Source organism: Saccopteryx bilineata, chromosome 4 (assembly GCF_036850765.1).
Source record: "Saccopteryx bilineata isolate mSacBil1 chromosome 4, mSacBil1_pri_phased_curated, whole genome shotgun sequence".
Classification (NCBI taxonomy): domain Eukaryota; kingdom Metazoa; phylum Chordata; class Mammalia; order Chiroptera; family Emballonuridae; genus Saccopteryx; species Saccopteryx bilineata.
The window spans coordinates 137,693,958-137,835,960 of NC_089493.1; the positions used below are offsets into that span (position 1 = coordinate 137,693,958).

The window sequence follows — 142,003 nt, forward strand, 5'->3', positions numbered from 1 at the left end:
TTGATCAGTTATAATTAAGTTATAGCTGGGTTCGTTAGGTAGTTCACGACATATAAAAGTAATTAGCAGTCAATTGAACAGGCAAAGACACTCGTAGCAAGATAAATAACATAGACTTTATTCTCTCACAGTTAAGACGAGTGGCTGACTAAGTCTAGGTCCTTGCTTCCGTGGGGCCCCGAACGAACTTGCGTGGAGAGGCAGAGTGCTTTGCAGCAGTTGCCAAATGGTTGTGATGGGCGACGTGGAATCTGCGTGGAGTCTCAGGTGACTGACTTGATCTTCACCCCAGCTATTTATATCTGGTTTGGCCACTCGTCACGTCATAGAGTTACATTATCATACTGAAAACATAAGTCTGCCTGACCAGTCAGTGGCGCAGTAGATAGAGTGTTGACTGGGACACAGAGGACCCAGGTTTGAAACCCTGAGGTTGCTGGCTTGAGCGCTGGCTCATCGGCTTGATTGGGGACTCACCAGCTTGAGTGTGGGGTCGCTGGCTTGAGCATGGGATCATAAACATAAACCCATGGTTGCTGGTTTGAGCTCAAAGATCGCTGGCTTGAAGCCCAAGGTTGCTGGCTTGAGTCCAAGGTCACAGGCTTGAGCTAGTTGTCACTCACTCTGCTGCAGCCTCCCCCACCCACCACCCCCCCGTCCATTAAGGCACATATGAGAAAGCAATCAATGAACAACTAAGGAGCTTCAATGAGGAATTGATGCTTCTCATCTCTCTCCCTTCCTGTCTGTCAATCCCTGTCCCTCTCTTTGTCTGTCTCTCACTAAAAAACAAACAAAAAAAACACATAAGTCACACATGGACTTGATAAGATTGACAGATGGAGTTATCAGAAAAGGGAGTCAACCGTTAACACCTTGGTAATTGGGCCTTACATAGTGGGCTTTTACATAAGATACAGTTACATTACTTCACACATGGTATTCACAGTTAAAATATATGGAGTTATCTCAAAAGGGTGTAAACTGGTTACACCTAAATCACTCTTAGTTTCCTTTTTATGTCTATGGCCATACCACCCTGAATGCGCCAGATCTTGTCTGATCTCAGAAGCTAAGCAGGGTCGGACCTAGTTAGTACTTGGATGGGAGTTTCCTTTTTACATTTTATAACAACATGGGATGAATTTGCCTGACTGGCCCTTTTGTCTTCAAGCTGGTGATGCACCTGCTGCTATCCAGACTGCCTTTTGCTGCCATTTTCAAACTAATGTGTTCTTCAAACGGCTGCAATGAGGTGGGCTGCACACTGTCCTCGGTGCATGCAGGCCATTTCATGAAGGTTTAAAAAACAATTTGACCCTCCCCCAATGTGGAAATCAGTGTGGCAAGGACTGAACTCATAGGTCCCCCTCCCCAGAGTCCTGGTATACAACCTCTGAGAGGGATAACCTGCCATGGAAAAGGAGGTGTTGCCTGCCACAAAAACATGAGACAATAAATACAGCAGCTGCCTGAGGCAGGAGAGCTGCAGGGTTCTCTGTTGTGACCAATGTGGCCACGTCTGCAGACTTCCCTGCTGCAGGTCACACTGAGCAAGTCCTTCTGGAAGTGTAGAGAGGAGCAAGGATAGCTGTGTGAGGACATGGGAGCTATTAGGTTGCTCATGGACTACAGGCCGAAACCTCTATTTATCGTTGTACCTGGAAAGCAGAACTTTTCAAAGTGACAGAAAGAGAGAGTGGAATTCTGTGTCCCTGGTGCATCATGGAGGCTCTGGCTGCACTAAACACTGTGCCTCCTCACTCCTCACACCATGACCAATCGTGTCTTCATGCTACGGGTCTAGGCGGGCTCTGTGCTTTCATAAGTACCCAGGTCCTTCCTTGCCCTGTGGGGCAGGTCCATGCCATACACAGTCATCTCCCAAGTCAGGAGCGGCACCATCACCATCCTACCTACTATATCATGTAACCCTCAGAGCTGGAGGCAAGAGAGGTCCTAGCCCCCAAGTAGTAAGAAAACCCAAATCTGCTTTATTAGTTGCATCACCCCATGCCATTTCTTCTTTTTGATACTTGTTTGTGCAGTAAAAGATGCTTTTCTTAAACTGCTTCTCATCTGTCCTTTGAAGCTATCCTATCCTATTCTGTCAGCATCCTTGCCACCATCCGCTCCTTAGACATTTTATGACATCCTAGGATAACTAGAACAAGAGAACAGGGCCTGTCTAAGCCCCAGCCCACCCCTACGGACACAGTGTGAGCCCACCTGATCCTTCAGAGCAGGGGTCCCCAAACTTTTTACACAGGAGGCCAGTTCACTGTCCCTCAGACCGTTGAAGGGCCAGACTATAAAAAAAACTATGAACAAATCCCTAAGCACACTGCACATATCTTATTTTAAAGTCAAAAAACAAAACAGGAACAAATACAATATTTAAAATAAAGAACAAGTAAATTTAGCCTGACCAGTTGGTGGTGCAGTGGATAGAGCGTCGGACTGGGATGCAGAAGGACCCAGGTTCGAGACCCCTAGGTCGCCAGCTTGAGCGTGGGCTCATCTGGCTTGAGCAAAAAGCTCACCAGCTTGGACCCAAGGTCGCTGGCTCCAGCAAAGGGTTACTTGGTCTGCTGAAGGCCCGTGGTCAAGGCACATATGAGAAAGCAATCAATGAACAACTAAGAAGTCGCAACATGCAACGAAAAACTAATGATTGATGCTTCTCATCTCTCTCCATTCCTGTCTGTCTGTCCCTGTCTATCTCTGCCTCTGTAAAAAAAAAAAAAAAACAAGTAAATTTAAATCAACAAACTGACCAATATTTCAATGGGAGCTATGGGCCTGCTTTTGGTTAATGAGATGGTCAATGTCCGGTTCCATATTTGTCACTGCTAGCCATAACAAGTGATATGATGCACTTCCCGAGCCATGACACGTGCATCCCGCGTCAGTGGAAGTAGTAGGGGTACATGAGCGACGCTGCGCTTTGCGGGGCCACCACATACAGTACTCCATCCTGTGCTCCTCTCACTGACCACCAATGAAAGAGGTGCCCCTTCCAGAAGTGCGGCAGGGGGCTGGATAAATGGCCTCAGGGGGCCACATGCGGCCCGCGGGTCGTAGTTTGGGGACCCCTGCTTCAGAGCCAAAGGGCTCCCCACCCCAAAGGCCAAGAATGTTGATTGTGCTGGATCACAACTAAGGCTCCCCGGGCCTGGCCTTCAGTGCAAGGAGGCTGCCTTGCCCACAGTTATCCACAGTTATGCCCCTTCTGAGGGGCAGCCTAGATCTGGAGACTGGTCAATATGGGGTGCATAGGGACAGCTCTTTCCTCAATGTGGGACATCTCTAATGGCCCCTGAAATCGTCTGAGGCCTCTGTGCAACCGCATCTCAGCCCTGCTCCCCTCAACCCAGCCCAGCTGCCCTTGTTCACTCACAGTTGGTGTTCACAGTGTGCCGGCCCTCACCCAACTCTGCTTCTGGGGAAGTTGACCTGAGACAGTGGGAGCAGGGAGCGCTCTCAGGGCCAGCCCTGCAATGGGTGCTGAGAGCTAGCTCACTGCAGCTGCTCTGCATCAAGGACCCATCACTGGTGAGCATGCATGCAGAGGCGCTGGCCCGTTGCAGCTAGGAAACTCAGCTTGGCGATACTGGGATAGGATACAGGGAAGGAACCCCAACATGCTAGGCTTCCAAGAAGTTTAAGAGACCAAGTAATAATAAAAACTATGGAACAAAAGACATGTTGGCAAGGGTGTGGAGAAACAGAACTCTGTGCACCATTGATGGAAATACAAAATGGTACAGCCACTATGGAAAACAGTGTTGTAGTTCCTCAAAAAATAATAATAGAACTACCATCTGATCCAGCAGTTCCATTTCTCCATACTTATTTACCCAGAATAATTAAAATCAGGAGATATGAGCACTTTCATGTTCATTGCAGCACTATTCACAATAGCCAAGATGTGGAAACAATCTAAGTGTCCATCCACAGATGTATATAGCATATACATACAATGAATTATTATTCAGTCTTAAAAAGGAAAGCCTGTCACCTGACATGTGGTGGCGCAGTGGATAAAGTGTGGACCTGGAACACTGAGGTCTCCGGTTCGAAACCCTGGGCTTGCCCAGTCAAGGCACATATGGGAGTTGATGCTTCCTGCTCCTCCCCCTACTCTCTCCCCCCCTCCTCTCTTCTCTAAAATGAATAAATAAAATCTTTAAAGGTGAATAAATAAAATCTTTTTTTTAAAAAAAGGAAAGCCTGTCAAATGTTAAACATGAATGAAACTTGATAACATGCTAAATGAAATAAGCCAGCCACAAAAAAGACAAACACTGCATGATTCTACATACATGAGGTATTAAAAGTAGTCAAATTCTTAGAATCAGTTAGTGGAGGCCCTGGCCAGGTAGCTCAGTTGGTTAGAGCATCATCCCCACACACCAAGGTTGTGGGTTCAATCCCCAGTCGGTCCACATACAAGAGTCAACTGAGGCCTGACCAGGCGGTGGCACAGTGGATAGAGCGTTGGACTGGGATGAGGAGGACCCAGGTTCGAGACCCCGAGGTCGCCAGCTTGAGCACGGGCTCATCTGGCTTGAGCAAAAATCTCATCAGCTTGGACCCAGGCCAAGGCACTTATGAGAAAGCAATCAATGAACAACTAAGGTGTTGCAACGAAAAACTGATGATTGATGCTTCTCATCTCTCTCCATTCCTGTCTGTCTGTCCCTATCTATCTCTCTCTCTCTGACTCTCTTTCTCTGTCCCTGTAAAAAAATAAAATTAAAAAAAAAAAGTCAACTGATGAATGCATAAATAAGTGGAACAACAAACTTGATGTTTCTCTTTCTCTCTTCCGCCATTCTCTCTCTCTACAATATAATTTTAAGACTTTATTTATTGATTTTAGAGAGAGAAGGGGACAGGGAGGAGCAGGAATCATCAACTTATAGTAGTTGCTTCTCATATGTGCCTTGACCGGGCAAGCCCAGGGTTTCAAACAGGTGATTTGAGCGTTCAAGGTCAAATGCTTTACCCACTACACCATCACAAGGTCAAGCTGAAGTCAATAAATTTCTTTTAAATAAGGATCAATAAATGGAATGTTGGTTACCAGGGACTGGGTGGAAGGGAAATTGGAGAGTTGCTAATCAATTGGCACAGTTTCAGTAAAGTGAGATGAATAAGCCCTAGAGATCTGCCATATGATAATCAGGATTACTGTGCCTGCACTTAAAAAATTAAAGGGTAGATATATATTAAGTCTCCTTACCAGAATAAAATTTTAAAAAACCAAAATTCTGTAGCATCCAAGGGCTGTTCCTGGGAGATGTCAAGAGGAAAGACAATGAAAAGCTGAGCGTGGCCGTTTGGTTGGCTCAGTAGATAGAGCGTTGGTCCAGCGTATGAACATCCTGGGTTTGATTCCCGGTCAGAGCACACAGAAGGGACCACCTGCTTTTCTCCCCTTCTTCACCTCCTGCTGCCAGTGGCTCAATTGGTTGGAGCATTGCCCTGGGTGCTAAAGATAGTTCAGTTGGTTCGAGCATCCGTCCCAGATGGGGGTTGCCAAGTGGACCCTGGTCAAGGCGTGTGTGGGGGTCTGGGGGGGTGTCTGGGCTCTGTCTCTCTATCTCCTCTCCTCTCACTTAAAAAAAAAAAAAAAAAAAAAAAAAAAAAAGCTGAGCATGTGAAATCAGAGGGCCTCCTTGGCAGCCTACCAAAAAGGCACATAGAGCTGATGGGATCAGGCCGGACCTTGATGTGAAAGTTGAATTCTCAACCCACCAAGTCCACTAAACCAAGATCACTGTTCTGTTTAGGAAAAAGAGGGACCCTGACACTCAGGATGGGGGGACATCACAATTGATGCCCTAAGACTTGCAAGGCTGATCCCCATTGGGCTTGTAGATGGGTCACTCCTTTCTCTTAAGGGCTGGTGCTTTCCTCTTACTTGAAAATCACACATAAGTCTCTGCCCATTCCTCTTGGCATCCCACCTTCCCTCCTGGCCACTGAACCAATAGCAAGGGTCATGCAATAACATAACCGAGATGGAGAAGCACTGGGTCTGCTGAGAGTAAAGGGATAACATGCCCACGGCCCTGCAGGACCTTGTAGAAATGGCAGGGCAGGAGTGGGAGTGTGCAGGGGGCCAAAGGGTGGGGCTGTGGGGGCACAAACAGGAAACTGGTCCAGGGAAAATGAATCTATAGGAGAGCACCTGCTGTAACACAGGACTTACAACCTGGCAGAGCCCAGGAAACAGTGCCTGAGGAGCCACTGGGCCACTTCACCCGCAGGTGTTGTAAAGTACCAAAAGCTACAGAATTAATATTAATTTTTTTTTTTGTATTTTTCTGAAGCTGGAAACGGGGAGAGACAGTCAGACAGACTCCCGCGTGCGCCCGACCGGGATCCACCCAGCACACCCACCAGGGGCGACGCTCTGCCCACCAGGGGGCGATGCTCTGCCCCTCCGGGGCGTCGCTCTGCCGCGACCAGAGCCACTCTAGCGCCTGGGGCAGAGGCCAAGGAGCCATCCCCAGCGCCCGGGCATCTTTGCTCCAATGGAGCCTTGGCTGCGGGAGGGGAAGAGACAGAGAAGCAGGAGGGGGGGTGGAGAAGCAAATGGGCGCTTCTCCTGTGTGCCCTGGCCGGGAATCGAACCCGGGTCCCCCGCACGCCAGGCCGACGCTCTACTGCTGAGCCAACCGGCCAGGGCAATATTAATATTTTAAGAGGCTTGAAGAAAATTTTATTAATTTGGGTTAAAGTGTGCAGATAATTTTTGAGAATAATCTCTGTACTGTGTGATTGGCATAAAACCAGGATGGCCCTTGGCATTGTATTGTAAATGCAAAGGGAAGGAAAATATGGATTCCCAGACATTCCACCACACCTGTGGGGAAAGGGGTGAATGGCTAGCCAGGTGCAGGAAGAGAAAAGCCAAAATAAACCTTTTCTTATAGTAATGAACCATTTGCGGGCATTTGTCCCCATGGAAACGACCTCTCCTATGTAAATGCATATGGTTAATACATGTGTCTCTGGACAGAGAGATGGCGGATAAACACTAGAAAATATAGGAATGCCTATATTTGTAAAGAGACATCTTTCTACCATTGTGTTATAGACTTATAGATTTTGTTTTCTCCAAAATGATGTATGGCTTGCAAATTGAACATGGTCCTATCATGTTAAAGGACATATGACTATAACCAATAGTGGTAAAGGGCTCCTAATTGCAGTTTTTGCTTCTGTACTTCCCACTTACAAACCTATAAAAACTAGGTAGAACAAAGGGCCGGCGCGCTCTCCCTCAGATTTCTGTCGGAGTTGCCGCCGCTTGGCCAAGCTAGACAATAAAGCTTTGATGTGCAATCGATGGATTTTGTTCGTGTCTTCAATGTTTCGGGTCCCTCCGGATTAGGCTTAACAGTGCCAGTACACTGCCAGCTTGGCTGGGGAAGCTTTGAGAAAGCTGTGGCCCAGGCTCAAGGAGCGGAAATGCAGGAGCCATGGCCACAGCAGTGGAGGAAGGGGTCCAAGCACTTGATGAAGGGCATGCTAATCTGGACCTACTCTATATGTATGAAAGGCCACAGAACCCACTAGCTAATTAGGTTCTGCAATAAGACCCAGAGGACATCTGTTTACCAAAAAGAGAGGATGCACTGGAGTGACACATCATTGAGAAGTGGGGTGGTTGCTCTTCCAGGGCCCAAATTGACAGTAGCAGATGCATTAAAAAGTCGGGATCCCGGCCTGACCTGTGGTGGCGCAGTGGATAAAGCGTTGACCTGGAAATGCTGAGGTCGCCGGTTCGAAACCCTGGGCTTGCCTAGTCAGGCACATATGGGAGTTGATGCTTCCAGCTCCTCCCCCCTGTCTCTCTCTCCTCTCTCTCTCTCTCCTCTCTAAAATAAATAAATAAAATTGAAAAAAAAAAAAAAAAAGTCGGGATCCCTGCAAGCCACAGGGTGGAGAGGATCCCTCAGCCAGGGAGCCAGCTGGGAGCCATTGTCATCATGCAGACCATGTTGGCAGACCGCCCACAGAGAGCCTGGGAGCTATTTACAGGTCCTGGGGCAGTAGGGAGGGATAGAAAATAGATGGGCATCTGAGAAAGAGCTGGCATTCTCTTGTATAATCAGAAGGAATTAGCCATGCATGGGTTCTTGATTATATGGCTAAGGAAAGCTGCCCCAAGGCAAAGTCACAAAACATTGCTCAGTGTTCAGACTTGAGGCTGTTGTCAGATTCAGAACCCCTTGACAAATGGCAAGGAGGGACCCCACAAGGGAGGCCTTGCCAGCATCACTGTAAGTGGTGCAGGAATGATTCTCCAGGTCCTTCTCACAGCAACCTGCAGCCAGCTACTTAGACAACCATACCTTGGGAAAGAGGACTTTCTCTATTGTTTTGGGATGCTGGGATAAGAGGTCTGAGTTGACATGGCTACCTAAGGATGCTGTGTCATAGTGGTTTCCCAGACAGGTGACTGGAGTAAAAGTGACACACAATAAATGGAGACCTGGCCCAAGCCCAGGTCCACAGCCCCGCCTGGCCATTTCCCTTGCCTGGATGTTTAATCAGAATGGACACACTTGCAGAACCCTCCCATTGGTCAAGCTCTGAAACCACTCCCCCCAACCAAGAGTATAGGAACAGCAATGTTGGTGTTCTGGAGGAAAAGGCAAAGATTAGCACTAGCCTGAAAGCCGTATAGGATGCAGGGTGCTGGGTTCCCTCATCTATGTCCATTTCATCCACCAGTCTGGCCCCTACAAAAAGCAAATTGGACCCTGGCCAGTTTGTTCAGTGGATAGAGAGTTTGCTCAGCGTGTGGATTTCCCGGGTTCAATCCCTGGTCAGGGCACACATGAGACGCAACCATCTGCTTCTCTCCCCTCCCTTTCTCTCCTTCTCTCTCTCTTCCCCTCTCATAGCCAGTGGCTCAACTAGTTCCAGCATCAGCCCTGAATGCTGAGAATGGCTCAGTTGATTTGAGCATCAGCCCCAGACGGGGGTTGCCGGGTGGATCCCGGTTGAGGCGCAAGCCAGAGTCTGTCTATCTACCCTCCTCTTGCTTAAGGGGGGAAAAAAAGCAGACGGTCCCTGGCAAATTACTGTGGATTACTTACTGTAAACTCAACCAAGTTGAGTCCATATTGCAGCTGCAATGGCCATCGACCAGCCTCAGCCATTGGCCACCCTTGTGCTTTAAAAGGGGCTTACAATGAACTAGCTGTGGTGGCAATGGCACGGGCACTGTAAGGTCCCCCAGCTCGGCACTGACTCCCGGAGGCTAGCTCTGTTGCTGCTAAATGCCAAGCCCAGCCGGCCAGTGAGATCTGGTGCCACTCGGTAGCACACTAGTCCTTTCCACGCTGGGATGGTCAGTGATTGGTCTTCTTTTTTCTTTTTTTTTTCCCAGCTTTTCACCTTGAAATAATTTCAGATTTAAACAAAAAGTTGTGACAGTTCAAAGACCTCAAAAACTTTAAACTAAGTTGTGGCAGACACACACACAGAAAACACATATTAATGTGCCCTTTATGTGAAATGTCCAGGAAAGGCACAACAGTAGAGACAGAAAGCAGATCAGTGGTGCCCTAGGACTGGGGCCATGGGGATAATGAAAATGTTCTAACACCGGATTATGGTGATGTTTGCATGAGTGAGTCAATTGTTAAAAGTCATTGAATTATACATTTTAAATGGGTGAATCTTTGGTTTATAAATTATATACCTCAATACATTTGTTTTCTAAAATAGTACAAAGAATGCTAATATACCCTTCCCCCAGCTGCCTCATATGTTAGCATCCTTTATAGCAACAGTCTAATTATTAGAGAGATGAAATTAACATTGATATAAAGACTATTAATTTATCAGCAGATCAGATTCAGATTTTAGCCCTTGTCCTGTGGTGCCCTTTTTCTGCTCCAGGATTCCATCCACTCATACTGCACTGAGTTGTCAAGCCTCCTCAGTCTTCCCCAGTCTGTGACAGTTCCTCAGTTTTTGTCATTTATGTCCTTGGCACCAACCATTCACACCTGAAATGGACACAGAGCCTGAGTGTGGTCCTCCTGTCCTGCTGGTGAGCCTGGACCAGCACTGCTGTCAGAAGGGTTAGTATTTGACTTGCCAATACTGAATATATCTTACATGGCCTTGGATCAAGGTACTCTCTCTGTAGTGGTGTTGTGTGGGTACATAGCAGCAGGATTCATTGTCCTATCTCCTCCAGACCAACAGACTGCCAATCTGAAAAGTGATGCAAAGACTGGGGCCAGCTTGGTAATAAGACCTTAGCGGGACGAGGTGCCATCCTCCAGAAAGGGTGTACACCCAGACCAGTGACTGGGATGTGGGGCTGTGTCTCCAACATATATGAGACGGGGTGGAAAACACCCTTGCTTACCATCACTCTGGGCCCACTGCGGGAGCTTGTATTTCCCATACCACAGCTTCAGGCTCTGTGGGTTCAGACACCTGGCTCCAAGGAAGAATGCATCCTCCAGGAGGCAGTAGGAGTCCCATTAAGCCTTAATTAAAAGCTACTGCCTGGTCTGTTGAGCCCCTATTGCCAAGAGAGCAGAGAAAGAAGAGAGAGAGAAGGTTCTGATTAAGGTCAGGTGCTTCTTCAAACTAACCAGTCAATTTCCCAATCTTTTACTGCCCTGCACTGAGCCCTTTCCTAACCAATCCTAGATCTTCCAAGGTTCTGTGTCCTTACCCAATCTGATCCTTTTCCCAGGATGGCCTCTGCCCCTTATAGCCACTATCATAGTTCCTACTATGTACATCTCATAGTGGAACCCCCCTACACACACAAACCACCATCATCTTGACTTTTACTGTACTTGGCATGCACCCAGCTGCAGAGGAATTTCCCCTTTATTGTTTATTCCTTCCCCCATCGTCTGAGTGAGTGGGGCAAAAGTAGGTTTACAGTTGTGATGATGTGAAAGTTTATTTATTGTTATACTATTTTCCATACGAACTGTAAACCTACTTTGCCCCACCTATATATAAACTATTATGGGAAATTATATAAACAAAAAGCAAGTCAGGTGTTTGAAACCAAGGTTAGACCCAAACAGATCTCTCCTGAAATACAACTGAAGTCTTTGTTTAACTGTTAGACAGTGTTTAACATATTATAATGACTATTCTATATCCCATTTGCAAAAGTTAGCAGAGTAGGCTTCAAAAAACCCTGGTTGTTTTAATAATTTTTAAGAAATTGATTTTAGAGAGAGAAACATCGATTTGTTGTTCTACTTATTTATGCATTCACTGGTTGATTCTTGTTATGTGCTCTGACTGGAGATCGAACTCACAACTTTGGTGTATGGGGATGACACTCTAACCAATTGAGCTACTTGGCCAGGGGCTAGAAAAGAATTTCTTAAACAGGACATAAGGTAAAACGTGGATAGACTTTTTTTTTAAGACTTTATTTATTGACTTTTTAGGGGGTGGGCAGGAAGTATCAACACATAGTAGTTGCATCCTCTATGTGACTTGGCCAGGCAAGCCTGGCGTTTCAAATCAGTGACCTCAGCATTCCAGAGCAACATTTTATCCACTGCACCACCACAGGCCAGGCCATGGATAAACTTCTTAAAGTAAAATTAAGATATCTATCAATAGTACATTGCAAAAAGCCACCACAAGGATTCTGAAGACACTGGCCTTCCATCAGAGGGAGCCCTTCCTCAGGGCGGTTTTGGCCAAAGAAGAGGTGCTGGGACCACAGTGGTGGGTGAGGCAGGTGTTGACTTGTGCCTTGGACCCTGCTCAGCTAATGCCGAGCACCCCTTCCCAGGTGTGAGGGGCTCCTGCTCTGATTCGTCGGGTCCCACAGATTCAGCACATTGACCAGCTGCTTTGGCCAATAGTCACTTGGGGCTCCTATGTCCCATGTACCCACTGTCAAATTTCACTTTGTTTTGGGGAGGTAGAGCCTTACTCTGGGGCACAACAGAGTACACTTAGGAGCTTACCAGGAACACCTCAATCTCTGTCTCCACCACAGATACTTCGACCACCAGGGTATCAGCTATACTTTGTGGATGAAGCAGGAGAGTGACTTGCCCTGTAGCCGTGGCCTTGTTCTAGGCGACACTTACAGCTCGTAGTCTTGTGTGTCACCTAATAAATGGGTCATGGCAGGGTCCTTAAGTGCAGAATATGCTGCACCTCAAACCCAAACAGGTCCCCCAAACCTCTTTTATTTATTATATTTATTTTTATGTGGTAGGAGGTACAAAGTGCAATGACTAGCACTGTTGAGCCTTGACCAACACAAGTTTGAGCTGTGTGGATCTACTTACACAAGTTTTTTTCAATAAATACTATAAATGTATTTTCTTTTTGTGTATGTGTGACAGAGACAGAGAGAGGTACAGATAGAGACAGACAGACAGGAAGGGAGAGAGATGAGAAGCATAATTTTTTCATTGCGACTCCTTAGTTGTTCATTGACTGCTTTCTCATATTTGCCTGACCAAGGGGGCTGCAGCAGACCGAGTGACCCCTTGCTCAGCCAGCAACCTTTGGTCTCAAGCCAGTGACCTTGAGGTCATGTCTATGATCCCATGCTCAAGCCAGTGATCCCACACTCAAGCTGGTGAGCCCGTGCTCAAGCTGGTGACTTGGGGGTTTCAAACCTGGGTCCTCTGCATCCTGGTCCAACACTCTGTCCACTGTTACTGTCTGGTCAAACTGAAATGTCTTTTCTCCTCCTTGTGAATTTTTTATTTTATTTTTAAAGTACAGTTGAATACAATATTATATTAGTTTCAGGTGTACAACCTTGTGATTGACATGTGTATAATCTGCGAAGTGATTACCCAATGAATCCAGCACCCATCTGACACCATACTTGTTCATTTTAATATATATTATTAATTATATTCCCTATGCTGCACTCTACATCCCCATGACCATTCTGCAACCACCAGTTTGTACTTCTGAATCCCTTCACCTCTTTTACCCTTCTCCCCAAGCCCCTTCCGTCTGACAACCATCAAAATGCTCCTTGCATCTACGAGTCTGTCTCTGTTCTGCTTGTCTATTTTGTTTTCTAGATTCCACATAAAAGTAAAATCATCTGGCATTTGTCTTTCTGACTTATTTCACCTAGCACAAAGCCCCCTAGGTCCATTCATGTTGCCACAGATGGCAAGATTTCATTCTTTTTTGTGGTCAAATCATATTCCATAGTATAGACACACCATTTCTTCTTTGCCCATTCATCTATTGATGGACACTTAGGTTGCTTCCATATCTGGGCTATTGTGAATCATACTGTAATAAACATATGGATGTATATATTTTTTTATTTAGTGTTTCAGGTTTCTTCAGATGAATACCCTGAAGTAGATTTTCTGGATACTTCTTTGTCTCTTGTTATATAGCCTTTTAAAAATTTTGAAAGAGAGAAACATCAATTTGTTGTTCCACTCACTTATGCATTCATTGGTTGATTCTTTTTTTTTTTTAAGATTTTATTTATTGATTTTAGGGAGGGGAGAAAGAAAGGAAGGAGAGGAGAAGGAAGCATCAACTAGTAGTAGTTGCTTCTCATATGTGCTTTGACTGGGCAAGCCCAGGGTTTAAAACCTGCGACCTCAGCATTTCAGGTCGATGCTTTATCCACTGCAGGACCACAGGTCAGGGCATTAGTTGATTCTTCTATGTACCCTGACCAAGGATTGGATCCACAATCTTAGGATACCCAGATGATACTCTGCTGAGCTACCTGGCCAGGGCTTTTTATACAGCCTCTTTTTCACCTTTCTTTTTGAAAAACAAAAGCCAAGTTTAGTTGTTCATTATTTTATTTTTTAGTGAGAGTGGGAGGCAGTGAAACAGAGAGACAGAGAGAGGAACACATAGAGACAGATAGGAAGGAAGAGAGATGAGAAACATCAATTCTTTGTTGTGTCACTTAGTTGGTCATTGATTGCTTTCTCATATGTGCCTTTACCACGGGACTCCAGCCAAGCCAGTGACCCCTTGCTGAAGCCAGTGACCCTGGGCTCAAGCCAGCAACCTTTGGGCTTAAGCCAGCCACCATGGGGTCATGTCTATGATCCCCTACTCAAGCCAGTGACCCCACACTCAAGCTGGTGAGCCCACGGCATGCTTAAGCCAGATGAGCCTGTGCTCAAACCAGCAACCTCGAGGTTTTGAACCTGGGTTTTCTGCATCCCAGTTTGATGCTCTATCCACTACACCACTGCCTGGTCAGAATATTTTTTTACATTTTGCATTTGAAGTACTCTTTTTTTTTTTTTTTTTGTATTTTTCTGAAGCTGGAAACGGGGAGAGACAGTCAGACTCCCGCATGCACCCGACCGGGATCCACCCGGCACGCCCACCAGGGGGCGATGCTCTGCCCCTCTGGGGTGTCGCTCTGTTGCATCCAGAGCCATTTTAGTGCCTGAGGCAGAGGCCACAGAGCCATCCTCAGCCCCTGGGCCATCTTTGCTCCAATGGAACCTCGGCTGCGGGAGGGGAAGAGAGAGACAGAGAGGAAGGAGAGGGGAAGGGGTGGAGAAGTAGATGGGCGCTTCTCCTGTGTGCCGTGGCCAGGAATCGAACCCGGGACTCCTGCACGCCAGCTGACGCTCTACCACTGAGCCAACCGGCCAGGGCTTGTTCCTATTTTCTTGAAATATCTTTTTTTTAAAAATTTATTCATTTTAGAGAGTAGAAGGAGGGACAGAGAGAGAGAGAGAGAGAGGAAAGACAGAGAGAAAGAAGGGGGGAGGAGCTGGAAGCATCAACTCCCATATGTGCCTTGACCAGGCAAGCCCAGGGTTTCGAACCGGCGACCTCAGCATTTCCAGGTCAATGCTTTATCCACTGTGCCACCACAGGTCAGGTATTGAAATATCTTATTACATATTTTTACTTTCAGTCTGTGTGTCTCATTTGATCTGAAATTCTTTTTTTATTATTTTATTATTATTATTATTATTTTTTGTATTTTTCTGAAGCTGGAAACGGGAGAGACAGTCAGACAGACTCCCGCATGCTCCCGACCGGGATCCACCCGGCACGCCCACCAGGGGCGATGCTCTGCCCCTCTGGGGGGTTGCTCTGCCGAGACCAGAGCCACTCTAGCCTGGGGCAGAGGCCAAGGAGCCATCCCCAGCGCCCGGGCCACCTTTGCTCCAATGGAGCCTTGGCTGCGGGAGGGGAAGAGAGAGACAGAGAGGAAGGAGAGGGTGGGGGTGGAGAAGCAAATGGGCGCTTCTCCTATGTGCCCTGGCTGGGAATCGAACCCGGGTCCCCCGCATGCCAGGCTGACGCTCTACCGCTGAGCCAACCCGCCAGGGTGATCTGAAATTCTTATAGACAGCAGGTATAAGGGTTTTGTTTTATTATCTATTCAGTCACCATTTGTCTTTTGATTAGAGCATGTAATCCATTTACATTTAAAGTAATTGTTGATAGCCTGACCAGATGATGGTAGTGCAGTGGATAGAGCATCGACTTGGGATGTTGAGGACTCAGGTTTGAAACCCTAAGGTCTCCAGCTTGAGTGTGGGCTCATCCGACTTGAATATAGGCTCACAAACTTGATTGAGGGGTTGCTGGCTTGAGCGTGGGATCATTGAAATGATCGCGTGGTCACTGGCTTGAGCAAAGGGTCATTGGCTCAGCTGGAACCCTCCCCCCAGTCAGAGCTCATATGAGAAGCAATCAATGAACAACTGAAGTGCTGCAACTACAAGTTGATGCTTCTCATCTCTTTCCCTTCCTGTCTCTCTCTCTCTAAAAAAATCAATCAACCAATCAATTAATTAATTGTTGATAGATTGCTATTTTATTATCCATATTTTTGGGAGATTCTTTGTAGGTAGCTAACTGCTTTTCTCTTGCTGCATTTTTATTTAAGTTTTTAAAAAAAGATTTTGTTTATAGATTTTAGAGAGAAAATATAGAGAGAAAGGCAGAGGGAGGAATGGGAAGCATCAACTCGTAATAGTTGCTTCTTATATGTGCCTTGACTGGGCAAGTCTGGGGTTTCGAAGCGACCTCAGCATTCCCAGTCAATGGTCCATCCATTGCTCTACCACAGGCCAGGCTGTCTTGCTACTTTTAAGAGTCTTTTTTTTTGTTTGTATGAAGCAAATATATCCTCAAGATTTTATTGTCACATAAGAAAACAAAATGTGAAGCTTAGAATTGGGATCACTTGGCCCTTTCTCTTTATAACTTCTTCCAGTACAAAATTCTTATATCCAGCCTTCTCTTAGATCTGCACTTGGGCTCAGTGCATTCTTGCCTGAGCACAATCTTCTTTGTAGTTTTAGCCTTTTTGAGACACATCACCTTAGTCTGCCCACCACAGCCACTCTACTTTCTGTCATAGTGCCGCTTTCCCTGTGCATACAGATGGTCCTTACCCTTCTGTACTATGTTACTTTGTGGGGCTAATGTCTGCCACACTTCTTACAGTAAGTCCAGCAGGTTTTAGGAATGTTCATCATGTTTGCAAAAGTGCCTTAAGATTTTTCCTTTGTCTTTAACTTTTGGCATATTAATTATGCCATATATTGGTGTGGGTCTCTCTAGGTTCATCTTGTTTGGGACTCTCTGTGCTTCCTAGACTTGTATGTCTATTTCCTTCACCATGCTAGGAATGTTTTCAAATAGGAGTTCAATTTCTTGCTCTCTCTCTTCTACCTCAGGCACTCCCGTAATGCAAATGTTGGCATTGTCTCATATGCTCCTTACACTATCCTCAATTTTGGAATGCTTTTTTTTTTTTTTTGCTGTTCTGACTGGGTGTTTTCTGCTTCTTTATATTCCGAATAGTTTATTTGACACTCTGCTCCATCTACTCTACTGTTGATTCCCTATAAATTATTCTTCATTTCAGTTAATGTATCCTTCATTTCGTGTGTGTATGTGTGTGTGTGACAGAGAGAGGGACAGACAGGAAGGGAGATGAGAAGCAGCAATTCTTTGTTGTAGCACCTTAGTTGTTCATTGACTGACTGCTCTTTTTTTTTTAATTTTCTTTCTTTCTTTCTTTCTTTCTTTCTTTCTTTCTTTCTTTCTTTCTTTCTTTCTTTCTTTCTTTCTTTATTATAGAGACAGAAAGTGAGTCAGAGAGAGGGATAGACAGGGACAGAGAGAGATGAGAAGCATCAATCATTAGTTTTTCATTGCGCATTGCAACACTTTAGTTGTTCATTGATTGCTTTCTCATATGTGCCTTGACCGCGGGCCTTCAGCAGACCGAGTAACCCCTTGCTGGACCCAGCGACTTTGGGTTCAAGCTGGTAGGCTTCTGCTCAAACCAGATGAGCCCGCGCTCAAGCTGGCGACCTCGGGGTCTCGAACCTGGGTCCTCTGCATCCCAGTGTGACGCTCTATCCACTGTGCCACCACTTGGTCAGGCCTGACTGCTTTCTTATATGTGCCCTGACTGGGGGCCTTTAACAGAGCAAGTGACCCCTTCCTCAAGCCAGTGACTTTGGGCTCAAACCAGTGACCTTGGGCTTCAAGCCAGTGACCATGGGGTCATGTCTATGATCCCATGCTCAAGCCAGCGAGCCCGGGCTCAAGCTGAATGAGCCTGTGCTCAAGCTAGCAACCTCAGGGTTTAGAACCTGGATCTTCCACATCCCAGTTCAAAGCTCTATCCACCGCACCACTACCTGGTCGGACTCCTTCATTCCTTTTTATGGTTTCTGTGTGTGTGTTTTTTTTATGCTGCTGAAGTTCTCATTAAGTTTCTTGAGCAGCCTTATAAACCATTGTTTAGAACTTTGTGTCTTGTATTTTGCTTGCTTTCATTTCAGTTCTTTATTTTCCGGAGATTTCTCCTGTTCTCTCATTTAGGACCTGATGTTTTTGTCTAATTTCATTTGCTTCCCTGCATTATCTGGTCAGGCTATTTTCTAACTTTAGAAAAAAGTTTACATACCATAAAATTGAACCATTTTAAGTGTTTACTCCAGTGATTTTTAGTAAATTTACGAGTTGTACAAATTACAACTTAGCTCTAGAATACTTGTATCATCCCAGTCAGATTCCTCACACTTGCAGCCCAGGCTACCGCTGACCTGTTTTCTGTCTTTTTAAAAAAAAGATTTTATTTATTCATTATGGAGAGGGGAGAGAGAGAGAGAGAGAAGGGGGAAGGAGCAGGAAGCATCAACTCCCATATGTGCCTTGACCAGGCAAGCCCAGGGTTTTGAACTGGCAACTTCAGCGTTTCCAGGTTGACGCTTTATCCACTGTGCCACCACAGGTCAGGCTGTTTTCTGTCTTTATTGCTTTGCCTTTTCTGGACATTTTATATGAAAGGACTTATATGGCATGTGGTCCTTGTGTCTGGTACACTTAGCATGCTTTTGAGGCCTTTGTATTATTTTAGTGGGACAATTGATGATACTTGAAAAAGGTAGCCTGGCCTGTGGTGGCGCAGTGGATAAACTGTCGACCTGCAACGCTGAGGATGCTGGTTTGAAACCCCAGGTTTGCCCGGTCAAGGCCCAAGTGGGAAGCAACTATGAGTTGCTTCCTGCTCGTCTCCCCCACCTCTCTCTCTCCTTGCTTTAAAATGAATAAATAAAAATCTTTAAAAGAAAGAAATAAAGAAAAAGATTTGTAAAACAGCTAATAGTATTGTATCAATGTTAATTTCTTAGTTTCCATAATGGAAATAGGTTATATAAGATTTTTTTTTTCTTTTTACAGAGACAGAGAGAGAGTCAGAGTGAAGAATAGACAGGGACGGAGAGAGATGAGAAGCATCAGTCATTAGTTTTTCGTTGCGCATTGCAACACCTTAATTGTTCATTGATTGCTTTCTCATACATGCCTTAACCGCGGGCCTTCAGCAGACCGACTAACCCCTTGCTCGAGCCAGCGACCTTGGGCTCAAGCTGGTGAGCTTTAGCTCAAACCAGATGAGCCCTCGCTCAAGCTGGCGACCTCGGGGTCTCAAACCTGGGTCTTCCGCATCCCAGTCCAACACTCTACCCACTGCGCCACTGCCCGGTCAGGCGGTTATATAGATTTAATATTAGAGGAAACTGGGTGAATATGCAGAAACTGTACTATTTTTGCATTTTTTTGTAAGTAAAATAATTTCAAAATAAATCTTTCCTTTTTCATTTTTTTTTCTTAGTTTAAGCTTATGGTTTGAGTTGTGCACTGTTTATGATGGTCTGTCATACAGGAGTTGTAATTTCTTTTTAACATAATGGCTGCTGGCCTTTCCACTCCTCAGAGGTCAGTGGCAAGCTCAGCTTCCAGAAGGTCCCCAGTGCTATATAGGGGTTGTAGTACAGAGGGCATGAGTCCTGCGTCACAGAGGCATGTCCTGCAAGGGGTTAGGGAGAGGCTTTCTCACTTCCCTCCTGATGCTGGCACCTGCAGGGCTGCCTAGGAGGGTACGTAGGGGTGAGGGTGGCCAGTGCCTAGAGGGCTTTAGGCTGGACCTCTGTCACCTGAGCAGACTCAGCCCAGGTAGGGACCTGAGAGGCTGGGCAAGCTCAGAGGGAGCGAGGTACAGACCAAGGGGCTTGGAGAGAGCTCCAGCAACTGAGGCAGGGACTTCCTCAGACGCCGCTGATGTTAGTCAGCTTCCAGCTGCAAAGGCAGAGGAAATGAGCTTGGAAGGGAGGATGCTTAGGCCTTAGAGGAAACAAGAACTTGGCAGAGAAGAGGGCTTACAGCCTCCTCTCTGTCTGTAGGAACCCACAGACAAACACTTGGGCCACAGATGAGCTATAATATACTACCAAGCACCAGGACTCTGCGAGAGACACACAGGCATAAAACACGCTAACTGGCAGACATGCACACTACACAGACATGCCCTGTGCACAGGCCTCCTGCCAGCATGTGTCCCATCCTTCAGGAAACTCAGGGCTGGAGGGAAGGCCAGAGTAGGAGCTGTGGTCAGGGCAGGTTTCAGGGAAGAAGAAGGCTGAGTAGGCAGCCAGAGGGTTAGAGAACATGTCTGGCATCTGTTCCCTGCTGCTCCCGTTTGCTTCTAAGCATCTATCAGCCATCCCCTTTCACTGAGCTCCTACTGATCAGACCTGGTCCAAAGCAGGGTGCAGTACAGAGGGCATGACTTGGAGACCCAGCCTTGCCCTTGTTGTGCCCCAAGTTGGGAAGCAACTGGTTGGGGTGGGGGGAAGGAAAGACCAGAATGGTCAAAGAACATTCATTGGTGTTGGCCAGGTGATGAGGGTAAAAGGGGTTCTTGGTGAACCCTGCAGGCAACACAGCCCTGAGGCTGGAACCTGGGCTGTCAGTGCAGCAAGACAGGAGGCTGGATGGGTGGCAAAGGTGTAGAGGCTGAGGGGCGCTAGGCCATCAGGGTGGCCCAGGAACTGCTGCAGCAGCAGTTGCTCCAAAGACCCAGCTGCTCTGTCCCTGTCCCTCCCGTAGCAAGGCTAATGGTTGCTTGTACCCTTGTTGGCTCTGGCCTATGCTTGTGTATCAGTCTGTACCAAATCCCACCTCAAACTAGCATGAGCCAAAAGGCTGAATGGCCATGGGGCAGTCCAGGCAAGGTGGTGTCAGGGTTCCAGGATATGAGTCACCTCTCTCCTGTCAGGCTGTCCCTTCCCCATGTGGGCTCCATCCTCCTCGGGCTGCTATGCAGCCACCAGTGGCCTGCAGCAATCTCCCTCCCCACTCTGAATTCCTTCTCCCAAAGTTCTAAGGAAGTTTCCAGAATTGTGTCTCTTGAGTTAGCCTTGGCTTCACAGTCAGTTTTGGCTATGTCCATCCTACAGGCCTGGGAGTGGCATGAGCAGGTCTGTCCAGACCACAGGACCTGAACACGGAGTGTCAGGGCCTCGGGAAGGAGGGCTGCTGGGTAGGCAGAAATTGCAGATGACCGCTGCGGGTCAGAGGCCCCGGAGAGGATGAGTTCAGCTGTCCTGAGTGAGCTAACCCACCCTGCCATCTGGATTGCCCATGTACATGGAGCCCAGGCAGCTGTGAGGCTGGTGGGCATCAAGCTTCCTGAAAGCAAGCAAGCATTTGGCTGTTCCTAGCACGAACTGTTTGGATGGCTCTGCAGTCAGAGTTGCATGTTACCAAACAGCCCTGTTTGGGGGGCAGGGAAAGAGATAAGTGGGTGTGTATAAGGGGGTGGCAAATCAGAGCTGGGAACCCATGTGACTTGTGCCCAGGTGAGATGGGACTGGGGCAGGGCAGGGCTTGGAAGGTAGCACTAGTGATGGATGTGAGCATGAGTGGGATTTGGTGGTAGGTGGGAAGCAATGGTAGTAGGTACCCAGGTAAGAGTCTCTGGTTTCCTGAAACCAGACCTAGATCTGGAGGGCCAGCTGGGACATGCTTAGAGTGCAGGGCCCCGGGAACACAGGGATCCCGTGCTGGCTGGACACGCTTGAGGCTGGAGCACACCTGGGTGGACAGCTTGAGTTCTGTCAGCACATGGCTTGGCTCAGAAGCTAGAAGGACTAGAGGAAGTGGCCAGGCTGGCTCAGCCAGCTGTTCTCTCCTGCATATACTCAATACTCATCTGGCCTTGGTTTCCGCCTTTTCAGTCTGACCAGGCTCCCTCCTTCTCTGACCATGGTTACACCACTCCCCCAAACCTCCCCATGGTGAGGGGTGGGGCAGGGCCAGAGCTCCAGCCACTCTTCCTCTGCTGCGTTGGCCTCCAGCCTCTGAGTAGCAAGCAGCCAGGCTGGGCTGATAAAAACTCTGCAGCTAGCCCTTACCCACCAGCCACTGGCACCACCATGAAGGATGAGGTGGCTCTTCTGGCCACTGTTACCCTCCTGGGAGTCCTGCTGCAAGGTGAGCTGGCTCCTGTTTGGGAGGTGGGTGGACCTCAGAGCCATGTAGCTGCCTTCTGCCTGCAGGTCCCAGGGAGGGACTGGAGGGCCCAGGCCCAGGTGAGGGCCAGAAGTAGAGCCCCCATCCCAGACTCTGGTGTCCAAGCTCTTCTGGTCCCACTGACTCTACTACTGGAGGCCAGGATGTCCTGGGGTTGAGGAGCTTGCTCTTTCCCAGATGGGGAAAGATAAGTCCTGAAGGGGTGTCTGCAGGGTGAACTGTGAAACTCTGGGCAGGGACCAAGGCTGACAGGGGCAGCAAAATGGAAAAAGGCCTCTGAGGAATGATTGAGGTAGGCATGCCAGGCACCATGGAGTGAGGTGGTCCCTTGAGCAGCATAAAGAACACTGGAGGAGGCCAAAGGCTTTCTGAGAGCAGATAGGCATCTAGCTGTGTTGGGATGGGTATGTGTGTGCCAGGATGAATAAGTGGTCGGGTACTGGGTACTGAAGTAGGATAACTACGGGCCTGGTGTAGCCCTGCTACAGCCAGCTCTCACCCTCTCCATCTGTCCCTCCCCTGTATACCAGCAGGAAAATGCCATTTCCTGCCCTTGCCTTCAAAGGCACCCTCTCCATGCTGGGACCACGTGGAGCTGGACAGGGTTGGAACTTGCTCCCTTGGGCCCCAAATGGTTGGTGCTCTTCTCAGGCTGGCCTTAGAGGACACATTCCCGGGCCAGATATCCCCACTGCTTGGGACACCACCGTATATGGCTAGAACAAGGCACAGCCTAGGGCATGGGCCTGAAGGGACCAAGCAGGCTCCATATCCTGCCTCACCATCAAGCTTGGCCCTCAGCCTCTGCTCATGTAGTCTCTGGACCTCCTTCAGATCCTACACTGGGGGCATGACCACCCTTGATAGGTTATGTCTGCAGAGGGCCTGGCACCAAGGGTTCCAGAGCCACAGGACTTGCAGGAAGATAGTTGGGGACACACAGCATTGGGGCATTGGTGAGGGCCTGGCCTGGGGCACTCTCAGAGCCCCAGGGCAAGACTACCATGCAGGAATGAAAGGTGGCAGAGACTTTGGGGGCCTGAGGATGGACAAGAAGAGTCCCAGCTGCAACCACCTGGGGCAGGGGAGAGTATGTCAGATTTAGGCCAGAGTACCTGAACAGAGAAACTGAGACAGGAGGCCACACCACAGTTTGGAGGCACAGGAACCCAGGCTTGAGTGACTCTGGCCTGAGGGAGTGGCAGGAGGCTTTGCAGGACCAGGGGCTGTTAGTCACAGGGTGTGTGCAGTCCTGCACCTAGAAGGACACAGCCAGCTCTGCCCTCAAACTCTAGTGGCACTCCCCTTTATCTAAGGGCTGTAAAGCCAAAGTCCATGTCTAGAGGGAGACCCGGGTAGCATTTGCCTGTATTTTGCAAGTCAAATGATTTAGAAGGAAAGTCTGAATAGCCTGCCTATAGGTGTCCCTGTAATTAGCAGTCCTCTTCCCCCACACTCACAGGGCACCCCAGGCTGCACCCTTCCCTTCCCACTGAGTGTCATGGCACTAGGCAAGCCCAGAGAAGAGCAGGGCTAGGAGGTCCTCTGGAGAGGGTTTTTAAGGGGAGTCATAACAAGTTCAATGTGGGGAGGAAACAGAAGAGAAGGTGCAAGTCTGGATAGGAGGCAGTGTCTTGGGGAGGCTGCTGTTGTCAGGCGGCCAAACCTGACTTCCACCCTCCTTCGCTCCCAGCCTACTTCTCACTACAGGTTATCTCAGCGCGCAGGGCCTTCCGCGTGTCGCCGCCGCTCACCACCGGCCCACCTGAGTTCGAGCGCATCTACCGAGCCCAGTGAGGCGCGGTGGAGGGCCCGGGACAGGGGGCAAGCCCGGGGCGGGCAGGGCCGAGGTCTTGGGCCGACGCCCTCACGCCGCCCCGCCCCCACCGCAGAGTGAACTGCAGCGAGTACTTCCCGCTGTTCCTCGCCACGCTCTGGGTGGCTGGCATCTTCTTTCACGAAGGTCTGGGCGCGGGGCAGGGGCGCACACACTAGAGCCTCAGGGGTCCCGTACCCGTGCACTTATCCTGCCCCGGCCGGCTCTCCCCAAGGTGCGGCGGCCCTGTGCGGCCTAATCTACTTGTTGGCGCGCCTCCGCTATTTTCAGGGCTACGCACGCTCCACGCAGCAGAGGTGAGAACGGGGGTGGGGGTGGGGGGGAAGTTGGTGGGCAAGGTCATGACTGCGGAGCCGGGAGCGGAAGGCTGGGGGACCCTTTGGGGGGCTGGGCCTGGCTGTTCGTCCCCGTGGGGCTGGTGGGCGTGCCCCTCGCTGAGCACCGCCCGCAGGCTGGCCCCGCTGTACGCGAGCGCACGCGCGCTCTGGCTGCTGGTGGCGCTGGCGGCGCTGGGCCTGCTCGCCCACTTCCTCCCTGCCTCTCTGCGCGCGGCGCTGCTGGGGTGGCTCCGGACACTGCTACCGGGGGCCTGAGACCTACGACGCGGGATCAATGCGGCTGGAGAGGAGCTGGGGCCGCCTGGAGGATGGGAGAGGGTGCTCGCCCCATCCCAGTCTCTAATTAAAGTGCTGTGACCCGACCCCGAATGCTCTCTGGGTGGACCGGGTCGCACTCCGCAGGCAGTGGAGCCTGGAAGGGCCCCGTCCCAGGCCTGCCGGCGGGAAGTACGTAACATCCTTCTAGAGCTGTCTTTTAGCAGAGTCGCAGGGGAGGAGCTTTCCAAACAGGGCTACAATGTGTGCAAAGGCCCCGATGTGGGTGGCAGTCTCTAAAATGTGTCCAAAACGGAGGTTATGGGTGAGCAGGGCCTTGGGGACTGTGGACATTGGCATGGCTGAGACCCTCAAAGGAGGCGGAAAGAGGAAATGGGGAATGCCTTCAGTCTGAGGCCCCATCTCAGGCAGTTGGGGTGGGTGATGGAAGAATGGGGGTCCTCATGGAGCAGAGGCAGCTTTTGGTGTCCAGGGCACTGGATTCTGTGGTTGCTCCATCTGCTTGTGCAGACCTTTCAGGGTGGCCCAGGCATAGGCTGAACAGTCTCAGGAAAATGAGCTCAAGGTTGTGTGGAGGTGGCAGCAGGTATGCACAGGGTGGCATCACCTGGCACCTGATCCACCAGTCAGAGCTCAGAATACTACATATGAGGCACACACTTCATTAACCCTTTATTACAAGTCACACTTTTATAGAAGTATATGTGGACTTAAGTGAAAAAATCAAATGTATCCAAGAATAAAAAACACAGCACATAAAGTAGTATATGCATTCCAGTGTTTGCGCCGGAGACAGTGGGCACCCGGGAAAGAAGCTCTTCTAAAATGGCCTGGCTCAAGCTCGCCGGCTGTGAACAGTTCAGGGCAGCACAGGCCAGCCTCAGGCACAGTGTGGGAACCACCACCTCCTCCCGCAGCCGGGCGGGCGGACAGCACCAGCTCCTGGGGCCTCCGGGCCAGCAGTGACCCCAGGCTGCTGAGAGGTGCCAGGAATAACCCCTCAGGCTGGGTAGGCCACATCTGGCCCTCCCGGGGAAGCAGCGAAGACATCCCTGGTTTCCTGGGCCAGTCCACAGAAGCCCTCCCTTAGTCAGCCTTTTTCAGGAAGATCTGGAAAAGCCAGCCCAGGGTCAGCAGGGGCCTCATCCAGCTATTGGGAAGAGCTCATTCCCTGTACCCTGCCCTGTCCTGCCTCACCTCACTCAGAATGACCCACACTGGCGAGTCTGTCTGGATGGAGAGGCGTAGTGCTTCCAGGGGACCGAAGGCAGGGTCCACCTCGCCCTCTGCCACACCTTTGTAGAAGGAGCCTGGGGAGGGCAGTGCTGACAGCTTGTCCCAAGACCCGGCTCAGTCCAACCTCTCCCGCCACCGCTGCCTGCCTCACCCACTCACCGATCTGGAGGTAGCCATCAGGGCTCCGCGGGTACCGGAGGGTGGCTGAGTGGCCCTCCTGCAGGGCCTCCTTGTCCGACTGGGGGTTCTGGGGACAAAATCAAGGGGCTGAAGCCAGGGACTGTGGGAGAGCCTGACCTTGGTGCACACCCAGACCGTATCACACTCACATCAAAGGGCAGCACCTCCACAGAAGTGTTGAAGAGCTTGTCCTCAGGATGCTCAATGTTCCCACTGCGGAAGAAGAACCTGCAGCCAGGCAGGCCTGTGAGCTGCTGTAGGGTGGGGCACTGCCCAGACATGCTGCCCAGCAGAGGAAAGGCCAGCCTGGGCCCCAGGTGCTGGGTGATGCTGGGCTGTGCAAGGTAACCAGGGCCATCCTCATAGGGACGATGGTGATGGGCAGTGTTACTGAGCTCCTGTGGGCCCTTCCTGACACTCTTTACAAGATAGCTACTGTTACATAACCTGTTCTTCCGATAAGGAAACTGAGGCACAGTAGGGTAATTTGCTGGGGGTCACAGAAATTTTTGGCGAGGACTGTACCCTGGTAGCCACCCTGCCCCTCCCCGAAGATGGACCAGTGAGTGCTGTCACTGACCGCTCAAGACGCAGGGGCTGGAAGAAGCGGAAGCGGATAAAGTCCCCTGCAGCAGGTGTGAAGGCCCAGAAGAAATCCTCGCGTAGATAGGCCTTCTCCAGGGTGAAGTGCTGGTATGTCTTGAGGCTTGTACTCACTTCAGCTGGGGGGTTCACATGCTCCTTCCGCAGCGCCTGCTTCCCAAAGTCCTTGTCCTGAATTTCCGAAGGGAGAGTGGTGCTAGAGTGGTCCTTGGACTTGCTCTGCCATTCCCCTGCCCACCCCAGCCCAGGCTCTGCTTGTATTCAGCCAGGCTCATATGGGGCACAGCCCACCTTCAGTTTCTGAATCTTGCCCGCCAATGAGGAGTGAGTGCCCACATGCTGGAAGAGGGACGGCTTGAAGCGGATACGGAGGTTGGCCTTCTGCCGGTCACAGTGCTTCTGTGGAGGGAAGGCAGCACTCCAGGTCTGAGCTCAGGCCCCATCTCCGAGGACAGGGCCTTCCCCAGCCAGCAGCACCATCTCCTGAGTCAGGCACATGCCTATGGACACGGTCCATGCTGGAGGCTGTGTGCTCCATGGCCCAGCCTGCCTCTGTAGCCCCTGCTCACCGCATCCTTCTCAGGGTTGCAGACTTTCACCCACAGAATATGGTCCAGGAGCCAGTCAATGGGCTTGTCCCGGTAGAACATGAGGATGAACTCCACAATCAGGCTCAGGTCCAGTGACTTAAACATCTTCCCTGGTGGGAAAGGTGGCAGGAAGTCATGCTGAGAGGGCAGCTCTGCCCTGCTTTACTTCCTCTTAATCCCTGTGGGGGCCATTGGGAGGAATCCCGCAGCAAACCCTGTGGCTGGCTACAGGCAGGTGTGGGCACCAGAGACCAGACAGTGACAGTGATTCTGAGGGTGGGTGGGAATAGGTCAGATAGGGTTGCAGTGGCTCCAGACAAAGGCTCCCAACAGATGTTACAGGGTATGGGTATAGGGTGTGGGGTATAGGGTAGGGTGGGAGGTGGGGGATTATTGATAGGCAGAGGAGGGCGAGACTGAGGGGCTCTGTTCAGGTCAGTAGGGCAGGGGTGGAGGACATACCAATGAAGCCCAGCTGGGAGAATTCCAGGATCATCCAGTCCTCTGAGGGCTGCTGCAGTGCGAAGTTCTTCATGGTGCTCAGGTAGTTGGGCTTGGCCACTATATCATCCTCCAGCTGCACAGTGAGAGACAGAGGGGGCTGGGACTTGGGATGGGCACAGGAGCAGGGAGGAGTGCAGCCCCCAGGCCCAGCCCAAGTCTGGGGTGCGGGGCAGAGAAGGGTGTCAGTGCCGACCTGCACATAGTAGATGCCTTTGGACTGCGCGTACATCATCAGGAAGCAGTAGTCGAGGTTCTGTTTGGTCCTCCACCTGTGGGCAAAGGGCAGGAACCTCAGGAGCTCAGACCCCTCCACCTCTGATGTGACTACCACAGGCACACTCAGTGGGTAGAACCTCCCCCCTGCAGCCATTGGTGAAGTGGAGGCACTGCAGCCAACAGACTAGGCTCTTAGCACAGGAGAGAAGGTTGCTGGGGGTACCAGATGCGTGTAGTGCTAATACCTGACTCTCTCCTTGGGGTCCCCAAAGGACTCTCGGAGTCGGGAGAAGTCAGGGTAGAAATGGGGTGAAGGGGAGATGACCTCCAGGAGCCCAGAATGGATCTCCGTGGGGAACCTGGGGGACAGGAAGACCCAGTAGGTGTGCAGTCTCCAGGGCCTGGAGCAGGGACAGAGGTCAGCCAGCCAGCCCGTCCCTTTCCACTAGGCAAACATCACCCACACCTAGCCCTATACTAAGGCAACAGGGCTTGGGAGGGGTTGGGCCACCTCTACATACCCACTGCCTTTCAGCCAACAGGGGAAGCACCCTCCCCCAGAGAGGATACTATCTTGTGAGGGAGACAGACGGCTGCTCACCCAACACCCCACAAAGGGCCCACCTTCTACCAGCTTTGTCAGCTGCCAGTACTCACAAGGCCTTGATGTTCTCTGTCACCACTGAAGTGTACTGTGGGTCAGTCTGTGGGGAGACAAGCACTCTCCCTAAGGACTGCCACCCCAGATGGCCTTTAGGCCCTAGAAGAAGGGGCTAGGGGTAGGGGCTTCAGATGACCCCATACATGGGGGAGTGAGCCCCCTATCCTGATAGCTGAATAAGTCTGGGCCTGGGGACCACAGGTGCTTCAGAAAAAGCCCTCTGGACATATACCTGGGGCCCGTGGGGTGGGGTGCACTAGGTAAATGACATCTCCATGAGGGGTTGCCAAAATGTTTCTTTCCTTTTAATTTATCTAGATAAATTTGTGAATGATAGAACTTCTGATAGTTTCCCCCTCTGCAATGTTGCCCTATTTTCATTTCTCCTTCTAGTTATTTGGTGCCACGTGTTCTCTTCCGAGTGTGTACCCAACTGGGCACCCTAGCCCACTCGCCTCGGCGATCAGCACCACGATGACTGAGTCCTCCTTCTCTCGTGCACTCAGCTCTGAGATGAGTGAATGCAGCGTGTCAGTCAGGTATGAGTGCACCTCACGCCGCACGCTGGGGATGCCCATCACCACCGATACTGCAGGGAACAGAGGGTAGATCAGGACCGCCCCAACCCTCCCTGGCCCCTCCAGGTCCAGCCCCTACCTCCAGTGCGGCCCTGGCCTACGCGCACGGCCGGCTGCAGGCTGCTTTCCTTAGCCAGCAGGTGTGGCAGGTGGTGGAAGACAGTAGGCAGGTGCAGCAAGTGCTTGTCAGAAACATTCCACAGCTTCAGGCGTGGGTCCTCTGGGTGAGTCAGAAAAGGACAGGTTAAATAGCGGGGCCTGCAACCAGCCCGCCTCCCCTGCAGACCCATTCCAGCTCTCACCGGTTAGTCTGCCCCAGGTGCGATTGCCGTCTCTGTCTCGCAGCGCCTGCCTCTCTGACACAGCCCTCTTGATCTTATCCAGCACCAGGTTGAGCTCCTTGGAGCGTCTGAGGCTCTCCTGCTCAGCTGCGTGCAACCGGTCCCGAAGTGCCAGAAACTCCCGCTGGTACACGTCCACCACATCGCCTAAGGATAGTCCGCATGCTGTCACCAGAGGGCGGCCTAGAGCTGCCCTACAGCCCTTTGAGGATGCGAGCGCACAGGTCTGTGCGCCCAGCTGTAAAATAGACCATCTACATCTGTTCTCCTGCCTGCCACATGCGAGAAGCTCTCTGGGGTTAAATAGGGTCACTTTGAAGTCATACTGATACACTTGGGGAAGAAAAGCCTCTGCTTGGGGGATTAACATTCTCCAGTTCTCTCTCCCTTTACCCTGTTATCTTCTCCTTTGAAGAGGCATCTGAAATGAGAGGGCTGCAGGACCATTTAGGCCCCTACACAGGGCATTCCTAAGCAGGGGCTGGAACGGCCTCAGACTGAATCCTTCTATCCACTCGCTCTGAAAGCCCCTCTGGCTTCTCCTTGCAGCATCTTCTTCCAGGTAGGACACCCAAAGGTCCCATCCAGGGCACAAGGACCCCACCCCTCTTCAAGGGGCTTCTTAGCATCCAGCCTTCCCCACTTCCTCCTCTCGGTCTCTGCACTTTGCTCCCCACCCTCCTTCACACAGGAGATCACAGGCAGCCCCATGCCCAAGGTCCTCTGGGGATCAACAACCTCCTTGAACTCTCCCTTTCATCCTCCAAGGTGCCGAGCCTGGACACAGGGTCTGTGACAGTGTGCCCTGGTGTCCATTCTTCACTGTCCCCATGGATGACCATAGTTGCTCATTCTGCAGTAGCCACCACCTCTGGATTTGACCCCTCAGTCTGACACCAGTCCCAAGGAGTGGCTGATGCTGTTTCAACCCAGGGCTCAAATGAGCAAATGATGTTGAGAAACTAGTTCAGGGTCATTCAGTAAGTCAGCAGCAGAGACTGGCCTGCTCTGAATGCCCTGAGGCCTGCTTCTTCAGACACCTGTGTCAGAACTTCCAGCTGGGCCCCAGTTTTGGATGTTGGGTTGCATTAGGAGAAGCAGCACCTACGTGGGGCTGCCCAACAGCACAGAGCAATCCCCAGGGTGCCAGTACCTGGCTCCACTGGTCGGGCAGGGACCAATGTCATCAGGTTCTAGAGGGCTGTGCACTCTAGGCCCTTCTGGCCTCACTAGTGCCATCTTCATTTGCTGTCATACAAACTCCTTGTCCTTGCCTAAGGGCCATGTCCTGGCACACACATGCTGTCCTCTTCTGCCTGGGATGCCTTTCATCTTCTGGGCTGAATGAACACTCATGTAGATTTTAAGGCTTGATTTCAAAATTCTCAAGTCTAGGAATCTTCTCCTACCCCCAGGCAAGTCTTCTGGTCAGGGTCACAGCCCTCACAATGCCCTAGATCAGGGGTAGCCAACCTTTTTATACCTACCGCCCACTTTTGTATCTCTGTTAGTAGTAAAATTTTCTAACTGCCCACTGGTTCCACAGTAATGGTGATTTATAAAGTAGGGAAGTAACTTTATAAAATTTCTTTTTTTTTTTTTTTTTCTTTATTCATTTTTAAAGAGGAGAGAGAGAGGGAGAGAGAGAGAGAAGGCGGGAGGAGCTGGAAGCATCAACTCCCATATGTGCCTTGACCAGGCAAGCCCAGGGTTTTGAACCGGCGACCTCAGCATTTCCAGGTCGATGCGTTATCCACTGCGCCACCACAGGTCAGGCTATAAAATTTCTAAAGCAGGGTTACAGCAAGTTAAAGCATATAATAATACTTACCAAGTACTTTATGTTGGATTTTCGCTAAGTTTGGCAGAATAAATCTTTATAAAACAACTTACTATAGTTAAATTGATCTTTTTATTTATACTTTGGTTGCTCCACTACTGCCCACCATGAAAGCTGGAATGCCCACTAGTGGGCGGTAGGGACCAGGTTGACTACCACTGCACTAGATGGTGTCACTCCCTATAGCCATGAGCATCAAAGGTCACAGCCAAGGCAAAGTTTAGTTATCTCGGACAAGCCTACTTCTGCAGTACTCCATACCCAGCTTACCGCAACCTCCATCCCTGCACACAGCCCTGGTGGGGAACATGGGGGGGACAGTGAAGAGGTGTACAGTTAAAACCAGGCTACCCTGGAAATCTGAAACCGTGAACAGGAGCTTGCCACCGCCAATGCTGGGGGGCAGGAAGAGGTGCTGAGGTCCAGCAGGAGGCAGTTCAGAGCCACCTGGTCACCTGGACCTATTGGTCCCTACTGACTACCCCAGTGCAGAAAAGCCATTGAGCCCTGCCAAAGGCAGCCTCCTATAGTGGGCCCCTTTGTGAAGTAGGGGTAATGTGAGAAGGCCTCACCCCGCCTCTGACTGCTGCTTCTGTAATCCCATCCTCCCCCTTTTTTGATCTTTAAGAAGGCTGAGCTCTGTCCAACCTTAGTCTGCTTCAGGTGGACAGGCCAGGTGGTCAGTAGTGGGTACTACTTCTCTGAATCACCAAGGCCTGGGCACAGCCTGCTGCATACCCTGGCTGCCCTTCCCAGGGGCCTCCCTCTGCCCAGGTCCTGAGCTTCCTCTATGTACTAAGAGGTGATTGGCCCTGGGGGTTCTTGGCCCTAGTTCCTGCCCACACAGACTCTTTTATCATTGCCCTGAACATTGCAGACCCTGTGCCTCAGCAGCCTGCCCCGCCCCTGCCCTGCCTGTTACCTGCAAGGTTCCTGGCTTGACTCTCATCCCTGGTGCTCACTGGTGAGTCCAATCTGTCCTTGCTTGCCACAGCCAGAACCTCAAGCTCTAAGACAGCCTACCCAGGAGCTAAGCCTGATACTAGAGTTCTGCCAGGCCCTCCTGCCACCCCACAACCTTCATGGGTTGGATGGTTGGACTGAAACAGTAAGTGGACTGGGAAGGCAGCTCCAGTGATGAGAAGGGCAAAGGTCAGGAGCCCCTGGTTTCTGGGGACAGGGCAGAAGTTCCTGGTAGCTAGAGCTGAGGGGACCTGGCTTCTCCTTCTAGCCATACTTGCCTAGCCCAGGGAGGTTGGGTGGGGGCCTGGTCCCCAGTGCAGCTGGCCTCATTGAAGGACTGCAGCTATAGCCACACAATTGGAGGCTTTCTAACCTGACAGCAGAGCAATCAGGACACCTGAGGCCCATGGACCACAATCTTCCCTCTGGTGCCTCTTGGCAGAAGAAACAGATTTTGTGCCCCATACATAGAGAAGGGGTTATTTTTCTCAAAGGGGCACAGGCTGGAGCCATGCCCAGGGAAAGTCTGCTGTTAACCGGTAGGTGTATCAGGTGTGATACACCTTCTTCTCCCTGCTGCCTCCTTCCTTTCTGGCTATCTGTCCACCTCCTCCCTTTCCTACAAACTCCCAAGTTTCTCTGCCTTTCCCCTAAGTATCAGGGCCTGGGCCAACCCTAACCTGAGCTTCCCACTTGCTGCAAACTGGAAGCCAGGGTCCTGTCAGGCCTCAGCCTGGCTTAGTCTGGCTTTCTCATAGGCTTAATACAGTTGTCTACATGTAAGAATGAAAAGGGGTCACAAAAGAGCCCAGATTCAGGCTTCTCTTGAGGCCTCCAAAGATCTGGCCCTACTGGGCTCCCAGAAAGTGACAGCTCTTGACAAGGAAGGCCCAGGTCACACCCACACCATGCTTTACAGGCTCCTGGGCTTCCGTGCCCCAGGGATGAGGACCCCTGTTTCTGAGTTCCAGTTCCTTGGAGTACCAGCCTTTTTGATGCCCCCTTCAGGGATAGTGGGCCCTAAATGGAGCCACTAAAATCCCCTTGCTCCATTGCTCTAGACACTGGCTTCCTGTGGCCAGCCAAGCCTCCAAAGAGGTGTCCTAGTGGGGTTTGTGCTGCACCTCCTGACATAAGGCTGAGGGCATGTGGCTACTTCAAGAGGCACACAGAAACTGTACCCTGGCCAAGGACAGGGTGCAGGGGCCCATCACTCTACCTACAGACAAATGTGCCCCAACCCTTCAGTATAGCCCTGCTTGGGCCTCCATGTCAATCTGCTTACATGGTCACTCTTCCAAGGGTCCAAAATGCCATTCCCAGGGTGACACACCCCACCTACAGAGACTGCCCCAGCCAGGACCTCCCCCAGGTGCCACACCCCACCTAGAGACCTACAGAGAACTCTGCCCCAGTCATGCCTTCCCTGTGCCAAGCCCTAGAGGTATCTCCTCAGGGCCCCTGGCCTCCACCTAAACAGGAGGACTGCAGTAGTCTCCGCTGGGCAGGGAGGAGCAGGTAGGGGGCTGTTGGGGCTTGGAGGGTCAGAAAGGCTCAGTTTCCTCCCCTAGTCCTGCTCCTCCAGCCTCATTTAGAGTGGTGTGGGGGGAGAGGGAAGCAGGAGGTGGGAAGGAGGCAGAGGGTCAGCTGGCTTCAGCCAGATCCTGCTTAGGTCTTCTGCAGGAAGAGCAGAAGGTAGGAAGGAAGCAGCTTTTCCTGGTGCCTCCTGTGCTGCAGGCTGGGTGGACTAGGGTCTGCTAGGGCGTCCTCAGCCCTAGCCATCTCAACAAACACCAAGCGCCTGGAGCCAGTGCTAGTGCCTGCCTCAGGGCACCTCTTACCCCCAAATGTGCTGGCCAGATTAGAGGGCCGTGGTAGTGGATTGGACAGCTTGACCAAACTTCACGTGGGAGTTGATAGCCCAATGAGACCACACAAAGGGAGTTAATCGGTAGTTGGGGCTGGGCTGGCTGCACAAGAGGCCCTCCCTACATTCCCGGGCCAGCAGCCACACGAAGGCCGCCCCAGCACCCAGGACCCTGTGAAGCAGTCCTGCAGCCAGACATCATGGAGGAGGGCTGCGGATATCCCGGGGAGCAGCACCGGCAGTGGGCTGCGGAGAAGGGGTGGAGTGGGGCAGAGGGTCACTGCCTGAATGTCTGGCTGTCCCTTCACACAAGTACCTACTCCTGTTCAGGGAGGGCCTGGACCTGATACCTTGGGAACCACCTGGTATAGCCACCACTGTGACCTTGTATCTCTGTCTCTCTGAGAACTCTGAGGTCCCCAACTGCTCAGTAGGAGCGACCACCCCTAGCATGTGCGTAACTGTACTCATGGAGGCGGGTCCCAGCGCCAAACGGTGCTACAGCTAAGGCTCTGCCCCGCGGCCCAACCCGGGCGGGAGAAAAATTTCGTTATTCCGGCAGCACACAAGTGGGGACGAGGGTGGGAGGGGTGTCTATCCGCGCCGCCGGGCGGGGAAGGGGCACCAGCGTCGGCTTCCGGTCACCTCCCGCGGACGCTGCCGGGACCTGCTCGGCCGCGGGCGCCCAGATGCGCCATGAGTCCCGGGGCGCGGAGGACTCACCTTTCTGGCCGCTGAGGGCCGCGTACCAGGAAAGCGAGAGGAAGGCGCACAGGCAGAGGAGTAGCAGCGTCAGGAAGGTGCCATTGCGGAGCCTCATCTCCTCGAGCGCGGCGGGCGCCGGCGGGGCCGAGGCCGCATGGCCCGGGGAGCCGGGGCCGCGGCGCGGGACTGGAGGGCGGCGGGGGCCCCGGCCCCGGGGCGGAGCGGGGCGGGGCCCGGGGCCCGGGGCCGGATCCAACGAGGCGCGGGCGCGGTGCGAGGCCTTTCTCTTCGCTGGGCCGGGCCGGGCCGGGCCGGGCAGGGCTGGGCAGCGAGAGCCGCGGCCCAGCCTGGATCTGAGGCCGCCGCGGAGTCGGCGGCGCAGGGCGGGGCGTCCTGAATTTAAAGGAGCCGCAGCACCCGCCGCTGCCGCCAGCACCGCGATGAGCGGGGCGGGAACGAGCGCCCGGCTCCGGACAAAAGCCCCTGCATAAGCTCGCTGGGCGGCTCTGGGTCCGGCCTCAGGTAGGTCGAGGCGGGTGCCTTGCGAGTGCAGCGGACCCGCTGCAGTGCAGGCGGCCCGCCCTCGGCCCCACAACCCCTCCTCAATGAAGCCTCCAGATCTGATCCCCACTTCCGTTTACTTGGGGATTCCCAGGTCTCTCCTTCAGGTCTGAGGAGTTTCTGTGTAGTGGGAGGGAGCAGGTGTGGCTGGAGCTGGCGCTGCCTCCTGCCGTGGGACTCGGTGGAGTGTCCCTGCCTGCACCGGTGCCCACGGCTACCTCCCCTCCCAGGACCTTTCTAGTCGGTGGGATAAAAACGTACCCGGGACAAAAGGTGATTCTGCTTGGTAAAATAGGGACGGGGTGGGGTGGGGTGGGTGGTGTTTTCAGGAGTAAAGGAGCTCATGTGTGTGGGTGTTGGGCATAGTGACCCGCACAGAACCGGGCTGGCCTCCCAGGTGCGGGGCGTGGATGGGCTGGAGGCTGACACAAGAACAGGGTGATGCAGTTGCAGCCCCTAACAGTCCAGCGCCTCTTCTCCCTTTACCGCAGCGCGCTTACCCCTTCAGTTTTGTACCAATCCAGGCTTTCCCCAACTCTACGTAGAACAAGGAACAAACCATAAAGCAGGGGTCCCCAAACTACGGCCAGCGGGCCGCATGCGGCCCCTGAGGCCATTTATCCGGCCCCCACCGCACTTTCGGAAGGGGCTCCTCTTTCATTGGTGGTCAGTGAGAGGAGCATAGTCCCCATTGAAATACTGGTCAGTTTGTTGATTTATATTTGTTCTTTATTTTAAATATTGTATTTGTTCCCGTTTTGTTTTTTTACTTTAAAATAAGATATGTGCAATGTGCATAGGGATTTGTTCATAGTTTTTTTTTATAGTCTGGCCCTTCAATGGTCTGAGTGACAGTGAGCTGGCCCCCTGTGTAAAAAGTTTGGGGACCCCTGCCATGAAGGGATTAGTCCAACACAGACTCTGAGCGGGTATTGGGGTGGCTTCAGCACCATGCCTAACAGTCCTGGTTTCTAGCACTGGCTGCAAGGACCCAGGGGGCCTTTTGGGGATAAGTTCAGACTGGGAGACGCTGGGCATCTGTCTTCCTCCTTCAGTCCAGGCCCACACCTGAGGCAAGAGAGGAGCCTGGGAGTAGGTAGGGCCTGGGCATTGGCCTCTGCAGAGAAATTTCTGCTGGGGGCAGGTGAGGCAGGGCCAGTGGCTGAGGGAAGACTTGATCCTGGGTCCTGATTAAATGATTGGCCTCAGTTTTCCTGCTGGCCTGATTCCAGTGCTGAGAAAGCAGTATTGCTCTCTCAACTTGCTAATGAACTTTCTGAACTGTGACTGGCTTGTTGAAGCCTCTGGAGGAAGTTGTCTTGTTTTGTGTTCTGTTTTCAAAGGCATCTTCTATTTGTGGCAAGGGATAGTGGTTTTTCATTTGGGCTGTGATACAAATTGTGGTTTTTTGTTTTCTTTTTTTTTAATTAATTTTAATGGGGTGACATTGATAAATCAGGGTACATATGTTCAGAGAAAACATCTCTATGTTATTTTGACATTTGATTATGCTGCATTCCCATCACCCAAAGTCCAATTGTCTTCTGTTACCTTCTAATTGGTTTTCATTGTGCCCCTCCCCTCCGCCAACCCCCTCCATCCCTTATCCCCCACCCCGTAACCCCTACACCAGGGGTCCCCAAACTACGGCCTGGCCCGTGGGCCACATGCGGCCCCCTGAGGCCATTTATCCGGCCCCCACCGCACTTCCAGAAGGGGCACCTCTTTCATTGGTGGTCAGTGAGAGGAGCATAGTTCCCATTGAAATACTGGTCAGTTTGTTAATTTAAATTTACTTGTTCTTTATTTTAAATGTTATATTTGTTTCCATTTTGTTTTTTTTACTTTAAAATAAGATATGTGCAGTGTGCATAGGGATTTGCTCATAGTTTTTTTTATAGTCTGGCCCTCCAATGGTCTGAGGGAGAGTGAACTGGCCCCCTGTATAAAAAGTTTGGGGACCCCTGCCCTACACTCTTGTCCATGTCTCTGAGTCTCATTTTTATGTCCCACCTCTGTATGGAATCATACAGTTCTTAGTTTTTTCTGATTTACTTATTTTGCTCATATAATGTTATCAAGGTCCATCCATGTTGTTGTAAATGATCCGATGTCATCATTTCTTATGGCTGAGTAGTATTCCATAGTATATAGGTACTAAAGCTTTTTAATCCACTCGTCCACTGACAGACACTTGGGCTGCTTCCAGATCTTCGCTATTGTGAATAATGCTGCCATAAACATGAGAGTGCATTTCTTCTTTTCAAACAGTGCTATGGTGTTCTTGGGGTATATTCCTAAAAGTGGTATAGCTGGGTCAAAAGGCAGTTCAATTTTTATTTTTTTTTAACTTTTATTTTATTATTCCTTTTTAGAGAGGAGAGAGAGAGGGAGAGAGACAGAGAGGGAGAGAGAGAAGAGAGAGACAGAGAGAGAGAAGGGGGAGGAGCTGGAAGCATCAACTCCCATATGTGCCTTGACCAGGCAAGCCCAGGGTTTCGAACCGGCGACCTCAGCATTTCCAGGTCGATGCGTTATCCACTGCGCCACCACAGGTCAGGCCAAGCAGTTCGATTTTTAATTTCTTGAGGAATCTCCATACTGTTTTCCACAGTGGCTGCACCAGTCTGCATTCCCACCAGCAGTGCAGGAGGGTTCCCTTTTCTCCACATCCTCGCCAGCACTTATTCTGTGTTGTTTTGTTGATGAGCGCCATTCTGACTGGTGTGAGGTGATATCTCATTGTGGTTTTAATTTGCATTTCTCTAATGATTAGTGATGTTGAGCATTTTTTCATCTGCCTATTGGCTATCTGTATGTCGTCTTTGGAGAAGTGTCTATTCACTTTTTTCTCCCATTTTTTGATCAGATTGTTTGTCTTCCTGGTATTGAGTTTTACAAGTTCTTTATAAATTTTGGTTATTAACCCCTTATCAGATGTATTGTCAAATATATTCTCCCATTGTGTAGTTTGTCTTTTTATTCTGTTCTTATTGTCTTTAGCTGTGCAGAAGCTTTTTAGTTTGATATAGTCCCATTTGTTTATCCTGTCTTTTATTTCACTTGCCTGTGGAGATAAATCGGCAGATATATTGCTGCGAGAGATGTTGGAGAGCTTACTGCCTATGTTTTCTTCTAAGATGCTTATGGTTTCGTGGCTTGCATTTAAGTCTTCTATCCATTTTGAGTTTATTTTTGTGAATGGTGTAAGTTGGTGGTCTAGTTTCATTTTTTTGCTGGTTGCTGTCCAATTTTCCCAACAGCATTTATTAAAGAGGCTGTCTTTACTCCATTGTATGCTCTTACCTCCTTTGTCAAATATCAATTGTCCATAGAGCTCTGGGTTTATTTCTGGGTTCTCTGTTCTGTTCCAGTGATCTATATGCCTGTTCTTATGCCAGTACCAGGCTGTTTTGAGTACAATGGCCTTGTAGTATAACTTGATATCCGGAAGTGTGATATCTCCCGCTTTATTCTTCCTTTTCAAGATTGCTGAGGCTATTCGTGTTCTCTTTTGGTTCTATATAAAGTTTTGGAATAAATGTTCTGTATCTTTGAAGTAAGTCATTGGTATTTTAATCAGTATTGCATTGAATTTATAAATTGCTTTGGGTAATATAGACATTTTAATGATATTTATGCTTCCTAACCATGAGCATGGTATATGCTTCCACTTGTTTGTATCTTCCCTGATTTCTTTTATCAATGTTTTATAATTTTCCGAGTACAAGTCTTTAATCTCCCTGGTTAAATTTATTCCTAGGTACTTTATTTTTTTGGTTGCAGTGGTAAAGGGGATTGCTTCCTTAATTTCTCTTTCTGACAGTTCATTGTTAGTGTATAAAAATGCTTCTGATTTCTGAGTATTAATTTTATATCCTGCCACCTTGCTGAATTCATTTATCAGGTCTAGTAGTTTTTTGACTGAGACTTTAAGGTTTTCTATATACAATATCATATCATCTGCAAATAATGATAGTTTTACTTCTTCTTTTCCAATTTGGATGCCTTTTATTTCTTCTTCTGGTCTGATTGCTATGGCTAGGACTTCCAGCACTATGTTGAATAAGAGTGGTGAAAGGGGGCACCTCTGCCTTGTTCCTGATCTTAAGGGTATTGCTTTTAATTTTTGCCCATTAAGTATGATGTTGGCTGTGGGTTTGTCATAGATGGCCTTTATCATGTTGAGGTATGTTCCCTGTATTCCCACTTTGCTGAGAGTTTTGATCATGAATGGGTGCTGGATTTTTTTTTTTTTTGTATTTTTCTGAAGCTGGAAACGGGGAGAGATAGACAGATTCCCGCATGCGCCCGACCGGGATCCACCCGGCACGCCCACCAGGGGGCGAAGCTCTGCCCACCAGGGGGCGATGCTCTGCCCCTCTGGGGCATTGCTCTGTTGTGACCAGAGCCACTCTAGCGCCTGGGGCAGAGGCCAAGGAGCTATCCCCAGCGCCTGGGCCATCTTTGCTCCAATGGAGCCTCACTGCGGGAGGGGAAGAGAGAGACAGAGAGGAAGGAGAGGGGGAAGGGTGGAGAAGCAGATGGGCGCCTCTCCTGTGTGCCCTGGCCGGGAATCGAACCCAGGACTTCCGCACGCCAGGCTGAGGCTCTACCACTGAGCCAACCGGCCAGGGCCTGGGTGCTGGATTTTATCAAATGCTTTTTCTGCATCTATTGAAATTATCATGTGGTTTTTCTCCTTCCTTTTGTTTATGTGGTGAATCACATTAATTGATTTGCGAATATTGTACCAGCCTTGCCTCCCAAGAATAAATCCCACTTGATCATGGTGTATGATTTTTTCCATATATTGTTGGATCCGGTTTGCTAATATTTTGTTGAGGATTTTAGCATCTATATTCATCAGGGATATTGGCCTATAATTTTCTTTGTGTTGTCTTTGCTTGGTTTTGGAATCAGAATTATACTCGCCTAATAAAAGGAGCTTGGAAGTCTTCCTTCCTCTTGAATTTTTTGAAATAGTTTGAGAAGGATAGGAGTTAATTCTTCTTTGAATATTTGGTAGAATTCACTTGTGAAACCACCAGGCCCAGGACTTTTCTTTTTTGGGAGTTTTTTGATAACTGTTTCAATCTCATTTGTTGTAATTGGTCTGTTTAGGTTTTCTGATTCTTCCAGATTGATTTTTGGAAGATTATATGTTTCAAGGAATTTGTCTATTTCATCAAGGTTGTCTAGTTTTTTGGCATACAGTTCTTCATAATATTTTCTTACAATATTATTTATTTCTGTTGTGTCAGTTGTTATTTCTCCACTCTCATTTCTAATTTTATTTATTTGAGTCCTCTCTCTTTTTTTCTTGGTGAGTCTGGTTCAAGGTTCATCGATCTTGTTTACCTTTTCAAAGAAAGCTCCTGGTTTCATTGATCCTCTGTATTGTTTCTTTAGCCTCTATGTCATTTATTTCCGCTCTTTCTTTATTATTTCTTTATGATCTTTATTATTTCCTTCCCTCTACTAGCTCTGGGCTTTACTTGCTGTTCTTTTTCTAGTTCTTTTAGATGTTGGGTCAAGTTATTTGAGCTTTTTCTAGCTTCTTGAGGTATGCCTGTAATGCTGTGAACTTCCCTCTCAGGATTGCTTTTGCTGTGTCCCATAAATTTTGAGTTGATGTATACTCGTTATTTGTTTCTAGGGACAGACAGACAGGAACAGAGAGATGAGAAGCAACAATTATTAGTTTTTCGTTGCGAGACCTTAGCTATTCATTGATTGCTTTCTCATATGTGCCTTGACCACAGGCCTTCAGCAGACTGAGTAACCCCTTGCTTGAGCCAGCGACCTTGGGTCCAAGCTGGTGAACTTTTGCTCAAACCAGATGAGCCCGCGCTCAAGCTGGCAACCTCGGGGTCTCGAACCTGGGTCCTCTGCATCCCAGTTCAATGCTCTATCCATGGCGCCACGGCCTGGTCAGGCTGTTTTTTGTTTTCTTTTTAGCAAGAGAGAGAGAGAAAGAAAAATGAAGTGAGAGAGATGAGAAATATCAACTTGTAGTTGTGGCACCTTAGTTGTTCATTGATTGATTCTCATACATGCCTTGAGTGGGGGGCTCCAGCCTAGCCAGTGACCCCTTGCTTGAGCCTGCAATCTTCGGGCTCAAGCCAACGACCTCTGTGCTCAAGCCGGTGACTTCAAGTTTCAAACCTGGGACCTCAGCATCCCAGGTTGATGCTCTATCCACTGCACCACCACCAGTCAGGCCAAAGGGTTTAATTTTATTTTTCTAAATGTGTATTGAAGTTTAAAATGAGTTGATTTAAGGAAATTAAACTGGTAAAAATTAAGGAGATGGCCTGTCAGTAATGAACGTTTGGGATGCCTAGCCTGTGGAGGTGCAGTGGCTAGAGCACTGACCTGGAATGCTGAGGTTGCTGGATCAAAACCCTGGGTTTGCCTGGTCAAGGCACATACAAGAAGCAACAACTATGAATTGATGCTTCCTGCATCACTCCTCCCTTCTCTAAAATAAATAAATCTTTTTTTTAAAATTTTTTTAAATTTTTTTATTTATTCATTTTAGAGAGGAGAGAGAAAGGGAGAGAGAGAGAGAGAGACAGAGAGGGAGACAGAGAGGAGAGAGAGACAGAGAGAGAAGGTGGGGAGGAGCTGGAAGCATCAACTCCCATATGTGCCTTGACCAGGCAAACCCAGGGTTTCGAACCGGCGACCTCAGCATTTCCAGGCTGATGCTTCATCCACTGCGCCACCACAGGTCAGGCTAAATAAATCTTTTTTAAAAAAAGAAAGTTTGGGACACTCACCTGAGTCTCCTTGCCCTCTCATTCTGGCTTTGGGGCTGGAGGAGCAGGATAGAGGTGGTTCAGGAGGGGTAGAATTCTGCCCTAATGCCTGAAGCCTTCAGGGCCTCTTTCAGAAATTGGACTGTCCAGGGCCAGGGTGAGAGAGAAGAGTGGTGATTGACTTTGGGAAGTGTGAGGTCTGGAGTGATGGAGAATGGAAGAGGGGCTAGGGTGAGTAGCTTGAAGGGGGCCCCATACTGAAACTGATGGCTTAGTTTAGGCAACCACAGGGGTCCAGGCACTAGAGATTGAAGGCAGTCTTTCCAGATTTCCCCTGATTAGGCTGTTTCCTCCCCGCTGCCCCATCAGAATCCCAGGAAGGGGTTCTGTGAGCCACCTACCCACATAGGGACACATACCCCCCATTTGGCTAAGAATGGGTCAGCACCAGGCCTGACATCTGCCAGGATTGTACCCTGAGGGTGAGGCTGACATCCTGAAGGAAAGCCTAGCGCTACTACCAGCAGGGGCCTGGAGAGGGGGTAGTCATGGAAAGAGCAAAAGCCTAAGAGGCTATGCCTCCGAGGCCTGCAAAGATGACTTCTCAATAAGGGAAGGCCCACTGCATGCATTCACTGGGCCCTGCCTTTCAAGAGCTTTCACCTGTCCCTCCCTATAGCCTCTGCACCCCCAACTTTATCATTTGAAATGGCAACAGTCGTCTGGCTCCTGGCCAGTTTTCCACAGCTCTCTGTGCCCTTACTGTAAAGAATTCCTCAAGACCTGCCTGCAACCCTGCTCCCTCTGGGCTCTGCTAGGCAGGTAAGCTCTGCCTGTCATCCTGCCGCTCAAGATGGGGCACCCCCTTACCCAAGGATTTGCCTTCTTGCTGGGGACAGTGACACTGGCCCCTGCCCAGTAGGGAGGGTGAAGCCAAATGGGCACAGAAAGTTCTGCTTTCTCTCCAGGTGTAGCTGTGGGCCTTCCTCCTTTGTCCTTGCTTCCCACAGAGTGAAAATGCCCTTTTGTGTGGGATTCTATGCCAGCCTTCGGCCCACACTGCTTTCTAGAGATTTTCTGGGATAGGCTCTGTAGGTTGCCACTCCCTCCATTCTTCTTCACAGGGTCCAGAGATGGGGTGGTCCAGGAGTTAAGATGAGAAAAAAAAAATTTTTTTTTAATTCATTTTTTAGAGAGGAGAAGGAGAGACAGAGAGAGAGAGAGTGAGAGAGAGAGAGAGGAGAGACAGAGAGAGAGAGAGAAGGGGGGGAGGAGCTGGAAGCATCAACTCCCATATGTGCCTTGACCAGGCAAGCCCAGGGTTTCGAACTGGCGACCTCAGCATTTCCAGGTCGACGCTTTATCCACTGCACCACCACAGGTCAGGCAGAAAAAAAAAAATCTTTATTTTCACTAATCTCTAACTGAAACATAGTATTTCCTTGAGTTGTGAATGAAGGCAGCAAAGTCCAACAGAATTCACAATACTTGTGGCTGTCACACAGAAATCATAGAGGTTGTCATACCCACTGCAGGTGCTGCAAACACCTCAAAATAGCAGTACATACGCACTGCTAACTGGTATTTCTGGTACTTAATCAGTCCTACCTCTATATCTTATAATGTAATGAGTTAATAAAGAATCACAGGTGCCTGACCAGGTGGTGGCACAGTGGATAGAGCGTCAGACTGGGATGCGGAAGGACCCAGGTTCGAGACCCCAGGGTTGCCAGCCTGAGTGCGGGCTCATCTGGCTTGAGCAAAAAAAGCTCACTAGCATGGACCCAAGGTCATTGGCTCAAGCGGGGGGGGGGGGGGGGGGGGGCGCTCAGTCTGCTGAAGACCCGCGGTCATGGCACATATGAGAAAGCAATCAATGAACAACTACAGTGTTGCAATGAAAAACTGATGATTGATGCTTCTCATCTCTCTCCGTTCCTGTCTGTCTGTCCCTATCTATCCCTCTATCTGACTCTCTCTCTGTCCCTATAAAAAAAAAAAAAGAATCACAGGTATTTCTTAATCATAACTTTGTGTATGTTTTATATTTTGGTATTTGCATTTCAATATTAGCAGTCCTTTTTTTCAGAGAGAGAGAGGGATAGACAGGGACAGACAGACAGGAACAGAGAGATGAGAAGCATCAATCATTAGTTTTTCATTGCGCGTTGCAACACCTTAGTTGTTCATTGATTGCTTTCTCACATGTGCCTTGACCGTGGGCCTTCAGCAGACCGAGTAACCCCTTGCTGGAGCCAGCAACCGTGGGTTCAAGCTGGTGGGCTTTTTGCTTAAACCAGATGAGCCCGCGCTCAATCTGGCGACCTCGGGGTCTCGAACCTGGGTCCTCTAGCATCCCAGTCCAATGCTCTATCCACTGCGCCACCGCCTGGTCAGGCAGCAGTTCTTTTGTGTTGTTTGTGTTTTGTTTTTTTTGTTTTGTTTTGTTTTTTGTTTTTTGGGTTTTTTTTGATGGGCCATAGTCTTTAATTCTAGCTTGCACCCGGCGGGCAAGTAAAAATACACACTTGGCTCCAAAACCCAGTCACATTCAGTGCTCACAAAGCTGACTTATCCGAGTTTCCTAGAATCAAAGTTTCTAGCTCACCAGCCTCATTCTCCTCAGTTCCCCATCCATCTCCTTCCTTATCCCAGATACAAACTCTACACAAAACTAGCATCTCGCCCTGGCCGGTTGGCTCAGCGGTAGAGCGTCGGCCTAGCGTGCGGAGGACCCGGGTTCGATTCCCGGCCAGGGCACACAGGAGAAGCGCCCATTTGCTTCTCCACCCCTCTGCCGCGCCTTCCTCTCTGTCTCTCTCTTCCCCTCCCGCAGCCAAGGCTCCATTGGAGCAAAGATGGCCCGGGCGCTGGGGATGGCTCTGTGGCCTCCGCCCCAGGCGCTAGAGTGGCTCTGGTCGCAACATGGCGACGCCCAGGATGGGCAGAGCATTGCCCCCTGGTGGGCAGAGCGTCGCCCCATGGTGGGTGTGCCGGGTGGATCCCGGTCGGGCGCATGCGGGAGTCTGTCTGACTGTCTCTCCCTGTTTCCAGCTTCAGAAATATAAAAAAAAAAAACTGGCATCTCACTCAGCACTCTGCCATCTTGGCTGCTTTTCCTGGCCTCCTCCACGTGGCCTCCTTCCGCTGCTGGCTCTACTTTCTCTGCTCTCTCATGCTAATCTCAGGAACCAAGAGCCTAAACTCTCGTTCTACCCTCATTTTATAGTGTAGCTTCACAACCTTTAATCCAATATACAAAACAGAGAAGTCTCTAATACAGAGTCACTTCTCTGAGGCATGATTAGATTGTACCGGCCCACATCAAAAAGGGTGGGAAAGGCTTAATCCCAAAACCAAGCCCCAGGCTACAAGGATTCTCAACACACATTAATATCACCTGGGCAACGGCCTCCTCGTGGGGCAGCGTAATCTTTAACAAAGTGAGCATAATACATTTTATCTGCCCAACAATCCACCCCTATGCTCACTTTACTACCCATAATTTACATCACCAGCATTCCTGTGCAAGGAAATTAGGCATTACACAGATTACAAAAGCAAAAATCATACAGTTTCAACAATTACAAAGGTACACTTCACCAGTCTCTGAGCACTTTGCCCAAAGCACAAAATGTCCTAGGCCTATGGGAAAGGCTTCCCGGGGCAGGGGAGTGCTTCCAGCAAAGCCACCCCCCACCCCCATCAGGGTATTTCACATTGTCCAAAATCCATAATCCGTAAATCCATCCAACAAAGGAGCCAATGCCCACTCCAGTCGTAGTCCAGGAAATCAGTCCATGTACATGGGGCGTCAGCCACCCCCCTCATCCCTGCCATCCTGGCAGGTCTTACACTGTCCCAAAGAGGGCCACATGGCAATGGCAGTCAGCATTTCCATCTCTGCTCCGGATAGCATGTCCAGCCCTATGTCCCAAAATCACAGACCTACCGGGGCCATAGTAGGTGCTCCTTCCAGCTGGGCTCTCATCTTATGGAGACTGCGGATTGCAACTCCAGCCTGATTCTCCTCATCCTCCAAAGAGGAACTGAAAACACCAGCTCCCGCTGCCAGGCTCAAGCCCCAGGCTGCCGCCACCTTCTGCTCTGCAGACCTTGCAGCTCCAGACCCGGCCTCAGCTTCAGCCTCAGCCTCAGCCTCGGCCTCCTGCCGCTGCTGGCTCTCTGCAACATCCAGGGCAAGCTGCAACTCACGAACCTCTGAATCCTCCTCCAGCGTTTGCTCCATTTCCAGGCGAATCTCGAACACCTGGTTGGCCTCCTCCTCCAACATTTCCTCCAGCTCCAGGGTCAGCATCGGTTTCTCCTGCATTTGCTCCAGCTCCTTCTGCTGCTCGGTTTGCAGGTCCCAAGCACAGAGCCACTGACTTATCCGAGTTTCCTAGAAATCAAAGGTTTCTAGCTCACCAGACTTATTCTGTTCCCCATCTCCTTCCTTATCCCAAATACAAACTCTACACAAACTGGCATCTCACTCAGCACTCTGCCATCTTGGCTGCTTTTCCTGGCCTCCTCCACGTGGCCTCCTTCCGCTGCTGGCTCTACTTTCTCTGCTCTCTCATGCTAATCTCAGGAACCAAGCTGTTTTGTTTTTTAAGTGAGAGGAGGGGAGATAGTGAGATAGACTCCCGCATGCACCCCAGTTGGGATCTACCTGGCACCCTTGTCTGGGCCCCATGCTCAAATCAACAAGGAGCAATTTTTAGTGCCTGAGGCTGCCTGCTTAGAACAACCCAGCCATCCTCAGCATCTGGGCCCACGCTGGAACCAGTTGAGCTACTACTGGCTGTGAGATGGGAAGAGGGAGAGAAGGGTAAAGGGAGGGGGAGAGAAGCAGATGGTTTCTTCTCCAGTATGACCTGACTGGGAATGAAACCCATACGCCAGGCCAACACTCTATCCACTGAGCCAACCAGCCAGGGCCTAGCAGTCCTTTTGTAATGCAATGTACTTTATTTTGTGCATCTCAAAACATGGTTCTAAGCAGGGGTCCTTCATCTTCTATAGAGTTTGGAAGTCTTACCTAAGCCTCACCCCTCCCTCTGCTGGCCCTTCTTTCCTTGGGTGCCTCATTCTGTGTTCATTCAGGACAAAGGTCCGTGGGGCTCAGAAAGCTTACTGTTGGGGAAGCTTCAGACCATGCCAGGAGGAAAGAGGGCCTTCCTGAGAAAGTGAGGTTAGCAGTTTGACCCAGGGGAGAGGAGGAGTTGCCATTAAAAGGGTGGTTCAGCCTGACTTGTGGTGGCGCAGTGGATACAGCGGCGACCTGGAATGCTGAGGTCAGCAGTTTGAAACCCTGGTCTGGCCTGGTCAAGCACATATGGGAGTTCATGCTTCCTGCTCCTCCCCCCTTCTCTCTCTCTTTCTCTCCTCTCTAAAATGAGTAAATAATATCTTTAAAAGGGGGAGGGGTCAGAATATGCAAATATCTCTGTTGAAGGAACCCCCAGGCCACCCTGGGTAGAGCTCAGGGAGAAAGCTCTCACTGAGGGCAGACAGGGTAGGGCAGAGCACCAGGACCTTGCACACCTTATCAGGTATTTCAGTTTTTACCTTTGGAGCTATAGGTACTCTCCAAAGCAGGGAGAAATGATTACTTGGGCAAGCATAGAGAAGGGACTAGAGAGAGTAAGAGAGGAAAGCAGGGGGAACCAGCCAGGGACTGTTACATGGAAAGGAGTCCAAACTACACTGCTATGGCATGAAAATAATTTTGAGCTGAAGGCATTTGAGAATAGCTTTTTTCCCTGAACTCCCCTATTTGCTGAAAAGCAGAGCCTTCGAACAGAATTCAGTCATCCTAAATCCCCTCCCCTGTAGCCACCAGGGAAAGAGTGATCTTATCACCTAATAATCCCAGACATTATCACAAAACTATCAATCATACCTCCCTCTATTCTCTTAAGCAGTGGTCCCCAACCTTTTTTGGGCCATGGACCGGTTTAATGTCAGAAAATATTTTTCACGGACCGGCCTTTAGGGTGAGATGGATAAATATATCACGTGACCGAGACAAGCGTCAAGAGTGAGTCTTAGACGGATGTAACAGAGGGAATCTGGTAATTTTTAAAAAATAAAACATTGTTCAGACTTAAATATAAATAAAACGGAAATAATGTAAGTTATTTATTCTTTCTCTGCGAACTGGTACCAGTCCACGGCCCGGGGGTTGGGGACCACTGCTCTTAAGGACCCATTTATCTTTCCTAAAAGCCATTTGTTTCCCCTGTGAGTACCTTTCTCCCTCTCTGCTTCCCTTATTAAGTTGGTATATAAACCCCCAAATTCTAACCACCTGGTACTTGTTTTCTTGTTAATCTGTCTTATGTCAGTTGAATTTACAGGCCCCAGCTACTGATCCTAAAAGGACCGGAAAATTTTTCTGCCTCCATAGAGGCATTTAGGAGAGAGATGGTCTGTAATGGGTGATGAGGGCTACAGACAAAAAGAAGTAGGTGGGTTCAGGACAGTCTTTAGGAGACTATATCATTGAGGTCAAGAGCATGAACTAGAAAGACAGCCTGCCTGGGTTCATAGTTCTGGCTTAGGCCTGACCTGTGGTGGCACAGTGGATAAAGCGTCGACCTGGAAATGCTGAGGTCGCCGGTTCAAAACCCTGGGCTTGCCTGATCAAGGCACATATGGGAGTTGATGCTTCATAGTTCTGGCTCCACCACTGTGTGACACAAGCTTTGTGACTTTGAGCAAGTTAATTAATCCTTTCTGAGTCCATTTCCCCACCAGGTAAAATGGAGGACAATTATCAGTTAGAAAAGGCTTGATTATGCTTCTATAATAACCCCAAATTCCTATGGTTTAATAAAAGTATAGTGTGTCCATAAAGTCATGGTGCACTTTTGACTGGTCTCAGGAAAGCAACAAAAGATGATAGAAATGTGAAATCTGCACCAAATAAAAGGAAAACCCTCCCAGTTTCTGTAGGATGATGTGGCAGCATGTGTGCATGCGCAGATGATGACATAACTCCGTGTATACAGCAGAGCAGCCCACGGCCATGCCAGTCGAGATGTGGATGGTACAGAGGAAAGTTCAGTGTGTTCTGTGGCTCGCTAAATTAGAATCTGTGACCAAAGTGCAACGTGAATATCGGCGCGTTTATAACAAAGTGCCACCACATAGGAATAACATTCCTCGGTGGGATAAGCAGTTGAAGGAAACCGGCAGTTTGGTGGAGAAACCCCCTTCTGGTAGGCCATCAGTCAGTGACGAGTCTGTAGAGGCTATACAGGATAGCTACCTAAGGAGCACTAAAAAATCTGTGCGTGAGCCCACATCGAACTGCACTGAATAGGCATGAAACTGGGAGAGTTTTCCTTTTATTTGGTGCAGATTTCACATTTCTATCATCTTTTGTTGCTTTCCTGTGACGGTCAAAAGTGCACCATGACTTTACGGACACACTTTATATTTCTCAAAGGTCTGTGTCCATTGAGGGTCCCCTGGGAGCTCTGCTCATGGTATTTCTGACCCAGACTACAGGAATAACCACCTGAACATCAAAGGCTTCACTAGAAAAGGGAAAGAAAGCTCTAGAAACTCTAGCACTATCAAATAAATAAATGCTCTGGCCTCTATGTGATACATGGCTCTTCTGTCTCAGGCCCTTGGCCAGAATTAATCACATGGTCTCACCTCAAGGGAGCAGGTGAATTAATATATATAAAATATTCAGAATGCTTCCTGGCATAAGAGAAGCACTACATTAATGTTATTACTATTGGGATGTACAATCACTCAGAACTGCTGTGGTATGAGGACATGGCGTGATCACAGCTGACCGCTATGTTTCTGGCCTGCATTGTGGTGACCATCACTGCCATTGAGAACCCTGGGGCAAGCATGGAGTTGGGGAAGTTCAGTAGTCTTGGATTCAACAGACCAAGACCAAAATTAACTGGTTTAAGCCATCTCATGACCTAGCATCAGACCTGCGGGGACCCAAAAGCTCACATGCTGAGATCAAGCCTTGATCTTCTGCTCAGTGTGGGTCCAGCTCACAGGCAGACTCCAGCTTCCAGGTAGCTGCAGTGGGTATTTCATTGCCAGCTTGGGTTACATGTGCATCCCTGACTCAGTGGGCTACAGTGTTCTGGTTGATCAAACCTAGGTCATGTACCTACCACACCCTACCCACAATGGTAGGGGAGAAATGAATCTCCAAAGGAAAAGTTCTATCCAGAAAAGGGATGGAAATTGAGCAGGGCAATGGGAATGGGGAACATGTATCAAATCTGGGAGCAGGAGCAAGACTTTAACCCCCTTCCCTCACCAGAGCTCTTGTCTATGGGAACCTAAGGGAGGAGGAGTGGGCTTCCCAGACATTATCACAAAAACCCACTGTAGGGCTGTGCCTGTCTCAATAGCTGCCAACTTTACACCTCACATTCTTATAACAAGATTGAGGTGGTGGCCATGCTGACAACTTTCTGGCCTGGTCTCTAGGAGGCCCAGGCACAGTGGGCCTTCCAGCCTTCTCTTCTCTCCTCAGTTAAGGGCCTAATAGTAATCCTGGGCACCATCCTAAGGTGCTGGGCAGAGCAGGATGCTGAGGAGCCAGCCTCAGCCACCAGGATCTCCCCACACTTTCCCTTCACCTTGTCATTTGCGCAAAGCCTGGCTGCACTCTTGTCCTGAGGCTAGAAGCCAACAACCCAGTATGGCAGCCCTGCAGAGCCTTGGCTATAACTAGTGTAGTACAGTATGGGAGGGGGGGCGCTTGTCCAAGGAAGACCCCTCACTGTCAGAGGCGGATTTAAAGGCGGGCGTACTTCAAGCGACCTTAATCCGCCTCTGCTTGCTGTCCTGCCCAGAATTGCAAGATTACAGAATAGGGTACACTCTCTAGGTCCAACATGTTTAGGACTTCGAAGTCTCCCTCCTCCTGGAACACACTACCTGACCTCCCCACAAACGGGTACAGGGACACAGGTTGAACAAACGGGTTGCCCACAGCCTGCAGGGCACAGGGATGTGAAGGAGCTGGGTCCGGGCCGGAAGACCCAGAAGAAGCCGGAGAAGGGGAACACAGGCTCCAGGCACGGGGGCCGTGTTAGCAGAGACTCTGGAGCAAGAGAAGGCTTAGGTTTCAAAGCTACACAACTTTTCCAGAAGGTTTTCCACGAGAGGGGGTGGGGGAGAAGAGGGACAGAGCCCTGAGCCTGCCCGCAGCGGCAGCCCCCTACATGTGGCCCCAAACTCCTACCCAAGGGAAAGCCGCGGCGGGGGGGGGGGGCGGCGGGGGATGGGACCCACGTACTCTCACTTCTTGGCCCTAGGACGAGCACTCCCTGGCGAGTGTCACGCTGACCTCTCTGCTGCTTCAACCACGTTGGGAGTCTCGTATCCACTCAACCGCGCCTCCTCTTCTCCCTCTACCTTGAGCTGCTGTCACTCACTTCGCAAGGCCCAGGCGTCGACTCCCATTGGGAATCTGCGCCCCGTGGTCGGCTACGGGCCCTACCCTCACACCGCAGACTCTCCTTTTCCCAGAACCTTCCACAGTCAGGCCAACCCTGTGATGTGGGGACCCCCAGCAGTGTCTCCCCCCTACTCCTCTCCGAGTTAGGTCTCGACCCAGGAAGGGGCAAAACCATATGATCTCAGTCATGATCCTTGTTGCTGTCCCCTTGGGCAGGAACACTTAACAGCCTTAGGGGACCTGCGTCCTGACCAGACAGACTACTTCCGATTGGCAGATCTGACGCGTAGAAGTGCGCGCTCCCTAGTCGCTACGGAAACCGGAGCCCTTGCGGGCTTCTCAGTAACTCCAGGACCCCGCCCAGCGCTGGGAGTCCAAGGACGCACCGGGGAGAAGGGTCTGACTAGTTGACGCCGCTCCGGCGGAACGGGGACGCGGTCAGGTGCTGTTTCCCCCGCGAGCCGTAGACCTCTAGGGATCCTCTTCCCCTTGGCCTGAGCCCCAGCCTCTTCCCAGCTGCAAGCTTTTTCCAGGCCTGGCGAGCAGGGCTGCGGGCCAGGAAGGGGCAGGTCTCTAGCACCGCCCGTCGGGCTTAGTGTTTCTACCGATCTTGGGCGCAGGGCTTTTTGGATACGTATTTACAGATAGGGCCGCACATAGGCCTCAGCCCGCCTCCCTTTCCCCCATTCGACGTTAGTGAAGTTGTCGTCACCTGTGCGCAGTGCTGTTGACCCACGGCGCGGGCGCTTGCTCAGTGCCCTCAGGAGGACGCAGGCGTTCCACTCCCGCGTCTAGTTCCAGCAGCCAAGCTCAGAATGGCTGTTCTCATGCCTCACAACTTGCTTTAACTAACTCTCTATGTCTCTTCTTGGCTTTATTTCATTTCCTGGTGACTTGAACCCCTTTTCGTTAATACCCCCCCCCCATCACCACCACAGCCCCTAATACCTCTTGGCTAGGCTGTAGGCTTTTGCAGGAAGGGCTTAAAGGAGGTGCTGATATCATTGCATGGGGATTTTCCCGAGGGGTGGTCAGGGAAAGCACCAGCATTTAGGAAAGCACTGGGCAGAAAGTTCCTGGCAAGAGGAGGAGCCAGGAGAAAGTCACCACATGGAATGAGTAGGAACTGAACATGGGGTGTGTCCCTCTGGTGTGAGTGAGTGGCATCTGGACCCCAGCACAGTGTGACCTGGAGGCAACCCCACCCACGACCCTATTCCCCTACAGTAGAAGAAACTCATCCTTTGGGCCTAGTGCAGGGGTCTGGAGGACTTGATCCCCTGTGATCTTCCAGTCTCAAGGGTGGACCAGACCCGCTCAGCCTGAGTCCTGCAATGACCATGCCTCTAGCTGGCCCTGTTCCCACCTCTATGCTTGGCTCCATACCCCAAAGAAAATACATAAGTCTTCAGAAAACCATTATCAAAGGATGGGATTATTTTTGGAAGGGAGGAAGGGGAACTGAGGAGGTGGTTACAATCATCCAGACAGCAATAAACCAAATCAGACAACCTCCTGCTACTCCTGCTCCTATAGTCCCCTGGGAACTCTCCACTTAGGTCTCTTCTGGGCTCCCCACTCTTTCACCTTCACCACTGGCTGTAGTCTCCTTCCTGATATTCCCACCCCCCAAGCTGATACCCCCAAAGGCAGCCAAACAACAACTAGCACAACTAGAGGGCATCACTCAAGTGATCCTACTCCAGCCCTATTCAAAGATGAAGAAACTGAAGTTGGTCATTTGCCCAAAGATGGCAGGGTGGTGGGAAGTTGGTCTAATTCAGGAACCAGCTTTCCACCTCCTCCCCTGCCCAGTTCCAAGTATGCATGCCACACCCTGGAAGGTGAGGAGGGGGCCAGTGGGCCAGGAGAGGTTGGGGGAACTCCTTGCAGACCAGGGATGGGAAGAACAAAAGATGTCAGAAGTGGAACTAAAAAAAAAAAAAAGCAGAACTCAGTTAGTGGGGACAGGGCCTAGTAGAGTTGGGTCTCCCAGCTGCCAGCTCCCTGATACCCTGGCCTCTGCTGGCTCTTTTGGCTCCAGGCTCCCTCAGAGACCACACAGCAGCTCTCTACCCCTGCTGCCTGGTAAGATGTTGTTAAGATTGGTGGCATCAGGGCTGGGGATCCCCCTGTTATGACAGCTGATCATGGGATGCTGACTCACTGCCTGCCTGATCACCTGACCAGCATAGGCTGGATGAGAGGGCCCTGCCAGGGGGTTCTCCTCTCACACAGCCCAGTTTACCTCTTCTGGCCTTGGGGGAGGGCATGGGAAGGGCCTGCTGCTCTCTGCAGCTGAGCATGCTGGAAAAGCCACAGCTGGGACTCCCTAGGGGTGAGGGTCTTCCAGGCCTGTGTCCCAGGGGCCTGTTTCCTGTCATTTCTCCCTGCAAACCCCACCATCCCAGATGTTGCCAAAACCAGGATGTTGCTGTCCTGGGGGGTGGCCTCTGTTTCCCTCAAATGTTTGGACAGGAGCTATGCCTTGAGTCCTTTCTGAAACTCGGACCCATACCACAAGGCCTTCTTTGTGTACCCTCCCCAGGACACGGAGGCACTGGGAGCGGGAAGGTGGGCCCTTGCTCAGTCTAGGGACTGCAGGCTCCTAGGCTGCTGAGTCATGCCCTTGGGCACCTCTGGGTTATGTAGCCCCTGCCTGGTACTCCCTCTTTATTGTCCCTGACCCTGTCTGCAAGGCAGTGGGCAGAGGGTCACTTTCCCAGGCTCACAGTAGGGATGCAGGGAGGGCCTAAGAGGGGACTGTCCTCTCTACAGGGCTGCTTTGTGCAGAGAAGTACAGTTTGCTTGCTCTGGAACCCTCTGGGAAGAACCACCCACAACTGTGGACAGGTTCCTGCTGTATTTCCACAGACAAATCAATCACCTTTGAACTTGACTAATCAAATCCACCCAACCTTCAGAGAGGGTGGGTGGGTGGTGTCTTAGTTTACCGTTCCTTAAGGTTATCTGCTCCCACAAACCCCGCCATGACTTTGACTCAGCAGGTCTGAACTTCTACTCACAGAACCCCAGCAGGGAGACTTCCTAGAGTACCAGACTGTTCCCACACACCTTCTTCCAAGCCCCCTTTTTCGAGGCCTTGTGAACAAACAGGTTACTTTTGTTACGTAAAGCGTGTTTCTTGGTTTCTAGTTGTAGGTCAGTTGGTCTGATCCCTGGGCTGCCCATGAAGCCAACCAGCCTGAGAGCCCACAGGTGCTCCAGCACCACCTGCTGAACTAAACTGCTGTGTTGACAGATGGGTATTTAGGCTTCCATGGAGAGTGTCTTGGGCTGCAGTGCACACTTGTTGACTACTGAGTCTCCAGGAAGCCTTAGTTGACCCTCCAGCTGGGTGTGGGTGGGAGGTTCTGCGCTCTTGAAGCACCTGTAAAACCCTAAACCCTATTAAACTAGGAGCTCCTCTGATGTTGGGCCTAAGGTGAGGGTGTGCCACTCAGCTCAGTAAGGTGCCTACATGGAGTATGCTGGGGGCAGAGGAGTGGGCTGCCACCTGGGAAACTGATTGCTTCGAGTGAATGGAAGGCTGTCAAAAGTGGCAGGGTAGGGACAGACTCTCTGGAGCCAGTTTGTTCTGGTCGGTGGTGCCCGCTGATCGCCTACGAGCCTTCTGGCTGTCATCTCTCGGCCTCCAGTGTGGCGTATCCAGGCAGTCTAGTTCTGCTTTGCTGAGTCACGGCCAGGCCCAGACCTGGGAGGGGTCTGGGGCGGGACCCCTGCGGGTCCTTTCCCCCAAGTGCCGAGGTCCTAGTCCAGATATAGACGTCGGAGTGCGGGGCCAGCTTCTTGGGGTCTCCGGTGCACTGGGGGCAGTGAAGATAGGGGTCAGCGAGGAGAGGAGTCAGTGAGGAGGGGGCCGCGAGGAAATGTCAGGGGCGGTGTCTAGGAGGAGACGACACGCAGGGCCCTGCCAGGGAGGCTCGCGCGTCGCTGTGTGGCCTGGGGCGTGGCCGTGAGCGAGACCCCCGCCCAGGAGGCGGGGCCAGGCTCTAGCGTCCTTTACAAAAGCCGCGAACGCGCGGTCGCCCTCACCTCGCCAGGCTCCTGCTTCTACAGCTGCTGCAATGGTGTCGCTCACTGTGAAGGCGTACCTTCTGGGCAAGGAGGATGCGGCCCGTGAGATCCGCCGCTTCAGCTTCTACTTCAGCTCCGAAACCGAGGCGGAAGCCGTGGCGGGCGCGGGGCCCTGCGAGCGGCTGCTGAGTCGGGTGGCTGCCCTGTTTCCCGCGCTGCGGCCGGGTAGCTTCCAGGCGCACTACCGTGGTGAGCAGGCCAGGAGCCCTGGGGAGTGGCGCGAGGACCCGACACAGGCCTGCCTGCGGGGCGGGTGGCTGCGCCTTCCCTCTCCACGGTCTTGGTGGCGCCTGCGTTGGTCCCAGTACAAGTTCGGTGCCAGCCTAGTGACCAAAAGTCGTGACCAAGGCCGACTCTTGGCGGGACCAGGCACTGGCAGGCTCTCTTGGAGGATCTCAGGCCTGGGGCGTAAGAGGCCTCCCATCCCCCCGCCATGATGTTGCAGATCTTGGCGAGGGTACGCCGGGGCGTCTTCGCCGGCTGGCGGAGGACACTGAGTGGTCAAGCGGGCACTCAGGTTACAGTGATGTCTTGCTGCTGCCGAGTCTGGGCCTGCTAGTGCCGGGTGGGGTTTCAGATCATGCCCCGGAAGAGGCTGGGCCTTCTGGAAGGAGGAATGACGCGGGTAAACAAGTGTGGGGTGCGGGGCCTGGAGGCTGTACGGCCGCGCCGAGCCCGCGGCGGCTGTGGGAGGAGAGGTGAAGCAGACCACAGAACGTCCCAGGCCGGCTGACTCCCACTGGAAGAGGGCAGAGGAACAATATCAAAACCTGCAGAAGTGTTGGTGTGGGACCGCAGTCCAGGAATAGCCCAGTGTCTTGACTGGTGGCTGCTAGGAGTGGGGTGGAGAGGTGTGGCTGGGAGGGAGGTGGTAGCCAAGGCAGGCGCCTGGACGGAGCAATGCTGGGACCTCTCCCAGGAATGCAGCCTGAGCCAGGCCCGCTCCTGGATGGTTTATTGATTTTTGGTAAAAATTTATTTAGCTATAAATTATATGCCATACAATTCACCCATTTAAAGTGTACAATTTTTAGCATATTCACAGGTTTGTGCAATCATGATCACAATTTTAGAATTTTTACCACCTTATAAAGGAGTTCTGCCCTTTAGCCATCCTCCCATCCCCCCAGCCCTAGGCAACCACTAATCTACTCTTTTTCTCAGTGGATTGCCCTATTCTGGACATTTCATATAAATATAATACAGTATGGATAGTTTTTTTATAACGGTTATTTGTACTTTGCATGTTTCCCAGGTATACCAGTGTTGTAGCATGTGTCAGTGCTTCATTTTGTGCATGTGTGTGTGTGTGTGTGGCTGAATAATATTGAGTTGTGTGGACATATCACATTTTGTTTTATCTGTTCAATTTGTTGATGGAATTTGGGTTTTCACCTTTTGACCCTACCCCTGTTGTTATGATTACATGTTGTGTTTGATGGCCCACAAAGCTACAGATATATGGTGTGGTTTGACCTATGTGGGGGTGTTTTAAAATCATTTGAGCCAACATTTCAAAAGAAGACTACATTTAAATCCATAGTTTTTGCTTCATTGGAGGGGCAAGCAGATGTATTCATCTAATTTATTCTCCTAAACCACAAGAAGCCCAAGGTCTTTTGAGGGGCTTGGTTTCCCAGGAGCAGGTCACAGGCAGAGATCTCCCACAGTTAAAGGTGGTCCTGGGCCTGGTAAGATGTGAACCAAGGCAGCACCATTGTAGAGGGGCAGCTGACCTAGAAGCAGAGCAGCAGGCAGCCAGCTACTACTGTTGCTGTCCCTGCACACAGGTGCTCTGTCTCCTCTGTGCCCAGGGCCCAGGTTGGAGTTTGTACCTTCAGGCAGTGGCAGAGTGAATGGGCAGCCAGGTCTCAGTCCCGCTTCCTCTGCCTCAGGTGGGCTTCAGTTATAGCCCCAAAAGTGCTTCGTTAGCACTGGCCTCAGCCCTTTTCAGCAGTTCTATCCAGGTTAGAAGCCCTAGGTGCTCATGTGTTGTTTTTTTAACATCCTAGATGAGGACGGGGACTTGGTTGCCTTTTCTAGTGACGAGGAACTGACGATGGCAATGCTATATGTGAAGGATGACATTTTCCGTATTTACATTAAAGGTAAGAGGTGCTGCTCTGGGTGCTGCCCACCAAGTAAAACTGGATGGCTTGAGGTTAAGGAGAAATCTCAACAAAGAGGAGAGGAGCCATGGGCTGTGTAGACAGGGGCGTGATCCTCTCTGTGCTGGCTTTAGAAGGGAGTCTGTGTCTACCATAGTGGGTGGGAACAGAGGGTCTTTGGGTTCACTCTTGATTGTGCCCAGACCAAGTGCTATGGGCTAGGGGCAGTTTGGAGGTGCTGTGGGGTTTACTTTAGTGAAGGGCAAGACCAAAGCTGTGCAGACACAGCTCCCTGCTGCTTCTCTCCCACCTGGGCCACATGTGCCCAGGTAATGCACAGGTACTGGGACCCTTCTGTCAGGTTCTCTGGTCATTTTTTGGCTATCACTTAAACAACTCGATTCTGCATGGACTCAGTGTCTGGAAAGCGAGATCAGGAGCCTGCTGACAGTGGTGACAGCCCCTCAATAGTGACAAGGGGAAGACTTGTGGGACCCCACCTTACACCTCTGCTCTCCCTGCAGAGAGAAAGGAGTGCCGGCGGGACCACCGCCCTCCGTGTGCTCAGGAGGCACCCCGCAACATGGTGCACCCCAACGTGATCTGTGATGGTTGCAATGGCCCAGTGGTGGGGACCCGGTATAAATGCAGTGTCTGTCCTGACTATGACCTGTGTGCTAGCTGCGAGGGGAAAGGCATGCACCGGGAACACAGCAAGCTCGCCTTCCCCAGCCCTTTCGGGCATCTCTCTGAGGTGAGCAGGGCCTCCCTGCCGGCCACGGAAGGGGCAGGATGGCAAGAGCCTCCTAACCCAGCACTGCTTGCTCTTCTGCTTCCTTCTCCTCAGGGTTTCTCTCATAGCCGCTGGCTCCGGAGGCTGAAACACGGCCACTTTGGATGGTCTGGCTGGGAGATGGGCCTGCCTGGGAACTGGAGTCCACGTCCTCCTCGGGCAGGGGACCCCCACTCCAGCCCCACAGCAGAATCCGGTGAGCCATGGTCAGCTGGCTTCTGCAGGGCAAGGTGGAAGGGCCGACGTAGAGCTAGAGAGCCTTCCCCGTGACCCAAATTCCTGCTGTGCCTGTGGCTGGGCTGGATGCTTCATGGCTATTCAGGTTATTTAATTCTCACCAAACCCTTCACAGTGTGGAGCACTGTCTTAATTTTAAAAATGGGAAAACCAGGCCCTGGCCAGTTGGCTCAGCGGTAGAGCATTGGCCTGGCGTGCTGGGGACCCGGGTTCAATTCCCGGCCAGGGCACATAGGAGAAGCGCCCATTTGCTTCTCCACCCCCCCCCTCCTTCCTCTCTGTCTCTCTCTTCCCCTCCCGCAGCCAAGGCTCCATTGGAGCAAAGATGGCCCGGGCACTGGGGATGGCTCCTTGGCCACTGCCCCAGGCGCTAGAGTGGCTCTGGAGGGGCAGAGCATCGCCCCCTGGTGGGCAGAGCTTCGCCCCTGGTGGGTGTGCCGGGCGGATCCTGGTCGGGTGCATGCGGGAGTCTGTCTGACTGTCTCTCCCCGTTTCCAGCTTCAGAAAAATACCAAAAAAAAAAGGGAAAACCAGGTGCCCAAGTACCCAAGGCTACAAATTCACCTGCAGTGAACCTTGGCCCCAGCCCAGCTCAGTGCCTTTCTAGTACCTGAATCTCTGTAACGTGCTTTGTTCTCTTGTGTTAGCTGTCAGGAAAGTCAGAGCCAAATTAGCTCATTTTTATAAACACAGTCAAAAAGTTAAAAACTACACACAGCTTGTATTCTGTGTGTAGAATTCTGTGTGTATTCTGTGTGTATTGGATTCTGGTTTCATTACTTACTGTGTCCTTTGATTTACCTCATCCTTTGGGACAAAGCTGAAGATACTTGCTTCATTTTAAAAAAATAACATGCCTAGGACATGGTTGATATTTTATACTGTGTACCGATCCCCTTGCAGGTTTCCAATCACCAGAGTCATACATGAAGAAGGACCCAGAGGCCCAAAAGGTTGCCTGGAGTGGGAGGGAGAGAGGAAAGTGCTGGGGGCGCAGGCTGCCAGGAAAGGCCCCACGGTAGAGGGCACGTGTGATGAAAGTGATAGCACTATAGCGGGCATCAAGGTCATTGAGAAAGGTACTTTGAATTAAACTTATCATTGTTTTTATTTTTTAAAAATCAAAGCTTCTGGTCCATCGGAGGATCCCAGTGTGAATTTCCTCAAGAATGTAGGGGAGAGTGTAGCAGCTGCCCTCAGTCCCCTGGGTAAGTGTTTGCCTGTTCATCTGATACCAGCAGGGCCTTTTGGTAACTAGGTGTGTGTGTGTGGCTTTCACCTGAGATTACAGAGGAAGAGAAACACCCCTGAGACTGGTAAAGCCTCAAATTAACCTTTGCCAAGTGCTGTACCACAGACTCCTCAAGGTTGAAGTCCCTGAAAGATTCTGGAGCTTTCCACACAGGTACAAAAGAATTAGCCAGCCTTTGGTTGAAATAAACCCAGTAGGGAGGGTGACTAGGCTTAGTTGCAGGGCTAGCCTGTCAGCTTCTGCCTTTGGGAGAAGACCATCTTTCCCTCATGTGAGCCTTGGGATTCCCTCAAGAACTTGGGTGAGTAGTTAGTTGAGATGCCTTTTCTCTTTTTTCTCCCTCTTATTGCAACCCGGTTTCCTGAGTGCTGGTTTGTGCCTGTGGGGAGCCAGGAGCAGTGGAGGAAGGGGCTCATGTGATACCGAATTCCTAGTGCCTCAGGTTTAAGAGTAGGTTTCTGGGTGAGTGAACTACAGCATGTACCCCTTAGTGGTGTGACAGGTGTGATCTCTGAGGTTTTTGAAAGTATCCACTGCATCCACTAGTCTGGATGTGAGCCCTACAGGGCTAGGGCTTGTGGCAGTAAGAATCAGTTAAAGAAGGTGACTTCTGGTTCAAGATTACCACAGATCTATGATATCAAACTAGAAAGAGACCTTATTTTTTACTACAGTGGCAGGAAGTGTCCACCCAGTTGGTCCCAAAGTTGTATCCAATGTCTGAGAGAATGCTGATAGGAGGGTGCCCACTCCCAACCTGCCACCCACCCTGTGGCATCCAGAAAATGACTGCCTCCAACCTGAGACATTTCTGCTCATGCTGCCCCTGGTCACAGCTTTGAAGCAGCAGTGACATCTTGGCATTACTGTTCTATAAAACAGCTCAGACCCGACATGGTTTGTATTACTAGAATTAAAGGCTTTGAAACAGTGAGAAAAATCAGTTGGTATTCTTAATGCTTTCCAAAGAGGATAAAACAGCAGGGCAGTGATCAGATTATGGTTGGGCGATAAGCTGTGCTAAACTGTCTGCCACTCATTTTAGACACAGTGAAGGTGAGTGGAATTGTGAGAGATAGTTACCCACCGAACGGGCTGTGGGTAAGGGCCGTGGGAACCGCTCTTTGGAAGACAGTAAGTGGACAGTGCTTCTCAAGCTGACTGATCATCAGCATCACTATTGAAGACTGTTGTGGGGGTTTTTTTGTTTTGTTTGTGTATATTTAAGTGTATAGAAACTATTAAAATTACTTATTCTGAAGAACAGTGTTCTTCAGTTAAACGAACAAGACGACCTGGGAAGTTAGAAAATCAAGTCTAGGTTCAGGTAGGGAACTTACAACAGTGCGAGGCCCTGATCTGCTTTCTGGACCCTGGTTTGTGTTGGGAGGGCCCAAGATGTGTGTGTATTTTGAAGGCTTCCCAGGTGATCGGGTTGTACTTGCTGTTCATCCCAACACCATCTGAGCTTGTGTGTTTCAGAATTTGACTTGGATTCCCCACTCAGGACATGGGAATTTTTTTTTTTAATTTATTGATTGATTTTATAGAGAGAGGAAGAGGGAAACATCAATCTGTTCTGCATGTGCCCTGACTGGGGATCAAACCCTCAACCTTTGCACATTGGGACAACGCTCTAAACAACTGAGCATCTGGCCAGGGCCACATGGGAATAATTTTGGATTTTGGAAGTGCTCAGAAATCTTTTTGGATAAGAATAAAGGTCTTTTCATCTCTTTCAAGGTGGGTGGAGTTGATTTCGGTTAACTAGGGAGGAGACTACAAAAGGATGAAAGTTTTGGTAAAATATGCCTTTGAATAGTTTCAGTTCAGAGCCATTTGAGGAACCAAGGAAGTGATTAAATTCTGCTATTGGAGTTATTGGAGTTATGGGTATTTTCTGACAAGCAACTAATAGCTAGGATGACTCACACTGCCAGTTGCCTAGAAGTGATTGTTCCCAGAGCAGGGCCTAGGAGGGAGCAAGCCGTGGCACCTCCCAGAGGACAAGTCTGTGCAGTAAGTGACTTTAAAGTAAAAATTAAAGGCCAGTTTTTTTTGAGAGAGAGATAAGAAGGGAGAGATGAGCATAAACTCTTAGTTGCAGCACTTTAGTTGTTCATTGATTGCTTCCCATATGTGCCTTGACCAGGGGGCTCTGGCTGAGCCGGTAACCCCTTGCTCAAGCCAGCGACCTTGGGGTTTCAAACCTGGGACCTCAATGTCCCAGGTTGATGCTCTATCCACTGCACCACTGTCAGGCCCAAGGCCATTTTTTTTTTTTTTTTAAATTTTATTTATTCATTTTTAGAGAAGAGAGAGAGAGGGGGAGAGAGAGAGAGAGGAGAGAGAGACAGGGGGAGGAGCTGGAAGCATCAACTCCCATATGTGCCTTGACCAGGCAAGCCCAGGGTTTCGAACCGGTGACCTCAGCATTTCCAGGTCGACGCTTTATCCACTGCGCCACCACAGGTCAGGCCTCAAGGCCACTTTTTAATAGTTGCCATGTGAACCAGCTGAGTAGGTCCACCAAGGCCCAGAACTAGTCCCATTTTGAGGTCTCAGTCACTGACATCTAGGACACAAAACAGCAGAGCCTTCCTCTTCATGAGGTATTCCATACCCCCCACACCAGCAGCAGCACACACAGAGAGGCTTTGGGAGCAGCAGGGCATAGTCTATGGCATGGTTTTGTAAGCCCTGCATTTGGGTAATCCTCAAGTTGGAGAAACTCCAGTTCTATAATCTCTCTGATCTGATCCATTTATAGAAGAGTCATGTTATTTACTCAAAGTGAGAAAGTATATGGTTTCATTGTAGTGTTCTAAGTTTTCTCTTTGCTTGTACCTTTCATAATAAAGTTGGAGGGAAAATGTAAGGCGAAACACAATTTTAATATTGCAGAGTACTGGTAGTTAAGCCTGCTTTTATTTCTGCTTGCTCCTCAAACTTTGCTAAAATAACACTAAGTGGATTTAAAAGTTTAAAGCAACATGGACAAAGAAAAAGGGAGAAAAGTAATGGAAGATGAGATAAGATGATGCCATCAAACTTTGGAAGACAGGAAATGGAGGGAGGGTACTAGTAAGACACAAAGCTGGCTGCCCGGTCAGGAAGGCCAGGGAACCAGGGCATGGGATGAAGATCCCAATGAAGGATCACATAGAGACTTTAGGGCCCTGCTCAGCCAGATGATGGCCCTTGCCAGTGTTTGCAGGAGACCTGGAGCACTTGATCTGGGGAAGCCTCAGCTGGAGAGACAGCAGGGACACAGGGCAGGGTGAGGCACTAGCCTGAAATTGGGCATCATGAATGAGTGGTGGGTCCAGCAGGAGATTAACTGAAGGATTGATCCTGGTGGCCCAATGAAATGAATAGGAATTCTAGAAAGAGAACAGAGAAACTGAAGAGGGTAAGTAGACAAAGAATACAAGTTTTTGGCACTAAGGACATTAACTCATTAACCTCTAAATTGAAAGGGACCCCTTAATGACTTGTACAATGACTCAAAAATACTCCACACTAGGGCTTATTGTCAAGTGTCACAACCCTTGGCATAAAGAGGAACTCCTGGGGTTACTCTAAAGGCTTGAGAATTAAAAGAGCACAACATTGGAAGCTAGAAGACAGTTGTGCACAAGCAAAGTCTTTAGAAGTTGAAGCTAAAATGGTTTTCAACCTAGAATTCTGTACCTACCTGAAATAGTCAGGTGTTGGGGAAGAATACAGTTGTTGTCTGGTATGCAAGGTGGTGATCATCTTACCTGAGTTTGAAACCTTTCTGTAGTCAAAATGAAGAAATAAACCCAGAATGAAGAAAGGTATTTGTGCCTGACCAGGTGGTGGCTCAATAGATAAGAGTGTTGACCTGGGATGTTGAGGTCCCAGGTTCAAAACCCTGAAGTCAGGCTTGAGTGCAGGCTCATCCGGCTTGAGCGTGGGATTATAGACATGACCTCATTGTCACTGGCTTGAGCCCAAGGGTTGCTGTCACAAAGACCAAGGTCACTGGCTTGAGTGTGGGGTAACTGACTTGGCTGGAGCCCCAGTCAAGGCACGTATGAGGAGCAATCAATGAACAACTAAAGTGCCGCAACTATGAGTTGATGCTTCTTGTCTGTCTCCCTTCTTGTCTTTCTCTCTTAAAAAGAAGAAGAAGAAGAAAGTTATTTGCAAATAGGACCCAATACAGGTGGGAGGCAGAGGGAGTTGCCAGGAGGAAAGGAAAGGTGGGCATAGTGCAGCTGCTGTGCTTCTGGCCTAGAGGGCTGCCAGGCCAGGCTGGAGCCTATAGCTGGCACCCCAGGGCAATGGCCTCCAGGGTAAAATCCAGAATGATGGAGCATCTGATACAGTGAATCCATGTAGAAAATTAGAGAACCTGTTGGGGCTTATGGGGAAAGTAAGCAAATAAAAAAGGACATCATTAATTCTACAAAAACAAAAAAATCTTTACAAGGAAATAAGTCCACTACTGTTTTGGCAAAGAACAATATATAGTGGCAGTAACAAACAATGTGTTTTTTTTTCCACCAAAAATTGAGTTTTTGAAATGACGGGAAGGGGAGCTAAGGTTTGATCTCTTGAGTAAGAAATAAACAGCAAACCCGAGCAATCAAGATAGAAAAAGTGATATGGGTTGAAAGTTATCTCTGGGAAGAGGCTGGGCTGTGGTTGGTTGCTGGGACCTTCTACAGATGTTTGGAACTGTGTAACTAAGCTGTGGGCAGGTAGTCCTTTGAGAAATTAAAATTAATTAAAAACAGCATTGGTGATTGTGCCCTCCTCCTCAGTGAGCATGTGCTTCAGGGTGGAAGGGACTGGAGATGGGCAGGCCGGCCTGTGGGCCCAGCTTCGTGAGCCTCAAACAAACCTTTAGGGCTGTCCATCTGCCTAAGCAGAATTCTAGTGTTTAATACATGTGGTCTTTACATCATTCGGCCCTTACACACAAGCATAATGCTGCTTGTGGTTCTCAGTGCCAGGATGGGGGCATTCTGGCCACATGTGGTATTTGGTCCGTACCCTGCCTGCGGTGCAGATCTGTCCTGCATGGCTAGGACAAAACAAGGTCTCTTTGAGGACTTACTGGCTCTGAAATTGACCTGGGATATTGCTGAGGTTCATGTTTCATTAAGCTAAACACCTAAGTAAAGGTGCAATAAGAGTTTTTCTAGAAACAAAGATTTGGGGCCAGAATTTTGGGAGTATTTCAGCCCTTGGGATCTTGAAGGCCAATGGTGACCATTTGCCTTCTGGCTGGTTGGCTGACATCCTGGCCCAGTCCTGTACTGGTAGCATGATGCGCTCCACAGCAGCCAGGCCAGTATCCAGCCCTCCCACACTGGGGGAGGTGAATGTGAAAGCCGGCAGGTTCGCCCTCTGAAGGACTTAAAGAGTTTTTGTTCCTACTTGGCTTCTAGGCATTGAAGTTGATATCGATGTGGAACACGGAGGGAAAAGAAGCTGCCTGAACCCTGTCTCTCCAGGCAGCTCGAGCACAGAGGAGAAGTGCAACTCACAGTCGAGAAGTTGCTCTTCTGACGCCAGCAAACCAGCTGAGGTCATGGAAGGCGAGACGCAGTCTCTGGTGGAGCAAATGAACAAGATAGCCCTGCAGTCGGGCATGCAGACTGAGGCAAGCACCCTCCCACCTCTCCTGGAGCCCCAGCATGGCCCTCCCCAGCCCTGACACAGCCAGCGCATCCATTCTGGCTTAGAGTCACTCTCTGACCCCTCCACTAGAACTTTGTAAAGAAAAATATTCCTCTAACTCCTTATCAGTCTGTCCTCCACATGCAGACTGTCCCAGAAATTGAGGCTGTAGTCAGGTGGGCTGCACATGGTTTATGTGCTTATGAGATTTTGTTCCAGGAACAGATGGAGTCTGATAACTGCTCGGGAGGAGACGATGACTGGACTCACTTGTCTTCAAAAGAAGTGGACCCATCTACAGGTGAACTCCAGTCTCTACAGATGCCTGAGTCTGAAGGGCCCAGCTCCCTGGACCCTGCCCGGGAAGGCCCCACGGGGCTGAAGGAAGCTGCGGTGTACCCACATCTACCGCCAGGCAAGTGATTTCAAGCAGTTTTGTATTTCTACCTTTTTTATTCTGAGCATCCTATAACCTGACTTCAGCATCACAAAAAGACGGCATGCTCTCTACTTCAGGGCTTGTCCATTGGCATGAGAGAAAATTCAGAGTTGGTTTTGTCCTCTTGTGTCTAGACTGAACCCTTGTAAGTGCAGCCAATTTTAGTAGTTTCTAAAACTTAACATCTAGACCTGCAGTTATAAAAGCAGATATGACGTGACAGCTGCTCTGGCTTTGGCACTGCTGTGCACCATGGAGAGTGGCCTGCAAGTTCACTCTCATTGTTTCCTCATGTAGGTGCTGGCCTAACAGGGCCTCAGCCAAGGTTCCTGTCGGAGCCAGGCAGGAAGTAGGTGGTATGGAAGGCAGCAGGGCCAGGTGGGGACTGTGGCAGCCAGAGAGCACACACTGAATAAAACAGGGAGCCAGTACTCTGCTCTGGTTCATCACTGTCACATGACAATATTCAGGAGAAAACCCATCTGTGGGCCAAATGTGGCCCTTGGACCCATAGTGTCTATCTTCTCTGACTCAGAGCAGGGGCGACAAACTATAGCCTATGGGCCAAAATGATTTTCTCATTTTTATAATGTTATCTAAAAGTTAAGACCTGTGAAAATCAGGTGAAACTCAAGTTCAGTGTTAATAAATATAGGTTTTATTGGAACACAGCATGCTAATTTGTTTGCGTTGTCTAGCTGCTTCTCCAATGGAATGGCAGAGTGGAGTGGTAGTGACAGACAGACAGCCTGCAGAGCAGCTTAAATTTTTTATTCTCTGGCCTTTTACAGAAAAAGCTTGTCAGTCCCTGGCTCAGAGTGTCCTTGGGAGGGTTAGAGACCCTACGGGACAGACTGGACAGGATGCTGCTGCTGTGAGGAACACTTGAGCCCAGCATCTCCCCCTCATGACTTTTGTTACTCTCTCTGGCAGAAGCTGACCCCCGCCTCATTGAGTCCCTCTCCCAGATGCTGTCCATGGGGTTCTCAGACGACGGCGGCTGGCTCACCAGGCTCCTGCAGACCAAGAATTATGACATTGGGGCTGCCCTGGACACCATCCAGTATTCAAAGCACCCACTGCCCTTGTGACAGTTTCTACTCACCTGTTACTTGTCCCCTTTCTTGTTTCATAGTTGTGTTGAGCTAGTGTAGAATCCAAGTGCCTCTGCAAGGGCCGTTTCTCTGCACTCTTCTTTCAGAATCGGGTGGGGATGCATGAAGCCATCCAGGGCAGTAGGATAGGTGATATGAGGTGGGAGTTCCACATGCGCTGATGTCTGAATAGCATTTACCAGCCTCCCTTGGGTGCCTGGCTTCTCACAGCCAGGATAGGCCAGGTGACATCTCTGGGCAGAGGCTCTTTGCTAGGGAGGATGCTGAGGCCACCCCACTTCATTTCAGTGCTCTCTGTCCACCAGGATTACACCAGCAGCCCAGAACACATCTTGCCTAATAGCCTTCTGCTTTTTATTTTTTTAAATGACTAACAGTGCACTGACACATAGTTTATTTTCTGCTAGAAACCTGGTATACTCTGAGTTTAGCTGGAATACAGCCAACATCCTGTTGGGAAGGAGGAGGCTGTCCTGGAGCGAGTACTGGAGGGCAGGCCAGCCCAGGACGGGGCTTCACATCTGGGAATAGGAAGGGCTGATGGGAACCCATGGTGGTCATTGAGCACTGCCTGTTCATAACCATTATAGTTCTTATTTTCAAATGTCACCTGCTTTTAAACTAAGAAGATGCATTTGTAGCTATTCTGTCAGCGTATTTGTAAACCATCTGTAATAAATGGTATAAACACTTTAATAAAAAATGTTGTGGTCCTGGACAGTTGGCTCAGTGAGTAGATTGTCAGCTTGGTGTATGGACATCCCAGGTTAATTCCCAGTCAGAGCATGTAAGAGAAGCAGCCATCTGCTTCTCCCCCTTTTCTCCCACTTCCTCTCCCACAGCCAGTGGCTCAGTTGGTCCGAGCATTGGCCCTAGTCACTGAGGATAGCTTGGTTGGTCTGAGCACGGCAACCTCAGACACTAAAAATAGCTCATTTGCTGCCTTGGCCCCAGATGGGTTGCTGGGCGGATCCTGGTCAGGGTGCATGCAGGAATCTCTTACTATCTCCCCTCCTTTCACATAAAAAAAGAAAAAGGAAAAAAAATGTTGCAATGAGAGATGATCTGTTTGAAAATCGTGTTTGTTAAGTTCTTAGTATTTCCTATAAATCCTTCTCAGTCCTACTAATTAAAGGTACCTTGGGGAATCCTGTTTGCAGTGACATAGAGATCTAATAGAAAAGGGCTTATGTAACAAACACATCTACATAATGACCTACTAGTCTCAGTTCACAGAATATCATCAAAGTCCTCGCCAGTTTTAAAGAGGTTACATAGTTGTAAGAGTCGTGGCTCCTGAGTCTGTTGACCACGGGCCCACCCCCTGCCTGATGGTCTGTTCCCCACAACTGCTCAGGGGTCTCCTCGAAGGCCCTCGGGCACAGACAGAGTGGGAGTATGTATGGCCCAAGGAAACGAGAACACCAGGTGTCCTGCTAAGGCCCATGTCCCTTGCAGTTTGAGCCCTGGAGGTCCCCTGCTCAGCCTGTGCTGCTCCAGCTGGCCTTAGGTCCCTCTGCTGAGGTGTCAGGGGGTCTCTGTCCACATGTGAGTTGTTTCCAGGTGGCATAAGAAATTGTTCCCACGTAGACATTGCCCTGGTCTGCTGGGCAAGAGGCAGTGGTTCCCCCCAAGGACCAGTAAGCCTCCTCGTGTGCCAGTCCTCAGGACTGCTTCCTTTGACCTGCCATTCCAGGTCAGCATGACCCTGCAGTGGAGACAAAAGCAGGAAGTGGCCATGTCCTCTGTTCAGAAGAATGCCAGTAGGCTGGCAGCTCCTGGGGACAGGAAGAGAAAGGTCCCCGTGTCTGCACTGTCACTTCCTGGTCTCGTCCTCTGGATTCTGGCACTTTTTCTGCTCCGTGCCCTGTCTACTAACTAGTCCTCAGGACAAGGCTAGGGCTGTGCCTTGATTCTGAGGTTTAGCACAGCAGAGTGAATATGCCCTTTACCACACTCTGAATCCTCTGCCAAATTCCACGACCAGACTACCAAAAAGGAAACTATCATGTAATCAGGCACTCATCCTGTGGGGCCCTTAGACTCAGGTATGGGGCCTGATAGGAGGATGGAGCTGGAAGAGACCGAGAGGCAAGCGGAGGGATGTAGACTCCAGCCCGCCCATTTGCTGCCAGGCAGGTGGGAAGGTCCAGGACCACGTGGAGGATTTGAAGCTGTGGATGTGGCTGCACAGCAGCTCTGGGGATTTGACAGTGGCACTGGGACCTGACCTTCCCTCCAGCTCAGGAACCAGATACAATGAAAATGGTTTCACCACCTATAAATTTGAAAGCAGTGATGGTGGGACCCCATGTCACCACCCCCAGGCAGTAAGGAAGAGGTGCTGTGGTCTGCAGTCACTGACAGCTCTGCCACTGCCTTGTGACCTCACGGCACCTTCACTAGCCTACTTCCTCACCCCTAAAACACAAGCCTGTGGTAAGCATCAAACAGGACACCACAGTTAACATGTTTGGCCCAGGAGCTGGCACATCAGTAGCTGTCAATATTCTGTAATTGGGAGATTCAGGGCCGCATCCTTACCTAGGTCACATAGCCAGTGAGTGGCAACACCAAAGTTTGGCCTCTGCCTCTTGGCTTTGAGCTGTTTTATGTCAAAGGTGGCCGTGACGGACCCCCACAGAGTTCTTTTGCCTGGCCCCCGTGGTTCTCATGACCATGTAAAGCAAAGCCTGCCTTCCGGGGCCCTGAGCATGAGTGGATCTGCTGGGCAGGAAGCATCAGGAACAAGGATGAAGGTGGAGGGCACCCCAGTGCACAAGAACACCCTGTGTACATGAAGGTGAGGATGGAAACAGTTCCTCAGAGACCCAAGGCAGGGCCCATGCTGGATGGGACGGTCGCTGAAGGCATTCAACACAGAACTGAGAGAACAGGCCTGACTCGGAAGAGCCCTACTGGTCATCCTCGGGTGCCTTCAGTCATCAAAATTGCCTTCAACAGGAGTGAGCACTGTGGGGATGAGCATGACAGGAGACAGTGCAGGCCGAGAAAGCAGTTGGCTTCAGACAGAGAAGACAGGCACCCAGCTGAGCTTTTTTAGGGCAAGTCTCATACTTCAATTGTCAACAAAGTATGACAAAAAATCCTGTGTGTACTCAGTGGTCACTGGGACCAGAAGAGAAACAGTCTTCTCAGTCAGACTTCCTGAGTCTCCCAGGTGACCTGAGTCCCCAAGTCTTGGCCATCAGGGTTGCACAGAGGCTGGACCATGCTCTTGCTCCATGTCCTGGCAGAGGGAAAGTGCTATCAAGAATCCAGTCCTGTCACAACTGAGACCCCTGGCCTGATGCTCAGCACAGGTAGAACCTTGTCATCCTGTGTAGCTTCCTAGGGGGCTGCTCAGCTCCTGCCCCACTGCCCGCAACAGGCTGCCTAGCAACATTCAGGGTTGTTCATCTCTCTGCTCATATCTTATAGTTGCTAGAAAGTTCTTATTTAGAACTGAAATCTACTTGCCAATAGCACCTACCTCCTAAGAGCCACTTGGATCTGGATAATGCAGGCATCAGAAAACTCACTCCGTCTGGAGAAGAACCCTATACAAGTCATGTCTTTCCTGCTCTAGGCTAAAAGCTTCTAGACCTGTCGGCCACACTGCTTTGTCAACTCTGCCCATAAAATAAATTCTTCATGAGGACAGTGTAGTCTAGATGTTCAGAATTAAGTGAGCATAGACAGTAAAGGTGCCTAGCTGGCATCCTGCACAGCCCTTACCTCTGTATTGGCAGCACCTGGTGCCTGGCCAGGCCACGGAGGGCCCAGTGGTGATGAGCCTACGGCTCATGCCACTGAGGCTTCTCCCAAATGCCAGCCACTACGAGCCGCTCCTCAGCCTTAGGCCCTGGGTCAGAGTGGGCACACACTGGGTTGGTGACTGGCACCTCTCTCTAGGCAGGCTGGTACTGGAGGGAGTGTCTGGCTTCTCTTGTGGATGTGGGCTCTATGTGGAAACACACACTCCTGCCAGCCCCCCCTCTGTAGAGCCCCTTTCCAGATACTTCCGCGAGCAGCTCTCGGAGGACTGGGATTCTTTCTTACCAGATTAGGAAGTAAATTTATTCTCAGAGTTGGAAAGCAGGCATTTCTAATGAAAATTTCCAGCCCAACTGTAAGGCCCAAGGGTCTCAGGACCCATGTCTACTGCATCTCCAGCGTATTTGGCTAGACGGTAACGGGACATGGCTGCCTTGAGACACCACTTGGGGACAGGGCACAGCAACACACACCTCGAGAATGCCACAGGGCACAGTTTATCAAGAACTCTGCAAATGTCTGCGCTCCCTGGACCCGTGGTTGCAAACTGTGACAAAGGTACAGAGATACTCATTAAAGTGTTATAAAAATAGTCTGACCTATGGTGGTACGGATAGAGCATTGACCTAGAATGCTGAGGTTGCCAGTTTGAAACCCTGGGCTTGCCTGGTCAAGGCACATATGGGAGTTGATGCTTCCTGTTCCTGCCCCCTTCTCACTCTCTCCTCGCTCTAAAATGAATAAGGTCTTTTAAAAATGTTTTTCTAAAGAGTATTATAAAAATAGCAAATACTTGTAGCAAAAGTTTGGAAACAACCTAAATGCCCAATGAAGGAGTAAATATTGGTACACTCATCACAACCTGTAGGTACTTCCTAAAAGTGAAAACCATTGACAAGTGTATAGCGACGCAGAATGACAGATGAAAACTCCAGGGTGAAAACAGTAGGTTATAATACAAACAATGTAAAATTAAGGCTGTAAGTGGACAAAATTGGAAATACAGACCTAAATGTGCAAGAGCTGCTGTGTTAAAGTAGAGTGCTTAAGGCCGTTTCCTGTTTATAATAAGAATTTGAAGAGGACATTGTAGGGCGAGGACATTGTGAGAGTGATTCCCTGAGCAGAGGCAGGGCCCTACCCTCAGGTCAGCAGGGAGTTTCTGTTTGACAGTAGTCCCCACTCCTCCTGTCCTTGGCAGGACACAGTGCTCCAGGCCACGGCATCGTTGATGTGCCAACAGTGTCACTGTCCTCTATCACGGCCCCCCCCCCCACAGCACCTGCCCACACTGAGCACCTGCTTTATCAGCCCCCAGACCAGTGGTCAGCAAACTCATTAGTCAACAGAGCCAAATATCAACAGTACAACGATTGAAATTTCTTTTGAGAGCCAAATTTTTTAAACTTAAACCCGCATGTGGTTCGCGAGCCGCAGTTTGCCGACCACTGCCCCAGACAGAACCGAGTGTGAGCCCTGGTCTGGCTCCGTCTGGAGAAATGGAACACAGAATTTCAGAATCTTGACCACAGCGTCCTTTCTCTACCAGAGCTGTGCCCAGAGCACCGAGGGACAGGGGAGAAGCACTAGGAGGTGAAGTTCAAGCTAAATTCAGGAGTTCTCCAAGAAGACAGAAGAAAACGAGTATTGTAATTATTTGTATAGCAGTCAAAAGGGGCAAGTTTATTCATTTTTGTGTTCCCTGTAGCTTTAAGCCAAGTGCCTGTCATTTCGTAGCATTAACAGATGTTTACTGAACAAACAACTAATGAATGAATAAATGGGCCCCTCTGGGACATGGTGCTGACCCAGGTGGCTGGGCTGACAGGTGCTGTTGGCTTACCTGTATACTCACATGCTTAGCCTGCCCAGGACCTGCATTTTTCTCTTTGTTGGCATTTACAGGTTCTTCCAGAGACCTTAGGGAAAGATTGTATATAGATCCTTTGTAAAATGACCATTTGAAGACAGCAAGGTGGGAAGAGCAAGATGCAAGGACTTGACAACGAATACCAAAAACTTATAGGGCATTTAGCTCTGTTGTTTTGATGTGACTCAGCAATCTTCTAGCTGTTTGGAAGGCCTGTGCAAAATGACCATTTCTTCCTTGGATTTAGGCCAGTTGAGGCCTCCATCAACAGGAAAAGTGAGACAGGGAGGGAGCAGACACTTAACCCAGAGAAACCAGTTTGCATCCTGGCTTTGCCAATGACTGACTGTCCTTGTGACAGTGTGACTTTGGGTTTATTACTGTTTGCTCATCCACAAATGGGAATAATACTGAAAGGGCAACTGTGAGAACAAATGAGACATGTATACATATGCCCTGCTTAGGGTCTGTCATCTGAACTCCTATAGCACAGAGTCCCTTCCAACAGTGGAGATGTCCCATAGGGCCACATGAGTTTGTTTGTTTTTATAGAGACAAAGAGAAAGTCAGAGAGAGAGACAGATAGGGACAGACAGACAAGAAAGGAGAGAGATGAGAAGCATCAATTCTTCATTGCGGCACCTTACTTGTTCATTGATTGCTTTCTCATATGTGCCTTGATGGAGGGTGGGAGCCTATAGCAGAGCAAGTGACCCCTTGCTCAAGCCAGCAACCTTGGACTCAAGCTAGTGACCTTGGGCTTCAAGCCATTGACCTTTGGGCTCAAGCCAGTATCCCCGCGCTCAAGCTGGTCAGCTCATGCTCAAGCCAGATGAGCCCTCGCACAAGCGGCAACCTCAGGGTTTCAAACCTGGGTCCTCTGCATCCCAGTCCAACGTTCTATCCACTGCGCCACTGCCTGGTCAGGCGGCCACATGCGTCTTTACAGTTGTATCTTAACTATTACAAGAGGCATTGTCCTGAGCTTGGTGTGTCTGACTAGTGAAGACCTCTAGGGACATCAGGGCTCTTTCACCACATAAATAAGAGTGAGGAGCTTTTCTCTCTTGCAGACTTGAGTGGGACTGGATGTCCAGTGGAAACATTTATTGTGCAAGGACTGGAAGTTAGAACCAAAGCCATATCCATTCATGTCAAACAGGGTTGTTACATCACCCAATCAAACTGCAATTCTCTCTAGTGAATTTCAAGAACTCCAAACTACCAAATGTGGGCACTTCTATTTCAGTTTGTTCATCTGTAAAAAAATCAATGATCCTCACAGTGTGATTATGATGAAATGAGATCAGGCATGTAAAACCCCTACCTTGCACATGGTCGCTACTCCAGCATTCTGTTGAGCAGTGTCCTACCAGCTATTCATTGGAACTCTGCTCAATGTTCTGTGATTCTGGAACTCAACTCCACCAATTAAAGGACATCTCTCAGCAGTCTGAAGATTCTAGTCTGTCTTCTTGCTTCTGATGTTACCACTGAGACCTTGGCAGTCTATTGTTCCTTTATAGGTGATCCAGCTACTTTTCAGTTCTTCTGTGTTCCCCAATTTCATTATGTTGTGTCTAAGGACAGACTCTTTTTAACTTTTAAAATTTTCTTACTGAGGTATAATTAATATACACTAAAGTACACCCATTTATGTGTAGTTACTGCTTTTTTTGTTTATTTTTTGAGAGGAGATAGTAAGACAGACTCTTAGATGTACCTGACTGGGATCCATAAATGCTTGAATCAACTGAGCTATTTTTAGCACCTGAGGCTGATACACTCAGACCAACTGAACTATCCTCAGTGCCTGGGGCTGACACCCAAACCAATTGAGCCACTGGCTGTGAGAGAAGAGGGATAGAAGGGGGGAAATGAAGGGGAGAGAAGCAGATGGTTGCTTCTCTTGTGGGCCCCGACTGAGGATCGAACCTGGGAAGTCCATACACTGGCTTGATGCTTTATCCACTGAGCCACTGGCCATGGCCTGTAGTTACTAAGTTTTGATAAATTATATCATTGAAACTATCACCTCAATCAAGATAAAGAAAAAAAATATTTTTTTGGTGACAGAGAGAGGCAGAGAGAGGGACAGATAGGGACAGACAGGAAGGGATAGAGAAGAGAAACATGAATTCTTCGTTGTGACTCCTTAGTCTCCTTAGTTGTTCATTGATTGCTTTCTCATATGTGCCTTGACAGGGGGGTTAAAGCAGAGCAAGTGACTCCTTGCTCAAGCCAGCAATCTTGGGCTCAAGCCAGCGACCTTGGGCTTCAAACCAGCAACTATGGGGTCATGTCTATGATCCCATGCTCAAGCCAGGGACCCTGTGCTCAAGCTGGTGAGCCCACGGTCAAGCCAGATGAGCCTGCGCTCAAGCTGGTGACCTCAGGGTTTCAAACCTGGGTCCTCCGCATCGCATCTTAGTCCGACACTCTATCTACTGCACCACTGCCTGGTCAGGCAGGATAAAGAAAAACTTTTATTGAGATATAATTGACACAGTTTAGAAAATTTTCATCATGCCATAGAGTCTCCTTCTGTGTCCTTGCAGGCAATTCCACACTCCCTAGAAAATGACTGACTTCACCTGACCCGTGGAGGTGCAGTGGATAAAGTGTCAATCGGAACGCTGAGGTCGCCAGTTTGAAATCACAGGCTTGCCTAGTCAAGTCACATACAGGAAGCAACTACAGTAATCCCTTGTCTATTGTGGGGGTGAGATTCCAGAATCCCCTGCAATAGGTGAAAATCTGTGAAGTAGCGAACTTTTATTTTTTATTATTTATATATATTTTAAGGCTTTATAGCCCCCCTACACTCTTATAAACCTTTCCCACACTGTTATTAAGCTTTCCCACTCTTATAAACACTTCCTATGCTTTTAAATACTTTCTACATTCTCAAACCTACAAAATTTTAACAACACGTACAATTCCATATGGGTACTCACCAGTGAATACTAATGTTTTAATTAATATTTTTATATTGTTTTCAATTTTTTAGGCTAGAAATGCTTATTTTACCACAAAAATAATTAAAATAATAAACATATAAAAATACCCTTATACTGCAAAATCCTGTGATATAGAGAAAAATCTGCGATACAAAATTAGGTATATACAATTTAAAAATCTGTGATACAGTGAGACCATGAAAAGTGAACTGCGATAGGGTGAGGGACGACTGTACTAGAAGTTGATGCTTCTCCCTTCTTCCTCCACTTTCTCTCTCTCTCTCCTCTCTCTCTAAAAAAGAGACAGGTCAATAAAATCTAAAAAAAAAGAACATGACTGACCTCTACAGTATGTGGTCTTCTGAGCTCGGCCTCTTTCATTTACCAGTGTCTTTGAGATTTGCCCATGTTGTTTTGTTGCCAAGTAGTATTCCATTGTATGAATATACTACCTTCTGTTTACTTACTCACCTTTTGCTGTAGCCTTTCACCAATATCATACTGTCTTGCTTCATGTTATAGTAAATCTTAAAATCAGGTTGTTGAAGTCCTCCAACTTTGTTCTTATCAAATTTGTTTCAGGAATTCTAGGTCCTTTACGTATCTATATACATTTTAGAATCAGTTTGCCTATTTCTCAAAAAAAAAAAAAGGCTGTTGGAATTTTGATTGGAGTTAGGTTGACTTTAAGATGAACTGTCACCTTAATGATACTGAATTTTCCAATCCATGGACATGTTATATCTCTTTATTAATTTAGACCTTCTTGGCCCTGGCCAGTTGGCTTAGTGGTAGAGCATTGGCCAGCATGTGGAAGTCCCAGGTTTAATTCTGGATCAGGGCACACAGGAGAGGTGACCACCTGCTTCTCCACTCCTCCTGCCCCTCTTTTCCCCTCCCACAGCCATGGCTCAAATGAGCAAATTGGACCAGGGTGCTGAGGATGGCTCCATGGCGTCGCCTCAGGCACTAGAATGGCTTGGTTGCTGAGCAATAGAGCAGGGACCCAGATGGGCAGAACATCAGTCTCAGACGAGGGTTGCTGGGTGGATCCTGGTTGGGGCACATGCGGGAATCTGTTTCTCTGACTCCCTGCCTCTCTCTTGATTAAAAAAAATTAGATCTTATTTTAATTTCTCTTAGCAATGTTTTATAGTTTTTATTGAACAGATCTTACACATTTTTTGGTTATACTTATGCCTGAGTATTTCAGTTTTTGATGTTATTATAAATGATCTTTGATTTTAAAAGTCATTTTCTAATCATTTACTGTATTTATAAGAATAATTTTTATTTATTTATTTATTTTTTTACAGAGACAGAGAGAGAGATAGACAGGAACGGAGAGAGATGAGGAGCATCAATCATTAGTTTTTTGTTGCGAGACCTTAGCTGTTCATTGATTGCTTTCTCATATGTGCCTTGACCACGGGCCTTCAGCAGACCGAGTAACCCCTAGCTCGAGCCAGCAACCTTGGGTCCAAGCTGGTGAGCTTTTGCTCAAACTAGTTGAGCCTGCGCTCAAGCTGGCGACCTCAGGGTCTTGAACCTGGGTCCTTCTGCATCCCAATCCGATGCTCTATTCACTGTGTCACCGCCTGGTCAGGCAAGAATAAAATTTAATTTTGTTTGTTGACGTTGTATCCTTGTGATTTTGCTAAATTAACTTATTAGCTGTAGTAGCTTTTGTGTAAATTCATTAGGATTTCCTACATCCACCATGACTGTCCAGTTTGGGATTTATTATGTTTCCTAAATCTAAGAGTGTAAACCTTTGATTCTGGAAAATGCTCCATTCTTCTCTCTGCAAATATTTCCTTTGCCCAATTCTCTTTATTATTTTATTTTATTATTCTATTATTTATTTATATATTATTTATTCTTGCTGGAACTCTTCTCTGTATCCTCCATGTCTCTCAACTCGTATTTTCCACCTTTTTATCTTTCTGTGCTGTATTGTGAACAATTTCTTCAGGTTAATCTTCCATTTCACCAATTCTGTCTTCCGTTTCACTTAATCTATTTAACTTGTCTACTACACTTTTAGTTTCAATGACTATACTTTTCATTTCTACAAACTCTTTTTGGTTCTTTTTTCAAGGCCCTTGGTTATTTCTTAAAAGCTCTTGCTCCTGCTATCAACTTTCTCTTTTACTTCATGAAATACAGTAAACACAATATTATGAATTCTGAAATGTTTGGGGGTCTGACTTTTCTGTCTGTTGTTTTGTTCTGATGCTTTTTGCTCATGGAACATGCATCCTTGAGTGTTTAAAGACTTAACTCTTGAGTATACGCTTCTTGAACCCTTAGCTGTGGTAATTCTTTCATGCCTAGGTTGAAGATGTGCTGTTCCAGACAGAGGATACATTCACCTCTGCTTCCTGGGACGGTTTGAAAATAAATTCTCAGCTCGAACCTTTCACATAGTGCATGTAAAAGGATGAAAAGACATGTGGCAGCCTGACCAGGCGGTGGCGCAGTGGATAGAGCATCGGACTGGGATGCCGAGGACCCAGGTTCAAGACCCCGAGGTTGCCAGCTTGAGTGTGGGCTCATCTGGTTTGAGCAAAAGCTCACCAGCTTGGACCCAAGGTCACTAGCTTGAGCAAGGGGTTACTTGGTTTGCTGAAGTCCGCGGTCAAGGCACATATGAGAAAGCAATCAATGAACAACTAAGGTATCACAGTGCGCAACGAAAAACTAATGATTGATACTTCTCATCTCTCTATTCCTGTCTGTCCCTGTCTATTCCTCTTTCTGACTCTCTCTCTGTCTCTGTAAAAAAAAAAAAAAGACATGTGGCAGCTTGTGTTTATAAAATCCTGGAGCAGTATTTTCCCTGTTCAGGCAGTGCCCAAGTCAACACAGGCTGGCTTCCTGCTGTAGAGTGGGTGCGTTTCTAGTTCATTCATAAACTGAGGGCACAGACCTTTGGGGATCCAGCTTTATGTGGTGGTCCCCTGCTGACCGTCCCACACCGAGTGAGCTCTAGGCACTCTGTCTCCCACATCCTGCCTGCCTCCTATGTGGAAGCCCACGGCACAGGTGCTTATTCTTTGGAATTCAGATTTTGCTTCATTTTTTACCTCTGATAATTATTTACATTTTTGCAATCTCATCAGTGCATTTAGAATATCACAGCTGGCATTATAAATTATTTTCCAGCTGACACCAGTATGTTGGGCCATACCATTCTGAAGGCACCTAATCTTCAAAGCTAACTAACTTTTGGTGAGAAGACTATCCAGGATATCTAACTGCTGCATTGGAAGACCTGAAAATTTAAGAGACTTCTCCACCATAAATGTTCACTATCCACTCAAGAGGAAAACATGGCAAGATAACCATACCCCTCTCAAACAACTGTACCTGGTGACATCTCAGAAACCTGGCGGACCGGTACCAAATGGCCCACGGACCAGTACCAGTCCGCGGCCTGGGGGTTGGGGACCACTGGGTTAGAGCATCATCCTGAACCTCAGAGGTTGCTTGTTCGATCCCCGGTCAGGGAACATACAGGAGCAGATCTACGTTCCTCTCTCAGTCACTCACTTCCTCCCTCTCTCTCAAATCAATACAGTAAACACTAAAAAACCCCACAACAAAACAAAAAAACTTGGTTGTTAAAAAAAATCAACCAATGAGTGCATAAATAAGTGGAACAATAAATCAATGTTTCTCTCTCTCTCTCAAATCAATCAATAATAAAAAATAAAAAAGCTCAGAGAATTTACATTTATTATGTAAAAAGAATTGTACACAAGAAACCTATATAATTTTATTAACCAATGTCACCCAAATAAATGCAATAAAAATTTGTTTTAAAGATTTTATTTATTGCCTGACTTGTGGTGGCACAGTTGACCTGGAATGCCAAGGTCACCGATTTGAAACCCTGGGCTTGTCTGATAAAGGCACAAATGGGAGTTGATGCTTCCTGTTCCTCCCCACTTCTCTCTTGATCGCTCTTTTTTCTCTTCTTTCCTCTCTAAAATGAATAAAAAATTTTTTTATCCTTCTTTTTTTGTATTTTTCTGAAGTTGGAAACGGGAGGCAGTCAGACAGACTCCCGCACACACCTGATCGGGATCCACCCGGCATGCCCACCAGGGGGCAACACTCTGTCCATCTGGGGCGTTGCTCTGTTGCAACCAGAGCCATTCTAGCGCCTGAGGCAGAGGCCACAGAGCCATCCTCAGCGCCAGGGCCAACCTTACTCCAATAGAGCCTTTGCTGCAGGAGGGGAAGAGAGAGAGAGAGAGGAAGGAGAGGGGGAGGGGTGGAGAAGCAGATGGGCACCTCTCCTGTGTGCCCTGGCTGGGAATCGAACCCGGGACACCTGTATTCCAGGCCGACGCTCTACCACTGAGCCAACTGGCCAGGGCCAATAAAATCTTTTTAAAAAAGTAATTAACTGCCTGACCAGACGGTGGCGCAGTGGGTAGAGCGTCAGACTGGGATGCCGAGGAGCCACGTTCGAGACCCCGAGGTCGCCAGCTTAAGCACGGGCTCGTCTGGTTTGAGCAAAAGTACACCAGCTTGGACCCAAGGTCACTGGCTCAAGCAAGGTGTTACTCGGTCTGCTGAAGGCCCGCGGTCAAGGCACATGTGAGAAAGCAATCAATGAACAACTATAAGGTGTCACAATGCGCAACGAAAAACTAATGATTGATGCTTCTCATCATTCTGTTTCTGTCTGTCTATCCCTCTCTCTGACTCTCTCTCTGTCTCTGTAAAAAAAAAAAAAAGTAATTAACTAAAAAGAAAGATTTATTGATTTTAGAGAGAAAGAGAGAGAGAGAGAGAGAAAGGGTGGAAGGAGGAGCAGGAAGCATCAACTGGCAGCAGCTGCTTCTCACAGGTACCTTGGCCAGGCAAGCCTGGGGCTTTGAACCAATGACCTCAGCATTCCAGGTCAATACTCTATCCACTGTGCCACCACTGGTCAGGCAATAAAATTTTTTAAAAAAAGAAATAATTGGTCAAGTGAAGAAAGAGGTATTTGTAAGAAGTTTCACTGTAGAACTGTTCAAAACAATAAAAACTAAAATGAATCCAAATGTCCATTGATGGGAGACTGGTCATTTATTCACTCAACAACTATTTGCTGAGCAATTACCATGTGCCAGGCACTATGCTAGGTGCTGAGAGTACACCAGTACTTAAAACAGGCAAAGCCTCTGCTGGCATGGAACTTATAGTCTGAGATGGACAATATTATAAACACACTTTCACGTAAGTTCTGATCAGGATAATGAAAATAACTAGGTGAAGCTCCAACAATGAGCACAAAGGAGTGGAGCAGGTCTGAACTGTTTCCAAGTCAGAAAGAAAAGTCCCTATGGCTGAAAGACAAGTGGTAAGATGAGGCTGGAGCAGTGGAATCAGAGGCTGGAACTGGTGAATGTGTGGCTCATTGAGGAAAGAACACAAGACAGTCAGTTGTGTCAAAGAAATGGGTGCCTGACCTGTGGTGGTGCAGTGGATAAAGTGTCAACCTGGAATGTTGAGGTAACCGGTTTGAAACCCTGGGCTTGCCTGGTCAAGGCACATATGGGAGTTGATGTGTCTTGCTCCTCCTCCCTTCTGTCTCTCTCTTTCTCTCTCCCCTTTCTAAAATTAATATAAATAAATAAATAAAGTTGAAAAAGGAGACGGAGTGAGTCAGCAGAAATGGACCTGAGAAGAATTGTCATGGTAGGCAAAAAAAACGGGTTAGACAACTTCAGTCCACACCTTTGCTAGCCTGGCATCTCTTGACTGCTTGCATTTCCTGAGCCCACCCTCTCCTACACTCTCACCTCTGTCCACCAACAGCTGTCTGTTGATGGCCAGCTGGGTCTAATTCTGTCATCTTCTTGCAGGCCCTGCACTTTCTTTCCATTACACCGATATTCATGTGTATGTGTGCATGTTTCTCTTTACTTTCACATGAGCAGATCTGTGAGGGCAAGATTGACAACATTCTTTCCTTCCATTGTGTTTCCTGTTGCTGGCACTAAAAGCTAATAAATATTTGCTGAATGAATAAACAGCTGATGGTAACTTTCAAGTCACTGCTCCATTCATTTCACTTCCTGAAGTAACAGGAATGGAGGGAGCAGGGGCTCTATATCTCTATATATATCTGGTGAACTTGGTCCCAATAGTGAAATGCTGGGACTCTGGTAAGGAACATGCTTCCTCAAGGCTAGGACACATCTACTTCTTGGCATGGGTATTAGATGCCCTGTTTGTTGGAACTCACCGCAAAAATGACTGCTTCTCTCCACAAGTTTTGATTGTCCATTTGAGACTCTTCTTTACCTACAATGAAATTTCAGAAATATAGCTTACATAATTATTTTAAAAAGTGGAACTGGTCTGATCAGATGGTGGCAGTTTTCTTCTAGGATGCTTATGGTTTTACGATTTACATTTAAGTCCTTTATCCATTTTGAGTTTATTTTTGTGCATGGTGTAAGTTGGTGGTCTAGTTTCATTTTTTTGCAGGTAGCTGTCCAGTTTTCCCAACACCATTTGTTTAAGAGACTGTCTTTACTCCACTGTATGCTCTTACGTCTTTTGTCAAATATCAATTGTCCATAAAGATGTGGGTTTATTTCTGGGTTCTCTGTTCTGTTCCATTGATTTATATGCCTGTTCTTATGCCAGTACCAAGATGTTTTGAGTACAATGGCCTTGTAGTATAACTTGATATCAGGAAATGTGATAACTTCCACTTTATTCTTCTTTTTCAAGATTGCTGAGGCTATTCGTGTTCTTTTTTAGTTCCATATACATTTTTGGAATATGTGTTCTATATCTTGAAGTATGTCATTGGTATTTTAATTGGTATTGCATTGTATTTATAAATTGCTTTGGGTAATATAGACATTTTAATGATGTTTATTCTTCCTAACCATGAGCACGGAATATGCTTTCACTTGTTTGTATCTTCTCTGATTTCTTTTGTCAATGTTTTATAATTTTCTGAGTACAAGTCTTTAACCTCCTTGGTTAAATTTACTCCTAGGTACTTTACTTTTTTTGTTACAATAGTGAAGGGGATTGTTTTCTTTCTTTTTTTTTTAAATTAATTTATTTATTTATTCATTTTTAGAGAGGAGAGAGAGACAGAGAGAGAGAAGGGGGGAGGAGCTGGAAGCATCAACTCCCATATGTGCCTTGACCAGGCAAGCCCAGGGCTTTGAACCGGCAACCTCAGTGTTTCCAGGATGACGTTTTACCCACTGCGCCACCACAGGTCAGGCCGGGATTGTTTTCTTAATTTCTCTTTCTGACAGTTCATTGTTCATGTATAAAAATGTCTCTGATTTCTGTGTATTAATATTATATCCTGCCACCTTGCTGAATTTGTTTATTAGGTCCAGTAGTTTTTTGACTAAGACTTTAAGGTTTTCAATATACAGTATCATATCATCTGCAAATAATGATAGTTTTACTTCTTCTTTTCCAATTTGGATGCCTTTTATTTCTTCTTCTTGTCTGATTGCTGTAGCTAGGACATCCAGTACTATGTTGAATAAGAGTGGTGAATGGGGCACCCCTGCCTTGTTCCTGATATTAGGGAAATTGCTTTTAATTTTTGTCCATTAATTATAATGTTGGCTGTGGGTTTGTCATAGATGGCCTTTATAATGTTGAGGTATGTTCCCTGTATTCCCACTTTGCTAAGAGTTTTGATCATAAATGGGTGCTGGATTTTATCAAATGCTTTTTCTGTATCTATTGAAATTATCATGTGGTTTTTCTCCTTCCTTTTGTTTATGTGGTGAATCACATTACTTGATTTATGAATGTTGTACCATCCTTGCCTCCCCAGAATAAATCCCACTTGATTATGATGTATGATTTTTTTTGTGTATTGCTGGATCTGGTTTTCTAATATTTTGTTGAGGATTTTAGCATCTAAATTCATCAGGGATATTGACCTATAATTTTCTTTCTTTGTGTTGTCTTTGCCTGGTTTTGGAATCAGAATTATGCTCGCCTTATAAAAGGAACTTGGAAGTGTTTCTTCCTCTTGAATTTTTTGAAAGAGCTTGAGAAGGATAGGAGTTAGTTCTTCTTTGAATATTTGGTAGAATTCACCAGTGAAGCCATCGAGCCCAGGATTTTTTTTTTTTGGGGGGGGGAGCTTTTTGATAACTGTTTCGATCTCTTTTGTTGTAATCGGTCTGTTTAGGTTTTCTGATTCTTCCAGATTGATTTTTGGAAGATTATATGTTCAAGGAATTTGTCCATTTCATCTAGGTTGTTTAATTTTTTGGCATACAGTTCTTCATAGTATTTCTTACAATATTTTGTATTTCTGTTGTGTCAGTGGTTATTTCTCCACTCTCACTTCTAATTTTATTTATTTGAGTCCTCTCTCTTCTTTACTTGGTGAGTCTTGTTAAAGGTTCGTTGATCTTGTTTACCCTTTCAAAGAACCAGCTTTTGGTTTCATTGATCCTCCATATTGTTTCTTTAGCTTCTATGTCATTTACTTCCATGCTGATCTTTATTATTTTCTTCCTTCTACTACCTCTGGGCCTTATTTGCTGTTCTTTTTATAGTTCTTTATGATGAAGGGTTAGGTTGTTTATTTGAGCTTTTTCAAGCTTCTTAAGGAATGCTTGTAGTGCTATGAACTTCCCTCTCAGGACTGCTTTTTCTGTGTCCCATAAATTTTGAGTTGTTGTTTGCTTATTATCATTTATTTCTAGGAATTTTTTTTATTTCTTCTTGATTTCATTGTTAACTCATTCATTATTTAATAACATGCTATTTAGTTTCCATGTGTTTGAGTATTTTTCAGTTTTTCTGTTGTGGTTGATGTTTAGTTTCATGACATTGTGATCAGAGAAAATGCTTGACATGATTTCAATCTTCTTAAATTTGTTGAGACTGCTTTTGTGTCCTAACACGTGGTCTATCCTAGAGAATGTACCATGAGCACTTGAAAAGAATGTATATTATGCTCCCTTAGGGTCAAAGGTCCTGAAGATATCTATTAAATCGAGTTGATCTAGTGAGCCCTTTAAGTCTGCTGTTTCTTTGTTAATTTTCTTTCTTGAGGATCTATCTAGTGATGTTAGTGGGGTATTGAAATCTCCTACTATTATAGTATTGCTGTTGATCTTGCCCTTTATATCTATCAAAGTCTGCTTTATATATTTAGGTGCTCCTATATTAGGTGTGTAGATATTTATGATGGTTATATCTTCTTGTTGGATTGCTCCCTTTATCATTATGTAGTGATCTTCTTTATCTCTTACTACAGCCTTTGTTTTAAAGTCCATTTTGTCTGATATAAGTATTGCTACCCCAGCTTTTTTTCATTTCCATTTGCATGAAATATTTTTTTTCCCATCCTTTTACCTTCAGTCTATGTGCATCTTTTGTTTTAAGGTGTGTCTCTTGTAGACAGTGTATGTATGGGTCCTGTTTTCTTAACTAAGCAGCTACTGTATGTCTTTTGATTGGATCATTTAATCCATTTACATTTAAGGTTATTATTGATATGTAGTTGTTTATTGCCATTTTATTCTTTAAAGCTGTATTCTTCTTTTGCTATATTCTTTTCCCACTTTGATCTGTTTATAACAGGCCCCTTAACATTTCGTGCAGCATTGGTTTGGTGGTAATGAAGTCCTTGAGTTGTTTTTGTCTGGGAAGCTTTTTATTTCTCCTTTGATTTTATTTTCTTTTTTTATTTTTATTTTTATTTTTTTTTATTTTCCTGAAGCTGGAAACGGGGAGAGACAGTCAGACAGACTCCTGCATGCGCCCGACCGGGATCCACCCGGCACGCCCACCAGGGGCAATGCTCTGCCCACCAGGGGGCGATGCTCTGCCCCTCCGGGGCGTCGCTCTGCCGCGACCAGAGCCACTCTAGTGCCTGGGGCAGAGGCCAAGGAGCCATCTCCAGTGCCCAGGCCATCTTTGCTCCAATGGAGCCTTGGCTGTGGGAGGGGAAGAGAGAGACAGAGAGGAAGGAGGGGGGGGAGTGGAGAAGCAAATGGGTGCTTCTCCTATGTGCCCTGGCCAGGAATTGAACCCAGGTCCCCCGCACGCCAGGCCGACGCTCTACCGCTGAGCCAACCGGCCAGAGCCTCTCCTTTGATTTTAAATGATAGCCTTGCTGGATAATGTAGTTTTGGTTGTAGGCTCTTGTTCTGCATTACTTTGCCTATTTCTTGCCATTCCCTTCTGGCCTCAAGTGTTTCTGTTGAGAAGTCAGATGTCATCCTTATGGGGGCTCCTTTGTAGGTGATAGCCTTCTTTTCTCTAGCAGCTTTTAATATTTTCTCTTTATCACTTAGCTTTGGTATTTTAATTATGATGTGTCTTGGTGTAGGTCTCTTTGGGTTTCTCTTTAATGGAGTTCTCTGTGCTTCCTGAACTTGTGAGACCCTTCCTTGCATCAATTTAGGGAAGTTTTCAGCTATAATTTGATTGAATAAAGTTTCTATCCCTTGTTCTTTCTCTTCTTCTTCTTCAGGAACCCCTATGATGCAGATGTTATTTCTCTTCATGTTGTCACAGAGCTCTCTCAGAGTTTCCTCAGACTTTATTATTTTATTTATTTTTTTCCTCAGACTTTTTGAGTCTCTTTTCTTTTTTCTTCTCTGCTTCCATGCCTTTGTTCATCTTGTCCTCCAACTCGCTGATTTGATCCTTGGCTTCATCCATCCTGCTTTTAATTCCTTCATTTCTGATATTGTATTTGTCACCTCTGACTGATTCTTTTTTAATATTTCAATGTCCTTTTTTACACTTGCTATCTCTTTAAGTGTTCGTAATGACCATCCATTGTTGTTGTAAGATCTCTAAGCATCCTAACAATCATTATTCTAAACTCTGTATCCAGCAGTTTGGTTATTTCCATATCACTCAGTTCCTTTTCTGGAGATTTCTTTTGTGGTTTCATTTGGATTGCACTTCTCTGTCTTCTCATTATGTCTGTGTGTTTGGGTGTGTTGTTTGTAGGGCTGGTTGAAGTCTAGGTTTGGTATTGTCTGCCTCCAATTTTCAACTGTGTTATTTCTAGGTCTTCTTGGATTGGCATCAGCTGTTGTTTGTAATCCACTGTCAGTTTTGGCTTTTCTAGTAGAGCTGCTTTCAAGTCCTGATTTGTTTGTTTTCTCCTCAGTTATCTGGGTGGTAGTCTTGTTTACTGTTCTCAGCAGGGGGCTTATTTAAAACTGTATCCAGAAATGTGGTGGGTGCAACCTGAGACTCTGAAGGCCTGATCTCCAGTTACTCTCTCTGGGGGTGGGGTGCTTTCTCCACTTCAGTAGGGGTGGTATATCTCAGATCTCCATGGAGACCTGAGTTACTGCCCCTCCTCCCTACTTCTTGTTTTCAGTTGTGTCTTCTTGCACTGATTGGAGCTGGAGATATATCTTGAGATGGGTTACCCGGAACCACTTGTCCTGTGTTATGTGAAAGGATCAACCCCTCCCCCAGCTATGGCCGCCTCCAGCACTGGATGAGTCAGCTTCTCAGGTCCTCCCATGCATTCCTCTGCCAGTCACCATCTGTCTGTCTCTCCCCCCTTTCCTTTTGGAAGATAAGCCAGCCCTTTCAACACACCTCGTTCCCAGGTCCCCAGGCAAGTGGCTGTGAGCAATATTTACTACTCTTTTCCTTGGAAAGAGAGCCCTTCTGGGCTCTCAGCCTCACACCCCCTTTGTTCCTGTAAGCAGGGGAGACTCACCGCTCCTCGGCGCTCCCTACCAGGCTCAGTGTGGCTTCTTCTTTGCTCCTTGGTTTTTAGAGCTGTTCTTGTAGTCCAGAGTTGGGTTTTCATGCTGATCGTTTCTAAATTAATTTGCAATCCAGTTTGGTGGTGTGAGCTTGGAGTCCGTGCATCTGCCTACTCTGCTGCCATCTTCAGATCCCCTTTAATTTTGATTCTTTTTTTTTTTTAATTTTTTTAATTTGTTTATTTTTTTACAGAGACAGAGAGTGAGTCAGAGAGAGGGATAGACAGACAGACAGGAATGGAGAGAGATGAGAAGCATCAATCATTAGTTTTTCGTTGCACATTGCGACACTTTAGTTGTTCATTGATTGCTTTCTCATATGTGCCTTGACCGTGGGCCTTCAGCAGACCGAGTAGCCCCTTGCTGGAGCCAGCGACCTTGGGTCCAAGCTGCTGAGCTTTTTGCTCAAGCCAGACGAGCCCACGCTCAAGCTGGCGACCTCGGGGTCTCGAACCTGGGTCCTCTGCATCCCAGTCCAACGCTCTATCCACTGCGCCACCACCTGGTCAGGCTAATTTTGATTCTTGATAAATCTGAATAGATGGGTTCTCTCTTAACATGATAAAATATGTATGCAGCAGATAAAATAATTTGCACCAGTGTAATTTTAAAAGAGGAGGAAATAAAAGTTATGAAAACTGGAAAATGAAAAAAGAAAACTATCATTATTTATAGATGGTATAGTTTTTCTTTAAAATCTGAAAACTCAACAGAATCAAATGGAAATCTACCAAAACCAGTAAGACAATCTCATAGAGCAGGTGGGTACCAAATTAATACATCTTCAGAAAATAATAGTCTTTATAAAAGCATACATCTAGTTAGAAAAAGATTCTATTTATGATAGCAACAAAGAAGTGTTATCAATGGGCACCAAAGTTGCTTGAAGAAATAGAATGAAATAACATGTTTAACATCACAAGGATGTCTATGTTGTTTCATAAAAGTTAATATGATTAATATGATCCTAATACAAAAACCACCAAGGTTGGGGAAGTACCCCCCCAATTCTAAGGTGGATGAGCAGCATCTACTACAAATTCAAGTGGGTATATCCTACAGTTTAGCAATTCTAATTCTGAGCATCTACTTCAAACATCATAAAAATACTACAATTTTGTATGAATATCTATGCAAGTTAAAGAAAAATAAAAGGTCTTCCGAAACTGGTGAGTGGCTAGCTCCAGAGGAGGTGGCACGATATAGCATGGTCTTCGCAGTTAATAGCAGGGCTCTGCCATTTATTAGACGGAGACCACTTGAATGATACCTAATTCAGAGGTGGTTGAAATTAAATAAGTGAAATTGCCTGGTATACAGAAGACTTGCAATTAAACTGTTAACCCTTTCCCCCCTTTGGTTTCAAGTCACTTTTCAGAGTTGAACATGACCCTGAGAGCACGCAGAAAAAAATTTTAATGGAAATGATTCCCATTTATTCTCTACTAGAACACAGTCCAAAAAATAAAATTAAGTAAAAACCTAAAAAGTTTTTCGTTGCCTGTGGATCTTGGCTCTACGTATCTGGGGAATGTGAGTGTTCACACACTGACCAGAGCTCTGTTTCTTATTGCCCATGTCTGGGTGCTGTTCCTAATGGAGATGGAAAATGTTCCCAGTGTCTACGGGAAGTTCACATCTGCAAGCCTGCTTCTTGGTTACTGGTGACGGGACCCTGGAGATTACTGTGAGCTGCATGTGTGAGGTGGGGGCAGGAGGGCATAAAGAACAGAGTGCCTCTACAGATAATGCAGAATGTGGCCAAATGGGCTTTTTCCCAGTGTATCATTCATGTGCAAGGTAAGCAAGGTGAGAAGTTGAGGCTGTACGTGCAGAAGGACTGGGGGCCGTGGGCCACGGGCTGGCCAGGGTTGCGCTCTGAAACCAGAGCTTCCCGCTCTGGGATACAGGTGCTCTGAACAGGAGTTGTTGCCCTCACAAACAAGGTACTTGGTGAGGAAATGGCCCTACCGTAGGTTCACAGTCAGAATTGACCAGAAGGATATCTTTGGAGAAGGGGACATGAGCATACTTATTCAAAAGCCATTTGTGGTGCGAGCCAACCAGTAAGTTGACAGGAAGGGATACTACCTGATAGCATCCTTCTGTCCAAACTGCACCTGGCAATACCTCTGTCCTCCCAGGCAACCCAGACTCCTGTGTGGTTCCTGGTGCCCAGAGCTCTGAGAACTTCCTTCCATAGTGACTCCCATGTCCCAGCATCATCATCAGTTTTCCAACCCTTGGCACCTCAGCCTTTTCCAATTTCTGCCGTGTAAACAGTGACAGAATATCCCCTGCAGAGATAGCCTTTCCCGAAAATTGCTTAAAACCAGGCGTGCTCATCTATGCATCTGTCTGCTCAGTCCCTGTCTCTCTTGCTCCCCAGATAAACTTGACACACCTAGAGCATTATGCTCATTTGTGTCCCCAGGACCTAGGATGTAGCTCAGTGCCCGGTAAGTAGCCGTTGATGAGGTAGTCGCACCCTCTCGCTCTGGGCTCACCCCAGTCACAATCACCAAACCAGCTGGCAACTGACGCCCTATGTAGCAGGAGTTTCTTTAGCTGATAAATCAGATGGGTGAGTGTTCTTATTTACAAGCTCCCAACCCTGATTCTGGCTGGTGTCAGCATGGACAAGGGACCAGGCTATGTGGAATCTCCAAAGAACTGAGTGGGGAGGCCACACAGACAGGAACAGCCGGAGTCAGGCTACAGGGTCAGTGCCCTGCTGATTACACAGGGCACAGACAGCACTGGGTGCTGCCCAGTCCTTGATACTAGACACTGGGCTGTTATCTAAAACACACCCATGCTGCCTTCAAACAGGACATGCTTGTGGCCAAACACTCTCCACAGGTGCTGTCTCTGCAGCCCATTCCTTTGGGCACTAGCTTTTAACCTAAAGATTTGGGACAGCACATCTTGGCTCTGTGGGGTCCTGTGTTGTTCTGGAGTTTCAAAGGAGGCTGGGAAGGTGAGCATTTTGTGTCTGTGCCTTCAGAATGGGGGGCGGGGGGCTGTGACCCCTCCAGAAGCGAAAGCCTCACATAGAAGGGGCTTTCAGTGCTGGGGTCAGACAGACTGTCCACACAGACAGTCACAAAGCAGATACCACCCAGCAAAGCTGGCACCACAATTGCTGTGCCCTGTATCCATCTGTGGTCAGGCAACCCCAAAAGTGCAAACATGGAAGCCTCCTGCAGAGCTCAGCTAGAGCAAAAGGAAGTTCCAACTTTAATAAAATTGCAGAGGTGTCCACAGTGTCCACAGAAAATAGCATCCCACTTTTCTGCAGACACCTGGCTGGCCTTCAATTCCAATGCATATTACAGAACTTCTGCCAACAAATATAAATAAATATATATATATATATAATTCTGAACGGATGGAAAGGAGATCTCTGAGATTGTCACTGCTCAGCACAACCTGGGGACTAGACTGAATTCCTCATAAAAGCTGTCCTTTGGTGAAATAGGAACATTGCAATGCTGCGTGGAGACCAAAGTCTGAATTCCTATTAAAGCTGTTTTGGCGCCCTCCTGTAATACAGTAGAAACTTTAGAATGTCTCAAGGACCCAAAGGCTTAGTTCCTCAAAACAGCCGTCCTTTGGCGCCCTCCTGTGCTGCAAAGTAACATTGTAATCCCGCATGGAGACCAAAGGCTGAATTACTGATCAAAGTTGTTCTTTGGCCTGACCAGGCAGTGGCGCAGTGGATAGAGCATCAGACTGGGATGTGGAAGACCTAGGTTCAAGACCCCAAGGTTGCCAGCTTGAGCACGAGCTCATCTGGCTTGAGCAAAAGAAGTTCACCAGCTTGGACCCAAGGTCGCTGGCTCGAGCAAGGGGTTACTTGGTCTGCTGAAGGCCCATGGTCAAGGCACATATGAGAAAGCAATCAATGAACAACTAAGGTGTCCCAACAAAAAACTGATGATTGATGCTTCTCATCTCTCTCCGTTCCTGTCTGTCTGTCCCTGTAAAAAAAAAAAAAAAAAATTCAATTATTTAATAAATAAATGTAACAACAAAGTTGTTCTTTAGCGTCCTCTTGCCGTGCACAAAGGTCATTAAAGTGCAGAGGCTCCAAGTGTCCTGCTTACTCGCTGCTTCCCCAACTTTGCTTCCTTCTGACATGCATCATCAGTAACTTTATTTTATTTTTTTATTTTTTTCATTTTTCTGAAGCTGGAAACTGGGAGAGACAGTCAGACAGACTCCCGCATGCGCCCGACCGGGATCCACCCGGCACGCCCACCAGGGGCGGTGCTCTGCCCCCCAGGGGGCGATGCTCTGCCCATCCTGGGCGTCGCCATGTTGCGACCAGAGCCACTCTAGCGCCTGAGGCAGAGGCCACAGAGCCATCCCCAGCGCCCGGGCCATCTTTGCTCCAATGGAGCCTTGGCTGCGGGAGGGGAAGAGAGAGACAGAGAGGAAAGCGCGGCGGAGGGGTGGAGAAGCAAATGGGCGCTTCTCCTGTGTGCCCTGGCCGGGAATCGAACCCGGGTCCTCCGCACGCTAGGCCGACGCTCTACCGCTGAGCCAACCGGCCAGGGCCATCATCAGTAACTTTACTGGACAGCATTTGCTGTAAAATCTGTCATGTAGCACAGATGTCTACAGTGTCCTCAAAAATAGTATTCTCGCCTGACCAGGCAGTGGCGCAGTGGATAGAGCGTCGGACTGGGATGCGGAAGACCCAAGTTCGAGACCCCGAGGTCACCAGCTTGAGCGCAGGCTCATCTGGTTTGAGCAAAAGCCCACCAGCTTGAAACCAAGGTCGCTGGCTCCAGCAAGGGGTTACTTGGTCTGCTGAAGGCCCGCGGTCAAGGCACATGAGAAAGCAATCAACAAGGTGTTGCAACGCGCAATGAAAAACTAATGATTGATGCTTCTCATCTCTCTCCATTCCTGCCTGTCCCTGTCTATCCCTCTCTCTGACTCACTCTCTGTCTCTGTAAAAAAAAAAAAAAAAAGTATTCTCTTTTGATTCAAGGAACCTGGCTGGCCTGCAACTCTACAGCAGTATTTCTGAGTACACACAAACACACACACACACATTTAATTTTTATTTTATCAACTGCAGGTAAAGCAGAAACTTAGTGATGTGAACGTAAACCAGTTGCAGGGATTCCTAAGACTGTCACAGCTCAACACACTTTGAGACGAAAGGCTGAATTCCAATCAAAGCTTCCTTTCTGTATCCTCCTGTGGTGCAATGGGAACATTGCAGCATACACGGGGAGCAAAATCTGAATTATTCCTAAAGGTTGTTGCTTCTTGCATCATTTAGTGGTGCAAGTGCAACACTGCAACACAGAAATTCCCTGTAGCCTGCTTGCCTACAGGCATCATCTGTAACTTTACAGGAGAGCATTTACTGCAAAAGCATTCACATAGCAGAGCTATCTGCAATATCCAAAGAAAAGTATCCTGCTTTGCTACAGACACCTGGCTAGCCTGCAACTCAAGTGCATATTACATTATTTCTGCCAACACACAACAATTTTATTATATATAATAAAAATATATGTAATTTTTATTTTACCAACTGATGAAAAGTTGAAGACCTAGGCAGCTATGTGAGCCTAAATTCTGTTCCAAACCTCGCTCCTTAGACTGTCATTGCCTAATGCAGCATGAGGGACCTAAGACTGAATTCCTGATTAAAGCTGCCCTTTGTCTCCCTTGCGTGGTGCACAAAGAACATTGCAGTACAGGTGTTCTGTGTGCTCTGCTCACCTGCTGCTCCTCTGTTCTGCTGCCTTCTGACATCATTAGTTATTTTACCCAAGAGCATTTGCTGTAAAAACTGTCACATGGCACAGCTGTCTGCAGTGTCTTCAGAAAATAACATCCTGCTGGCCTGGCTGGGTGGCTAAATTGTTTAAAGCTCCATCCCAAGGCACAGATGTTGCTGGTTCTATCCCTAGTCAAGGCACACACAGGAACAGATTGATCTTCCAATATTACTTTCTCTCTCTCCCTTCCTGTCTTTCTAAAATAAAATTTTTAAAATCTTTTTTAAAAAAAAATACTATCCTGCTTTTCCACAGACACTTGGCTGGCCTGAATCAGCAGGTATTTTTACAGTATTTCTGCCTAAAAATAAACACACATGTATACTCTCTCTCTCTCTCTCTCTCTCTCTCTCTCACACACACACACACACACACACACACACACACACACACACACACTTTCACACTTTTTATCTTGCCAACTGATGGGACGTTGGAGATGAGGCAGTGACGTGAGTATGAATCACTTGCAAAAATCCCTGAGACTGTAGCTGCTCAACACAGTGTGGGGACTAATGGCTAAATCCTACCAAAACTGCTCTTCTGCGCCATCTTGTGGTACAGTGAGAACATTGTAGTACCACTCTGGGATCCAAGGTTGAATTTCTATTAAGGCTGCACTTTGGCAGCTTATCCTGGAGCATGAACAGAATTGCAGCACAGCAGCTCCCTGTGCCTGGCTTGTCTGATGCTTGTTTTCTTGACTGCTTCTGTCATCATCAGTAACTTTGAAAGCAGGTGCTGCAAAAGCTGTCACATAGCAGAGCTATCTGCAGTGTCCACTGAAAATACTATCCTGCTTTGCTATAGATGCCTGGCTGGCCTGCTAGTCTTGCTGCATATTAGGTATTTCTGCTGATTTATGTATACATATTTCCAAATGATGGAAAAGTGGAGATCTAGCCAGTAAAGTGAGCATGAATCAGTTGCAAGAGTTCCTGAGACTGTCATTTCTCACTATAGCCTGGCAGCTAAAGGCTGAATTCCTACCAAAGCTGCCCTTCCACGCCCTCCTGTGCTGCAATGAGAACATTGCAGTGCTGCATCAGGACTGAATGCTGATTTCTTACTAATGGTAGCTGCTTCTTGTGCCACCACAGGGTGACTGAACAACACTGCAGAACAGCAGCTCCATGAACCCTGCTAGCCTGCTGCCTCTCCATTATGCAGCCTTCTGACATCATTAGTAACTTTACTGGGGAACATTTGCTGTAAAAGCTGTCACTTGGCAGAGCTGTCTGCAGTGTCCATAGTTAATAGTATCCTGCATTGCTACAGACACGTGGCTGGACTGCAACTCCAGTGCATATTACACTATTTCTCCACACAAATATACATGTATATTTTCCAAATGATGAAATGGTTGAGATCTAGGCAGCGATATGAGCATGTATCAATTCCAAGGATTCCTAAGACTGTCGCTGCTCAACACAACATGGGCGTTAAAGGCTGAATTCCTATCAAAGCTGCTCTTTGGCGCTCTATTGTGGTTCAATGAGAACATTGCAGTGCCGCATCAGGACCAAAAACTGAATACCTGTACATACTTCCAAATGGTATCTGCATCCTGCACCATCTTGCAGTGAATGGGCGACATTGCAGCACAGCAACTCCCTGTGACTTGCTCGCCGGCTGTTTCTCCGATTGGCTGCCTTCTGGAACCAATAACTACCCGAGAGCAAAAATTGACAGAAAGTGTTACACAGACATAATCCAAGCCAGACTGGGAGACCGGTTACAACAAATTTATTAACTTTACAAAGGATTTGGACCTGGCATTACATTGCAGCCTCTACAGAAGTTGCTGAACATTTGGTCTACAACAGCGATTTTCAAGCTTTTGACACTCATGGCACACTAACTATTAATATTCTGCAGGACACTGATATGTCAAAAAAAAGGCATTTCTATTTATTCTCACCAGATGGCTATTGTTGTGTTGGCTGTTGTCATCCTTTTTTATTTGACTAAGGAAAAAAGCTTCAGTGCCCCTTACTAAAAACTTTGGTAATGCATGTTTCAAAAATTCCTTTGGCATGCTGGTTGAAAATTACTGATCTATAAGAAATACTGGCGTTCCCAAGAGTATGCTATTGGACCGTTTCTCTAATCACTGAAAGGACCCTCAGGTAGATGCTGTACCATGATTATAACAGTGAGCCTATGGGATGCTCCATCCCAACAGAATGGAGATGGGAAGGCAAGAATGTTGGGGACCAAAATATAAACGGTATTTTTGCAATCTGGATATCTAGGGGACAGAGGTGCTGGGCTCAACCCCCCACCTCACCTGCCTAGTTAACAAAGAGCTATACCTGATTCTCGTTCATCTCGCCCATGTTCTCTGGAAGTGCTGGAAGCTAGTTTCTTATTCGTGTAAAGTTAGATTTCAGTGGTATGGTGGGATTGTCTTTGAGTTGCCTTGGAAACTCAATTGAATTGCCAATGGACCACGTTTTTCCATGAATGAAGATTAATGCTTCTCTAGAAGCAGCCATGTTATGGCTCAGGAACAGTAGAGACTGTTCGCCCTGCCATGCTCCTGAACACATATGTATGTATATATCTTTAATTGTCTGTCTTGTTGGAATCCATGGGAGTCCGAGAAGATCAGAGTAACAGGCTTTATTAAAAGGAAGAAAGGAACCCTGCTGGGCACTTCTCCGGGGAGAAGAGCACCGGTTACAGACTAGGGGTGAATTATATAGTGTTTGGGAGATCCTGAGGGGGTACTGAGTCAAAAGTTCTGGTACGTTCCCTTTTACGGTTTTAGGATTTCAGCTTTTTGGAATGCTCCTTGGGGCAGGTTGACCAGCTTCTTGGAATTGCTCTGTCTCAGGGGCAATAGTCCAGTAAGGGTGAGGTCTGACAGATAAGTGGAACATCAAGAGGGCAGTTTGGAATTCACGTATCTATCATTTCTCAATTCTGTGGTTACATATAAAAGAAAGGCAGTTATTAATTTTATAATATATGGTGAGGGGTGATGAGGAGAAAGAGGAGAAAAAATTGGAAAATCATTGCTTCTTCTGGAGAGAACTCAAGAAAAGAACCTTGCCAAGCCAAGTCCCTCATCCAGTTTAGGAGGTTGTCAATTTCCGTGTTGTGAGGTCTGAACCAGACGATGTCCTTGAAAACCTGAGTGAGGAAGTAAAAAATTTTTGCAAGGTAATAATTGTTAGTTGCTTGCTGCGAGTGCTTATCTGGTTCCTCTCGAATGGGAGGACGTGGAGATTTTTAGAGACAGGGAACCTGTTGATGTAAGTTTTAGAAGGACTGAATATGTGTGGTTTAAAAGGAAGGGGGTTTGGAGAACATTCAGGAGGAATCTTCTCAGGCTGAGGAGCAGCTTCTTCCTGCTGTCATGCCTACTTATTTGATATTTCCCTCATGAAGTTCTCCTTGGCGTATTGGGGAATAGGAGTGTAGGAGCATTTGATTGTAGGTAATCCTAGAGATTTCTCTCATCCAGGCCTGTAGGAACTTGATAAAGAAGGGGACAAGTGTTTGGAGATCAGGAATGCAGAGATAAGGAGGGTTGTACAGCGGGGGTGAAAGTTCTTCCATGGTAAAATTAGAGATATTCTTTCCTGGCAGCCCTGGAGAGAGCAGTTAGTTTGAGCCAAAAGAAATGTTTCATGTTTGTTTGTAGGCTCTTCTTCAGCCAAGAAGACTCAGCGATCTTGTCCCCTTACTATGTGGAGGGTAAAAAGATTGAGAAGTGTTAAGAGGTGAATGCTATTCCTTCTCCTAGTTCTTCAGGGATACAAGAGAGCTTTAGGGTTAGGGGACCTGTAGGGGGTGAAAGATAGGGTTTAGGAAGTTTGCTGATATAAGGTTTCAGATTTTTCTGTTTTGCGAGGGCCGGTTTCAGGGTTGGTGTGTAGTGTTAGGTAGATTTTTCCAATTTTCCAATTGGCGAAGGTCAGACAGGGCAGTGGCCAGTTACCCTACTCCTAGACCTACTTCTGTAGAGATTCCTAAAGCAACAAGAAGAGGGATTACCTGTACAGCTCATTTGGTCCTTAGATTGATGGGTAGTGTACTAGGAACTGGAAAAGGTTCATAGGAAGGGATTAGGTTGATATTTGGGGTGAGATAGATTAGGGTACAGATTTTGTCTAATTAGTAGGGAGACACTTATAGGTGTTGGTCCCATACAAGTAGAAAGCACCTGATTGGTTGAGGCAGGTTGAGAGGTGAATAGAGAATAGAAGGACAAGGGGTCGGTTTCCTTTTCTGTTTTTGAACTCCAGATGGTCAGGTTGGAGGAAGAGTCACCCTTAGCAGCAGTGGGAATTATTAGCATCACGGTGTGTGGACCTGTCCACGTGAAAGTCAGTCCTTGTCCTGACCAGGTGGTGGCACAGTGGATAGAACATCGGACTGGGATGTGGAGGACCCAGCTTCAAGACCCCGAGGTTGCCCTGGCCGGTTGGCTCAGCGGTAGAGCATCGGCCTGGTGTGCAGGAGTCCCGGGTTCGATTCCCGGCCAGGGCACACAGGAGAAGCGCCCATCTGCTTCTGCACCCCTCCCCCTCTCCTTCCTCTCTGTCTCTCTCTTCCCCTCTCGCAGCCAAGGCTCCATTGGAGCAAAGATGGCCGGGCACTGAGGACGGCTCTGTGGCCTCTGCTCAGGTGCTAGAATGGCTCTGGATGCAACAGAGCAATGCCCCAGAGGGGCAGAGCATCACCCCCTGGTGGGCATGCTGGGTGGATCCCGGTCGGGCGCATGCAGGAGTCTGTCTGACTACCTCTCCATTTCCAGCTTTGGAAAAATGAAAAAAACAAAACAAAACAAAAACAAAACAACAACAACAACAAAAGACCCCGAGGTTGCCAGCTTGAGCATGGGTTCATCTGGTTTGAACAAAAGCTCACTATCTTGGACCCAAAGTCGCTGGCTCGAGCAAAGGGTTACTTGGTCTGCTGAAGGCCTGTGATTAAGGCACATATGGGAAAGCAATCAATAAACAACTAAGGTGTTGCAATGTGCAACAAAAAACTAATGATTGATGCTTCTCATCTCTCTGTTCCTGTCTGTCTGTCCCTGTCTATCCCTCTCTCTGACTCTCTCTCTCTGTATCTGTAAAAAAATCAGTCCTTGGGTGATGTAATGCTGGAAGTGCCTCTTGGACAGTGTTTGAACAGTTTGCTGAGTAACCTGTAAATCCTGAAAGTACTTTGGGAAAGGGTGGTTACATTTATACACTTTGCAGTTAGAGTTTAAGTCCTAGTGACCACTGCATCTAGCTGGAATTAGCAGCAGGTCCAAGCCTACAATAGGCATGGGGAACGGAGATACTATACATTAAGTAAAGTAATAAAATCAGACTCTCAATACCCACAGTAGAGATCTTTGAGGGATAAATAAAACTCAAATATTCAAGTGTGGCATAGTAGATGGCCCTTGTGTTTACAAGAAATGAGATTAGTTTATCTGCTACTTGGAAGAAATACCTTAGGCTCGTGAATGATGTCCTTGGGCCTTCAGTGGCAATTCCCAGCATGCTGGGCAAGGTCAGGTCACAGGTAGCTGGAGCAGGGCTAGAAGAGACTGAACCCTCCCTCCATGGAGCAAGGGGGCAGCTTACCTTCTCATGTCCCTCTTTCCACAGCAATGATGTGTTCATTGATAGGGTTGGGAAGCCTGGCAAGCTTCAGTTTAATGACCTTTTTTTCCACTCTGGAGCAGGGCCTTGATGGAATTCTATGAAGCCCTTTAGGGTGCTGGAGCCTTTAAGAGCGTACGCCAAAAGCTGGTATTTCCTGACTTCTTTTGGGCCTTATTTGCCTTTTCTGTTACTTCATTGGCCATTATAGACCTTAAAAGTCATGCTCAGAAGATCTCACTAAGGGGCTTGACTAAGAGAGCAAATTTGGGAATCCAATATTTAAAGAAGCCTATTAGACTGAGGAAAGAAAGGATTTGATATGTGGTGGTAGGTGGTTGGAGACTGCGGAGGGTCTGTGTTTGATCTAGGGTGAGACCTCAGGTAGTGGGGGTTAAGGCGATGCCCACATAGACTATGGACTAAGAGTGAAGTTCAGCCTTAGCAGAGAAGACACAATATCCTTTCATGGTGAGGAAGTTAAGAAGGGTGGCTGTATGTCTCCTTGAGGCAGGCAGGGAGGGGCTGCAGAGGAGTAGGTTATTTACATATTATAAGAGAGTATTAGTTTTGAGATTTCATGTTGCTAAATCCTGAGCTAGTGCCTGCTGAAACAGGTGTGGGCTGTTTCTGATCCCCGGGGGGGTTGGGCCTACTCAGTTGCTGGGCTGCATTAGTGTCCAGGTCAGTCCAAGTAAAGGCAAACAGAAAGTAAGAGTCAGGGTGTAGAGGAATGGTAAAGAAGGCATTCTTGAGGTCTAGGACCGTGAAGTGAGTGGTGTTTGGGGGAATGTGTGACAGTAACTTGTAGAGATTAGGGACTACTGGATGGAGGGGAACTACTGCCTCATTGATTAGGCATAAGTCTTGTATGAGGCGATAAGCCCCTGAAAGTTTTTGAACAGGAAAGATGGGGGTATTGCAGGGAGAGTCCATGGGGATGAGTAAGCCTTGATTTAAGAGGTGGGTAATTATTGGTTTAAGGCCTTAGAAACAGACACAGTTACACATTAAATGAAGACTTCACATATTATGAATTAAGAAATTTAAATGAGCATGCTTTACTTGTTTCAATTCAAATTATACTAGAGATATTTTCTGACAAACAAAGAGACAAGATGGATTACTTACTCACATAGCTTAATATACAATTCTGCTTTTTTAAGTTTTTGAGATGGCAGGGAGTTGCCAGCATAGAGGGGAGGAAGAGAGAAAGCAGACGGATGGACAGTGTGAGCAGCTGGATGGAAAGAAGGAGGGTCAGAATCTGCAGGAGGTGGAGGAGGAGGTTAAAGTGCCACATGGTTAGAGGAGTCAAAAAAGATTTAGAGCTCTGAGGAGAGGGGAGGGGGCAAGGAGGAAAGAGGCACAGTCACAATTTGTAAGGAGGGTGGAAGGGTTGGAGAAGAGGCAGACAGAACTGCAGTTTGTAAGGAGGGAGGAGGGGTAAGAGAAGAGACAGGCACTGCAGCCAGAGCCACAGCTTCTAAGGAGGGGGGAGGGGACGAAGAACACAGTGGAGAAGGGACGGGCCCCCAACCAGCAGGGGAGGAGAGAGACTGGTATTTGCAAGTGAATAAGAAAACAGGATCCTGCAAAGGGAGGGGGCTTTCTGGAGGGAAAGCCCTCAAGCAAAAGAGATTTGCAGAGGGACCAGAAAGGGGTCCCGAGAAAGGTGTACCCCCGGGGGTCAGGCAGGAGAGAGAGAGAGTTGGGAGTCCATGGAGAAGAAAGTATTAGGAGCAGAGGTTTTAGGTGAGGTTTCACTGGCCAAAAATGGCTGCATATAGAATAAGTGGCATAGAGATTAAGGACAGGAGAGAAGGGAGAAGAAAGGTCCGCAAGTAAGGGATTTCTGATGCCTCTCCATCCAGTGGCAGAAATTGTCAAAATCTCTTAGGATATTGTAATGGTAGTAGAAAGCAAACTGGCTAGGTGCCTAGACTTTTGAGGAAGTCGGTAGAAGCTAGCCACTAGGAGTAGAAACCTCCCAAACTGTGAACCTCAGAGAGTAAGGTGAGTCCCGAAGGAGTAGAGGAGTAAGTCTCTGAGGCCTGAGATTGGGAGGAGCCTATGTTCCAAGGGAAGCCTAGCTGGATGGTTTGGACTGAGAGGAGCCCACAGTAGAGGAGACTGGTGAGAGAAGGGGGTGTCCCGCCTTCAGTCACAGTTTCAAGAGGAGAAAAATCTCCATAGAAAGAAAGCCTCAGATAGGAGGTTGTCACCCCAAGGGTGAGATCCCAGGACGTAGGAGAGGGGCCTGGCTAGGCGCGCTTAGAAGTCCATAAAGGAGTAGAGGCAGACCACTCATAGATATGGGGTCTGAAGTCAAAACCGTACGACCAGGAAGGGGTGTTTTTAGAGAGAAATTTTGAGGCCAACTGGGAAAGGGAAGGGAGAAACTCCTTACTTTTCTGGTCCTGCAGGGGTTCAGGACAGGGTTAGACTGCCGGCCAATCAACCTACAATTACACGTCCAAACAGAATCAGGGAGTAAGCCCAGGATGAGCTGCCACTGCCCATTGCTTCCCTGGTTGTAAGTTTGGACGGCAAAGAGGGATCATCCAGGCAGTTAGTACCCTGTCCCGGGTTTTGGCACCAAATGTTGGAATCCATGGGAGTCCGAGAAGACCAGAGTTACAGGCTTTATTGAAAGGAGGAAAGGAACCCTGCCAGGCACATCTCTGGGGAGAAGGGCACTGGTTACAGACTAGGGGCAAATTTTATAGTGTTTGGGAGAGTCTGAGGGGGTACTGAGTCAAAAGTTCTGGTATGTTCCCTTTTATGGTTTTAGGATTTCAGCTTTCTGGAATGCTCCTTCTTGGGGTAGGTTGACCAGCTTCTTGGAATTGCTCTTTCTCAGGGGTGATAGTTCAGTAAGGGTGAGGTCTGACAGATAAGCGGAACATCAAGAAGGCAGTTTGGAATTCACATATCTATCATGTCTATTCAATTTCATACCTTTTCCCGCTCAAGACCCCAGAATAGACTTGTTGCAGCTGGTTCATGATACAAGAACATGATTCTAAAGAATGAGAAATGTAGTTGAAGAATATGGGGCCAGGGCCATGCCAAACCCCTCTTAAAGCCAGTAGGCACGGCCACCATCACAACCGCCTGACCCATGCATGTTCGCATTAGATTCGGACAGACAGTAATGAAACAACGAAGCCAAGAACTGGTGGGCCATTACCCTTATTCCTAGCTTGCACCCAGCAGGCAAGTAAATACACACACTGGGCTCCAAACCCCACTCATTCAGTGCTCACAAAGCTACTGACTTATCCGAGTTTCCTAGAATCAAAGGTTTCTAGCTCACTAGCCTTATTCACCTCTGTTCCCCATCTCCTTCTCTCTGCACAAACTCTGCACAAACTGGCTTCTCCTTCAGCACTCTGCCATCTTGACTGCTTCTCCTCTCCTTCACGTGGCCTCTCTCTGCTCTCCTTTCTCTGCTTTCTCCTCTAATGCTAATCTCAGGAACTGAGAGCAAGCTCCCAGTCTGCGTCACTTTGTAGTATAGAAACCAAAACCTGTAATCCAATATACAAACAAGGAAGTCTCTAATACAAAGTCACTTATCTGAGGCATAATGGGATTCCTCATGAGAGTGCACCACCCCACATCATGGAATCAGTCAAGGGTGTGGGGGAAAATCTTAGTCTTAAAACTAAGCCTTAGGCTATAACCACCCTGCCTGCTTACAGCCTGTCCCCCAATGCAAACTATAAGCGAGCAAACATATATATCATATTTACAAGCTTATTTGAACAAAACCCTCTCAGTTCTCCCTGGATTTTCGGAATAGATTCCATCTCATTCAAGCTACAAGACCCAGTTTCAATATGGATTTCAATTGTGCCGGCATCAGACCGGGAAAGAAAGAGAGAAAGTGCTGCGATGGTGTCAATGTTCTGGCAGGTGTCTCTCAAGCTTCATGAAGGTCTCATTTAGGAATAATATCACAGTGCATTTTTGTGGTTTCATGGTCACTTACCTTCAACTCCAGGAGGTCCCCAAAGACAGGCAAACCACCTCCTTCTCAAACTAAGACACCACTTAGTTGTATTTTCACAGATGATGCCACATGGTTCCCAGAGGGTGGAGGGAGTCGGTTATCAATAGAATAAATGCAAATATTCTTCCTGCTCAGAGACATCCTGAAGGGCTGCATAATCACTCCAAGAATACACCTTCCAAGAACCGGTGAGAGTCCTTTGGAAAAGGTGTCAGAATCATTTTTCATTTGCAAACACCCTGATGACTGCGTGTGAAGAATGCAGAGTTGGAAGCCACAAGGCATGGGGGTCTTTAAATTTTCTCTGGGACAAGTGACTACCCACTGTGGAAATAGCCAGCACCTCTACTAAGGGAACCGGCTGACAAATGCAGCATCCTCTCATGTCCCTCAGTCACCCTGACCTCTTTCTTACACTTCAAACTCACTCTGCTACAGGCCATTGTATATACATCTTTTTTCCTCCTGATTATCTCATGGCTCCAAGCTACATTTCCTCCAAGTCTCAATTCAAATGTTATCTCATCCATTAAAAGGCGTTCAGGACACCCTACCTAAAACATTCTAAATCCTCCTGACATTTTCCTTCACAGGCTCCTCAGTACATGAAATAGAACATAATTCCTTGCGTTTTTATTCTCTATCTCTCAGCAGAATGGAGAGTTTCCATGTGTGTAGTACCTCACGGGACACCAGACACATGGAAGCAACTAAATTACACATGCTGAGTGGGTAAGTGCAGCCCGGTGCATGGCTTCACATCCCTGGACACAGCCTGAACTCGAAACAGTGGGCCACAAAGACTGACGAGAAGAAAGAAGGAAAGAAATGTCCCTGACCGATTAGCTCAGTTAGAGTGTCCTCAGGAAACTTCAAGGTGGTGGGTTCAATCCCAGGCCGCGGCACAGAGGGTATGGGTAATGGTAATTGTGGAAAAAACAAAGCATTGTGGGAAAGATAAAGATTACAGCTGGTACGGGAAATTGTGGGTATATAATGTATTGTGGCAATGAGAGAAGTGTGATGGAGACAGGTGGTCTTGGGTGAGAATGAAGAATTGTGGAGCACTAGAAGCATATGGGTCATGGGAAGGAGGGAATTGTGGGTCAGAACAGAGTGGTGGAATAAACAACGAATTGGAGTTGACAAGAGACATTGTGGGATCGACAGAGGCAGGCTGCTCATTTCCGTCCACTATGTTCTGAATAGGACATGATGCTCGGGACTGTTCCTACGAAAGCTTCAGTCTTCCACACGGCGGTGCCTCCCACCTACACCTCGTTCTATGCCTTAAACCAGATTGTGTACAGCCGAGTCTCCATCTGCACGGCCAGCCCCTTTTCTTGGCCACTGCAGGAAAGGGCTGCTGACTTCAACACCTCTCCCACCCTATGTAGCTCTGTCCACCACTCCGCCTATAGTTGCCCTTCTTCCCCAAACACAGTGTTAAACCTGCCATTCCGCGTTTTTCTGTGGTGCAATGGGAACGATGCAGTGCTGCGTGCTACGGATTGCTCAATTCCGGATCACAGCTGGCCTTTGGCGCCCTCACGCGGAACATGAGAAACATTGCAGCGCAGCCTCTGTGTACCCAGCTTAGCCTGCTGCTTCTCTACTCTGCTATCTTCTGATATTATCAGTAACTTCAACAGAGAGCTGCAATATATATATATATCCTACTTTGTCTCTCTGGCTGGCCTACCACTCATATGCATATTACAGTATTTTTGCCTACAAATATATATGTATATTTTACAAATACTGAAAAAGTTGAGATCTAGCCACTGATGTGAACATGAATCAATTCCAAGTATTCCTGAGACTGCCACTGCTCAGTGCAGCAGGCTGAAATTCCTATTGAAGTAGCCCTACTTCACCCTTTTGTGGTGCAATGGGAACATTGCAGGGCTGCATCAGGACCAAAGGCTGGATGCTTTTTAAGGGTGAATGAGCAACATTACAGCTCAGCAGCTCCCTGTGTCCTGCTCGCCTGTTGCTTCTCCACTTGGCTGTGTTCTGGCATCAATAACTTTTTCCAAGAGCAACAATTTCCAGAAAGTGTTGTTCAGACAGAATCCAAACCAGACTGAAAGACTGGTTATAACAACTTTATTAACTTTACAAAGGATCTGGGCTGGGCATTACATTGTAGCATCTACAGAAGTGGCTGAGCATTTGAATAGAACAGTGATTTGCAACCTTTTAACCCTCATGGCATACAAAATAATTATTAAAATTATGCAGAATACTAATCTGACAAGAATAGGTATAATTTTGATTTATTCACACCAAATGGCTATTGTTGTGTTGGTTTGTCATCATTTTTAACTTGACTATCTAAGGGAAAAGAGGTCAGTGCCCCTCACTAAATAGGTATTGCAAATTTTAAGAACTCTTGTGGCACAGTGTTTGAAAATCACTAGTCTAGAAGAATTTTGTTCATTCCCAAGAGCATGTTCGTGGGCCATTTCTCTAGTCACAGAAAGAACCATCAGGAGGATGGTGTAACATGATTTTGAGAGTGAGATTTTGGAATGCCACATTCTGACAGAATGGAGATAGGAAGGCAAGAACTCAATTCTAAAGAATGAGAAATATAGTCACAGGCAATGGGTCAGTGTTGTGCCACACCCTTCTTATTGGTCTCCCTAAATTTTTGGAAACACTCATCCTCATTCAGGCTGCAAGACCCATTTGCAATATGGATTTCAATTGTGCTGGCTTCAAAACCTGGACAGGAAGAGAGAGAATGGTGTGATGGTGTCAATATTCTGGCAGGTGTCTTGTAAGCTTCAAGAAGGTCGCATATAGATGTGAGATCACAGTGCACTTATGTGGTTTCCCAGCCTCCCGCATTCAACTCCAGGAGGTGCCCAAAGACAGGAAGACAACCCCCTGTAGAACCAAGACACCTCTGAAGTATCTTTTCACAGATGATGCCACATGGTTTTTAGAGAGTCTGAGATGCCAAATATCAATAGAATAAAAGCAAACGTTCTTTTGCTTAAGAGACATCCAGAAGGGCTCCTTAATCTTTCCAAGAACGTGCCTTTATACAGAACTGTGTGAGGTTTTTGAAACAGTTGTCAAATTGTTTCTTCATTTGCAAACACCCTGCTTGGTGCCAGGTTCTAGGTTGTGTGTGAAGAATGCAGAGATGGAAGCCACAAGGCACGGTGGCCTTGCCAGCCATTCCTGGAGCAATGACTACCCTCTGTAGATATAATTGTCACCACAATTTCCTCCACTAAATGGCCTGGCTGACAATTGCAGTCTCCTCTTGCGTTCCTGGACCACTCCAGCCTCTTTCTGTCTATGTCTCAAGGTCACCCTGTTACATGCTATTTTATGTCTCTTTTCTCCGATTTTTTTTCTCATAGCTCCATGTTATGCTTCCTGCAGGTCTTAAGTCAAATGTGATCTCGGGGAGGCATCCAGGACACCTTACCTAAAACCACCCTCCTGCCTCTCCTGAGTGTTTTTCTTCATAGCCTCCTTAGTACATGAAATAGAACATAATTCCTTGTGTATTTTTCTCTGTCAGCAGAACGGAGAGTCTTGGTGTGTGTAGTGACTCACGGGACACCTGGCACACAAAAGGTGCTGAAGAACACATGCTCAGTGAATAAGTACAGCCTGGTGTGTGACTTCACATCACTGGACACAGCTGCTCAATTGGTACAAGAGCAGTTACAACTTGGGGACATTGAACTTTCTAATAGCTGATGTAATACGCCTATATTTGTTATTAAAAAGAAATCAGGAAACTGGAGGCTATTACAAGATTTGAGAGCAATAAATAAGACTGGAAATTATGGGTCCTCTCCAGTTAGGCCTCCCTTCTCCTACTGCCATTCCATGGAATTTTCACCTTGTAATTATTGACTTGAAGGATTGCTTTTTTACTATTCCTTTAAGCTCTCATGATTGCAAGCGTTTTGCATTCAATGTTCCTTCACTTAATTTCCAGGCTCCAATGGAGCAATACCAGTGGAAAGTTTTGCCTCAAGGTATGGTTAATTGTTCTTCCTACTTTGTGCCAAAAATATATTGCTCAAGCCATCTCTCCAGTATGAAGGCAGCACCCTAAGGTGTACATAATTCATTATATTAATGATGTTTTTATTGCTCATTCAGATAAAGACACTGTGTTGACCATTTTGCAACAACTAGAATATTCTTTGAAAGAATCAGGACTTTATATAACTCTTGAAAAGGTACAGCAATCTTTACCTTTCTCTTATTTTCTTTTCTTTTTACCTTTCTCTTATTTAGGACAAATTATTGAGGGACAACAAATTCGTCCACAAAAATTAGAAATCAGGACAGATCTTTTGCAAACTTTAAATGATTTCCAGAAATTATTAAGGACATTAAATCATGCTTTTTACTTAAAAAAAATTCTTTTGAATGCTGATGTACAGGAGATGCCAAACCTCTTTCTCCTGCAAACTTCTACCCTCTTTTTTTTTTTTAAAGATTTTTGTTTATTTATTCATTATAGAGAGGGGAGAGAGAGAGAGAGAGAGAGAGAGAGAAGGGGGGAGGAGCAGGAAGCATCAACTCCCATATGTGCCTTGACCAGGCAAGCCCAGGGTTTTTGAACCAGCAACCTCAGCATTTCCAGGTTGACGCTTTATCCACTGCGCTACCACAGGTCAGGCTCTACCCTCTTTTTTTTTGATCCAACTAATAACACTGTTTTGTCTTTTTCCAAATAGTTCCAGATATGTAGGCAGATAAGGACCCTCAAACCCCTCAGCGAGATCTTCTGAGCATGGCTTTTAAGGTCTATAATGACCAAGAGGCTGACAAACTCAAAAGAGATCAGGTGAAATACCAGCTTTTGGCATACGCCCTTAAAGGCTCCAACGCCCTGAAGGGGCTTCATAGGACTCCATCAGGGCCCTGCTTCAATAGTGGAAAGGAAGGTTACTGAGCCAAAGCCTGCCAGGCTTACACGCTTTTGCTGTGGGAAAAAATGGACACTGGAAGGTAAGCTGCCCCCTCGCTCCTCTAAGGGAGGGTTCAGTCTCTTCCAGCCCTGCTCCACCCACCTGTGACCTAACCTTACCCAGCCTGCTGGGACTTACCACTGAAGGCTAAAGGTGCCCAGGGACGTCAACCCCATCTCACGTCACCATGGATGAGCCTAGGGTATTTCTTCTAAGTAGCAGGTAAACTGATCTCATTTCTTATGGACACAAGGGCCACTTACTATGTCTTGCCTAAATATTCATGTTTTTATTCATCCCTCAAAGATCTCTGTTGTGGGTGTTGATAGTCTTATTTTCTGCTGCTTTGTTTAATATATAGTGTCCCCTTTATTCCTCTTGCCTTAATGACCCATGCATACTTTAGGCTGGGACCTACTCCTAATTTAGATCTCTTTTTCTCCTTTTTGCCAACTTCTGTTACAAATTTACCTTTGCCACCCAGCTTAGTGTATCCCAAGGTTCTCCTCACTACCCCATAGCTGTAAAGCTCCAGGGAAAGACCCCTTGGGCTCATCTCTCCAGTTTTGAAGAAAACGGAAGCTCCATCTCCACACATGTTGCAGATGGCCTTTCCAGTCTACCTGAATGATTGCCAGCTAGAAGCAGTGGTCATTGGGACTTGCACGCTAGCTGCAAAGTGTAGAAATGTGACAACAATTCCAGCACCATGTGGACTTTTCCTGAATGTGTTTCCTGGACTCCTGCTCCTTGTGACAGCTCTCCATGGGACTGAAGTGGGGTTGGGTTGCATCTCCAGGGATTTGGAATGGTGATGGTGCCAACATGGACTTGGTGAAATTACATTAACATATTAAGGACATTTAACTATTATAGATCCTGCTGTATTGGCTAAAAGTTTGTTTGATAATCTTAAAGGCTTTAATCCTTGTAATTCTTAGAATACTTGTTTGGGTATCTGTTAGCATTGGCTATACTAATTTTGTGTTTATTCTGTATTTTTTCAGTCTGCCTCCAAATTAGAATCTGGGAAACTAGGAAATCAGATGAGTGCAAATCTCAGCACACAAATTAAAAATAAGAAAGAAAAGGGGTATATGTTGTAGACTACAAGTGGCAAAATGCCTTTGTAAATTTGAGGCTTCCCAATAAGCTAAGTTCTCCCCCCACCATGTCCATATTGGCTAAGAAGCTGAGTATTTGCACCCACTTCATTTGCTTGCTTAAGTTGCTGGAAGCAATTTACATGCCCTTCCTCTTACTCTTTGTTTGTTCAGATGTTGGTTGATTTCGCTTATGTGTGGTGGGGAAATTCCTTTTTATGCCTTGGGAGAGTTCCTGTTTTTGCCTTAGATGTGTAACTTTGTATCAAGGACTTCCTTGTTTTGCATATGGCTATATAATAAAGCAAACTGGGGCTATGGGGCACTCGGATATTGCCATCAGCATTGAAGAGGCCTCCCGATCCCATCCTTTTTTCTTAATGAGTCTATTTTCTTAATTCTGCACTGTTCTCCCTCAAGACCCAGAATTACGAGCCGTGCTGGTCTGTGACACAGTTTCTCTTTGGTTCTGTGTGTGTGTGCATGTGTGTGTGTTTGTATCAGACAATGTGTTGGAAAAAGCAAATTTGTGGATCCCAGCTTTGAAAGTCTAATTATTCTGAGACACCAGGGGTGTTTGTCGACTATGGAAAACAGATTGGTCATCACAACTGGAAGCAGAGTTACCAGCAGCTGGTGGATGGTGACCAAGTTGGCTCCTCAACACAGCAGGGCACAGGACATGTCAGCACAAAGAATAATGTATCTCAGCCCTGGCCGAGTAGCTTGGTTGGGTAAAGCATTGTCCCAATGCATCAATGCTGTGGGTTCAATCCCCAGTCTGGGCATGTTCAAGAAGCAACCAATACATGCATAACTAACTCGAACAGCAATTTACTGTTTCACTCTCTCTCTTTTAAAAAAATGAATAAAAAACTTTTTAAGAATCACCCAGCTCTAAATTTCCATAGTGGTGAGATAAGGACCTGCTTTGATGGCAGTGACAGTGGGTGGGAGAGGTGTGGAACAGGAAACCAGGCACATCTGTACCTGGCCTCGTGCCTGGTGAGAAAACAGGGGCAGCCCCGCCATCCTGGAGACACACACTCGCTGGGCTTCACCATGTTGTAAGGTACCAAAAAGCTGCAAATTAATATTGATATTTGTTGGGCAGATAAAATGTATTATGCTCACTGTGTTAAAGATGGAGCTGTCCACGTGGAAGCCCATCTACCAGGTGATGATATTGCCCTTATGCTTGGAATGGGCATAATTATATTGTGTGTTGGAGGCGGGCTGTGGGCAGGCAGAATCCTTGTAGTCTGGGGCTTGGTTTTTCCCACCCTTTAAAAATTTTTTATTTATTTATTTTAGAGACTAAGCCTTTCCCACCCTTTAAAAATTATTTATTTATTTATTTTAGAGAGGGGAGAGAGAGAGAGAGAGAGAGAGAGAGAGAGAGAGAGAAGGGGGAGAAGCAGGAAGCATCGACTCCCATATGTGCCTTGACTGGGCAAGCCCATGGTTTCGAACAGGCAACCTCAGTGTTTCTAGGTTGACGCTTTATCCACTGCGCCACCACGGGTCAGGCTTTCCCACCCTTTGTGATGTGGGGTGGACTTTGTATCAGAGACTTCCCTATTTTGTACATTGGATTAAAGGGGTTTTGATTTCTGTACTATAAAGTGGGGCAGACTGGGAGCTTGTTCTCTCGGTTCCTGAGATTAGCATTAGAGGAGGAGCAGAGAGGAAAGCAGAGAAAGGCCACATGGAGGAGGCCAGAAGAAGCATCCAAGATGGCGGAGTATTGAAGGAGAAGCCAGTTGTGCAGAGTTTGTGCAGAGAGGAGATGAGGAACAGAGGTGAATGATACTGGTGAGGTTAGGAACCTTTGATTCTAGGAAACTCGGATAAGTCAGTGGCTTTGTGAGCACTGAATGAGTGGGTTTTGGAGCCCAATTTGTGTTTTTACTTGTCTGCTGGGTGCAAGCTAGGATTAAAGCTAATGGCCCACCAGTTCTTGGCTCCATTGTTTCATTACCATCTGTTCGAATCAAATACAAACCTGCATGAGCCAGGCGGCTGTGATGGTGGCTGCGGCAACCAGTCATACAATATTCTAGGAAGAAAAGGTCAGGCTTTCCTGTTCTTTCCTTGGAAAATGGAGGAAAAGGAATGTAGAAGTCTCCTGACTTACAAGGACAACTAGGGTCATTTGGTTTTAAGTTCTCTGAAAGGATTAAGGTTAACTGAGAAACTTCTCTTTCAATAGGAGGCATAATTTACATACCACCTTGCATTGATTGTAGTTCCTTCCTTTCCTGGAATCTTGAGGGTAAAATACCTCTAGGCTAGTGAGGGAAGAGGAAACCTGAGAGATTTGTAAATATCTTTGATTGTGTTTCCTTGAAAGTCTTAATGTTTCTGTGTATCCCCTAGACAAATGTTATAATCTTGTTAACAATTGTGTCATAATGTCATGCTCTCCCCTTCCCACGTGTGATCAAGGGTATATAAGCAGCCCCTGAACTATTTTTGGGGCTGCATGATTTGGGCCTACAGATGCCCTGTGTAAGCCATATGCAGCTGGCATATTAAAATTTCCTCCTTTAATAAAACTCTTCAAAACTTATCTGGATTGGGTGTCTCTACATGGACTCGATGAAGTGAGGTACAGTGCCTTTCAGAATCTAGGGTGCAGTACTTTATAACAACCACTCTAACTCTCTCAGCTTCCCAAAACCTCTCTCACAGTCCACCAGCAGACTCTCATTAACCTTTAGCTGCTAAGAACCCCTCTCTCAAGGATCACTTTGCCGCGACATTACAAAGACGTAGTTCAGAGAAAACATCATAGGGACTGTGGTCAGTGCGGTGACTTTCAAACCTTTTCTCACGCAGAAAAATAGATTTTTGCGAAGACTAAAGCTTACAAGGAATCCTTATATAAACAAAAGACAGTGGTCCCATGGCAAACTTTATAATATATAATTATGATGTGGATTGTATTAAAAGAAAAAAATGTTATTGTAACTATATTGTGAAGTAGCGTTCTTGGAACTTACTTCCGCGGAAGTACATGACTTTATGTAGAGACACTAAGTCCAAATGAGTTTTTGAGGAGTTTTACTAATATGCTGGCTGCATATGGCTGACACCGGGTATAGCTGACCCAAATCGTGTGTGTCTGAAATAGCCTTGCAGCTCGTTATATAGACTTGATCACATACAGGAAGGGGGAAGGGAAAAGGACGGGGAACATGACACAATAATCAATTCATTAACAAGCTTATAACATTTGTCTATAGGATCTATAAAAAGCATTCCTACATATTAAAACGTATAAGGCAACACAATAGTGATGTTGTTTTACATATCAAAGACATTCACAAATCTTCTAGTGTCTACCTCCCATTCCTTTGTCCAGAGGTATATGTTACTCTCAGGATTCCAGGAAGGGAGGAAGAGCTAAAATCAGTGTAGGGTATGTAAATTTTGTCTCTTATTGAAAGGGAATGCCTGACCTGTGGTGGCGCAATGGATTGAGCGTCGACCTGGAATGCTGAGGTTGCTGGTTCAAAACCCTGGGCTTGCCCGGTCAAGGCACATATGGAAGTTGATGTTTCCTGCTTCTCTCCCCTTCTCTCTCTCTCTCTCTCTCTCTCTCTCTCTGTCTCCTCTAAAATGAATGAATAAATAAAAATAATTTAAAAAATATATTTTAAAGAAAGGAAAGGAAGTTCTTCAGATAACCTTTATTTTATAGTTAAAACTAAATGACCCAGTCGTCCTTGCAAGCCAGAAATCTTCTGCATTCTTCTCCCTCCTTTCTCTAAAGAAAGGACGGGCAAGAAGCCCGACTCTTTCTTCTAAAATATTAATAATAATTTTTGCAATTCTTTGGTACCTTACCACATTAGGGCTGCTTGATTCAATATGAAATTCTAAAACCAAAAGGTGGGGGTCTCCGAGAAGACTCCATCTCTTAAACATCTAGCTTTTTAGATTTTGATTTATTGCAGCATACCAAAACATTTTATTTATTTATTTATTTATTTATTGTATTTTTCTGAAGCTGGAAACGGGGAGAGACAGTCAGACAGACTCCCGCATGCGCCTGACCGGGATCCACCCGGCACGCCCACCAGGGGAGACGCTCTGCCCATCAGGGGGCGATGCTCTGCCCCTCTGGCGAAAATGTTGGTTTATATCCTTCCCGTACTAATAAATCCCCTTATCTTCACTATAATTTTACTAACAGTTATTCTAGGTACAATAATCGTAATAATGAGCTCCCACTGACTAATAATCTGAATAGGATTCGAAATAAATATACTAGCCATTATCCCCCTACTGATAAAACAATATAACCCCCGGTCAATAGAAGCCGCTACTAAATATTTTCTGACCCAGGCCACTGCTTCTATACTCCTTATGCTAGCCATTATCATTAATTTATTATATTCAGGCCAATGAACATTCACAAAACTTATAAATCCAACAGCATCGATCATTATAACCCTGGCCCTGGGCATAAAAATAGGTCTTGCCCCTCTTCACTTCTGAGTTCCAGAAGTCACACAAGGCATCTCCCTCTCGTCTGGCCTAATTCTATTGACATGACAAAAATTAGCTCCTCTATCAGTCCTCTACGTAATTAGTCCCGCTATCAACTTAGACCTAATCTTACTTATATCAATGATATCTATTGCAATCGGGGGATGAGGAGGATTAAACCAAACTCAACTCGTAAAATCTTAGCATACTCCTCAATTGCTCACATAGGATGAATAGCCTCAATTCTAGTATTTAACCCAACTATAACACTACTTAACCTCCTCCTATATATCCTAATAACAACTACAACATTTATACTCTTCATGATAACTTCAGCAACAACAACTCTATCCCTCTCCCACATATGAAATAAAATACCCTTAATTACTACCAGCACCTTAACTATTATACTCTCACTAGGAGGTCTTCCTCCCCTAGCCGGCTTCCTACCCAAATGAATAATTATCCAAGAATTAACTAAAAACAATAATATTATCCTAGCCACACTAATAGCCGTCACCGCATTACTCAACCTTTTCTTCTACATACGATTAACTTACGCCACTTCCCTAACCATGTTTCCCACCACAAACAATATAAAAATAAAATGACAATTCAATAATAAAAAACAACTAAAATATCTTCCAATACTTATTGTTTTGTCAACAATCACCCTCCCACTCGCCCCTGCAGCAATTACCCTACTCAACTAGAAGTTTAGGTTAACTAGACCAAGAGCCTTCAAAGCTCTAAGTAAATAGAATGTGTATTTAACTTCTGTACTTTTCCTAAGGACTGCAAGACTCTATCTTACATCAGCTGAATGCAAATCAACTACTTTAATTAAGCTAAGCCCTTACTAGATTGATGGGCTTCTAACCCACGAAACTTTAGTTAACAGCTAAAAACCCTAAACAACTGGCTTCAATCTACTTCTCCCGCCGTGTAGGGGAAAAAAGGCGGGAGAAGCCCCGGCAGGATTGAAGCTGCGTCTTTGAATTTGCAATTCAATGTGTAATACACCACAGAGCTTGGTAAAAAGAGGGCTTGCACCTCTGTCTTTAGATTTACAGTCTAATGCTTACTCAGCCATCTTACCTATGTTCGTAACCCGTTGACTCTACTCAACAAACCATAAAGATATTGGTACTCTTTATCTTCTATTTGGCGCTTGAGCCGGAATAGTAGGTACAGCCCTAAGTCTCTTAATCCGTGCAGAACTTGGCCAACCAGGAGCCCTATTAGGCGATGATCAGATCTACAATGTAGTAGTTACCGCCCATGCATTTGTAATAATTTTCTTTATAGTTATACCCATCATAATCGGTGGCTTTGGAAATTGACTTGTGCCACTAATAATTGGTGCCCCAGATATAGCCTTTCCTCGTATAAATAATATAAGCTTTTGGCTTTTACCCCCTTCGTTCCTACTCCTACTGGCATCCTCTATAGTTGAAGCCGGGGCGGGAACCGGATGAACAGTATACCCGCCACTAGCAGGTAATTTAGCTCACGCAGGCGCCTCAGTTGACCTTGCTATCTTCTCACTACATCTGGCAGGTGTTTCTTCTATCCTAGGGGCAATTAACTTTATTACCACTATTATTAATATAAAACCCCCCTGCTCTGTCCCAATATCAGACACCTCTTTTTGTCTGATCCGTCCTAATTACCGCAGTCTTACTCCTTCTATCACTACCTGTTCTAGCTGCTGGTATTACTATACTTTTAACAGACCGAAACCTAAACACAACCTTCTTTGATCCTGCTGGAGGGGGTGATCCCATTCTATATCAACACCTATTTTGATTTTTTGGTCACCCCGAAGTATATATTCTTATTTTACCTGGATTCGGAATTATTTCTCATATTGTTACATACTATTCAGGGAAAAAAGAACCATTTGGTTATATGGGAATAGTTTGAGCTATAATATCCATTGGATTCCTGGGGTTCATTGTGTGAGCCCACCATATATTTACTGTTGGCATAGATGTTGATACACGTGCCTACTTTACATCTGCTACTATAATTATTGCTATCCCTACCGGCGTAAAAGTCTTTAGTTGATTGGCAACTCTCCATGGGGGTAATATTAAATGATCCCCAGCTATATTATGAGCCCTTGGATTTATCTTCCTATTTACTGTAGGTGGTCTAACCGGTATTGTACTAGCCAATTCATCCCTAGACATTGTACTCCATGACACTTACTATGTAGTAGCCCATTTTCACTACGTTTTATCTATAGGAGCAGTATTCGCTATTATGGGTGGATTTGTTCACTGATTTCCCCTCTTCTCTGGCTATACCTTACATCCTGCCTGAACTAAGGCTCACTTCTTAGTAATATTTGTAGGCGTTAATATAACCTTCTTCCCTCAGCACTTCTTAGGTCTATCTGGAATACCACGACGATATTCCGACTACCCTGACGCATATACCACCTGAAACACCGTATCATCAATAGGCTCTTTTATTTCATTAACAGCTGTTATATTAATAGTTTTTATCGTATGAGAAGCATTCGCCTCCAAACGAGAAGTCTCATTAGTAGAACTAACAACCACAAATCTTGAGTGACTTCATGGCTGCCCGCCTCCTTATCACACATTTGAAGAGCCTACTTATATTAATATTAAATAGATAGTAAGAAAGGAAGGATTCGAACCCCCTTAAATTGGTTTCAAGCCAACACCATAACCACTATGTCTTTCTCTACGGCTGAGGTATTAGTAAAATTTACATAACTTTGTCAGGGTTAAGTTATAGGTGAAACCCCTATATACCTCTATGGCATACCCATTCCAAACAGGCTTCCAAGACGCAACTTCTCCTATCATAGAAGAACTATTACACTTTCATGACCATACCTTAATAATTGTATTCCTTATTAGCTCTCTAGTTCTCTACATTATCTCAATTATATTAACCACTAAATTAACCCACACAAGCACTATAGATGCCCAAGAAGTAGAGACTATTTGAACTATTCTACCAGCTATTATCCTTATTATAATTGCATTACCATCCCTTCGAATTCTTTACATAATGGATGAAATTAATAATCCTTCTATTACCGTTAAAACAATAGGCCATCAGTGATACTGAAGTTATGAATACACAGACTATGAAGACTTAAATTTTGACTCTTATATAATTCCCACATCTGATCTAGCACCCGGCCAAATTCGTCTGCTAGAAGTAGATAATCGAGTGGTTTTACCCATGGAACTTACTGTCCGTATATTAATTTCATCAGAAGATGTCCTACACTCTTGAGCCGTCCCATCCCTAGGTCTAAAAACAGACGCTATTCCAGGACGTCTAAATCAAACAACCCTACTATCTACACGACCTGGCTTATATTATGGACAATGTTCCGAAATCTGCGGATCCAACCATAGCTTTATACCTATTGTACTTGAAATGGTCCCATTAAAACATTTTGAAAAATGATCAGCATCCGTACTGTAATATCATCAAGAAGCTACTGCAGCATTAACCTTTTAAGTTAAAGATTGAAAGCCTTACCCTTTCCTTGATGACATGCCCCAATTAGATACTTCTACATGATTTATCACAATTTTATCAATAATTATTACACTATTTATTATCATACAATTAAAAATCTCTAAACACTTATATTACTCAAATCCTGAATCCACTCTGATTAAATCACCAAAACACACAACCCCTTGAGAAACAAAATGAACGAAAATTTATTCGCCTCTTTCATTACCCCTACAATAATGGGACTGCCTATTGTTGTCTTAATTATTATATTCCCCACTGTCCTATTTCCTTCCTCAGGTCGCCTAGTTGCAAATCGATTAATTGTAATCCAACGATGACTCCTTCATTTAACATCAAAGCAAATAATAACAATCCATAGTCAGAAGGGACAAACTTGAACTCTTATATTGATATCATTAATTATATTCATTGGGTCTACAAATCTTCTTGGCCTTCTACCTCACTCTTTCACACCCACTACCCAACTATCAATAAACCTCGGAATAGCTATCCCACTATGAGCAGGTACAGTCATCCTTGGTTTCCGATATAAAACTAAAGCTTCCCTCGCACATTTCCTCCCACAAGGAACTCCTATTGCCCTTATCCCTATATTAGTTATCATTGAAACAATTAGTCTATTTATTCAACCTATAGCCCTAGCAGTCCGATTAACAGCAAACATCACCGCAGGACACCTCCTAATTCACCTTATTGGAGGTGCAACCCTAGCACTCATAAGCATTAGTACTGCAACTGCACTAATTACATTTATTATTCTTATTTTACTGACTATTTTAGAATTTGCTGTAGCCCTTATCCAGGCCTACGTTTTCACACTTCTAGTGAGTCTATACTTACATGACAATGCCTAATGACCCACCAAACTCATGCATACCATATAGTAAATCCCAGCCCATGGCCTCTCACAGGAGCCCTTTCTGCACTATTATTAACCTCAGGACTAATTATATGATTCCATTTTAATTCAGTATCCCTCCTATTGTTAGGCTTAACAACCAACCTCCTAACAATATACCAATGATGACGTGACGTTGTCCGAGAAGGTACGTTCCAAGGTCATCACACACCCGTCGTTCAGAAAGGACTTCGTTATGGAATAATTCTCTTTATTGTCTCAGAAGTATTTTTCTTCGCAGGTTTCTTTTGAGCCTTTTATCACTCAAGCTTAGCCCCCACCCCAGAACTAGGCGGCTATTGACCTCCCGCAGGCATTACTCCCCTAAATCCTTTAGATGTCCCTCTACTAAATACATCTGTTTTACTAGCTTCTGGTGTATCAATCACCTGAGCCCACCATAGTTTAATAGAAGGTAATCGCAAACATATAATCCAAAGCTTATTCATTACGATTTGTCTAGGTCTATATTTTACAGTACTACAAGCCTCCGAATATTATGAAACTTCTTTTACTATTGCTGACGGTGTTTATGGTTCTACATTCTTTATAGCCACCGGATTCCATGGACTACATGTAATTATTGGCTCTACGTTCTTAATCGTATGCCTACTACGACAACTAAAATTCCACTTCACATCAACACACCATTTCGGATTTGAAGCCGCAGCTTGGTACTGACACTTTGTTGATGTAGTTTGACTATTCCTATACGTTTCTATTTACTGATGAGGTTCATACTCTTTTAGTATTAATTAGTACAACTGACTTCCAATCAGTTAGATTCGGTAATAAGTCCGAAAAAGAGTAATAAACGTATTAATTTCTATTTCCATCAATGCCCTTCTAGCTACCCTCCTAGTAATTATTGCATTCTGACTTCCTCAAACTAATGTTTATGCAGAAAAATCTAGCCCCTATGAATGCGGATTTGATCCCATAGGATCTGCACGACTACCTTTTTCTATAAAATTTTTCCTGGTAGCTATCACCTTCTTGTTATTTGACCTAGAAATTGCCCTCCTCCTACCCCTCCCCTGAGCCACTCAAACCAATAATCTTCCCACTATACTTATTATGTCCTTGTTTCTCATTACCCTTTTAGCCGTTAGTCTGGCCTACGAGTGATCTCAAGAAGGGCTAGAATGAGCTGAATAATGGTAGTTAGTTTAAAATAAAACAAGTGATTTCGACTCACTAAATTATGGTTTCACCCATAACTACTAAATGTCCCTGACTTATATGAACACAATATTAGCCTTTGTAATCTCCTTAGTTGGCCTACTAATATACCGCTCCCATATAATATCCTCGCTACTATGCTTAGAAGGCATAATACTATCATTATTTGTAATAATTGCTATAACTATTCTAAATTCACACCTAACTCTCGCTAGCATATTACCCATTATTCTCTTAGTGTTTGCTGCCTGCGAGGCCGCCCTAGGTCTATCTCTATTAGTTATAGTATCTAATACTTACGGCGTCGACCATGTCCAAAACCTAAACTTACTGCAATGCTAAAAATTATTATACCAACAGTTATACTTATCCCCCTTACATGACTATCCAAACCTAACATAATGTGAATTAACACAACAATGTATAGCCTGTTAATTAGTCTCCTGTGTCTACCCCTAATTAATCAATTCAATGATAACACTCTAAACTCATCTTTAATGTTTTTCTCTGACTCTCTATCAATGCCCCTTCTTCTCCTAACAACATGACTCCTGCCTCTAATAATCATTGCTAGTCAATTCCACCTGACAAAAGAATCCATAACACGAAAGAAATTATATATTACAATACTAATCCTACTACAAACATTCCTAATCATAACCTTCACTGCCACAGAATTAATCTTATTTTATATCTTATTTGAAGCAACCCTGGTACCAACCCTTATTATTATCACCCGTTGAGGTGGACAAGCAGAGCGTCTCAATGCCGGACTTTATTTTCTATTTTATACCCTAGTGGGATCCCACTAGACCAGAGCCACTCTAGCGCCTGGGGCAGAGGCCAAAGAGCCATCCCCAGCGCCCGGGCCATCTTTGCTCCAATGGAGCCTTGGTTGTGGGAGGGGAAGAGAGAGACAGAGAGGAAGGAAGGGGGGGGGGTTGGAGAAGCAAGTGGGTGCTTCTCCTATGTGCCCTGGCCGGGAATCGAACCCGGGTCCCCCGCACACCAGGCCGACGCTCTACCGCTGAGCCAACCGGCCAGGGCTAAAACATTTGATTTTAAATGGCTAAGGAGCTGAAAACTAATGATAGATTATCTTGCCATCCCAGAATAGTCTTCACTACACAAAGAGGGTGGGTGAACGTTACACTTAGCTCTCAACATGAGCTACCTGTTTCAGGCAAGATAACAGGTTGGTGGGCCCGAGGTGACTTTTTATTTGATTGCACTTGAGCATGACAACTTTTCCTGACTTTCATGTACAGTTTGGAATAAGATTTGAATAATTTCTAGGTGCCTGAAGGATGAATTTGAGATTGGTAGGGCACAACATGAAGGTCACAACACTGGTCTTTAAATGCTAATAACATATTGGAAGAGCCCACATGGGTTGACTGGGTTCTCATCTTAACTATTCCCATGTGAGCTAGATAAACCAAAGTGCAAGCACACACATGGATGTGCATAACACACACACACACAGACACACACAGACACACACATTTTTAAACCAACTTATGGAAAGGTGACGACAGAGGCAGTGATGTGAGCATAAGTCAGGTTCCAGGGGTTCCTGAGGCTGTCACAGCTCAAAACAGCGTGGGAACTAAACGCTGAATTCCAGTTATAGCTCTTCTTCTGCGCCCTCCGGTGGTACAATAGGAACATTGCAGCGCCCTGTGGATACCAAAGGCTGAATCCTTAAATGGAAACTACATTTTGGTGCCCTCTCATGCTGCAGCAAGAACATTGCAGCACCGCTACCCCATGTGCCCTGCTCTCCTGCTGCATCTCCAACTTTGTTGCCTTCTGGCCTCATCAGTAACTTTACTGGACAGTATTTGCTATGAAAACTGTCACACAACACAGCTGTCCACAGTGTCTTCAGAAAATAGAATTCTGCAGGGTGGCTTAATTGCTTAGAGCTTTATTCCAAGGCACAGAGTTTGCTGGTTCTATCCCTGGTCAAGGCACATTCAGGATCAAGTAAGTCTATCTTCCTATCTCACTTTCTCTCTCCCCCTTCCTGTCTTTCTAAAATCAATTTTAAAGAAAAATTTAAAGAAAATACCATCCTGCTTTGCTTCAGACACATGCTGGTGTAAAACTCAAGTGTATATTACAGTATTTCTGCCAAAGCCACCCAGAGTTACACACACATATATACTTTTTATTTTACCAACTGATGGGAAGTAATGTAAGCATAAATAAGGCTTCTAGAGACTGTGGATGCTCAAGACGGCATTGGGGCTAAACTCTAAAAAGTCCCCAAACTTTTTACACAGGGGGCCAGTTCACTGTCCCTCAGACCACTGGAGGGCCGGACTATAAAAAAACTATGAATAAATCCCTATGCACACTGCACATATCTTATTTTAAAGTAAAAAAACAAAACGGGAACAAATACAATATTTAAAGAACAAGTAAATTTAAATCAACAAACTGACCAGTATTTCAATGGGAACTATGCTCCTCTCACTGACCACCAATGAAAGAGGTGCCCCTTCCGGAAGTGCGGTGGGGGCTGGATAAATGGCCTCAGGGGGCCGCATGCGGGCCGGCCGTAGTTTGGGGACCCCTGGGCTAGAGACTGAATTCCTATCAAAGCCGCTCTTCTTCGCCCTCTTGTGGTGCAATGAAAATATTGCAGCGCCACATCAGAACCAAAAACTGAATTCTTCCTAATGGTAGCTGCTTGCTGTAGCATCTCATGCTGCATGAAACATTGCAGCACAGCAGCTGCCTGTGCCCTGCTCGTCTGCTGCCTCTCCATTTGGCTGCCTTCTGGCATCAATAACTTAACCCAAGAGCAAAAATTAGTACTAAGTGTTGTTCAGACTGAACCAAAACCAGACTGGGAGGTTGATTAAAACAACTTTATTAAGTTTACAGAGGATTTCATTCTGGCATTACATTAAAGCATCTACAGAAGTGGCTGACCATTTGTCTAGAACAGCAATTTTCAACCTTTTGACTCTCAGGGAAGACAAGCTAATTATTAAAATTATGCAAAGCACTGATCTGACAAAAAATAGGTAAAAGTTTTATTTATTTACACCAGATGGCCATTGTTGTATTGGCTGTTTTCATTTTTAAAATTTGACTGTCTGAGGGAAAGAGGTCACTGCCCCTCACTAAATAAGTATTGCATGTTTTACAAATTCTTGTGGCACACTGTTTGAAAATCACTTGTCTCATATCCTGTGGTGGCATAGTGGATAAAGTGGCAACCTAGAACACTGAGGTTGCCAGATTGAAACCCTGGGCTTGACTGGCCAAGGTAGGGATGGAGATTAATGCTTCCTGCTCCTCCTTTCCTTCTCTCTTTCTTTCTCTCTCTCGTCTCTAAAAATGAATAAATTAAATTTTTTTTAAAAAAGAAAAGTATTACTCTAGAAAGAATACATGCATTCCCAAGAGCACGCCAATGGGCCATTTTTCTAATCACAGAAAGGACCCTCAGGAAGACGCTGTAACATGCTGAAGAAGGTGAGATTGTGGAACATTATATCCCGACAGAATGGAGATGGGAAGGCAAGGAAACAATTCTAATGAATGAGAAATGTAGAGTCAGGGACTATGGGTCAGGATCGTGCCACTCCCTAGATTTTTGAAACAGAGCCAAACTCATACAGGCTGCAGGACCCCATTTGCAATATAGATTTTGATGGTCCTGGCATCAAAACCTGGCGAGGAAGTAAGGGAAGGTTGTGATGGTGTCAGTGTTCTATCAGGTGTCATATATTCTTCAGAATGGTCAATGTAGAAACGAGATCACAGTGAATTTTTGTTGTTGCCTGGCCCCATGAATTCAACTCCAGGAGGTTCCCAAAAAGAGGGAACCCACAACCCTGTCGAACTAAGACACCTCCAAGTTGTCTTTTTAATCCATGGTGCCTCATGGTCTCCATGAGGTAAGGGGAGTGGGTTATCAATAGAATAAGAGGAAACATTCTTTCTGCAAAAAGACATCCTGAAGGGCTGCATAATCATTCTAAGAACACGCCTTTCTTCAGGATCTGTGCTAGTCCTTTGGAAAAGGTGTCAGAATCTTTCTGTCATTTGCAAACATCCAGCTAGGTGCCAGGTTCTAGGTTGCATGTGAAGAATGCAGATATAGAAGCCACAAATCACAGTGGCCTTTGCAACCAAGCGTGGGGCAAGTGACAGCCCTCCATGGAAATTGCCAGCACACAAACTGTCTCCACTAAGGGTCCTGGCTGACAACTGCAGTCTCCTCTTGTGTCCCCGGCCACTCCAGCCTCTTTCTGTCTTACATGTCAAGCACACCTCACCACAGGCCATTGTACATCTCTGTTCCTCTATATTATTCTCATGGCGATCCTGCAGATCTTAATTCGAATGTTATCTTGTCCTCAGCGAGACATCCAGGACACTTTACCTAAAACCTCCTGTACCCTCTTGACTGTTTTTTTTTCATAGCCTCCTCTGTAGTTGGAATAGAACATAATCACTTGTGGTTTTTTCTTTGTTTATCAGCAGAATGGAGAGTCTCAGTGTGTGTAGTGCTTCACGGGACACCTGGTACATGGAAGGTGCTCAAGAACACGTGCTGAGTGGCTAAGTACAGCTCAGTGTGTGGCTTCACATCAGTGTACACAGCCTGAAACCTTAACTGTGGGCCACAGAGACTGATGAGTAGAAAAAAGGCCAGAAACAGCCCTGGTGGATCACCTCAGTTGGAGAGTCATCTGAAAACACCAAGAGGTGAGTTCAAACCCTTTAACAACACATAGGTTATAGGAAAGAGAATTGTGGAGAAAAACTCAAAACATTGTAGGGGAAGATAAGAATTATAGCTGCTATGGGAAAATTGTGGGTTCATAATGTAATGTGGGAATGCAAGAAGTGTGGTGGAGATAGGTGGTCAGGGGCGAGAATGGAGAACTGTGGATCACTAGGGTCATATGGGTCGTGGGAAAGGGGGAATTGTGTTTCAGAACAGAGAAAATGGGATAAACAAAGAATTGGAGGAGATGGGAGACACTGTGGGAGAGATAGAGTCAGGCCGCTCACTTCCATCCAGTATGTTCTGAACAGGACATGACGCTCGGGACTCTTTGCATGACAGCTTCAATCCCCCACATGCCCATGCCTCCCACCTACACCCCGTTATGTGCTGCAACCCAGATTGTGTTCAGCCGAGCTTCCATCTCCACGGCCAGCCCCTCTTCTTGGCCACTATAAGAATGGGCTGCCATCTTCAACGCCTCTCCCATCTTTTGTGACTCCGCCCTCCACTCAGCCTGTACCTGCACTTCTTCGACGAAGCACAGCCTTAAAGCTGTCCTTCTGCGCCATCTCTTGTGCAATAGGAACATTGCAGTGCTGCACTAGAACCAGTCAGAATTCGTGATTCAAGTCTCCTTTGGCGCCCTCTTGTGGTGCACAAAGTACATTGCAGCTCAGCCTCTCTGTGTGCCCTGTTTTCCTACAGCTTCTTCACTCTGCTTCCTTCTGACATTATCAGTAACTTCAACCGAGCGCATTTACTGTAAAAGCTGTCACACAGTGCAGTGCCCGCTGAAAATAGCATCCTGCTGTCCTGGCCGAATGAGTCAACTGGTTAGAGCTTTATCCCAAGGCACAGAGATTGCTGGTTCTATTCCTGGTCAAGGTACACGTTCCTGTCTCGCTTTCTCTCTTTTCTTCATGTCTTTCTAAAATGACTTTTAAAAAACAATTCTTTAAAAAGAAACTACTATCCTGCTTTTCTAAAGACACCTGGCTGGCCTGCATCACCAGGGATTATTGCAGTATTTTTGCGTACAAATACACACACACACACACACACACACATTTTATTATAACAACTGATGGGATGGTGGAGACATATGGACTGATGTGTGCATAAATCAGTTGCAAGGATTACTGACCCTGTCATTGCTCAACACAGATTGGAGACTAAAGGCAGAATTCCTATCAAAGCTGCTCTTCCTCACCCTCCTGTGGTGCAATAGAAACATTGCATTGCCTTGTGTGCACAAAAGGCTGAATTCATCTTAATGGTAGCTGCTTCTTTCGTCACTTCGCTGTTCATGAACAACATGGCAGCACAACAGCTTTCTGTGTCCTACTCGCCTACTGCTTCTCCACTTGTCTGTTTTCTGGCATCATCAGTACCTTTACTGGGGAGCATTTGCTGTAAAAGCTGTCTCATGGGAGAGCCGTCTTCACTGTCTGCTGAAAATACTATCCTGCTTTGCTGAAGAAACCTGACTAGCTTGCAACTCCAGTGCATTTTACAGTATTTATGCCTACAGATATGTATATGTATATTTTCCAAATAATGAAACGGTTGAGATCTACGCAGTAATGTGAACGTGAATCAATTCCAAGAATTCTTAAGACTATCACTGCTCAAAACAGCAGTAAATTAAAGGTGGAAATTCCTATAAATATCTGCTCTTCTGCGCCCACTTGTGGTACAGTGAGAACATTACAGTGCAGCATCATGACCCGAGGTTGAATGCTTCTTAATAGTAGCTGCTTGCTGCTCCATCTCGTGGTGCACGAGCAACATTGCCGCACAGCAGCTCCCTGTGTTCTGCTCGCCTGCTGCCTCTCCACTTGGCTGCGTTCTGGCATCAATAACTTTACCCGAGAGCAAAAATTTGCAGAAAGTGTTATTCAGACAGAATCCAAGCCAGACTAGAAGACTGATTACAACAATTTTATTAATTTTACAAATGATTTGGACCTGGCATTACACTGCAACATGGATAGAAGTTGCTCAGTGTTTGACTGGTTCAGCGATTTTCAATCTTTTGACTCTCGTGGCACACAAACTAATTGTTAAAATTATGCAGAAGACTGATCTGACAAGAATGATAGGTATACTTTTGATTTATTCACATCAAATGACTATTGGGGTGTTGGCTATTGTAATTTATTAGTTTGATTATCTAAGGGAAAAGAAGTCAGTGCTCCTCATTAAATATTGCATGTTTTAAAATTTTTTTTGTGGCACACTGTTTGAAAATCATTGGTCCAGAAGGAATTCATCCATTTCTGAGAGCACACTCATGGGCCATTTCTTTTATCACAGAAAGGACCCTCAGGGAAACACTGTACCATGATGATGAGACTGAGCCTGTGGGACACCCCATCCTGAAAGAGTAGAGATGTGAAGGCAAGAACACAATTCTAAAGCAGGAGAAATGTAGATTCAGGGTAGATGGGTCAGGATACAGCCACACCCCTCTCACAGGTCTACCTGAATTTTGGGAAATATTCAACCTCATTCAGGCAGCAGGACCGATTTGCAATATGGATTTCAATTATGCTGCATTGGAGCCTGGAAAGGAAGAGAGAAAGGGTTGTGATGGTGTTAATGTCCTGGCAAGTGTCTTGCAAGCTTCAGAAAGGTCACATTTAAGAACAGCTCACAGTGAATCTGTAGTTGCCTGGTCACCTGCAGTCAAGTCCAGCAGATGCCCAAAGAGGGAAAGATCACTCCCCTGTCGAACTAAGACACTCCAAGTTGTGTTTTCACAGATGATGCCACATGATTTCCCAGAGGTCGTGGGAGTGGGTTATCAATAGAATAAAAGCAAACATACTTTCTGCTACAAGACATCCTGAAGTGCTGCATAACTTTTCCAAGAATATGCCTTTTCACAGAACTTTGTGTGAGTCCGTTGAAACATGTCAGAATTGTTCCTTCATTTGCAAACACCCTTCTGGGTGCCAGGTTCTAAGCTGCATGTCAAGAATTTAGAGATGGAAGCCAAAAAGCACAGAAAACTTTTCAGGCATGCTTGGGTCAAGTGACTGCCCCTCATGAAAATCACCAGCACCCCTACTTCTTCCACTAAAGGGGCCTGGCACACCTGCAGCCTCCTCTTGTGTCCCCAGGCCACCCTGACCTCTTCTGACTTACACACCAAGTTTACCCTGCCACATGCCATTGTACATTTCTATTCCTCCAGGTTATTCTCATGGCACTGTGCTATTATTCCTGCAGTTCTCAATCCAGATGTGACCTCGTCCTCACAGAGGCGTCCAGGACATCCTACCTAGAACCATCCTCCTGACTGTTTTTCTTCATAACCTCAGAACGTGGAGTAGAACAGAATTCCTGTGTTTTTTTTTCTCTCTCAGCAGAACGGATAATCTTGGGGTGTGTAGTGACTCACGGGACACCTGGCACACAGAAAATGCTCAAGAACACATGCTGAGTGGGTAAGTACAGCCGATGCATGACTTCACATCCACTGGACACAACCTGAACCCATAACTGTGGGCCATGGAGACTGATGAGTAGAAAGAAGGGCAGGAATGGCCCTTGCCAGTTAGCTAAGTTAGAGCATCATCAGGAAACACCAAGGTTGTGGGTTTAACTGTGGGGAAGGGCACTGGGGTTTATTTAGATTGTGTGGAGTTTAGGTTCTGTTGGATTTTGCTTTGGCTCCTTGTGTGTGTGTGTTGGTGTATCAGCAACATGTTGGGAAAAGCCAATTTGTGGATCAGAGCTTTAGAAAGCCTAATTATTCTCAGACACCAGCCCAGAGATTGGGTCATGGTGCTTCCAGGGGGTGTTATTACTGGAAACAATTTGGTCATCATGGCCCAGTTGTGACAACAATGGGGAGCCGAGTAACTGGCAGCTGGTAGGTGGTGACCAAGGTTGTTGCTCAATACACAGCGGGCACAGGATACCTCAGAACAAGGAACCACCCAGCTCAGCCCTGGCCAGGTGACTCAGTTAGGCAGAGCGTCTTTCCAATGGGCCAAGGCTGCTGGTTGGATCCCTGGTCAGGACACTTATAAGAAGCAACCAAAGTATGCATTAATAAGTGGAACAATAAATTAATATATTGCTCTCTCTCTCTTTAAAAAATGAATAAAAACTTTTTTTAAATCACCCACTTCTAAATACCAATAGTGGTGAGATGAGGACCTGCTGTGACCGCAGATATAGTGAGTGAGAGAGGGGTTGAACAGAACTCAGGTCCAGCTCTACCCAATCTTTGTGCCAGTTGAGGGTAGAGAAGCAGCCTGTGCCACTCAGGAGACACACACTTTCAGGTCTTCACCACTCTCACTCTCTTAGTTTCCCAAATCCTCTCTCACACGCCACCAGCGGGCTCCCATGAACCTGTATCTGCCAACAACGCCTCTCTGAAGGATCACATTGCCGTGACATTCCAAATTGTCAGCTCAGAAAAATGTCGCAGTGACTGTGATCAGAGTGACTTTCAAACCTTTTCTTTTCACGAGAAATATGTTTTTGAGAAGACTAAAGCTTACAACCTTAAACAAAAGACAGTTTTTTGTGACAATTTGGAATAGATAATTACAATGTGGACTGTATGAAAAAAGAAAAAGAAATATAGTTGTAACCATTACGGCTGCTTGAGTCATTACGAAATTCTAAAAGCAAAAGTTGGAGGTCTCCAAAAAGTCTCCAAAGACTTAATTAAACACCTAACTTTCTTGATTTCTGATTTGATTGCATCATATCAAAGAAATTTGGTTTTAAATGGCTAAGGAGTTGATGTAACGGTAGCTCATCTTGCCATCCCGGAGTAGTTTTCACTTCACGAAGAGGGTGGGTGAACGTTACTCTGAGCTCCCATCACGAGCTACCCAGTGGACAATTTAACGAGTTGGTGGGCTCGTGGGTGTTAGTATTTGGTTACCGATCCACTTGGGCATGAACTCTTTTTCTCAGATTTCGAATACAGTTTGGAAAAGGATTTGAATCATTTCCTGAGGGCCTGGAAAACCACATTAGAGTTAGGGCACAACGTGAAGATCACAGCACTGGTCTTTAAATGAAACAAACAAACAAGCAAACAAATACATTGGAAGAGCCCACGTGAGCTGACTGGGTTCTCATCTTAAATGTCCCTGAGCGATGTGGATAAACCAAAGGAGTCTCTCTTTCTCTCTTTCTCTTTCTCCTGCGCGTGCGCGTGCACGTGTGTGTATACACACACACACACACACACACACACACACACACACACAATTATATCTTTTTTACGAACTGATGAAAAGGTGGAGACCTAGCCAGTGATGTGAGCATAAATCAGGTTCCAAAAATTCCTGAGAGTGTCACAGCTCAAAACAGCGTGGGGACAAAGGCTGGATTTCACTTAAAGCTGCCCTTCTGCGCCCTCCTGTGGTGCAATAGGAACATTGCAGCACTGTGTAGGTACCACAGGCAGAATTCCTAATGGAAACTGCTCTTTGACGCCCTCTCGTGGTGCATTAAGAACATTGCACAACTACCGCTCCGTGGCCTCTGCTCATCTGCTGCTCCTCTAACTTTGCTGCCTTCTGGTACCAGCGGTATCTTTACTGGGGAGCATTTCCTCTAAAATCTGTCACATGGCACAGCTGTCTGCAGTGTCTTCAGAAAATAACATCCTGCTGGGCTGGCTGGACGGCTCAATTGGTTAGAGTTCCATTTCACGGCACAGATGTTGCTGGTTTTATCCCTGGTCAAGGCACATGTAGGAACAGGTATATGTTCCAGTCCCACTTTCTGTCTACCCTTTCCTGTCTTATAAAATCAATATATAAGATATATTTTTGTATTCAAATTTTTATTTTTAAGATATATTTTTAAATATATTATCCTGCTTTGCTTCAGACATTTGACTGGTCTGCAACTCAAATGCATATTACTGTATTTTGTCAACACACACACACAATAATTTTATTTGACAGCTGAAGGGATAGTGGAAGTCTAGGCAGTGTTGTGAACATGAATCAATTCCACAGATTCCTGAGAGTGTCACTGCTCAACAAACATGGGGGCTAAAGGCTGAATTCCTATAGAAGCCGCCCTCAATGCTCTCTGGTGGTATGATGGGAACACTGCCCTGCCCCTTGGGCACAAAAGGCTGAATTTTTCTTATGGCAGTTGCTCCTTTTGCATCTTGTGAGCAACATCAGCTCCTTGTGCCCTGCTAGCCTGCGACCTCTCTACTTGTTTACCTTCTGGCATGATCAGTACCTCTACTGGGGAGTATTTGCTGTAAAAGCTGTTGCATGCAGAGCCATCTTCAGTGTCCACTGAATATACTGTCCTGCTTTGTTGCAGACACCTGACTAACCTACAACTCCAGTGTGTATTGCAGTGTTTCTCTGTACAAACATACATGTATATTTTTCAAATGATGAAATGGTTGAGATCGAAGCAGTGAAATGAACATGTATCAATTTCAAGGATTCCTTAGACTGTCGCTGCTCAACACAACATGGGGGCTAAATATTGATATTCCTGTCAAAGCTGATTTACTGTGCTCTCCTCTGGTGCAATGGGAACATTTTAGGGCCTCATCAAGACCAAAAGCTCAATATTTCTTAGTGGTAGATGCTTCTTGCGCCATTTTGAGGTGCTTGAGCAACGTTACAGCACAGCAGCTACTGGAACCCTGCTCACCTGAAGCTTGTTCGTTTGGTTGCCTTTATGCAACAATAACTTTAACCAAGAGCAGAAATTTATGGAAAATCTTATTGAGACAAAATTCAAGCCCAGGAGGGAGATTGGTTACAACAACTTTATTAACTCTACAACATTACATTACAGTGTCTATAGAAGTTGCTGAGCATTTGTATGCTGCAATGATTTTCAATCTTTTGACACTTATGGCACACAAACTGATGTTAAAAGAAATAAGTATAGTTTTGATTTAATCACACCAGATGACTATTGTTGTGTAAGCTCATCTCATTTTTTTACTTTGATTATCTAAGAGAAAATAGGTCATTGTCCCTCACTAAATAAATATTACATGTTTTAAAAAATATTTGTGGCACACTGTTTGAAAATCAGTGGTCTAGAAGGAATACTTAAATTCCCAAGAGCATGCTAATGGGCCACTTTTCTAATCACAGAAAGGACCCTTAGAAAGACACTATAACATGCTGATGAGTGCGAGATTGTCGAACACCACATCCTGGCAGAGAGGTGGAAAGGCAAGAAAACACATCTAAAGAATGAGAAATGTAGAGTCAGGAGCTATGGGTCATGATCATGACATGGACTTTTCACAGGTCTTCCTGGATTTTTGGAACAGAGTCAACCGCATTCAGGTGTTGGGACCTATTTGCAATATGGATTTAGATTGTGCTGCATTGGAACCTGTAGAGAATGAGAGAAAGGGTTGTGATGGTGTTAATGTACTGGCAGGTGTCTCACAAGCTTCAGGAAGGTCACATTTAGAAATGATATCTCCGTGAATTTTTGTGATTGCCTGGCCTTTTGTATTCAACTTCAGGATTTCATCAAAGAGAGAGTGACAACACCCCTGTATAATTAAGAAACTTCCAAATTGTCTTTTCACAGATGCTGCCACATGATTTCTAGAGGGTGTGGGGAGCAGATTTTCAGTAGAATTAAAGTAAAACCTCTTTTTGCTAAGACACACCCGGAAGGGTGGAGTATTTATTCTAAGAACACATCTTTCTTCAGAATCTGTGTGAGTCCTTTGAAACAGGTGTCAGAAACATTCCTTCATTTGCAAATACCCTGCTGAGTACCAGGTTCTAGGCTGTGTGTGATGAATGGAGAGACAGAAGCTACAAGGCACAGTGACCTTTGCAACCATGCCAATAGCAAGTGACTACCCTCTGTGGATATAGCTAGCACCTCAATTTCCTCTATTAAGGGGCCTGGCTGACAATTGAAACCTACTCTCTCATCGACCGGCCACTCCAGTCTCTCTCTGTCTTAACACTTCAAGCTTACCTGTCACAGGCCATTGTATGTCTCTATTAGTCCAGATTATTCTAATGGCTCTGTGCTACACTTCTGGCAGTTCTCAATTCAAATGTGATCTTGTCCTTGCGAAGGCACCCAGGATCCCATACCTAAAACCACCCTCCTGCCATTCCTGTTTTTCTTCATAGCCTCCCCAGAATGTGGCATAGAGCATAATTACTTGTTTTTTTCTCTGTATCTCAGCAGAATGGAGAGTCTCAGTGTGTGTAGTGATTCACAGGACACGTAGCACACGGAAGATGCTCAAGAACATGTGTTGAGTGGGAAAGTACAGCCTTGTGTGTGGCTTCTCATCCACAGGACACAGCCTGAAACCGTAACTGAGGGCCACGGAGACTGATGAGTATAAAGAAGGGAAGGAACGGCCTTGGCCGGTTAGCACAGTTAGAGAGCCATCTGAAAGCAACAAGGTTGTGGGTTCTAGCACAGGCCGGGGCACAAAGTGTATAGAAAAAGGAATTGTGAAAAAAACAGAGTATTGTGGTAAAGATAAGGATTATAGCTGCTTTGGGAAATTGTGGGTACATAGTGTATTCTGGAAATGAGAGAAGTATGGTGAAGATAGGAGGTCGGGAAGAGAGAGAGAAAACTGGAGAAAGCATGGCCTGCTGGTCACAAAGAGCTTTTTTGCTTATGTCGTCGGAGAGCAGCGTCAGAGGAGCTCTGGGGAGGAGCCTCAGAGGGGTCCCTGTGCATTCGGGCGTCACATGAAGAGAGGTTACCTTGCTCTCTGTGAAATAAACAAACTACAAATTTTATATATTCTTGGTAATCTGGCAGGGGGAACAGAAAAGAGCCGACTGGGGAGGAGGAGGGAGGGAAGGCTAGGATGGTGGGTGAAGCCAGCTCCCTCCTTGCGGGAGGGAATATCCCCACCTGGTGAGCATTCTGGGAAATTGCAAGTCTGCCTGTGTTTGGATTGGAGAGGCAGGGGTGACTGCAAAGTTGGGTGATGGAATCTTCCCCTGTTTGGCTGGTGAAGGTGGTGTCCTGAGCATGTCCGGACGAGATACAGTGTGCAGACCCCCACCCCGAGAGCCTTGTGCAGCACGCCGGAAGGTCAGATGAACCAGGGGCAATGGGAACATGCCCACAGGAAAGACCTCTTATGAGAGGGGTTCCCAGAACCCCACAGGAGAGGGGCTGGCAAACAGCAACGTGGAAGCACACCCCGCTAGTAATGCTGACAAAGGCTGAGAGCGTCCAGCCTTTTGGGATGAGTGTATTTCTGCCTGCACACCGGGACTTAAAAGGGGCACCTTATGTGCCCTGCAAAACCCCTGGTCTCTCCTCCCCTGCCCGATTCATAGAAAATAGGATGTGACAGAGGTTAGAGGGACATTGTGGCTCCCTGTGCCCCAGTCTATGTGAGGCCAGGGAGCTGAGCACAGGGGATTCATGATACACACATAGTCCCCAGAGCCCTGTCAGTGTCCCCCCATGGGTAACAGTGATTGCAAGCTCCCATGCACCCATGACTGCCCTAGGACCAACATGGGTACTAAGCCCCACCAAGCTGGGTTACCTGTTTGCAGAGGGCTCCATTCATGGCCCAGACCTCCAGACATGGGAGCCCCCTTGCTCTCTCCTGAGGAAGGTTGTTACAGGTTCCAAATCGCCCGCAGACCCCCATGGGCCCCCAGCAGCTCCTGCTTCCCTGCCTGGCCAGTTGCTCCCTTCTAGATGCAGGCATTGGGTGCATGTGCAGTAGCTGTTTCCACTTTCCTGCCAGAGTTCCATCACCACGGTACTATGCACCCGGTGACTGGCTGGGCATTGCCTTTACAAGCAGCCAGCTGTGGAGGTCATTGGTGACCGTGAGGGATGGGAGAAGGGAGAGCCGGCATCTCCCAGCCTAGGGAGAACTCCCAGGTTTTTGGCAAAATGAGGCTTGGCCACACTGACCGGCCCAGAATATAGACTCTTTTTCTCAGGACGCTTGGCTGTGTGAGTCACTCAGCGGGCACCTGCCAGCCCTTGTTCTCGGCTGAGGCCCTGTATGCACGGCAGCCAGACCTGGGGTGCCTAGAGACTTCAGTGCCTAGTTTCTGGACAAAGTGGGGTTGGGCGAACCCAGGAGAAAGCCTGCCATCGGTTTGGTGTTCCAGGAAAGGGAGCAGACTCTGTTCTGTTCAGCTATGAGTAGTGCTGAACCGGCTGTACACTCCAAACCACTTTTCCATCCTGTGCAAACAGGGGTTTCCCAAGTCTGCATCCCTCTGTTCCCACCCACGTCCCCCCTGCCCTGTCTGGAGCTGGGCATCCTGGTGCTGAGATGAGCGATGCCACCCACTGTGGGCATGGTTTCCACCATCAGCCTCCCCGCCTGCCCTTTCTGTCTAGCTGCAGGATTTTCCCACTCGGCCTTCATGTTCGGCATCAAGAGCCACATCAGCCAGTAGAACATCAAAGGAATGCTGGTGCCGCCTGCCATGTTCATCTCCATCCTGCAGAAGGGGCTATGTGGTAAGGTACCAAAGAATTGAAAAATTAATATTGATGTTTTAAAGTCAGGTTTCTTGTCTCCTCTCCTTTCTGTAGGGAGTGAAAGTAAAGGGATGTGGGAGTTTCCTGGCTTGCAGAGACATACTGCGTAGAAAACCCTTTTTACCAGGAAGCTTAAAGGGCATTTTATAATTTAGGCTAGGCATACAAAGAGATTTTGTATTGATAAAAATGATTTTTATGCTTGTGTAATTTACACCAACTCAGGATGGTCGATAACATTGTAGTGTAAATGAAGAAGGGAAGGAGACTGAGATTCCCTCCCTTCCCCCACACCTGTAAGGAAGCAGGCAAATAGCTAGCCAGGTGCAGGGAGAGAGAGATTAAGCAAACCTTTTCCTCTCCCTCTTTTTCTATTTGATGGGCCATTCATATGCTTATCCTCTGGAACATGTAGATTTTCCCACCCCTTCTGAAAAACGTGTGATTGATGTATATACCTCTAGACAAAGTGACAGCAAATAAATACTACAAAATTTGGGAATATCTTTTAATATGTAGAACAACATTTTTGCTTTTGTGTTACCTTGTAAGTTTTAACATATAGAAATGTTTTTTATAAATCCTATCGACAAGTGTTATAAGCTTGCTAATGAATTGTGTCATCTCTCCCCCTCCCCCTTTTCCCACCAACCTGTGTATGATCAAAGGTATATAACCTGCCTCAGGGCTGTGCGCAGTGCACATGATTTGGGTCAGCTATGCCCCGTGTTATCCATATGCAGCCGGCATATTAAATTTCCTCCTTTTAATAAAACTCCTTAAAAATTCATTTGGACTTGGTGTTTCTACATAAACCCGGAGAAACGCTACTTTACAACAGCTGCAGTATGTGGAGGCTGAGATCAGCATCACAGGGTACATGCACCCCTCCCTTAGGCAGGGCAGAATTCCAGCCTCTTGCCACCCTCCCCCCCATACCCCGGGGACCTGCAGGGCCCTGCAAACAGGCCCTGTCCACTCTTCCACCCATGCCTTTGGCTTTGCTCTCTGACATTCTCTGGGGAAGGTGCCCAGGACCTCTGGTGACCTTTACGCTATCCTTGGCATCTTCATCCGAGTCTCTTTTATGTATTCCATGCTTTCTCCCACCATGACCCTGCACACAGCTGTACACCTGGCTTCCCCGTATCCAGGCATGACTCCTCCCACATGGCCGATGCCCTGACCCTGCATGCTCACCAGGCTCTGGGATCTTCTATAGGGTCTGTACTTTATAGGATTAGGGGTGGGGGTCCTGTGGATACACAAGGGGCCAGCTCTGAGGCCCCATACACACCAGTGTTTTGTATATACATGGCTGGCCAGCTGCAAACCAATTATTATAGCACCCCATGTGATCCCATGTCTGAAAACATACACTGCGTTATTAGCCTCAGTGTGGGCCGATAGCTGTGCATGTGTACATTGACAGGAGATGGCTCCCTCCCTGCTTTCTCTGCACCAGCCAGTGATACAGGGACCCTGAGAGACCCTGAGATGTGTCCAAGGGGAAGCTGTCTTGTGCATCGGGGAAGGACAGGGGATAACTTGTGCTCGAGAGCATTCCAGGTGACAGGCTGATATTCGTGCTTGTTGTAGAAGCAGTAAAATGACAGGACCAGAGTTATAAATTAGTAATGGAGCATATTTGTATGAATCCTTTCTCTCTCTTTTTAGGTTGGGGCTCAGTGTGTTGTTGGGCCAGTTTTACACCAGTGGGTTCTTTTTTCAGGTTTGGTTTATAACAGCTCCTTTCAGTACAACCTGTCCACTCTTCCACCCATGCCTTTGGCTTTGCTCTCTGACATTCTCCGGGGAAGGTGCCCAGGACCTCTGGTGACCTTTACGCTATCCTTGGCATCTTCGTCCGAGTCTCTTTTATGTATTCCATGCTTTCTCCCACCATGCCCCTGCACACAGCTGTACACCTGGCTTCCCCGTATCCAGGCATGACTCCTCCCACATGGCCGATGCCCTGACCCTGCATGCTCATGGCACCGCATGTCCAAGGGTCCTGCCCTCGAGTGACCCCTTCCACAGGTCTCACCTGCTGGAAGCCCATCTCCTCAGACTTCCCAGACTTTCCTCTCGTCCTGTCTCTGTGTCCCATTTCCCTCCACTTTATCTTTGGCTTTCGAAGTCACAGGAGCAATGGACCCTGTGTTCTGTCACGTATGTTCCTGTGACATTTTCCAGAAACCCACATCTTTGGAAGGCAACTGACTTTGTGCCGATTTCTTCCCTGTCCACGGCAACCTCTTCTTTTCTTACCTTGGGTGTCTGGGGGTCTTCCACAAAACAAACAAGTGATATAAGGACAGGAACCCCCTCCTCCCAGACTCCTGCCAGCGCTCAGCACTTGTGAGGCCGCGATTTGTTTTCTCCGCCCCTCTGGTTTCTGTCCCTTGTGTGTTGTACCTTTCCTGTCCTTGCAGAGCAAAACAAGAGACCCTGTCAATTAGGTTTGCTGTTGTTACAAGTGAGACATGTGCTTTTAGAGCTTAAACTAGGACACGTTTTGATGAGTGTGGACAGTCCTTGCTCTTTGCAAAGTAGTCACCCACTTGGGGCCTGAATATGTGGTGGAGGCCGGCATGCTCACCAGCTTGTCAGCGTTGGTTGGATCCGGGAATGAAGGTGGCTCACAGATGTCCTACTCCTTTTTTACACGTTTTGTGTTGTTGTAAGATTGCCTCCTTATTCCACATAATTGTGAGCAGCTGCCAGTTGGGGTGATGGTTCGTTGGGTTTCCACTTAGCTGGGACTTGTGTCTTTTCCTTGTTTTTAATTTCTAAAGTAAGGCTGCCAGGGTGCATTTTATCCAGTGAAACAGAGAGGTGTCCTAGCAGTCCACTCTCTGGTGAATCTCTCTCTCTCTCTCTCTCTCTCTCTCTCTCTCTCTCCCACTCTCTCATGCAAGATGGATGTTCCTGAAGACACGCACTCCTGCACTGAGCGGTAGTTATTCTCAGGTACTTCCCACACTTGTCCTGGCATCTGAGAAGTTTTCTCAGCCTCGTTGCTCTTGACATTGGGGGCCAGAACATTCTGTGTGGGGGGTAGTGTCTTGTGCACACTAGAGTGTGAGCAGTGTCGTGGTCTACACCCACCAGATAGATGTCAGCATCGTCTCCTTTCCCAGTGGTGACAACCAGAACAGTCTCCAGGCATTACCAAAGTCCTCTGGCACGGCACAATCCCCCTCACCTGCTAATGGGAGCAATTGGATATCAGACAGCACCTTTTCCATAGAATAAAGTGGCAGAGCTCTGATGTCTGTAACACACCAAGTGTGGTGTGGGTCCCGCGCTGAGCACAGCCATTACATCTGTCCTGCACCAATGCTCACCCCCACCACCCCCTGACCACTGTGCCTACCACCAAGCCCACTGCAGATGCCCTTGGCACTGCCCTAAGCTCTGTGCCATCCTCCCAGCCCATCTGCCTGAGGTGCAAATGTCCCCTGAGAAGCCCCAGGGCTGATGGCTGCCCCATGGCTCTCTCCTCAGGATGGCACTAGGTTTGAAGGCTGCCTCATAGAGTACCTTTCCCTCATTGACACTGTGATGCCAGATGTGGTGCAGACGTGGCAGCAGGCCTTCTGGGAGAAGCGCGCTTAGCAGCGGACCAGCGTGGCAGCAGCAACAGCAGCAGCAGCTGCAGCCACGGGGACCACAGCGACCGTGGCAGCTGTTTTCCATCCCAACTCACCAAAGAACGGAGAGGCCACCATGAATGTGGAGGAGAACGGAGCCCACGCGATCAGTGAGTGTGGCCTCACAGGCCTGGGATGGCTTCTAGTGGTTTCTCATGGCGTCCCAGTGCCAAAGGTTCTGCTGGGGTCTGTCCACAGCACGATTGTCCCCAGTCGTTTCCCAACATGGGCATTCCCTCGGGCCTAAGAGGCTTCATGCTCCACCCTTCCTTTGAAATCCTGAGACACAGCATTCTTTAAGACTTAAAACTTACACAGCTCAGTTTTAGGGAGTCATGCCTCCTTGTGAGCTTGCTGTGTGTTGCAGGGACCCACACTGCGTGGTCACCGTCCAGCATACAGTGTTCCCAGGGCAGGCCCCTAATCCTCCACCCAGCCTTCCAGGTGAAATGTTTTTTTTTTTTGTTTTTTTTTTACTTATTTCCTTTATTGAATTAAAATTATACTATGTATAAAAAAATAGCAATGTATATACAGAGGGATTTAATGTCATAATATACACAAAAATCTTCAGAGTTAGGATGTAAGTTACAATGATTATAATAAACATAAAATTTATATTAAAACATTCTTCATGGTGATTTTATTTGGGCGTTTTTGTTCGAAGTCGTCGTTTGAGAATCTGATGATCACTTTCCTTCACTTTATAATCCATAAAAATCACTTGGCCAGATATATCAATAGGAGATGAAATTTCATTTGTGTATAATTTCCGTTTGGCCCGTTTTGGTCGTGATGCATTTTCTTTACTTCTACATTTGAGAACTTTGAAGAGCTCATCGTTTCAATTATCTTCTTTGCTTTTGATTGAAGATTTGTTGGAGAATGTTGTAAGAAGTCCCCAAATTTCTGTAGTGTACCTTCTTTTTTCTTAGTAGCCAAGTTTACATTAATTGCAGATGCTTGACTCCATAAAGAGTATGTTTTCTGCGATAACGATTTTGTTGAAACCTTTTGTTCCTTTTTGACAGAAGAATTTTTGGGCTCAGCAACAGGGGACTTCAAATTAGTTCTGGGTGTGGTATTTTTCTTATTTTCACACTTCACAAAATCCTCTACTTCATTGCTGGAAATTTCAAAACCTGTTGACTGAGGTTCAGTTTCAATCACACCAAGATCTGCTGAATTCATGTTTATGGGCTTGATATCCATGGTTTCTTTCTCCACTTCATTTTGTTGCTTTATTTATTTATTTATTTTCTTTTCATTTTTTTCTGAAGCTGGAAACAGGGAGAGACAGTCAGACAGACTCCCGCATGCGCCCGACCGGGATCCACCCGGCACGCCCACCAGGGGCGAAGCTCTGTCCACCAGGGGGCGATGCTCTGCCCATCCTGGGCGTCGCCATGTTGCGACCAGAGCCACTCCAGCGCCTGGGGCAGAGGCCACAGAGCCATCCCCAGCGCCCGGGCCATCTTTGCTCCAATGGAGCCTTGGCTGCGGGAGGGGACTAGAGAGACAGAGAGGAAAGCGCGGCGGAGGGGTGGAGAAGCAAATGGGCGCTTCTCCTGTGTGCCCTGGCCGGGAATCGAACCTGGGTCCTCCGCACGCTAGGCCGACGCTCTACCGCTGAGCCAACTGGCCAGGGCCATTTTGTTGCTTTAAATCAGGGGTCTCAAACTTGCGGCCCGCGGGCCGCATGCGGCCCGCCGAACAATTTTGTGCGGCCCACAGACTAATCCACGAAGTTCAAAATATTTTGGATAAAATTAAGTAAGCCTAGGGGCCTACTTGTATTTTTCATTTCTCTAGCATCCTAGCTAGATATTAGCTTAGTTAACAGCAGTTGTGATGCGAACTACAGTTTCTGGTCGTTTTGTGACACTGAGTAAACTGCATGTACGATTGTGCTTGTTGTACTGATTTTTTTTTTGTTTCCAACTGCAGTGAGAAAAGTGTTGCGTAACAGTTGCCTTTTGTAGACCTAGTGCGGCCCGCCGAACGGCTGTGCTCTTGCTCTGCGGCCCACATGCTAAGTTGAGTTTGAGACCCCTGCTTTAAACCATGCTCTCTGTCTTCGGCATATTTTTTCATCTCTTTATTTTGTAGATTCTCAGTTTCTTTTGCTTGAGCGATTAGCATAATTTTTTCATCTAACCATTTCTTTCTATCAGAGTTATATTTCTGTTCAGATTCTTGTGACTCATCTTTAAGTTTATTGAGTTTTTTACTAAGCATATCTAAGTTATTTTCAAGTTCTTTATTTGACCTTTGATTACTTTTGGTTTCCAGATCTTTGCATTTTTCCTTCAATTTTTCCAATTCTGTGGCCAGTCTTTCAGCTTCCTCTAATTTGGCTTTAAGCACTTGCTCTTGTTCTACCTGAGTTTGTTCTTGCTCTTCCAGAGTCATTCTCATGTCTTCAATTATTTTTTCTTTAGCACTTAGATCTTTGCACACTCTCTCATACTGCTGTATAGTTTCTTGCACTTTCTGATAACTTAGCTGCTCCTTGAGTTGCTGAATGGTTCGCTGTCTCATATCTATTTCCTGAGAACACTGGTTTTTGTTTTTCTCCAGTTCATTCATTTTAATCCTCAGTAATTTTTCTTCATCACACATTAGAGATACCTCTTTCTGTATTTGCTTAATCTGTTTATTGGCATCAGTTAGTTTCTCTTTCAGCTCAGCGTTATCTTCTTCCTTCCTCTGAAGATCTGCTTTCAGATTCTGGATAAGAACAGAGCTTGCAGAGAGCTCCTCTTGCAATTTTTCTGTCTCTTGACAGTTTTCTTCTTCCTTTAATTGAAGAGAATGCTTTACATCTTGCAAATTATTTGTTAATTGGGTGATTTCGCCTTTCAACATGACTTCCTTTTCTTTGGTACTTTTTAAATAATCCTGATAATTTGTTTGAAATTCCTTCAGATTTTTGTCTAGCTTCAAGATGATAGATTGTTTTTTCAAAATTTCTTGTTCTAACTTAGCTGAATGACTACAGTTAACTTTCTGAGTTTCTAAGATTGCTTCAAGTTCATTTATTTTATTTTTACTTTATAGCATGCAATGTCTTGTGTAAGTTCTGAAAGTGCTCTCTTTCCTTCAACCACTTGCTGTACCTGAACATCAAGGCTAATATTTTTTTTCTTGTAATTCTTCCTTCAGCTGCTGAATGAGAGTTTCTTTTTCTTTTAGTAGGTCATCTTGATTTTTATTCACTGTTTTCAGTCTCTTGTTCACATTCTCAAAGCCTTCTACTTCTGCTTGTAATTTTTCAATTTGTTTTTCTAGTTCCTGGATCTGATGGCTTTTTTTGGAGGAGGCCCTTACAATCTCCTTACATTCTTTCCAAATGGCATCAATACTAGAGTGGAAAGAACTTTCCCTATTGAGTTTAACCTGCTTACTTACCAAATAATCATTATCCAAAGGGTTCAACTGTGTACTTGGGCAAATCGTCCTCTTGAGAACCACTTGAGAGAACCCGGAGACTGAGTAAATCTATGTCTGAGATCTGAGAAACTGAATCAAAGGCTCGCAGTTCATCTATTTTTGCTTGCATTAATTTTATTTGGAAAACAATGATCTGTGATGTTTCTTCTAGCAATTTCTCTCTCCTCAGACAATTTCATAATCTTTTCCTCCTGTTCTTGATTGATCCCTTTCTGCACTGTAATTCAGAAACTGCATTGTCATACGTTGACTGAATTTGTTGGACATCTGTACTTAAAGAAAAGCTCTTCTTCTCAGAAAAAGAAAGTTCTTGCTGCAAACTAACAATCTGTTTACTTAATTCTGCTTTTGCTTCCTGTTCATTTCTGAGTTCATTCTCAATAATGAGTAATCGTGTTTTCAGTTCTTCATTCTCATTATTTTCTTGTAAAACTCTAATGTTTTCCTCATCTTCTGAAATGCTCTGTTGTGTTTCTTCACTTTTCTTTTGGTCTTGAGTGATAGCTGGTTGTTTCTTTGCTGGTTGTTCATCTTGTTGAAGTTCATTTTCATTTAATCTTTTTCTTCCTGAGTAAGTTTTAGTTTTATTGTCCTTAGGCA

General features: G+C 46.9%; 4 protein-coding genes and 2 pseudogenes across 11 annotated transcripts; 3 read left to right on the forward strand and 3 right to left on the reverse strand.

The window, feature by feature from the left end:
• The first annotated feature begins 21,654 nt into the window (after positions 1 to 21,654).
• Positions 21,655 to 28,825, forward strand: LTC4S (leukotriene C4 synthase). 2 transcript variants are annotated; one of them, XM_066278548.1, is made up of 5 exons: positions 21,655 to 21,813; positions 23,546 to 23,645; positions 23,745 to 23,815; positions 23,904 to 23,985; positions 28,687 to 28,825. In XM_066278548.1, the coding sequence occupies exons 1-5, from the start codon at positions 21,756 to 21,758 to the stop codon at positions 28,769 to 28,771; spliced, it is 396 nt and encodes a 131-aa protein (XP_066134645.1). In that variant the 5' UTR covers positions 21,655 to 21,755; the 3' UTR covers positions 28,772 to 28,825. The 2 variants fall into 2 exon arrangements, with proteins under 2 accessions (XP_066134645.1, XP_066134644.1); XM_066278547.1 differs by lacking the exon at positions 28,687 to 28,825 and adding an exon at positions 24,141 to 24,818.
• MGAT4B (alpha-1,3-mannosyl-glycoprotein 4-beta-N-acetylglucosaminyltransferase B) lies at positions 24,963 to 34,940 on the reverse strand. Of its 3 annotated transcripts, none has more exons than XM_066278539.1 (15): positions 34,606 to 34,940; positions 29,174 to 29,359; positions 28,951 to 29,091; positions 28,749 to 28,882; positions 28,290 to 28,336; positions 27,878 to 27,991; positions 27,610 to 27,685; positions 27,375 to 27,489; positions 26,892 to 27,022; positions 26,614 to 26,721; positions 26,300 to 26,493; positions 25,869 to 25,947; positions 25,699 to 25,786; positions 25,501 to 25,613; positions 24,963 to 25,413 (listed from the first exon to the last, which is right to left on the reverse strand). In XM_066278539.1, exons 1-15 carry the CDS (start codon positions 34,700 to 34,702, stop codon positions 25,390 to 25,392), a joined length of 1,647 nt encoding a protein of 548 aa, XP_066134636.1. In that variant the 5' UTR covers positions 34,703 to 34,940; the 3' UTR covers positions 24,963 to 25,389. The 3 variants fall into 3 exon arrangements, with proteins under 3 accessions (XP_066134636.1, XP_066134635.1, XP_066134637.1); XM_066278538.1 differs by having other exon boundaries at positions 27,878 to 28,033; XM_066278540.1 differs by lacking the exon at positions 27,878 to 27,991.
• SQSTM1 (sequestosome 1) lies at positions 34,567 to 67,787 on the forward strand. Of its 5 annotated transcripts, none has more exons than XM_066278543.1 (8): positions 34,567 to 34,682; positions 57,483 to 57,578; positions 58,103 to 58,332; positions 58,426 to 58,567; positions 59,736 to 59,816; positions 65,284 to 65,498; positions 65,735 to 65,930; positions 66,888 to 67,787. In XM_066278543.1, exons 2-8 carry the CDS (start codon positions 57,530 to 57,532, stop codon positions 67,043 to 67,045), a joined length of 1,071 nt encoding a protein of 356 aa, XP_066134640.1. In that variant the 5' UTR covers positions 34,567 to 34,682; positions 57,483 to 57,529; the 3' UTR covers positions 67,046 to 67,787. The 5 variants fall into 5 exon arrangements, with proteins under 5 accessions (XP_066134640.1, XP_066134642.1, XP_066134643.1 ...); XM_066278545.1 differs by lacking the exon at positions 34,567 to 34,682 and adding an exon at positions 35,089 to 35,109; XM_066278546.1 differs by lacking the exon at positions 34,567 to 34,682 and adding an exon at positions 35,403 to 35,421.
• Positions 67,788 to 68,299: 512 nt separating this feature from the next.
• On the reverse strand, positions 68,300 to 95,581 carry MRNIP (MRN complex interacting protein). Its single transcript, XM_066276738.1, is given in 9 exon segments — positions 68,300 to 68,373; positions 68,376 to 68,446; positions 68,448 to 68,486; positions 68,488 to 68,777; positions 70,235 to 70,319; positions 70,975 to 71,033; positions 79,049 to 79,115; positions 81,927 to 81,985; positions 95,558 to 95,581. Coding segments are annotated over 9 exon segments (768 nt in total).
• Positions 95,582 to 132,893: 37,312 nt separating this feature from the next.
• LOC136335558 (F-box-like/WD repeat-containing protein TBL1X) overlaps positions 132,894 to 142,003 on the forward strand; it is a 12,400-nt pseudogene continuing 3,290 nt past the window's right edge.
• Positions 138,592 to 142,003, reverse strand: part of LOC136333987 (kinesin-like protein KIF20B pseudogene) — a 4,255-nt pseudogene continuing 843 nt past the window's right edge.

What these genes read in the sequence shown, in the direction of transcription:
- LTC4S (XM_066278547.1), top strand. Translation starts at nt 21,756, where the DNA reads ATGAAGGATGAGGTGGCTCTTCTGGCCACTGTTACCCTCCTGGGAGTC. An exon ending in CCTGGGAGTCCTGCTGCAAG is followed by an intron (nt 21,814 to 23,545) that starts GTGAGCTGGCTC and finishes CTTCGCTCCCAG; the next exon opens with CCTACTTCTCACTACAGGTT. An exon ending in GCACGCTCCACGCAGCAGAG is followed by an intron (nt 23,986 to 24,140) that starts GTGAGAACGGGG and finishes CACCGCCCGCAG; the next exon opens with GCTGGCCCCGCTGTACGCGA.
- MGAT4B (XM_066278538.1), bottom strand. Translation starts at nt 34,702, where the DNA reads ATGAGGCTCCGCAATGGCACCTTCCTGACGCTGCTACTCCTCTGCCTG. An exon ending in GACCCCAAGGAGAGAGTCAG is followed by an intron (nt 27,686 to 27,877) that starts GTATTAGCACTA and finishes CTTTGCCCACAG; the next exon opens with GTGGAGGACCAAACAGAACC. An exon ending in CAGCCCCTGCGTCTTGAGCG is followed by an intron (nt 25,948 to 26,299) that starts GTCAGTGACAGC and finishes GCCTGGCTGCAG; the next exon opens with GTTCTTCTTCCGCAGTGGGA.
- SQSTM1 (XM_066278541.1), top strand. Translation starts at nt 55,461, where the DNA reads ATGGTGTCGCTCACTGTGAAGGCGTACCTTCTGGGCAAGGAGGATGCG. An exon ending in TTTCCGTATTTACATTAAAG is followed by an intron (nt 57,579 to 58,102) that starts GTAAGAGGTGCT and finishes CTCTCCCTGCAG; the next exon opens with AGAGAAAGGAGTGCCGGCGG. An exon ending in CTTTCGGGCATCTCTCTGAG is followed by an intron (nt 58,333 to 58,425) that starts GTGAGCAGGGCC and finishes CCTTCTCCTCAG; the next exon opens with GGTTTCTCTCATAGCCGCTG.